The 138,640-nt window shown below is 40.4% G+C and overlaps 12 protein-coding genes and 1 long non-coding RNA gene across 18 annotated transcripts; 2 read left to right on the top strand and 11 right to left on the bottom strand.

Annotated features, from left to right (window-relative positions):
• Window positions 1-22,459: 22,459 nt before the first annotated feature.
• Window positions 22,460-24,437, bottom strand: LOC141790092 (arrestin domain-containing protein 3-like). The gene is made up of 6 exons (XM_074669729.1): window positions 24,179-24,437; window positions 24,028-24,088; window positions 23,744-23,915; window positions 23,503-23,590; window positions 23,167-23,423; window positions 22,460-22,588 (listed from the first exon to the last, which is right to left on the bottom strand). Exons 1-6 carry the CDS (start codon window positions 24,435-24,437, stop codon window positions 22,460-22,462), a joined length of 966 nt encoding a protein of 321 aa, XP_074525830.1.
• A 2,929-nt stretch (window positions 24,438-27,366) lies between these two features.
• Window positions 27,367-31,567, bottom strand: LOC141791025 (arrestin domain-containing protein 3-like). The gene is made up of 7 exons (XM_074671207.1): window positions 31,309-31,567; window positions 31,156-31,216; window positions 30,929-31,076; window positions 30,746-30,842; window positions 28,379-28,635; window positions 27,686-27,804; window positions 27,367-27,517 (listed from the first exon to the last, which is right to left on the bottom strand). The coding sequence occupies exons 1-7, from the start codon at window positions 31,565-31,567 to the stop codon at window positions 27,367-27,369; spliced, it is 1,092 nt and encodes a 363-aa protein (XP_074527308.1).
• Window positions 31,568-32,302: 735 nt separating this feature from the next.
• Window positions 32,303-36,504, bottom strand: LOC141790303 (arrestin domain-containing protein 3-like). The gene is made up of 7 exons (XM_074670087.1): window positions 36,173-36,504; window positions 35,698-35,742; window positions 35,550-35,610; window positions 35,275-35,425; window positions 34,851-34,947; window positions 34,519-34,775; window positions 32,303-33,559 (listed from the first exon to the last, which is right to left on the bottom strand). Exons 1-7 carry the CDS (start codon window positions 36,432-36,434, stop codon window positions 33,299-33,301), a joined length of 1,134 nt encoding a protein of 377 aa, XP_074526188.1. The 5' UTR covers window positions 36,435-36,504; the 3' UTR covers window positions 32,303-33,298.
• On the top strand, window positions 36,454-83,992 carry LOC141790302 (anthrax toxin receptor 1-like). Of its 2 annotated transcripts, none has more exons than XM_074670086.1 (18): window positions 36,454-36,578; window positions 60,525-60,596; window positions 60,699-60,770; window positions 61,346-61,427; window positions 61,698-61,731; window positions 63,613-63,692; window positions 64,352-64,420; window positions 64,698-64,778; window positions 65,621-65,681; window positions 67,028-67,126; window positions 71,978-72,047; window positions 72,173-72,251; window positions 72,472-72,567; window positions 74,042-74,083; window positions 75,080-75,175; window positions 77,263-77,430; window positions 78,166-78,246; window positions 82,405-83,992. In XM_074670086.1, the coding sequence occupies exons 1-18, from the start codon at window positions 36,559-36,561 to the stop codon at window positions 82,816-82,818; spliced, it is 1,716 nt and encodes a 571-aa protein (XP_074526187.1). In that variant the 5' UTR covers window positions 36,454-36,558; the 3' UTR covers window positions 82,819-83,992. The 2 variants fall into 2 exon arrangements, with proteins under 2 accessions (XP_074526187.1, XP_074526186.1); XM_074670085.1 differs by lacking the exon at window positions 36,454-36,578 and adding an exon at window positions 57,776-58,290.
• LOC141789990 (arrestin domain-containing protein 3-like) lies at window positions 39,750-42,017 on the bottom strand. The gene is made up of 4 exons (XM_074669611.1): window positions 42,009-42,017; window positions 41,121-41,208; window positions 40,088-40,347; window positions 39,750-40,004 (listed from the first exon to the last, which is right to left on the bottom strand). The coding sequence occupies exons 1-4, from the start codon at window positions 42,015-42,017 to the stop codon at window positions 39,750-39,752; spliced, it is 612 nt and encodes a 203-aa protein (XP_074525712.1).
• On the bottom strand, window positions 45,526-48,433 carry LOC141791019 (arrestin domain-containing protein 3-like). Its single transcript, XM_074671200.1, has 6 exons — window positions 47,842-48,433; window positions 47,440-47,496; window positions 47,186-47,336; window positions 46,928-47,024; window positions 45,898-46,157; window positions 45,526-45,814 (listed from the first exon to the last, which is right to left on the bottom strand). The coding sequence occupies exons 1-6, from the start codon at window positions 48,096-48,098 to the stop codon at window positions 45,560-45,562; spliced, it is 1,077 nt and encodes a 358-aa protein (XP_074527301.1). The 5' UTR covers window positions 48,099-48,433; the 3' UTR covers window positions 45,526-45,559.
• Window positions 49,193-55,674, bottom strand: LOC141791017 (arrestin domain-containing protein 3-like). Its single transcript, XM_074671199.1, has 6 exons — window positions 55,220-55,674; window positions 55,058-55,127; window positions 54,644-54,791; window positions 54,448-54,550; window positions 53,196-53,461; window positions 49,193-53,004 (listed from the first exon to the last, which is right to left on the bottom strand). Exons 1-6 carry the CDS (start codon window positions 55,479-55,481, stop codon window positions 52,906-52,908), a joined length of 948 nt encoding a protein of 315 aa, XP_074527300.1. The 5' UTR covers window positions 55,482-55,674; the 3' UTR covers window positions 49,193-52,905.
• On the bottom strand, window positions 59,607-62,366 carry LOC141790305 (uncharacterized). Its single transcript, XR_012598266.1, has 3 exons — window positions 62,225-62,366; window positions 61,322-61,495; window positions 59,607-59,843 (listed from the first exon to the last, which is right to left on the bottom strand). It is a non-coding gene; the product is annotated as an uncharacterized LOC141790305 (long non-coding RNA).
• A 3,467-nt stretch (window positions 83,993-87,459) lies between the features above and the next one.
• Window positions 87,460-101,711, bottom strand: LOC141790472 (glutamine--fructose-6-phosphate aminotransferase [isomerizing] 1). The gene is made up of 19 exons (XM_074670355.1): window positions 101,595-101,711; window positions 99,260-99,367; window positions 98,954-99,061; window positions 98,709-98,834; window positions 98,566-98,624; window positions 98,338-98,472; window positions 98,185-98,246; window positions 98,021-98,100; window positions 97,827-97,932; window positions 97,547-97,710; window positions 95,128-95,223; window positions 94,790-94,887; window positions 94,438-94,558; window positions 93,895-94,052; window positions 91,325-91,439; window positions 90,773-90,900; window positions 90,354-90,521; window positions 89,732-89,893; window positions 87,460-88,866 (listed from the first exon to the last, which is right to left on the bottom strand). Exons 1-19 carry the CDS (start codon window positions 101,599-101,601, stop codon window positions 88,822-88,824), a joined length of 2,046 nt encoding a protein of 681 aa, XP_074526456.1. The 5' UTR covers window positions 101,602-101,711; the 3' UTR covers window positions 87,460-88,821.
• A 439-nt stretch (window positions 101,712-102,150) lies between these two features.
• nfu1 (NFU1 iron-sulfur cluster scaffold homolog (S. cerevisiae)) lies at window positions 102,151-105,678 on the bottom strand. Of its 2 annotated transcripts, none has more exons than XM_074670379.1 (8): window positions 105,568-105,678; window positions 104,334-104,422; window positions 104,093-104,228; window positions 103,422-103,488; window positions 103,201-103,318; window positions 103,048-103,111; window positions 102,773-102,947; window positions 102,151-102,634 (listed from the first exon to the last, which is right to left on the bottom strand). In XM_074670379.1, the coding sequence occupies exons 1-8, from the start codon at window positions 105,624-105,626 to the stop codon at window positions 102,596-102,598; spliced, it is 747 nt and encodes a 248-aa protein (XP_074526480.1). In that variant the 5' UTR covers window positions 105,627-105,678; the 3' UTR covers window positions 102,151-102,595. The 2 variants fall into 2 exon arrangements, with proteins under 2 accessions (XP_074526480.1, XP_074526481.1); XM_074670380.1 differs by having other exon boundaries at window positions 102,152-102,634; window positions 104,334-104,425; window positions 105,568-105,632.
• Window positions 105,679-105,704: 26 nt separating this feature from the next.
• Window positions 105,705-108,045, top strand: cunh9orf78 (chromosome unknown C9orf78 homolog). The gene is made up of 9 exons (XM_074670377.1): window positions 105,705-105,866; window positions 106,056-106,115; window positions 106,239-106,290; window positions 106,386-106,456; window positions 106,597-106,674; window positions 106,833-107,030; window positions 107,158-107,294; window positions 107,383-107,487; window positions 107,638-108,045. The coding sequence occupies exons 1-9, from the start codon at window positions 105,790-105,792 to the stop codon at window positions 107,733-107,735; spliced, it is 876 nt and encodes a 291-aa protein (XP_074526478.1). The 5' UTR covers window positions 105,705-105,789; the 3' UTR covers window positions 107,736-108,045.
• A 14-nt stretch (window positions 108,046-108,059) lies between these two features.
• med22 (mediator complex subunit 22) lies at window positions 108,060-111,402 on the bottom strand. The gene is made up of 4 exons (XM_074670381.1): window positions 110,910-111,402; window positions 110,699-110,779; window positions 109,975-110,183; window positions 108,060-108,558 (listed from the first exon to the last, which is right to left on the bottom strand). The coding sequence occupies exons 1-4, from the start codon at window positions 111,030-111,032 to the stop codon at window positions 108,366-108,368; spliced, it is 606 nt and encodes a 201-aa protein (XP_074526482.1). The 5' UTR covers window positions 111,033-111,402; the 3' UTR covers window positions 108,060-108,365.
• A 711-nt stretch (window positions 111,403-112,113) lies between these two features.
• On the bottom strand, window positions 112,114-136,346 carry aak1a (AP2 associated kinase 1a). 4 transcript variants are annotated; one of them, XM_074670373.1, is made up of 18 exons: window positions 135,480-136,346; window positions 130,976-131,094; window positions 129,692-129,800; window positions 128,961-129,103; window positions 128,693-128,814; window positions 128,528-128,609; window positions 128,268-128,400; window positions 128,044-128,147; window positions 127,662-127,741; window positions 127,422-127,585; window positions 126,810-126,985; window positions 125,517-125,704; window positions 125,059-125,252; window positions 124,913-124,981; window positions 121,534-121,635; window positions 121,092-121,256; window positions 120,679-120,768; window positions 112,115-115,249 (listed from the first exon to the last, which is right to left on the bottom strand). In XM_074670373.1, the coding sequence occupies exons 1-18, from the start codon at window positions 135,637-135,639 to the stop codon at window positions 114,408-114,410; spliced, it is 3,042 nt and encodes a 1,013-aa protein (XP_074526474.1). In that variant the 5' UTR covers window positions 135,640-136,346; the 3' UTR covers window positions 112,115-114,407. The 4 variants fall into 4 exon arrangements, with proteins under 4 accessions (XP_074526476.1, XP_074526474.1, XP_074526475.1 ...); XM_074670376.1 differs by lacking the exon at window positions 112,115-115,249 and adding an exon at window positions 115,291-120,138; XM_074670374.1 differs by lacking the exon at window positions 120,679-120,768.
• Window positions 136,347-138,640: the final 2,294 nt, after the last annotated feature.

Below are 138,640 nucleotides of genomic sequence, written 5' to 3'. Positions count from 1 at the left end.
ACTCCATGCTCATTAGCCCGAGGCACGAGTCGTCTCTGTGTAACAAGGCGGTCCCACAAAGCTGAAAAGCCCAAGGTCTGTGCCAGCAGGGATTTATCTGTGGTAGGAAGAGATATGAAGTCACAGTGATCTGAAATAACCATGAGGCTGGAGAAAAGTGGAAGTTTTGAGTCTTGACTTCAAATAAGACACAAGGGGTTAAAACTAAAAAAAAAATGGTACCTTCAATAAGCTTTTATCAAATTACCATTATCTGCTGTTCACTTTTCATGCTTCTCCTGTTGTCGACGAATGTATTTAATTTGCTTTATTGATGTTTTTATTTTTATTTGTTTTTACTGTGCAGCACTTCGGTAAACTTTATTGTTTTTAAAATGTGCTTCATAAATAAAGTGGATTGGACTGGATAATTTCCTCAAAATTATTTTGCATTCATGTCTTTGTTTTTGAATGAGAAACTAACTCAAGCATGTTTTTTCATTTGTTTTGTTCTTTGAAGAAAGTAATCATTGGGGCTGATTTCTTTTTTATTATGACAGAAAACACAAGACAGGACAATGATCAACAAAAATACTGAACATGAGCAAAGTTAACGTCTTTCAAATTTATAATTCTCATTTTATACCATAAAAACTGTTCATGAAATATGTGGGTCAAAAAAGAAGCAGTCATTTCACACACATTAAAAAACAGATCTCTGAAATGGAAGTAATTCAAAAGGTTCAACTAAATTTGGCTGTTTAGATGTAACTGTGACAGTTTTATCCTTATATAAACACAAGTGCAAAGACTAGCTTTAACTCTGAAATTCTCCAAGAACAAAAAACAAACCCAGAAAAAAAAAAAAAAAAAACACTTTTAATGCCTCAGGTGTTCTGATGGGAAATCTTGCTACTGAATAATGGGTTTGTACTTACTCATTGTCGATTAAGCCACCCTGGGTTTGTACATGTTCTTATAGACGTCACAGTTTCTTGATAACATCAAAGGTTGACACACAACTCTGTGGGAAAGTGTGGAGAGCTCGGAAAGAAACGTGTGATTTTGCAATAAAAGCACATTTGAAACCTCAGAGTTGGTTCTGGCTTCTTTGAAGGTGCCAGTCTTACTCATCAGTCACCTGAAGCTGTTGAAAATTGAGCCCACTGCACAAGTGCAAATAATCACAGTTCTTTATTTGGCCACTTGAGGCTGGCTAAAAGAGACCATCTCCAAAAAATCTTGTTTTCAACAATATGCAAATAAAGTCTCTGTGTATATTGCACTGGTGCTTTATTTATTTTACTTTATATTTCTATTCTGATTAAAAAAACATTTTATATGACGAAGGAAACAGATGATATCAAGTAATCATTACATTAATAAATACATTGGCAGAATCCAGCTGTAAACAAATAAAATAATCCAATTGAAGGAGGCTTTGTAGCTCAGACCAGCGTGAGGGAACAAAAACATTAGAAGCACTTCTATCAAAATGAAGTGAGTCTGAGGAGTAACAAACAAAATTTGCTGATGATACCAGATGTTACAGCCACTAACAACTTTGGGAGTCAGGCCTTATAAAGAAAGTTGAATTAATCCTCCATTCTTCTGTTGCCTCAGGAGGTCTGCTTTGTTATATAAGAGACAGTGATGTGTGCAAAATCCTTAGCCTGAGACAAATTTTAACACAGCAATTTACACTGAATCCAAAATTTTCTGTTTTTTTTTTTTTTTTATTATTTTTTTTTTTTATATGGCAGCATGTTTTTTTTCTCATAAAGAAGATGAGCCATCCTGGTGACATCAACTTTTTTTCTGCAAGTAACTCATTTTTTTCTGTTGACCCTCACAACCACACATGCAAAATTCAACAATCTCTCTTAGTATGTTAGTTCTAAAAAATAAATTTACCTATTAAGATTCTACCACAAATCTTATCGTGTTTAAAAAGCTCCCCTCTAAACGAGTTGAAAAATGAATTAGTCTTTGTCATTCACATGTCACACCTTGTTCTGAAACATTGAGATGGCTTTAAAACAAGACCAAAAGCTTCAAGACTCAAACAAGGAAGTGGCCTCATGATGTCTACGTTTACATTTTTACAGTACAGGAGTCTACACTATCATCTCTTCAGTGTAATTATTTACTGTATTTTATTTTTTGAACCTGTGTGAGCACAATGAAAGGAATAATGAGAAAAGATTAACTGAAATTCTCCAGATTATTTTACGTCTCAGCTGTCAGATGAACACAAACACACCAGTAAATTTAGTTAACTAGACCAAATGTCTGTACATTCGGCTTTGAAAAACAAAACAGGCGTTTTTGTGGTGAAAAAAACACAGACAGTGAAAACACCCCTGTGGTATGAAAACAAATAATAAAAATTCATTTGACCCTTCTTTGATCTGAACCTTTTAATTCCGTCTCCTTTGTGACATTAGTCGGTGTATCTTTAACAACCCTATACTAAATTTCTGTAATTAGTGTCTTCTCTGCAAGCTCTACATTTTAGCGTCCATATGTGCCTCTGTTGTGGGAAGTGCCTCTGACTACCAGAATTTTGAGTTCCTCTATCACTTCCAGGAAGACTGAGGACTGTTTCCACTTTGGCTGCTCAAACGGCCTCCCGAGTGCAGCAGGCAGGTTTCCAGACATAAGCTGGGACGTGCTTCTTCTCTACTTCATTTCTTAGAGCGGCCACATGAACCGTGCAGATGTTGGACCAGCATACATACTGTAACAGCTCACACTTGTGCAGCTGAGTGAAGCCTTGGGATGAGATACAGTCATAAAAGACCAAACATCCGACCCTTGAGCACCTGTGCATGAAGGTCCAACCCCACTACTGTCACTAGAATGCTGAACAATTTATTAACTTTTCCTTTTCAGGCCAAGAGAAATCCTCCCAGACTGCTTCATCCTGGAGTTCTCAACAGCCAAAGAAAAGCCCAGTTTTTCCTGAACGTGCATGGTAATATATTAATACATTAGAAAACAGTACAAGGAAAGACATCCTCAGAACAAAAACAGAGGTTTCATTGTGCATCCACAATTTGAATGTTGTTAAATGTTTTCTAAATACAGCAGATTTAAAGGTCCCATATTTTGCAAAAATCACTTGCTTAAGTCTTTAGTGAAATTTGTGGGTCTTGCCTTTTCTCCCAGCCCACAAAATGTGATATTTAATGACAAAACCTGTTCTTAGTAGTGCTTGTTAATGTAAAATCCTGACCTAAAACGAGCTTTGGATTTTGAGGAATTGCTGACGTCAGCAATTCCCTTTTTAGACCAATCAGGAGCAAGTCTGACCTGATTGGTCCACCGGAGCAGATACTCCACAATATGGGACCTTAAACTACTTTCCAGGATGAAATCATATTTGCTCTTGCAGATATAAAAAAGACTGGTTTAAATGAAGAAAATTCAAGATCAAAGATTCTTTTGCAAACATAAGGACAAAGCCATCACAACCTGATTTCTTTCAGCCTTTAAGCATTTTTTTTTTTACATTAGATAGTAGGTGAAATGTCATTTTAAAGTCCTGGGTCGGAGCATAGGCTGTAAAAAACATGGATGTAGTTCACATTATCTGTGTGTCCCTGATTCTGCAAATTAAGGCAATCTGAGGGTACAGCTATATTGGATATGACCTGGGCTTTGAGCTTCCTTCCTAACAGCTACAGGGCACCTGTCAGTTGCTGAGCTGAGCTGTGTCTCTGATTGGACAATCAGACGATGCTTGTATCGTCTTAACCGCTGAGTTAGAAAAAATTCACCACTCACACAGTGTGTGCCGATAGCAAAATCAACATTTCAGACCCAAGCTTCTTTTTGAACCAGGCTGTAAATGTGCTTTTTAATGCTGCAAAAGTCTGTGTTCCTGTCTGGGTGTTTACGTGACGTCCGTTTTTTCTGCAGCCAGCCTCAAGTGGATCCTCAATGTAGAGCAACTTTCAGCACTTCCACATAGGCTTCATTTTTCTGCACCGGTTGTTGCCGCTTGGGTGAGAGTCATGTGGTCATCATATATCAGTTTGTCCTGACTAAATCATGATATACATTTTTGTCTGATTTCTGCAGAAGATTTTGAGCAATCCAGGCCTTAGTTATGTGGAAATTAGGTCTCATAATTTAATAATCATGGATTTTAAGAGGCTTTATAAATCCTGGATCCTGCACCAAATAAATCCTCTAACCATGCATCTCCTCAGAGACTCTGTCACAGGCAGAGTTTGCAGAGTGCAATTTTCTTTTTTTCCCATTCCAGAGGAAGCCTCCCTCTGTAACTGCATTTGATTTATCATGACTCTCTCTCATTACCATAACTCCCTTTATTAGTCTGTGATCTTCTCTGCAGGGGAATGTCTCTCTCAATCTTCTGCTGCTCTGACTTTGAAGAACTTGTGGTGTTTCATCTGTTTTCACTCGTCTTTATAAACACAGAGGCAGTGCAGGGTAATAAAAAGTACTGGACTGGTCTACACTCATGTTGGAGTGATGCACAGCACAGCTACAGTTCGTAGACTTCACCAGGCGCGTCCTGGCAGAAAAACACGTATGACAGCAGGGCTTCTCACAGCGCTGTGGCAGGCACACTTGGCCAACGTGAACATGCCAACTAGCTTGAAGTCATTAGTTTAGAAATTCTGTCAGATGCCCATCTCCGAGTCACACTCATGGGTGTAACCTCAAACTGAGAAATAATAACAAGTATAATCAGTGATAGTCCAGACTGCACACAGCGCAGCAGGTCTGCAGGGATTCAGAGCGTAAACATCTTAAGATGACAAATGAAAACTTTAACACATAAGACAAGCTTCTCATCAATCTAAGAATCCTTTATATTCTTTATTTGTTTTGTTTGGGCAAACCATATGTTGGCGCTCTTGTTCAGTCGACAGTGAATGTTCCCTGTCTGATTGATGGAAACAGCAGTGCTGCAACAAACAGTGACGTTGTACGGGGCCACAAACAGGCAGATTTTCACACCCGACTGACCACAGGATTTGGTGCTGTGAAATGAAAATAACACTCCTCACTGTTGAGTAACAATGGGCTGATTTTTCAGGGGGTTTGTTTTCTGAAGACAGAATGGGAAAAAGTTACTCAAACATTATTCAATCATTGATTTGACGTACTCAACTTAATGGTTTGTAGATCATCAGTCCAGTCCAGAATTTTAGGCGAAGCCAGCATGCTTTTTTCATCTCTCTGCAGCTGAGACAACGACAGATGGAAAACGCTCTCCTTTTTAAAGATTCTGTTTATCATAGTGCTGAAACTACTCTTGTGAGAGTCTAATGATCTGATATTAACCATCCTGGCACTTCAGCTGCCTTTGACACTGTTGATCATAATAACCTCCAGTCAAGTTTGAATCAAAAGCGTTACAGTCCTACTGAACAGATAAGAGTGGTGTGATTATTTCTTTGAGACAGCCCCTCTTACTTGTGGCATCCCCTGAGGGTCTGTTCTAGGCTTGATCCTATATTCTTTTTCAATGCTGTCCCGAGGGCTTATTTTTCAAAAACATGTCTCGTCCCACTGCCCCACCAATGATGCTCAAATATACTGGCCTTCGAAACTGAAAAGGGATCACTGCAGCCCTTGCTTAAATTTCTTAGAGACATTAAATCATGGTTAAGCTTCAACTTCCTCCCCTTGAAAAAAAAAAAGACTGAGGTCATCTGACCACTGAGCGGTCAGATGAGAGCACTCTGGATTCACTTGTATCCACTTTTGGTGCCTAACTGAATTTGTTTCTAATTTGACAAACATTTGACCTTTCATTGTCCAGCTTCATAGGTTAGACCTTAAGATTTAACAGTCCCATATTATGCAAAAATCACTTTACTAAGTCTTTTAGTGAAATTTGTGGGTCTTTGGCTTTCCTCCCAGCCCACAAAATGTGAAATTTAATGGAAAAAAAATTATACTTAGTAGTGCTTGTGAATGTAAAATCCTGACCTAAAACAAGCTGTTTGGATTTTGGGGGTTTGCAGATGTCAGCAATTCCCTTTTTTGACCAATCAGGAGCAAGTCTGACCTGATTGGTCCACCGGAGCAGATACCCCTGAACCCCCTCCCTGCCCACTGCCAAAGTTGCAGAGCCATCACTGCTCTGTTTTTGGCTGTAAACAGCCACATAGTTTCATGCACAAGCTTCCCATCTCAGAAGAAGACAAGACTCAGTGGCTAGAGTTCAGTTATCAAGGAAATGTGACAGCTACACTCAGTAAAACTGTGCATGTGTGTGCTAGTCACTTCACTGCCAACTGCTTTTCCAACTTTGGACAGTACAACAGAGGGATAGAGAATAGACTGGTCCTGAATCCACGCGCATTACCAACCATCCGCCAACAAACCTCAGACCCTGGAAATGTGAGTATTTTAAATGCTGTGTGCTGTGGAGCAGATGTAAGAGCTTTTCCTCAGTGTCCCCCCTGTCTCTGTGTTAGCTTCAGGATGCTAACTTTAGCTACGGTTAGCGTGTTGTTTTAGCCTGTAATGTTATGGTAAACGAATTTCGCTGTTTTCGAAACATTGTACGCTCGGAGCTCGTGGCGCTGCTCTCAGTGACGTGGAAGAGCAGGGCGGTATCAGCGGTGGCTCATTTACATATGAAGGTCACGCCCACTAAATCAGAGCGTTCTGAACAGAGGGGCTATGAGAGCCTGGAAACAATGCTGCTGTGATTGATTTATTGGCTTTTTGGACCAAAACATGTTACTACCATTTCATGAAGACATCAATGATCCTTATTAAACTGCAGAAAAGGAGCATGATATGGGACCTTTGAAAAGGATGATGCATGCCTTTATATCGTCACCTCCTGACTATTGTAATTCTTTGCATGCACACTGCAAGCAGCTATCTATTTAGTGCCTGCAGCTTGTTTAAAACACTGCTGTTTGTCTTCTGACTTGGAAAAAAAGAGACCCCATTACACCTGTGCTACTCTCTGCACTGGTTTCCAATCAGAATCTAAAATGTGTGGTTTAACCTGAGGGCCACTACAGGATGGGCAACACCTAATTTAACTACATTTCTACATGGTTAGAGTCTAATTAATTCACAACAGGTCATACTTTTTTAAAATGATGTATTGTGTATTATTATTTTCTTATTTGTGGCACTGTGATGCAGTGGTTAGCGCCTTCACCACACCTTGAATCCCTATGTGGGCAGGTGTCTCCCTGAGTGGAGTTTGTAACTCGTCACTTTGGTTACCTTTTGTTATTTCCAAATCTACATGAATTAAGTTGACTTGAGTTGTCTTGATCAGAATCCTATAACAGTGGTTTAGTTTGTAGAATACTTTTGCTGGTTTAAGGCTTGTAGCCAACATCTGTAGCACAGAAAGTTAAAAGGGCAGCACCCTTGATCTTTGTCATTACTTCAGACACTTGAACAACACATTGTAGTATTTTGTCACACCTGGAACCGTCTGAAGATGTCAGATGGATAACACTGAAGCAGTGTCACCAGAGGCTGAGCACAGAGGCTGGATCCATAGGCTGAAATATGGCTGGGTGTTATTGTGAATAGGCAGACAATGAGTCAACTTATTGACTCACCACCTGCGAGTCACTGGCCGGCACTGAAAGGGAATGGATATGAAATATCACACGATCTTAATAAAGTGTCTCTCTGCTCAATTTAACACGTCTCTTGGCAATAGTAGGGGAATTACAGTAATCTAGCCCAATAAAAGAAACATCACACTTCTTAAAGGCTGCTCACAGAAAACAACATTATCACAAATGGATCCCATCAATCCACAAAGAAAGTTTCACTCACTCTCTGTCAACTCCTTTCTTTGAACTGTTTATCTGTGCAGAACAGATTCACTGAACGAATGATGTCTAAACAACCTGTAAACACATCCCATTCAGGTCACACAAGCAACAGGATGAGCTAACCCTCAAATTTACATTTATCTCTCCTTTTTTTTCTTCTTTTTTTCTTGCCTATCGATTTTTCTTAAAATAATTTTCCAGTACCAGAATGCAGATTTATCCCCCACCATTCTGCCAAACAAACTCAGCTTCAGCAAAGATGATATCCATCACACATACAGCGAAGGTTGTGTAGTTTAGTTTAGTTTAATTTGGTTTAGTTTTCTTTCTTTCATCCAGAGCCAAATATGTCAACATCCTTTGATTCGGTTGTGAGTGTTGAAACATGTTTGTACTTTGGAAGATGGCAGAAAAATAAAACCATCAATGTGCAATTGCTTAGAGATAAGAAGTGATTGATGTTATATGGATTTATTTACCATAATTCAACTGGCTTAAACAGATTAAACTAGTTACAGTTGCAAACATTCCCAGTCTGGTGTTTGTTCAAGTTCTCCCACTTGATGAGGTTTAACAGAAAGTTTGAAGAGAATTAAATCAGTTTCATGATTATGTGACATTTGTTAAAGTACAATAAAGTTGAATGTATATCATTTCTGTCTGAAAAGGATCTGATTGTCCAGACAGTGGCCATTTTTCACTTTTAGAAAGAGCTTCATATCATATTTCTGTCTTAAGATGAAAAAGTTGTCGGCAGGGTTGTCGTTGGGGATTTTATAAACACAACATTGAGCGCCTCCGCTTTACTGCCACAAATTTCCCCATATTGTCTGACACCCCTGGAGATGCATCTACATACCACAGTTTGGGAAACAGTGGTCTAAGAGGTTAGTTCTGTTGCCTAACGGCAATGACCTAATTTGTTTGTGTCTAATATCCCAGTTGCTCTGGGAATCTCCTAACCACCATTATATTTTATGTCATGGGTGGGACTGGTATGTCATGTAATGACGACAAAGGGGTTTGAACTGCTGAGTGAGGAGGAAAATCCATAACAAAGTAGTTGGTCACAACGGATCACAGCGGTAATAAGTTCAAACTCTATATTTCTCTCCTCTCCATGTCTTTCTTAATGACATAGGACGTCACAACAGAGGAGTTGTCACCTTTGTGTCTGTAAAGCCCACACTAGTTGTTTAGGAGAACAGTTCATCTCACACTGCATGTACTCAAGTGAGGAGAAAAATATTTTTGCCCAGATGAGACAAGTTTTTCAGATGTGGGAACTGAGAGTGCTACAAAGACCCCTCTGTCTCCTCCTGGTCTCTCAGACATGAGTCAGGCGGAGAGAGGGAGATGATGTCTCGCAGAAACAGGCCTCCCTGCCCTCTGCTCTTACTGCTCGCAGTAAAGGAGTAGGTCTGTCTGAACTTGAGTCATGTTCATCAAAGAGCGAACAGCTCACACTTTTTGTCTCTTTTAGTCAACACAAATTTTGTGGCACCATTTTACAGAAAGTGAAGATAAATTGATTAAGATGTCAAAGAAGCAGCCCTATTGACCTCATGATATTACTTTTAGTAAGCTCTTAAAACGTTTTGCTTAGGAACAAGCACTAAAGACATCATGTGCAGTCATTTGTCTACTTTGGAGGTGTTTCTTGATGTTTGAAACAGTGCCACATGCAGATGTGTAATTCATTTGTTTAAGTGCTCCCACTCTTTATAACAAAGAAGACAAGGCCTCTACAAATTGAGAAACCCCTAACCTAGATGAAACATTTAACATTCAGTCCTAACATTCAAATTTAAAATAAGCTTTAATGGCAAAAAGGATTTTTATTATTATTATTATTATTATTATTATTATTATTATTATTATTATTTATTGTATTTTATTTTATTTTATTTTATTTTATCTTATTTTATTTTATTTATTTATTAATTTCATTTTAACATGTTGCCAAAGTAAATGTACAAATAAAAAGATCAAGAAAACATAACAATCAAACACATATAATCAAAAAAAAAAAAAAAAGTAATGACATCAATCAAAAACAAATCAATTGATTATAAAATAAAAACAAAAAATAAACCAACAATGATTAATGCATGTTAAAATGTTGAGTTCTTGAAAAGAAGGTTGTATGACAGTGCTTGACTGTTAAAAAAATATATTGAAAAATAAATAAATAAAAAACAGTTGTGGGTTTTTTTTTTAATCCAACAAAAAAAGTAAAAATATTTTTTTCTATAGAGCCAAGCTTGAAATAACATCACCTTTTGTCTGGACAGTCACAATTAGGTGTCTCTTGCAATAGGGCTAAGTTTTTATCAGCACCGTTTATAGCCTTTGAAATGTACTGATTTCATCACACATTAGATAGACTAACACTGAGACAGGAAACATAATTCAAATGTAAGTATTTAAAAGTCATCGTATTGAAAATAAGGAGACCCATCATAAATATAATATGATATATAGCAGCTGTTTATAATCATGTTGAACGTTGCCCTCATGATACCTTTGATTCACTACAGGTTTAAGAAATGTTTTGTTGTTGTTTTTCAAGCTTCTTTACTTTGACGTTTCCTTTCTTTGTTTGCTCAAGTTGTGACGAGCTTCAGATTTATTGGTCTGATCATTAATCTTTGAAGTATAGGAGCCGGTCTTCTTTACCTTTGTGTACCCACCTCTTGAAGCAGCCCAGTGTAGACTGAAAACTGTTATAAGAAAAAATTAGTACCTTGAAAAAAACTGCAGTGGTAGTTGTATATGTAGACTTCAGAGATTTGTAGTGTCCACCACTAACAAACCACTCACACACACACTCACACAGGCCCACACACCCTCTCACTCTGTGACCTAAAATGTGCTTCAAGGGATGGTAATAAGGTCCATATGTGGTCACTTCCTTCCTTTAGTCTTCTAACATGAGGGGGCAGTATTAACTGGACCACAGAATCCATTGATTTACACTTGAGAGGAAGAAGAAAGACACAAAAAAGACTTACAAGCTTCCTTGCACAATAACTTTCTTTGACACTGGGTTGTACATGAAGCTGCAGACCTGAAAGCGTTTCACTGCCCATGATCAGTTTTATAAGCAGTAATTAGCTTTTTGGAGAAACTGAACCTGAATCATGTCTGAACAAAACAATGATACCACACTTAAGATGAAACTGTGAATTTTAAAAGAGGACATCGCGATGAGCTGCCAAACACACTCTCACTGTTCTACTTTCTTCAAGATGTTGAGTGTTAGTCATCTGCATGGATTAGCTTGTTCCTGGCAGCACAGCCTCTGATCATGCTTGTTGCAGCAACATACGTAAATGCAATCAAAGTGTTTTTCATCAGGTTTCAGCCAGATTCAGAATTCAAGAAGGAGAGTAACAAACTTTGACAAAAGATTTGAATCAAAGCCTCACACGCGTAGGTAAGCAGTGTTAGGAAATCAATTCGTCACTGAGAAAACTGTGCTGTTTTTTGAAATTCACGGGAAATATGGTTCCTTAAAATTCTCAGGTATCAGGTTATCCATTACATCTGGAGGAGTCGTGTTTATTTAGTCATACATTTATGAAGAAATACTTGAAGGTGTCTCAGCCTGAAAAAAAAAAAATAGTAATTTCAGATTCCAAGTTCCTGTGAGTACCATATGTTTTGGCACTACCATGTGGATGTTTCATGTCCTGAATTTGCTTGTGTTTCTGATCAAAACCTAAAACCGTTTTCCTTTTTTTAATTCAACTTGCACTGAATCTTTGGCTTTCAAAAAAAAAAGGTACATATAGGTGTATAGTTATCAGTTTTTATTGCAGGAAGTTCAAAGGCCATCTAAATACTGCTCAAAGTAGCTTTAATGCTGCAGCTTCCATGCAGCTGTCTTTGTGTTTTGTGATGTTAAGAGTTACTGGTGAGGATCTAAACACTGTAGATCTTTCATGTAATTTACATAAGAAATAAATGTATTGTTTGTTTCATACAGCACTGATAAATTGTGCACACACCCACAATCTTTTCCCATCCAGGCCATTTGGATGTAATTAAAGGCAACATGTAAACAGTTCTGAAAGACTCTGACACAAACAGATGATTTACTGCTAATAATAAAATCACAGCAGAGCGTTGAACTGAAAGGGATGAGCCAATGATCAGCACTTTGCATTAGCTATCCCTCCATAGGAATCATTCATTATGTTTTCCATGAATGCATACAATGGGTGGAGGGAAGAATGTGTCGGAAAGTGAGCGACACATTCTTCAAAACAATTATTGCCTTTGTTTATTGCAATCTGAGGAGGGTTCCGGTCAATTTTGTGTATGCAGCAGACAAAACACTTTGCGCAATCCCCAAATGTGCTACATTTCTTGGCCTTTGATGTGTCAGTATGGGTATCTATCACATGACAGAAATAATAACACCCATATGCTCAGACGGAGGTAGATGGCAGAATGGGGTTCTCCAAGTTTCGATTTCTTGACACTTGGGAACATAAAAACTTTATTCCTGCAATGGGACACATTTCACAATGGGGAAAAATACACAACTCTCAAACCAGTAATTACCTTCTATAAAACTTCAGTTAAATAACTTCTCTCCATGGTCTCTGGAGGCTTTTTATTTGGTATTGATAAGATGGTATCTAGGAGACACCATGATGTCTGTGTTATTGCTGTAGAAGGCATAAAGATTAAAACCAAAATAATCACATGTGCCTTAACAAAACATGTCAGCCTTTAACCAGATGTAAGCCTTAAATCACAGAAAGTAATGACAGTGAAGACAAACATCTTGAAGGATAAGTATCGCAGACTTCTCAACTCTGAACAATGATGACAAGGACAATTAGTTTCAAATGGAAGACCGGCTGTAAAGTTAATGTGATCATAGAAACAATAACTAAGACCTGATATGATAGCAGAGTTTAAACATGCTTTTCTAATATTTTACAAGTAAAAAAGCAAAGCACACGTTTTTGTCCTGATCATCTATGTACTCTCATCACCAGCATCTGCAGCTTTGGTTTTCTACAGGGATAACAAAAGGATGACATGTTGCGTCCAGCAGTAGACTTCTAAATCAGAGATGTGTAACAGCCATGATAGGGCTTCACTTGTATATGTTTATGAGTCCATGACAGATTCAGTCAACATGGTGACAAAGAGCAGTTCAACTCATTCAACACAAGACAGTAAAACATCATTAGATGAAGGACTGTGCTTTACATACAGTTTTTATAACCACCAATTTACCCATTAAAGATTCTTCTTCACTTTGAATGAACAATAAATTGTAGATAGCGGTACATAAATGGCAGCTAAAGGCCGTATTCTGAGTTTAAGGTACAGTTTGTGTAAAAAAAAAGAAAAAAAAAAGAATATTTTAAAATAAAGACATATTTTACAATATAAGGCTGCCAGAGAGTTAAGTGTCCCCTCTTTAGTGAAGCAATAGAGGCCTTTGAAAACACAGAGCCCATGCAATGCATGAGTAAAGACCTTTAATTGGCCAAATATTACTGTTAAAAAAATTCATTCATGTTTTTTTTTTATCCATTTTTTTTCCGCAGCTCTGGTGTTTTGTTACCTAATGTATCACTGCACAGGTGGAGAAAAAGTAGATCCAGTTACACTAAGAGAGCAGTGAAGTGGCTGTAATCTGAAGCATGAATTGTGTATGCTGTTGTGTAATTATCCCATACTGAAGTAAATTGACAATATATGAAGCTCAATTGTAATTGTTATTGAGAACCTTACTCGACAGCAGCTGTTGAGTAAGGTTCTCAATAACTAAGAATTTGTATCTTATATAGTTTGTCCATTCTGTGTTACCGTAGAAACATGGCATCACAGCCCTGCTCCTCAAAACATCTCTAAATCCTACACACTGTACCTTTAAAGTACACAAACTGCTGTAACAATAACAAGGGAATGTCACAGATTGATCTGACTTAGACCAGAACCAGCAGAGAAACCAAAAGTGTGCCAAGACCAGGGCCTCTCACTGACCTGGTCTGTCAGTCCTGGTCCAGAGACTAATGGAGAACACATTGTGTGACAACCAGGAGCCAAGTCCGATCACAGGGTAGTGTTCGGAAAGCAGAAACAAGGAGAAATACTGTTTTGTAAAACAGCCTGCTCCTCTTGCTCTGTCAGGACAACTTTGTGCTTACAAAAAGTATAGATTTGATGTTTGGTCAAACTTAGGTGGATTCTGAGATCCTGACTTCTTATTTTGGGTTCTATCTCCATCTAGTGGTTAACAGCAAACACACATTTTTGTGAGCAGCTTCTCCAGTATAACCTGTTGCTCTCTGTGAAGTAATGACTGATCTGTTGTAGGGTCACTAATCAGCTTGATCGTTTGTTTTAAAGGGTTAGGGTTCTTATGATATGAAGGTTAAAACAATGAAGTCAGACAAACACTTAAAAACTGGATGTTAAATCACAACCTCTATTTCTTTGAGAAACATACAACATTCAACAAAGTATGAGCCAATAATTGACACAAAAAAGAACACAGATGAGCTAATGCTATCACTACCAACTCTAGCTTTTATTGCAGCATAATGCAAATAATGTAGCACTCAAGCTTTAGGATGAAGACATCCCTGAACATGGTCTCCTATGTTATGACCTCATTCAGCACAAACTGGACCTGAAATTTGACACTGAGAATAAAACTCTCACCATTTCAATGTATGAGCATTTTTGCTTTAACTTTGTGTTAATGAGTCATTAGTGCTCTAAAAGCACCACAAGGGGGCAGTGTGCCCCTTTTGCCTCCACTAAGAGGGCAACAAGGTGAGGGATTCTCAAGGTCAGTTTTATTAATCGAAAGGATCTTTTATCCATATTACACAGTACTCTGAGTGTTAACTTAGACTCAGTTCAGCACCTGCTTCAATAAAAAAAATATATTCTGGAGGGAAAAGTGCAAACTTCAAATGTCCAGGAGTCACTTTTAACCAATTATCTGAAAGATCAGATCAACTCTTCAGATTAAAATAGGCAGGCAAGCTAATACATCCACAAGACTGCCTGTGATTTGCATTCTCAATTCTAATCCCATCAGCCTGAGACTAAGGATGCTATCAGCAGTGGAAGGAGACATCACTATTAATAAGACACACACTCACACACATGCACACACACACACTCTCACACACAGTGTACAATATCTTAGGGACTGACTGACAAAAACAAGGGCTGGTCTGTCTTTAGCAGGGGCTGCAGTGGTTGCACCATTTGCTCACATGCTGGCAGACACACACACACACACACACACACACACACACACACACACATCCAGAGAGAAGCCATCTCTGAGCTCATCCATGAGAAAACGGATCTGAGCTGTGGAGGAGCTGAGTTAGCCGCACAGACGCACACCCACACAAATACACACACACATACACACACTGAACGCCTGAGCCCCCATTGGTCGGCGTCTCTCCACCCCACCGCGGGAGTCTCAAAGGGGTCTGCTGCAGCACTCTGCTCCAGGGGCCTGGAAACGCTGGAGTGAGCCATTTTTTCCCTCTTACTTCTATTTTTGGGCTGGATATCGGAGGTCCACAGCCTCCCTCATTTTCCACTGCTTTAAGAACAAACTGGTTCCCAGTGTACGCTCCTAACACAGCTCTGCAGATGCAAACTGCAATAAGGCCTGAAGCTCTGAGATGCAATATGATACCACTGAGACAACGGGGATCTGTGCAATAAGCTTGTGAGGAAGGACGCATAAATTGTGTCTCGGCTGCCGGGCCCAGGGGCAGCAAACCAGTGCTCAGCCAGCCATGTAGTCTCAGGCCACAGCTAAAAGAATTTGGAAGGGACCCTTCCTGTAGCCCATCCCCCCATATGAGAAGACATGACTTAACCAGTCTCCACCCAAGCAAGCAAGCAAGGAAACCACTACCAAGGTCCTGTGGTTTATGAGTCAAGCCCAGAGATCATGTCTTGTGTTTCACACCAAGTGTTGTCATTAAACAGGCTGAATAAGCTCTTTATGTGTGATTATTAAACTGTGTCAATCAATCACCTGTACTGTATCATATTCAACATGAAATTCTTTCAAAATGCAGGTTTGTAGAATTTATTAAAACGTCACTTACCAGAGGCTTTTTAGGTCGTCTCAGAGATCACCTGAGGTAGAATTTATAAGACGAGGTCAGGAAATAAACATTGTTATTTTTAATCTGCCATAAATTAATCAAATATATATATATATATATATATAAGTAAGGCCATTGATGATACAAACTGAACTAAACACCCTTTAATACGTGTGTATTATTAAGCTATACTGAATGATTGGCAACAGTGTTATTTTTTACTAAGGTCACAAAACACTCTCTCTGGGAAAAGTTGTGTGTTTTTTTTTCTTGTATGTGTTTAAACTATGCTGGAGCACACAAAAACTGCTGCATTTTTATGGTGTGCAGGACCAGCCAGCAGATGATACATCAGGTTCATCAAGAAAATCTCTTCATCCCATCTATTCTGGGAAAAAAGAAAAAAAAGAAGAAGAAAGTATCAGCCCACATTCAGAAAATAGAGGGAGGTCCCTAATTCCACAATAGCCTATAGGGCTTCAGATTCATGTAGGAACCTGTCAGAGGGAAGAAGCATGTTTATGAATGAACAAGCCTGAGTTCAGTGTGAAGTGTGTTAAGTTAAAGGGGAGAATAGGGAGTCCAGCGTGATGTGGAAACATCTGTCAGTGTGTTTTAATCATCTCGTGTGTGCCTTTTACGCATCTCCTCATTATCTATACATAAATCAAAGTGTTCATAAACTTCATCAAAACATTTACCAGGATGAAAGGGGGTAATTAACACTTTGGGAGATGTGCCCAGTGGAGAGTGAAAGTTTTCACACACCCCACTGTGTCAGTGAGACACTTGATTGACAGTCCATGGTTTTGATGTTTGGATTTTACGCAGTGGTTTCTATATCTCCGCGGCCTCAGAGATGGGTATCCGGCTTATTGATAGTGGTGAATGCCAGCGGGCATTAGAACAGCAAGCGGCCATCTGCCAGCCTAGCGAACTAGCAACCCCACCAGCTGCAGTCGCAAAACGCCCTACAAAGCAGGACATGCATGCAGCTTCTGACGTCTGCGGCCACACTGCGCTACAAAGCCCAGAAAACCCAGGAGCGGAAACAATGAGAATCAGGCTTATAGACGCCGCATAGGTCCGCGACCAGCAAGTTTTTGGAGAGGAGGCTGCCTTTAAGTGCACATCAGTTCATTTCGGATGACCGGTTTGTGCGATTACTCCCCCACGTTGGAAAAATATACATAAAAAGACTCATGCAGGGGCACTTTAATACCCCGACATGGCGACGGCAAGAAAAGGGAGAGAGCTTTTTACTATTTTGGAAACTAGCGCGGACACAGAAAGTACAACGGTGTGCGACAGTCAAGACACTCCACTTAATCTTTCAGCCGATGTGAAGTGGTTTGAAATTCCGTACAGAAAGCCAGACTCGGACGAGGAAGACGGAGTGCGGGAAGAGGAGGAGGAGGAGGAGGACGGCGAGGGGGAGAATGGATTCACGAGCACAGCAGCAGCCGCGGCGGAGGCTGCAGACGCGGCCAGCTTCATCGCAGGAGGAGGCTGCAACATAATTCTGGTGACTGGGAGTAATGGGCTCAAGCACGACGAGGAGGAGTACGCAGAGGACTGTTATTATTCTACCTCCACTAACTGCTCCGATAGCAACTCAAACGACTCGGATATTGATTTCTCCGATTTGGAGGAGGAGGAGCGCAGGAGTTTTTTCAGCTTTGAAGAAGACTTGGACGAGGACTGCACTTCTCCGGACTTCTGGGGCGAGCCTGACCAGGTAATCTCGATCGAGCCTTTCTCTGCTGTCAGCGGCCCTCAGCACTCGCTGGGGGACGATGCTGACACCCGTGACTATTTCCGGATACTCTTCCCAGATTCTCTTTTTGAACACATGGTGGAACAAACAAACAAATACGCCCTCTATCGGCAGAGGAGAAGTGGGAAATCAGACCCCCATTGGCACCCCACTGATGTGAGGGAGATGAAAGCATATGTAGGTCTGAACATTCTTATGGGCATCAATCAGCTTCCAGACACTGGCATGTACTGGGCCAGTGACATTTTCATAGGAAATGCAGGCTTCAAAAAAACTATGACAGCCAGGCGCTTTGAAAAACTCACTCAGTACCTGCAGCTGTGTGACCGTGAGTCTGAGCCTGTGCGAGGAGAGCGGGGGTACGACGCCCTGTTCAAAGTCAGGCCTCTCCTTGATGTGGTGGAGAACACTATGTGGGATTCATACACACCCAATCGCTGTTTGACTATAGACAAGTGTGCCATCGGGAGAAAAGGACGCTTCTCCCCCACCCAGTATATGCCCTCCAAGCCCCTCAGGAAGGGGCTGACAGTGTGGATGCTGTGTGACTCCCGCTCTGGTTACTGCCACAGAGCCAAAATCTTTGTAGGAAAGCCCAGTGAGGATGAGGCAGCGGCCATCCTGGGCTACAGGGTCGTGGCCTCTCTGGTGCGTGGCCTGGAGGGTCAGTACCACCACCTTTTCATGGACAGCTTTTTCACTTCGGTGCCCCTCATGCAGCGGCTGCTAAGGGACGGACTCTACGCCTGCGGGCCCACCCAGCCAGGACGAAAAGGTTACCCAGAAGTCCTACGCCCTTGTAATGTCGGGAAGCTGGCCCAAGGTGAGTTTTACCAGTGCCAGCGTGGGAACCTGGTTGCTACAGTGACAAGAGATGTCAGAGTGGTAAGCTGCCTCTCCACCAACTCCGCCCCAGGGATTGTGGGTATCAGCCCAGGCCAGCAGCAGCGTGAAACAGATGGAGAGAGTGAGAGTGAAAGCATGGAGGCCTCAGGTTTGTCTTTCGGTGTTCCTCGACCTTTGCCCTTGCTGCTGTACCAGGAGAACATGAGGGGTGTCGACCTGTGTGACCAGCTGAGGGAGTGCTACCAGGTTGGCAGGCCCTGTAAGAAGTGGTGGCGCTACTTCCTGTGGTTTTACGTAAATCTGTGCATCGTCAACGCCTACATCATCCAAAGGGAGAGCAGAGGGGGAACACCACCAGCAGGCTTCAACGGCAAGCAGTTCACCCAACGCCACTTTCGTGTGCGCCTGGCACAGCAGCTGATCGGAGACTACCAAGGGGCAAGAGGAATGGAGCGAGCAGCACGCAAAAGACACGCAGATTCACCCATAGAGTACGGACACCGCCTGGAGCGCATGTCAGAGCGCTCCCGTCGCTGCAGGAACTGCACCAACAAGGGACTGAGGCACGAGAGCGTCTTTGGATGCAAGATATGCAACGTCCACCTATGCAGGGGAGGATGCTTCTCTGAGTTTCATAAATAAAAATGAACTGATTTTTTTAAAATATCCTTTGTGTAACTGAACAACTTGTGCTGAGGGATTTTTTTAAACAGTAAAACTATTTGTAATTCCAAAGGTTACCACTACAAGTGCACAATATAGTCACTCACTTTATGTAGAGATAGTTTTAGGTAGAAGTATTATTGCACGCATAATAGAGAAAATAAAAAAGAGACTGTAGAACATTTGAATTAGTGTAGAATGTCTCGGCAACTTGCCTACTGTAACACTGACAGAAATGCCTTGTGTCACTTTTTATACATTTAAAATAATAAGAAGGCTTTTATATGAAAAAGAAGAAATCCATTTTTTCTGCACTTAAAGTAGAACTGAAAATGTTTACTATGGGAAAGTTTATCTCTCTCCTTTTTCCAAAATAAAAACTTCTGTATGATGTACTTATCCAAATCTCATGTATCTTTATGTATCGTGAAAGCAAATTCTGAACATTGAGTAAATTTAGTTGGAGAACGGGCTCAGCTTTGGATGGCCCTGTTTCCTCACATCCATGAAAATCTGTGCTTCTCTGGGCCTTGAAGGGGACACAGCTTGGAGTAATTAGAGAGCAGAAAAAGCCCCTCAGTACTCTGCAGCCAGCGGACCTAGTGATGCCATCTCTTTCTCCAACCACACCACAGAGCCACAGCCATCTGTGGCTCTGCTACACTCAGTCCAAACCCCCAAAAAGTGGTACTTGTTACTGACATGATTGGAAAACAGAAGAAAGATGGCACAAACACACTTTGGAGTGGAACCGTGTGCCTTATTGGTAAAGGGTTCGCACAACTATTTGAATTGAGTCACTAAGTATTTGCACAATTAGTTAAACCCCAGAGCGCAGCACTATGAGTAAGAAATCTGCTGTTAGTTTGGACAGTATGTGTGTTTCCTCAGAGCTCTCCTGTCCACACGGTTATCAGAGCAGCAAGCTAGCGGCAGCATGTAGGCAGAGATAGGCCGCTTCAGGAGGTCAGACTACTGTGTCTCCTCCTGAGGTCTCTCGCCTTCCTCGCTCCCTCTTTAGCACGCTGTCAATCTCTCTCGTTCCCCTCAGGCTCTGCTGTGCCATCCTACACATCCTAACACACACACACACAGAGGCACGCACACGCAGACACATACTACACACACACCCTCCCTTCCCCTCCACTCTGCTCTCTCCCTTTTCCTCAGCCGTTCCCCAGCTGGGAGAGGGTTAGTCAACTGGACGGCCGTCCCGCTGATCTGCGGGAGCCCCTTTGGGGAGTTACCATGGCAACCGTGGCCGATGAAGACAGGGAGTCGCCAGCAGGCCCGCATGGTTGTCATGGTACTCGCTCTGGCTACGGAGGTAGGAGGTGCCAGAGGCCACACCTCCCTACCCCTTCTCCAAAACCAGGCAAGGCTGTGGTGTGTGTGTGTGTGTGTGTGTGTGTGTGTGTGTGTGTGTGTGTGTGTGTGTGTGTGTGTGTGTGTGTGTGTGTTTCTGGGGAGAGCTGGCTGGTTGACAGCCTGCACACTGTACATGGAGCCAGACTGGTTACCAGGCAGGCTTTGCATTAGCACAGCCAGGACGAGGACAGGAATGAAGAGATGGACGAGAAAGTGCTGCTTCAGAGACGTCGTCATGCAGGTGTGAGGTTCAGGGAGGAGAGGAATCTGTCACATTCCTCCTGCATCACACCGGATCACACTGGAAGTTCCTACTGGAGAACATGAATCCCACTGCAGCTTTGCAGATATCTTTATGCAGGTGTAGGAGGCAGAACGAGCTAAATATGCACAGTGTACTCTGCCGCATGAAACCACTCTGCAAATGTCTGTCCTGCTTTGCTCAGTCACACAGCAATGAGACCCTCCATTTCCAACATGTGCTCAGTTATGTCACGACTGTCAATCTTCCTTTACCCACACAGTCATTATGCTATCAAAGTGATTACAGTAATTGATACATCACAGGCTGTTTCCAAGCATATTATTTGTGTTACATTTTATGTGCTTCCAGTCAAATATTAATACATTTCCGCACAGGCTCAAGTGACACATGATGACAAGTCAATTGCAGCAGATGTGAGCTAAAGTATGAGTTTAATTTCAAACTTCCCACGCAGCGCCAACAGCCTAGGACATGTGCAGCAGAACAGATGAATCTGAATCCTGTTTCTTTTGCATTTGTGGCTTTGTTTTCTCATTCAAAACCAGAGTATTTGTTCTGCATCTTCAAGGATGAATATCGTGCGGCCTGAATTTGCATCAGATCCAAACACCTCTCTGTCTTTCTCTGGGTAGGTGGGTGTGCTCGTTGGTGTCACAACAGCCAGATCTAATGTTTCCAGGATGGATCCCAACCATAAACTGCTCTGCTCTCAACATGTTTCCCTCCTGGGCAGTGAGAAATCTCTGACTCTCTGACAAGAACATGGGCCTGGTTTCACTTAAGAACCACTGGTTGGGCAACACATGTACTGTTAGATTCATGAATGTGCCTTTGTTCAATGCTTCCCTCTGTTGCAAAATGAGCCTGTGGACAGAGATGAGCGTGAGAATTGCCAAACATCTAATTCTCTGCTCTTTCTGATTCATTGTTTTTCTCTCTGCTGGGATTTTTGAACATCCATTCCCAGCAGTCATGACTGAGGGAAGATGATGAATAAAAACTGAAAAGATGATCAGAGTTTCTGTATTGTAACCAATTACATTGTGTATTTCAAAAAGACGTCTTTCCTTAAATTACAAAGTCTGGCACAATCTGGCTTCACGTTATCTGTACGGTTGTGTGATCGGTGACGTACACAGTGCAGTAAATAATTTAGGTGTTGAACTACAACATTTCATCCTGCACTATTTCAATTACACAATTTGAAAGGAAATGTGTGCTCACTACTACATTTAAATTATCAGTAACTGTTTAGGAAACAATAACAAGACAAGTGTTTCGATAAAATCAATGCCATGCAAATCATTCTAAGTTCTTATAAACATATAATCACACAGACTTATGGTGGATCTCTTTTTCTAACTGTTTGCAGATACACAAAGGAGACAGTTTCCTCTAGACTTCATTCAAAGTCCCTTCAGGTCAACTTTTTAGGACACCAAAATGTTAAACCCCCAAATATTGAAAAAACAAATCAGAGTATTCCAAAAAAATGAAATCAGACATAGTTAAGAGATTTGAACTTTCTTTATATGCAACAGCTTAAAAAATAACAATGAGCCTTTTTATGTCTGCTTTTAAATCTTTTCCCTTCACTGCACACACATTACTGGCTCTACATCTGAATCGTCTCTTATCCGGGGAGCTTTCTGAACCAGATGGATCTTTTTGGTTTCTGTTGATGTGGTTTTGGCAGACCCAGCAAAATGACAAGAGGAAGTTTGATCTCTGGAGCCCTTGCAGGAAAATTATCAAGAGTGACCTGTAACCGCAAAACAAGACTGTTAATATTTGTTATGAGCTTGAGGGGAAACTTCAAATCTAGTTATTCTTTTTTTTTCATACATTCAAACAAAAAGGCTACAAAAAATCTCATTGTTATATAACATTAATAAAAAATATCTCATTAAATCAGATTGATTCCTTCAATCAATCCATCTTTAACCATTCAGCACCAATATACAACAAATGTTACCTCAATACACCTGAGTTCCTCACCTGGCTCTGTCATGATCCCAGTTTACCTAAAAATCCTGGATGACGCCTTTAAGTTGATGGTATCACAGAGCAGGTTGGGCTGTAATGTGAAACCTTCTCCAGCATCAACCTTTACTGGTGTGGTGTGTAAACAAGCCATAAAGACTGCTGCTTTCAACTGCCTCCCCCCCAACCCTCCACTTTACACTTGGCCACTGGGTGGCACTGTTGTCATAATGTAGTCTCTAACTCAGGCTGACGTCCTCTTCCACAGATATTGTACTCGCATGAAGTAACGAGTCATTTATGCTATTAACAACTTATCTTTTTAATTATTTGTAAAAAAAAAAAATACAGAAATACCTTGAGCCTGTACTCCAGCTTCATCATGCCACAGTTGAAGAAGGTTGGGTGAAGCTGAGGGGGCACACTGAGAACCTTAGTCACAGTCTGACTCGCCCCAGCAGGAACAGTGTCCCCAGTCCCAAACATGGTCTCATCTGTGTGTACTGCTCTCTTTGACTGAGCAGCGAAGGTCTGCTTCTCACACAGGAAGAGTTTAGGAGTTACTGAGCGCGCTGTTTCATTGATCACTTCTACAGAGACCCCAAGTGCCTCACCTGTTTATAGAACGGGGAAAAAAGTTCATTAATATTGTTTTTAAGGCTAAAAAAATCTTTTCAAAGTGAATCTGTTTACCTTGCTTGACTCCCATTTTCTCAGAGGTAACGTTCATGGTTACTTTCTCAGAACCATAAAAAGAAATCCTGGTTGCATTTTGTTGCTCCTGATATACCAAGACATACCAAGTCAGGAAAGTTTAGCATTATGCAGCAGTTATTAGCTGGTTGATATTGTTGATTAAGCTCAACCAATTGGGTTTGATGCACAAATAAATGCTTTAACCAAATTTGAGTATGTAGAAAAATCCACCCCACACCTTGAGTTCCATGATTATCATCTCTGATTTGGAGGCAAACGGGAACTCAGACTTGGTCAGAAAAGGGAACACAGTCTTGGCTTTGTGGACACTCCAGATCGACAGAGTTAGTGTTGCTCTCAGGCTGTATGTAATTTTGCCCCACTTCCCTTCATAGGACGAAGGCATATCTCTGCAGGAAAACAATAAGGGTAGAAACATATTTAGGATATTCTATGAGCAGTAACAGGTGTTTTGAGGAAGTAGTAAATCCATATTAATTGTATGACTTGTTAAGCACGCACACATTTGGGATCTCAAAGCTGAATGGAAACACATTTCTCCCTTGCCCCATGATTTCTGAACCTTAAAAAGATACAAAATGTATGTCAATTTATCTGTAACACTCATTCCTTAAATTAACATCAGTTTTAGTACAAGAGAGCCTAGACTCACCATCTCCTTTGTTTTTATCCTGAAGGATAATATGTTCAAAGTAAAAGTATTTCTTCTTGTTACTGAAAACCTCTGTAACTTGTCCTTTTTGTTCAGGCCATGCCACCTTAGCTTTTCCTTTGGCTTTGACAACAAAACACTGCACTTTCGTCTCCTTGCTGGTCACCACTGTCACTCTTCCAGAGATGGTGTCCCCAGGAGAGAAGGTGCCTTGGTCATTCACCTTGTTGTAATCCACTGAAAGATGCTTCACAGTCATGACGAGGCAACATCAAATAACCTTTACAAGGATCCTGAAGTGCAGCCACAAGGATGAACCACTGAGGTGCAAAATATATCCAGTAAATCAACAGAGAGCGTGTTTAAAATGAGTACTGCTGGTATGAAGAGAGGCCATCTACGCTCATCCGTAGCCATAGACTTCTCCAGAATCACCTGTATCTGTGACACACATGGTCAGGTGACTCGTGCGTGAGGTGTCACTTTCACACAGGTAACTCTAGCCGGGAACCTGACAAGCTATATTAGGCTGACTATAGTGAGGCCTACAAAAGATGCACCATGGCAGAGACTTATACCACTGTGTTTCATAGAAAATGACCTAAACTCCTTCAGTAAGAATCTTTAAAAAATTTTAAAATGGTGATGCTTACATTTTCTTGAGTATTAAATGATCAGTTGTAAAATTAATGACAACACTCAGTCATATGTGTAGTATTACTCACTACATGTTACAGAGGCTTTATGAATACAAACTCAGAAAAAGAGTAGAGTAACGTTCACGTGACGTCATCAACTCAAGATTGACCATGGTGGAGGCAGGTACCAGTGTATAGGATTATTGCTGCATCTTTTGCTGCATTAATCTGTTAGACAGAGAAAAACATCTCATACACTTTTAACGACCAAGGATGAGGAGTGCAAACAATTATCCGAAGAATGCCCAAGATAGGGGCTAGGTAAGCTTCACTAGGACTTCTAACTGTACAACGTTCTGGCGTGTTCACAGCATTTCTAATCAGGCTGGTCGTATGTTCCTTCAATGGCATCTTAAAATCACACTTTAGTAACAGTAAATATATATTATGATAGAGTTTTACTTTGATTGAGAGGTAATTTATGCCAATAAATATTTAAAGTGAGCCTCTCTCAAAGATAATTTATTCTGTGGACCTCCTTTCCGTTGAAAAATAACGTCTATGTTTTCAAATCTTTGGGTAGATAATGATGAAGCTGCTAGCTCCTTATATGGGTCTCCCCTGTATATTAGGCACAATTTTTCAAAATGTCTTTCTTTTTATTTTTGGCCAAGTCCTTCATGTTAGGTTTTAGTGAGCTCTGTGCATTTTTCCACATTTGTTAGCAGATTAGACATCTAAAAACCATATTTTACCACGTACTTCTATCTCCATCCATTCAATGTTTACATTTGTGTACCTCCAATGTGGCTGCACATCCGGGTAACAACCCAAATCTTGACATCTTGACGGTGCAAACTCTCTATAATTTCTCACAGATAGACTTGTTAACTAAGATGAGCAACCATCCAAACACTGCGTCAAGCTCACAAGCTGGTTAGCTTACAGTTGTTAGCATGAGAGACTGAAGAGGTTCCTTTACCTTGCCCTTTGTCCTCCCACCATCTCATAGCTGCTATGAGGAGGATCTGTTTTAATTGAACTCCCTCGCCACCTTCTGACCTGGAGTCTCACGTACGCTGTCATAAATTACTTTTAGCATGGCATGTGGGTTTTTTTTTTGGAATTAAATGGAGATTGGATCCAAACAATCTTTTTTTTTTTTTCAAGACAACTTTTACTGGATACAACGCACCAAAGTGAGGTATTTATCAGTAGTTAAGTTGTTACAGTTTGAAACATGACATCAAGCAAGTAGTAGCCAGCTATATTTAGTGCTAACAGTGGCCCTGTGCTCCGACATATCTGTAGGCTAACGTTAAAACAAGTAAACACTGACAGTTTGTATGTAGTTTAGTAGCTGTCTATATTTAGCGCAGCTGCCAGCTCAGTGCTCTAAGACATGTCCAAAATGTGTAAGGTTAGTAAATCCTGGTTACGTCCTGCCAGTCAGTAACCTCACTCTTCATTTTATTGATAGACTCTCAAGTTTTTACAGACCACGGCAGAATAACTGCTGACTGTGGGTTTTGCACAAACAGCTTAACTCCTGTGTTAGCCTTTAGCTAAGTGTATCACTGGCCTCTTTAGCTTTCTTCTGCTCTTCTGTCCTTTTTCTGTCTGACAGTTAGACTCCTGTGTCCACCATCACTACAAAATTAATCACAGTAATCGTTTTCAGCAGAGAAAAACACAATTTACCTTCTCATACCTTCTCACTAAACTTTGTCAGCTGAACTAGTGTTGTCATTGAGACCTAGACGTGCTGTAAATCAATCCAGAGCCACTTGACCGAATCGGGAAGCTAAGAAGTATCAATTTAAAATAACCTGTACCCTGTAATACTGGTGCCGATAATCTCATTTTAAAGTGTGGATTATAGTCAGGCATATATCCAGAAGTGAGACTTTTTCAAGATCACTGTGAAACTCCTCACAGCCCCTTTAACACGCAGCAGAAGCTTATACTTCCCTCCCCTGCTACCAGGAGCTAACCTAATGAATTTGGTTGCAGTTAATGGAAGTTCTTTTGCACTTTGTTACATGTTAAAGGAATGACCACTGTACGACAGATTGATCAGAAGTCATTTACTTGTAAAAGTAAAAAAGGTCACAACAAACCTCAGTCTCCTCTAATGAAATAAAAATTGATTTTATAAAGAGATATGGAAGGACATGTTGCATGATAAATTATTTTAAAAAGGAGACTCTCACCATGAATAAAAACAACATGATATTATTTGATTGGTATTTACACTGGAGAGATAACAAAATTTAAAATCTGTGGAAATTACTGGAAAAAAAGTTAAAAAAGAAAAAAAATAACATCACGTTTTTCAGCTACATGAGCAAAGATTAGTAATAAAAAGAAATCAAAAACTTTGGTTATCCATCCATTATCTGTGAAGACTTTCATTGGAACTTATTACAAAGGTTAACATACTCGAGACAGTAGGTGTGAGATGCATTCAAAAGATAAACGCACCAAAGCTTAGTAATGCCATTCATTCCCTGCACACTATATTTGTGCAATGATAAATCAGGGTTGTGTTTACAATGTACTCTTATACTGGTCATAAGTATTCAAAGAGGGGTACACTGCTGCTGCTCCATATGGAGGAGGGGGATCCACAGATCTGGAAGCTACTTGTTGTGGAGATGGTGTCGTGCCCCAGGGTGCCGGGTTTGGGTTCCCAAAAGCTGGGTTTGGGTTCCCAAAGGATGGGTTTGGGTTTCCAAAAGCTGGGTTAGGGTTCCCAAAGGATGGGTTTGGGTTTCCAAAAGCTGGGTTAGGGTTCCCAAAGGATGGGTTTGGGTTCCCAAAGGATGGGTTTGGGTTCCCAAAGGATGAGTTTGAGTTCCCAAAAGCATCAAATCCAATAGCATCTGAAGGAGGCTTTTTTTTCACCGTAGAAGCTTCAGAGGCAGGCATGACGACTATTGGAAATTTGATCTCTGGGTCTGTAGCACATTTGATGTCCAGATAGATCTGTGAAAAAGTGATTTTTTTTTTTTTTAGAGGAATTTTATAGTTTTTCTTCTTCATCAGAATTACCAATATATACTAAACAGGTCTGCATCAATATTTACATTCTGCAGCCACGGAAAACATGTTTTGGCATAAGCAATCAAAGCTAGACAGTACCAAAGTCTCCAAATTGAAACAAATCATAGTTGGGACAATAGTATTAGCCTGTTTAGCCTGGTTCAATCCACGTCTCATGTTGCACTGTATATTGCAATTTTGGCCACTAGAGGTCACCAATAGTTCACTTTTGAAGGCTATTAATCCACGCTCTAAACGTTTCTCATTGTAAATCAATTACATGCATGGTAATCTGATCAGCATTGAGTACAGAAAATGCTTGTGGTTTTTTAAATATGTCTCTTGATGGAACAGCAGTAGTAATGAAGCCTTTTCTTGAGGTGGTTTGTTGTCATGAGTACTTTCAAAATCAAAAGTAGAAAAAAGGCATTGTGAAAAAAGAAAAGAAGAAGAGAAAGAAGAAAAGAAAACAGGAAATCCAAAGAGTGGAACTGCTGCTTCTGTCTGTGAACTTTACCTTCAGTCTGTACTCCAGCTTGATGATGGAGCAGTTGGTGATGGAGGTTGGTAGTTCCCTGGGGATGGTTATCACCTTGGTCACACTCTCTTTGCCAGAAGAAGCAATAGCCTCCAACTTGTCCTTAAGGATCTCATTTGTGTGAACTCTCCTGCGACCCTGTGCAAAGAAGCTCTTCTTCTCATAGAGACTGAATTTGGGCTTCACTGAACGAGATGAGCGGTTGCTGATTTCAGCGATGACCTGGATAGCCTCACCTGTAAAATGAAGACACGGAAACCAGCTTCAGTGGGAAAGCAGAAATGACTCTTTGTTAAAAAGATATGATACACACTCTTCAGTTTAAACACTCTTCTGTAGTATTCTTCTCTCTTAATAAGATTGTGGCCCAGCTGACCTTCCCACCATCAACCACCTGCCCTTTCCCTTTCACCATTTCAAGCTTGACACTATACACTTGGGCTGATTTAAAAAATGATCACCTGCTCTCTCCCTTTCTTTCTTTGAGAAACACTTTCACATTCATCTTTATGAAACTCTCCCCACCAGATAAAGCTCAACAAATTTGTTTCAAGGCTGCTATTCTTGCCAGAACAGATAACAGTCACCACACAACTTTAATGCAGCCTTCTCCTGACATCTTTCTCTTGACCCTTTAGCAATCCTGGACACCATAAGATATAAATCCTCCTCCCAACCCTCAAAGAAATGTGTGTCTCAAGCCCTGCACTTTACATCACATCCAACTTGAAGGCAGGAGCATGTCCTGACTTTTTGGGAATGTGTGGCCAAATTGGAGTACAGACAGGGGTGGCAGAGTTTACATTTGTACCATCTACCATCTGTCTCCACAATTTATTTTAATACAAGATATAAAGTCAGAATTAAGAAACTAAGAAAATAACCCAAAAGAAGGCGGGCACATACTACACTGGCCCCTGTCTGTGGATTAGCCTGCCAGAGGATCAGAGGGCCGCAGAAAACATTCATATTTTTAGAAGCAGGCTAAAGACCCACTTATTTTGTTTGGCTTTTAACTCATGTCTTATTTTTATTTTAATTCATTTTATTCTATTTTACTTTATATTTATTATTTATTTATTCAATCTATATTTTAGAACATTTCTTAGTGGGAGCTGCACAATGGTGCAACGGTTAGCGCTGCAGCCTCACAGCAAGAAGGTCACCGGTTCGATGGCGGGCGACCAGTCTAGGGTGTACCCCGCCTCTCGCCCAATGACAGCTGGAATAGGCTCCAGCCACCCACGACCCTGAACCAGATAAGCGGTTAAGAAAATGGATGGATGGAATATTTCTTAGCTTTTCTCAGCCTTAATTTATATTTCAGCCCTTTTCTTAACTTTTTTTTTTCTTGGATTATGTCATTTATTTTTTTACTTTATATCTCCAGTAGTTTTATGTTTTAATCCATATCTCCAGTGTTTCCTCAGCAGGGGGCTCTCTGCACAGGGAGCTGAAATCGGCTCTGGCTGGGATGTCTCTGTCTCATTGTAGACATCAGTTTGGGCAGGTGAGGGATCTGCGGTAGTGCTTTGCTGCAGTGGGCCCCTCACTGGACTGTAGCAAGGTGGGTGCCTGAGTGGAGGCGTCCTGGCCTCTGGGTGAGCGACACCCAGTGCGGATGGCCTCCTGTGAGTGTGTTTCCTGACCTGGCTCTCCTGTACTCAAACACACATTTCTAAACCACATTATCTTTGACTGTGCATGTGTTTGTGCGTGTCTGAGCTTGTGTGTGTGTGTGAATGTGCTAGGATGGGGGTGGGAGATGGGAAATGGAGGTTGGGAGAGGGGAATTGGAGTGGGTAGGGGTTGTTTTTAACCATATAAAGCATTTTGTCCTACATTTTTAATATATGAAATGTGCTCTTTGAATTAATTTTGATTTGATATGATATAAAAAAAATTGCTCAACCTTATGGGGGGAATCACCAATTTCCACCCCCTCTACACTCCCAATAAAGCTCAGGGTCCTTCCTAATCAAGGCAACTAACCCTACCAACACTGTGCTGCAAAAAGCATCCTGTTTTACACACAGTCTCACTACATAACAACACTTTGGTGCTGCCTGTCTGTCCTCTTTTAGGGAAAAACATCCCACTTTTCCTGTAGGCTGACAGGCTGAAAGGCTGACAGGCTGAAAGGCTGACAGGCTGAAAGGCTGTGCCTCAGGTTAAAGGAGTGAAGGGTCCCCAAGCCAGATTTTTCTTTGTCAAGCGGTGTTATGTCATCAGTCAAACCTGATATACCTGCTCATCAAAGTCAGAGAGCTGTGTCCTCACAGAGAGAGCAACAGCGGGGCACAGTCATTCATGTTCGGGTTAACTTCTTTCAAACTTCATTTTTACCTTGCATGTATCCCATTCGCTTCGTGTGAACGTCCATTGAAACACTTCCAGAGCCGAAAACCTTCACGGATTTATCCTTGCAACCGTACTGAGGTTCCTGAAAAGAGATGTAAAGTAAGGCTCACGTATGGCGATGTGAGGTTTGCTTTCTCTCCTTTTTTTTTAACAGTAATAATCTCTTACCATAAGTCCTGGAATGTCCATGTCTGCTTTGGACACAAATGTGAAGTGTGATTTGGTCTTTTTTGTCAGCTTCATGGACTGCTTCAGCTCTGCCTTCACTTTGTGAACGATTTTTCCAATGGAGGTAGAGAATGTTGATGGGATTTTTCTGAAAATACAGTTATTCAATGTTAACTCAAATGAAGAAAAAACATTTCTTAAATAAAGTATAAGTAAAGAATGGTCACCTGTCAGGGATTGTAAAGGCGAAAGGAAAGACATGTCTTCCTTTTTTAACAACTTCAGTGCCTGGGGGAAGAAATGCTGTCTTTAAGCTGTGAATCAGACCTGGCTCGCTGTTTCAAATTCAAGTTATGAATGATGTTGATTGCATACATTACCATCTTGTCTTGACTCTCTCAGGATGTGATGTTTGACTTCATAATATTTCTCAGTAGACCTGTACACGTGATGATGATACTGCCCATAATGTTCACTCCAGCACACAGTAGCTTTTCCTTTTGCTATGAAAATAAGCTGCTGGACTTTTGTGTCCTTTGAGACCTCCATGATGATTCTTCCATTGATGGTATCTCCATTTGTAAAGGTATTCCTGCTGTTGATAGAGTCATATTCAATAGAGAAATTTTTGATAGTCATTATTTCCCCCCACGCAGATATATTCAGTTGTAAATCAAGTTCTCCTTAACGCCCAGAGCAAACTCACACCAAGTGAACCCTGAACAGCAATTCGGATCTGCTTTATGCCGTCTCATGCATGCAAATCCTGTGGAACCTGTTTTTTCTGATCTCTTGGCTAAGGCAAAGGTGAGCAAAATAAATACTGTGAAAAAGAGTGACTTAACTAGCTCCTGAAAGCCAACCACAGCTCTTACAAAATGAGGAAGTAGCTTAAACTGCTGTTGTAAAATGTTTACACTACATCCAGCTGAGAGGGTGGAGATATAGTAATGTGCTCATTATGCAGATTTTAGTTCACAAGTGTCACATGCTGAACTTCCCCAACATATCACGTCAAGTATCTTCAACCATACCTACATACATTTCAATAAGGCAACATGCTATTTGACGTAATGGAATTTTACAGCTGAAGAAAGAATGCAGAAGGGGAGAGGAAATATAAGCAAACCCTCATGCTTTCAACAAGTCAGCAACGTGTCTGAACTCAAAAAAAAAAAATGTTGCAGGTACCCAAGATAATCTGCAGACTAAACCATGAAGAGAATGTCTTAGGGAAACCATGAGTCTGGGTTGTGCCAGCAGGTGGCATAAAATTCTAATGAGCTACATCTCATTGATTTGAGAGCGACTTATTGCCAAATCTTTTAATCAAAGAACCATGTAAATCAAGCTGTTTATAGATGATAACTGGTTTATTTTTATTTCAGCACAGAGGTAATATAAAAAAAAGTACATTTTCCAAGGCATGTCAAAGAAGAGCACACAAACAATGCATTAGGGAGAGGGACTGGTCTTTCATCACCTGCTTATCTTCTTCTCACAGACCCTCTAACAGTAAATAACAATGAGCCAGTTCGATCTGGACTGTTAACCACAGTCACTGCTCTACATTTCCTGTACTTTCATTTACTTTGTGTGGTCTGAAACACTAACCTACTCTCAATGCAGCTTGAAATAAAAGGGAGCAAGCACTTGAATATCAGACACTTAAACAACTTGTACAAAAATATATTTCCAAGACACAAAAAAGAAATGTAACAGACGAGGTTGGCTGTTTTCAGTAACAACAACTAACTCAGCACAAAACAAGATTACAAAGATTACATATCAGAGAATTCATATTCCACAGATGATTTATATTCATCTCTCAGAAAAATAAAGTAAATCTGGTTGTTACATGCTACACAAAAAGAATAACATTTTTTATTGCAGTACATGAAAAATATATTTTAAATCTGTAAAAAAAAATAACTCAAGACGCTTTTCTTCAAAGCACTTTGGTATCTAGCTTCAATCCAGTTATATATTTGATTACTATAAACGTGCACATACTCATAAAATAGTCACAAGCTGCGGGGATCTTGAGATTTTGACCTTCAGCCCCTAAGGTGAGATGAGCTTGAAATGTACTTGGCTTCCTAATTCCATTGAGGAAATTGAGCAGCAGCTTCCATAAGACTTTAACCACATCTTTAAAGTGACTTCAACTACTCCACAGTGAGTCTTGAGAACCTGAGATATGACTCAGAAATATTCATTACTATAAAATACATTATTGCTGTTTTTCCCAGGGTTAATATGTGCTAACTACTTAAATGACAAAAGTTCAAAGTGGCACCTTAAAGTGAGGAGGGCAGGCATTCCTCACACTCAAAGAACTCAAAATATTTGGTAATCTGGTTCATTCAGTCAATTTTTATGACCAAAATCCATCAAAGATGGGTACACCCCATGTGCTCCATAAGGAGGTGGAGGATCTGTGTACTGTGAAGGTGCTGACGGTTGCAGCGGGACACCGCCCCATTGTGGTGGGTTTGTGTTTCCAAATGAACCAAATCCAAAGGCTGAAGCAAAGGCAGGTGGTGCTGAAGCAGGAACATGAGAGGCCGGTAGGATGACAATGGGGAATTTGATCTCTGGATCAGTGGCGTATTTAACATCAAGGTAGACCTGCAAAGCATACGCTCTTAATAATACAACCAGAATTTTCACAACAGTCATACACACACTTTAAGCTCAGCTGACTCATTTGGCAAACAGGGAGAGATGTCTGGGCCAAAGCCTTTATGTTTGTTTAATAGCTTTAGGAGTAAGATACAAAGAAACTGCTTTTTTCCGTCTGTGCAGTAAGAGGTCAGAAGGCAAGTAAACATAAAAAGATATGCAGGTATATTGGCTATGTATAGCTAGGAAAATTATGGAGACATTTGGGTTTGTTATTGCATCACTTTCTGTTCCTAATGTGCTGTTACATAAATGGGAAATTAAAGTTTTAAAAACATGGCTTTTGGTTTCTCATTCAAGTCACTTCCTTGCAAAGTCTCATAAGACTTGTTCTGTGATTTTAAAGGTTGGATCTGCAGGATTTTTCATTACTTGTAGTAAACACAATATACATACAACCTTCCTAGCCCGGCAACCACCTGTAGCATCATGTTTTTATGTAGGAGAGACTCAAGAGCCATTTACCTGACTTAGCACGTTAGCATAAGCTAGTCACTGGTTTTTGTCACACACCGACCTGTGTGAAAGTCGAGCCAAGTTTCATCCTTGTTGAGGAAAACGCTTGATCTGTTTGGCGTTTCATTTCACTTTGGCTGTGACTTTTTTCCTCCCACTATCATAGCTGCCTAGATTAGCTTCCACTCGCAATCATTGACACGCAAAGTCACTTGCATACTGGGCACACTGTAATTGACTGATGTAACTTCGCTTACTTTCCCTCCAGGAATGTCCTGATACAACCAAAACATCAACATTCAGGCAGAGGAGGGGATTGAGACAGACACTGACACTCATGTAAAGAGGCCTGTAGGAGACGATTGAACAGAATACATAGAATACATACTGTCTAAAAAATAAATTAACAAAAAGAGTAAAATGCTGCTTAGAAAAGAAGTCACACTCACCCTGAGTCTGTGCTCTACTTTGATGTTGCTGCAATTAAGGATGGAGGGCTCAGCATCATGGGGGATGGTGATGACATGTGTCACATTCACGTTCGAGGATGGAAGGATGGGTTGCCCGACTTCTTTTAAGAGGTCTTTTGTACTGAGCTTTCTTTTGCCTTCTGCAAAGAAGCTGTGCTTTCTGTACACACAGTACTTGGGCTTGATCTCACGAGATGAGTTGTTCTCAATGCAGGCAATAACTTTTAACCCCTCTCCTGCAAAATGAACAGTAAATTATAAGCAACTCTTGGTATCACACTTGAAAATGTCAATACTTTCACATCACTTACCTTGACAGTAGCCTGTTTTCTCCAGTCTAACATCCATGGCTACAGATCCTGATGTAAAAAACTTCATCTTCTTATCCTTGGACTCATGCTGTGGTGTCTGGAAGAAAATTAGATAAAGTGATGCAGTACAATTGAACAAAAACAGCAACATGTAAATAATTCATTCAAACAAGATCTTGAGTGTCCGGTGAACTAAATGAGCTAATCCAACAAGTGTAACCAGACATATGTCCAATATTTATACAAGCTACTGCCTTGGGTGTTTTGGAAACAAATAACGGACAAAAACACTGTTTACCTGGAGGAATCTGGGGTGCGTTAACATGTTACAGGTACTACACTTCAGCCACTAAACACCTGTAAATGAGCCATGGGGACAGGTTTCTCAGTCATTAACAGGAATAATATACAGTCCTTCACATACCATGATCCCAGGTTCACTGCTTGGGGGTTCATTTGTCACGTAGTTGATCCTGACTTTATCTTTCTGGGGAAATCTCATGGATCTGCTCAGCTTGGTTCTCAGAGTGTAGTCAATTTTCCCAACTGAACCAGTAAAGGAAGAGGGCATGTGCCTGTTGCACAAGAGCAGAAGGACAGACACAAATAAGGACGGACAGGAAGCAACCAAAGCAGTTTGACAAAAACAAAAAGAGAGAGAGAGAACAATGCTGAAAACGATAAGAAAATATGACTCACTGGCTAGGGACCTGAAAGGAGAAGGGGTAAACATGGCATCCTGGAGCGACAACGTTGCTGTCTAAATAGCAGCAAGAAATTGTAGAACTGTTAAAACAATTGACCAACTGTATCTTTCTCGTTGTTCTCCATTTGTCACAATACTTACATGTTTCTCCATTTTGGTTTGTGAGAAATGATTCGTTTTCATCATCTAGAGAGAATATCAGAACATGATTTAAAGGGCATTTCTGGAGTTTTTTTAAGATTTGTTCTCAAAAGTATCAGACGACTGTAAACAAAGGCATTATAGTTGGAAACCCCTGAGGAGATGGGACGCTCACAGAAATGACTGTAATGTCCTGTAAGACTATACATGTTTGTGTGTTGATTTGATGGTTTTGAAGTCAATGCCGAACACGTATGGTTTTACTTTGCAATGTAAATAGTGTGTTAACTTAGCTGAACTCAAACTCAGGGGAGCAGCAGGAGGAGGAGCTTGTAGCCTCCAGCCTTTCTCTCTCTATCGAATACATTCCAAACAAATCCTCCTGAACATTACCAGAACTCCTGAGAGCTTTAGAAAACAAGTGAAAAACAAAGAAAGCACGCAGGCTTTGCTCTGCAGTTACCTATCGACTTACCTTTAGTATCTTTGTCTCGAACAAAGTAATGTTTGATGCTGAAGTACTTGTCCTTGGAGTGGTATGTAACAGTAGTTTGGCCGTGCCTCTCGGACCACGACACCTCGGCTTTCCCCTTGAACTGCACGAGCAGGGAGTCAATGTGGCAGTCTTTGACCACCTCCAGCGTGACCTGACCGGTAACCAAGTCCCCACCCGTGAACGTGTTTTTCTCGTTGATGGGATTATAGGTGATTTTGATGCTCTTCACGGTCGACGACATGCTGCACAGTTGACAAGAAGAAGTTTGAGATCTGCAGAAGTCGACAACGCACCACCCTGAACTCCCTGGATGGGCGTGTCCCAGTCTGGAATGAAGAGGGTGAACTGCCTCTCATACCCCTCTAATGTTTCCCTCTGCTCTTATGTAAGTGTTCATCGCTTCATGATAATGTACGGTGGCTCTGACGTGCAAAACAAGACAAACACACACATATCAATAATAATATTCATAATAAAAATAATAATAAAAAAAATAGGAAAAAAAAAAACAGTTGGTTAGCTTTTTGTTACATTTTGCATTCAGAGCCACTGTAGTTATGACCAGGGCCCATCCATAGACCCAGCCATTAGGAATTAAAATTGATTGTTTATACCAAAGGTGCAAAAAAAAAACAGTATCCTTGAGCCAGGTTAACACCCCAAACTCGCATACTTCCATACTCAAATACTCAAAATTTTGAGTATACTGCGTCAAAATGAAAAACAATATGCATAGTATGCGAAAAATGAGTCTGCAAAAGTACAAGGATGATGTGCTCAAATCGGCCCTAATTTTGAGTATTTAGCTGTGGACACTCAACGCACTCATTTCCTCCTCTGGCAGCAATGGCGGAAGAGAGCTGTGACCGTTCGCTCAGCACGGTAAAAATACAAATAAACAATACATACCGGGAAATCTTCAGCCAGTAGGAGGAGGAGGAGATGTTGGTAGCTCCGATTACAGCGTAGCAAAGCGGGATTGAAATTCATTGTAATACTAGGGATGCATGATACTATCGGCACAATTTCGGTATCGGCTGATAAAAGCTTAAAAACACGTTTATCGGTATCTGCAGATATGAAAATTTCTGCCGATATGCACAGCCGATAAGGTGCTATTCAGTTAGGATTATTATTATTTTCCATCTGAAAAATAAGCTCCTTAAATAAAATGTAGCACTTCATTTATTTGCACTACAGAGCTCTGTGTCTGTCACCAGGTTGTTACAGTAGCTCTAAAATAATCAAACGCAACTTGGTTATGTTTAAAAATGCATTGTACGTTTAAAGTTCATGTGATCTAAAGAAATTATTTTTCTGTATTTCAATACTGAATGTCTTGAGTTTGAAAAAATAATACATTTCTTATTTATGGTAAAATCAAATGTTTTTTTGTCTTGTTTTATGTGTGTTTCTCAAACAAATAAGACAGTCACAATAAGAGTAACATATAAATTCCAGTACAGGAAAGACTTAGCTTTCTTTACAGTGAAAAAAACAAACAAACTTGTGATTATCTGTATCAGTATTGGTATCGGCCAAAAGGGATTTAGATATAACGGCATATTGGATATCGGCAAAAATCCAATATCGTGCATCCCTAGTAATTACAATGAAAGATGGTAAGATCTTGATAGTTTGATCGTGTTATTAGCTGTGTTTAACAAACTACTGAAAAGGTTTTGAAAATTCAAAGGCAAATAGTGGCGGTATTTGGCGGAAATGCGCTGGAAGCCGGTCACAATTAGATGTAGAAAAAGAAGAGGTCGACATCATGTCGTCATTTACGGTAAGTACGGCGCTCGGCAGTATGCGATTTGAGACAGCACTACACCCTCAAAATTCGTGCACTAAACCAGTGAGTATGTAGTATGCTTAGTACACTCAATTTGAAAATTTTGAGAACACAGTATGGAAGTATGCGATTTGAGACACACTGTTTGAATTGTCCACTGTTCATATCAAGGCCAATGGAGGTAGACCCCATCATTACAGGTGCTAAAAGCAGGATTATTGCACCTGTTAGGCTGTTTTAAAGATGATAGGTGATTTTTCACTGTTAATGCAGAGTATGCATTCACAGCTCAAATTTGTTGGACAAGGGTTTTCCAGGAAGTAATGATGTTCTGCACCTGGGAGAGTGACAAATAAGGGTTGGTGTTGGTGTGAAGGAAGGACATTTAATTATCACCACTCAAATACGGATGAATACTGGATATAAAACCAGGTATGCCAGTAACAAGTGCTGTGTATTTTATCCAGTCCCATTGTAACTCTATCCCCCAAGTAGCTAATTTCTTGGTGGTTTAAATTGAAATTGAAATTCTGACTAAAAATAAGAAAATTCTCACAAAATAGTCAAAACTGTTCAACAGATTAAGAAGTTATTTTCTGTGACAACTGTTCTCAAAGGATATTTATATTTCATCTCTAAATTTGTTAGTTTTTGTTGAACTGAGCAAGTCAGTATGCTGTAGTCATCAATGTTTTCTCTCTATTTTTGAGTCAGTAAGTTTAAAATCAGTTTGAATTTCATTGATTAAATGAGTGATAGTAGTATACCGCTGAAATCATATTATTGGTTATTTTCTTTGAGAGTTTTATGGGAACCATTTGTTACCCCAAAAGACATTCACCATACACCAACTAACCACGTATTTCACCCACCTGCCTGCTTTCATGGTGCAATTAGTTAATTGACCAGATTTCGCAGTCAAGCATACTACTAACGTTTTGGTCCAATGGATTGTTCTATAACGGTACATTAAAGGTCCTGTTTGTGTATTGAATGGATGCATGTTCGGGCCCAGCTCATTAAGTTCTCCAGACACTGGAGGTTGATATTCAAATCTTTAAATGTATTATTTACATTTTGTTTTGTTTTTCCTTCAGTGGTACTCTGTTACTTAAGCTCATCTTCTTTCAGACACCGCAGAATGAGTCTCATGAGACCAAGCCCAAGTGTGTAAGAAAAGCACAGCTGTTTTGCAGATGGCAGGAGAAAACGAGAGACCTCTTAAAAGAAGCTGGAGAGTGGATGTCGATGTGTTAGCCCACAACCTGCTCAAGGGACGCTAACAGTGGAAGAAGCCTCTGGAAGGCCTTTAAAGAGACAGTAGCTGAAATAATGTGTTTCAGATTAAAGATTTCTATGATTCCAGTCTGATGTAAAGTTTTTCACATAGTAAATGTTCATGTGTTGTAATCGAATGCAAAATTTGGGCAAACTTAAAAACTTGTACATCTGATGCTAAAATTGAAGAACAAAATAAAAAGGCCTTTTTGTTATCATTAACTTTTATGGTACAGACTTAGAAATCAGTTATTTCATTAAACAGCATTATGCCTGAATGTTTTTACTGTTTTCTCATAAATAAGCAGAATAAAACCATATTTTTCAGTCACACAGGAGTTGATTTACGGTCAGTTTGATCTAAAAGTGAGGAATTTAAGGGTGTTAAAATCTTTGTAAGTAACTCTGACCAAGTGAAACTTGATTAATTCTTTCTTGCATTAGTTCCTTGAACTTCTTCATCACACTGAGATTTAAACAGACTCATTTTCCTTCAAAACCAGCCAATGAGGGGTACATCTGGTGTGCCCCATAGGGTGGAGGAGGAGCAGAAGGGCCTGTAGTTTGTGGGATGTGTGGGAAGCTGGTGCCTCCGTGCATGTCCAAGCTTGCATATGCACCAAATCCATATGCAGGATATGCAGCCTGTTCCTCAGCATTGGTTCCAGGTAAAACTGGAAGGATGATTATGGGAAACTTGATCTCAGGGTCTGATGCATATTTGACATCTAGGTAGACCTATCATGGAGAAACAAAAAGCATTTATCATACGTGCAATGCAGGCTTGTAAATGCAAACAGACGCTTTGTGGAGGTACACACCCTGAGCCTGTACTCAGCTTTGATGATTTGGCAGTTTAAGACAGACACACATGTCTCAGGTGGAATAGTGATGGTCCTGGTGACTGTCTGACCAGCAGAGGGTGGGATTGGCTCACCCACTTCTTTCAAGATATCTTTGGTTTCCACTTTCCTCTTTCCTCCTTTAGCAAAGTAACTGTATTTCCTATACAGACAGTACTTGGGCTTGATCTCACGTGATGATCTGTTCTGGATGGAGGCCACCACCTTGATACCTTCACCTGAAAACCAGAGCATGTATCATAATGCAGAGCACTTGAACTTTTCTTTATATTATTACATCATACATCCAATGACTCATTCATGTTGCTGTTCACACTGCTGGACAAAGATTTAGAAAATTAATTCGTTTTCAAAGGTATGTCAAAGGAGGAGAACAATGACAATGCTTTTGGAATTGAAATTGCCTATGCTCATATAACTTATTTTGATGATCCCTTTGTAGGGATGGGTACCTTTCACATTTGGGACGATACGGTACTGATGCACGGTACCTGGCAATCGGTACTGGTACTCAAAGGTACCAAGTTTCGGTACTTTTTTGTGTTTATGTGGTAAAAAATATCAATTTGTTTAATTATGAAATATAAACAAAAAAATCAATTTCAACAAATTTATTCTTCAATATATAACCTTGAAACGCTGTGTTCATGTCCAGCATGTAAAATCACTTACTCTATCACTCCCTCACAGTCACTAGGATGCATGTAGATACCTAAACATGGAACCTTTTGATTTTACCTGAATCAATACCAGGTACTTTTGACAGAATTCGGTCGGTACCTATAAAAGTACCTAATTTAGTACCCATCCCTGTCCCTTTGTCAATTTTGCTACATCAATCCCAACCGTGTCTCATCACTAGTGTCTATCAAATCACATGAGAAAAGAGACTTTGAGATGCATGAAGAAACTTTATCTTTCACTGCAACTCAACCTTAAGGTTATCTGCAAAGGTGATGTATTATTTTTAATCACACTTGTTAGAAAATACCTTGATAAAATCCTGTCCGTGGGATATTTACATCCAACCCCACTGTTCCTGATGTGAACAGTTTCATTTTCTTATCAGTGGCCTGTTGCTGCGAAACCTGAAAAAATCATATAGAGGGCATGTCAGGTGTGTGTGTGTGTGTGTGCGTGTGTGTGTGTGTGTGTGTGTGCGTGTGTGTGTGTGTGTGTGTGTGTGTGTGTGTGTGTGTGTGTGTGTGTGTGTGTGTGTGTGTGTGTGTGTGGTCAGGTAGGTACCTGGTTGCTTAACAAGTGAAGGGTTAAATACTTAATGTAAAGTATGATCATACTTAATGATTGTGCTGACAACAAATATGACCACAGCTGCCGCTCATGTGGGCACAGTCATCACCTGTGAAGCTTATCATAACAGGGTATCAGGTGACCGTAATATGTTTCATGAGAAGTAATGAGTCAACAGAAGCCAGAAAGTGCATCACAACACTTGGAGAGAATCCAAAGCTGTGAGGAAAAAATAATCCATGAAAAAAAGAACAGTTATAAGGTACAAACATTTATTACTTATACTTTATTCCAGTTAAGTGTATCACAGACTACAACACAACAGGTTAAAATAAAGTTTTTGGACCCAGTTATATCAGACTCTACCTGACCACATCCTGACTGAGTATGTGGTCAAACATTATGATTAAAAACTGCTATCAGTCTGTCACATGACACAAAGACAAGAGCTTGTTTTAAGAGAGTATTTCTATGTGTGAAACCCAAAACAAGCTCGATATGAAATTTTAGGCTTTTTCTGTGAGACATTTTATTGGTTAAAGAGGAAAATATAACATCAAAGTGTGAGAAAGACAAGGAACATGGAGCAAAGACTATATGCTTTCTTTCAGGAGGTTGCTCCTCTCACAGTCACCATCGTAATCCACACTTTAAAATGAGATTATGAGTGCCAATATGGGTTATTTTGAAATGCTACTTCTTAGCTTCCTGATCAGGTCAAGCAAGACCTGATTGATTTATGGCAGGTCTGGGTCTGTATGACAACACCACACCAGCTGACGAAGTTTAATAGTGAGAGGAGAGGTCTGTGTTTTTCTCTACTGTAAACAATTTCTGTGATTAATTTTGTAGTGATGGTGGACACAGGAGCCAAACTGTCAGACACAAAAAGGACAGAAGAGCAGAAGAAAGATAAACAGGATAGTGATACAGCCCAAGCTGCAGCAAGGACTAAGTTGTTTGTGATAATGTTCATTCCAACCCACAGTCAGCAGTTATTGTGCAGTGGTCTGTTCAAACCTGAGAGTCTATCAATAAAATATAGAGTGAGGTTACATTAGCTCTACTTGGTAGATGAGTGGCAAGATGTAACTAGGATTCACTAACAACAAGTCTTAGAGCACCAGGCTGTCAGTAGCACTACATATTGACAGCTACTAAATTAATGTACAAACTGACAGTTTACTTGTTGTCACAATAGCCTACGGATACATCGTAGCAACGGGCGTCTAATAGTGCTACATATAGCCAGCTACTGACGTACAGTACAAACTTACGTTTGCTTCTTGTGACGTTTCAAACTTTATGTAACTGTACTGATAAATGTCTTACCTCATCACGTCGATCAAGTAAAAAGTTGTCTTGAACAAGAAAAATTTGTTCCATAACAAACACGCCTGGTTAAAAGTCATGTCTTCACTACAGTTTGCATGAGACTCCAGGCCAGAAGGGGGGAAGGCAGTCCAATTAAACAGATCCTCCTCATAGCATCATTAATGAAAGACAATATGTGCTGTAAATAAAGATGAACACATCTTATTGCAAAACATTATTTTTTTTTCCAATCCAACAAAATATTTGTTCTTTTCCACAAAAAATATCAGTATGCTCAGCGGAGATGTCTGTCAAGGCCAACGCTCAACATGAACAAGAGAAATTGCATTTCCTTGCAATAAATGTGTTGAAATGCTGAGGCTGAAGGCTTAAACTGAACACTCGAAATAAAACTGTTGAAAGCAGTGAAATAAAGCTTGAATCAAAGGACAAAGAGAATAAGAAGTTGTAGTAGAAGAAGTACATGAAGAAAAAGTTGAAGTAGAAGTAGAAGTAGAAGTAGATGTAGAAGTTATAGTTCAAGTTATAGAACAATTTGTAAAAGTACTTGAAGGAGTAGAAGTAGAAGAAGTTACTCACTTGCTGACTCTTATTATCAAGGCTCTTTGTGGCTTGATTCCTTCATACTAGGGATGTTGGACACCACTTCTTATGCAGACCGATACCAGTGCGAGTACTCCTTCTTGAGTACTCACCTATACCGAGTACCGATACCACTAGTACGTTTGATACATAAAATTTCAATTAACAGTGACAGATCATTTTGATCAAAGACAGCACAGTCACTCTGCCATTAAGTCCTAGTAAAACACAAACTCTCTCTGACTTTAGAACTTTTTTGATCAATATTAAAAACATATATGTTAAAAATGCACAATAAAACTAACAACTGTCAGATTTTAAGTTTTTTTTTTAAGTAAACTAAAGTACAAAATAAAAAAAGATGAACTGTTAACTCTTCCTGGTTCATTCATATTGTCTGAGAAGGACCTGGCGTACATTTGCCATGGTGTTAAACCGCAGCAATTAGCAGCATCTAGTGGCAAGGAGGACTTGCTCGATGTAAGACTTTTTTCTTTGAGTACCTATCTGCTGCTAGTATCTGCAGCCTTCACGAGTACAAATACTATGAAAAAAGGCTGGTATTGGCCCGATACCAAAACCTGGTATCGGGACATCCCTACTTCATACCTATGCACTCTCCTTCAAAGAACTGAAAGCTTTTATACCTTGCACTCTAGGGACATTATTTGTTCGCCTGCTCATCATGTCAGGCCTGAAATGAGAAAAAAACATTTGGCTTCTTCCTTCTTCCTTCTGCATTTAAGGCTCCACAGTTGGATCTTAATCTGTACAAATTCATTTCTCTTGGAGCCCTTGTTTCATACTAACCGACAGATGCTTGACTATTGACTACTGCCTGTGTTTATGAACTTGTATCGTGATTAATACTCCACACTTTATCTGTGATTTACTACCAAAGTACTGTTGTTTTGAATTACTCTTTTTATCACTGCAATGAGCGATATATTTATTATAACGTGTGCTGCTGACCACTTGGCCAGGTCACCCTTGGAAAAGAGATCTGTTCTCAGTGGGTTTTTATCTGGTTAGATGAAGGTTAAATAAATAAAAAGTAGAAGTAGTAGCAGTATTAAAACTCAAGATAGTGGAAGTCTTATTAGTAGCATCAGTGGGAAAAAAAGTGATTGCAATAGTAGTATAGTAGAGTAAGGTAAAGCCACAGAAGGTCACTGACTACTGGGATATTGAAGCAGACTATAGGAAACTCTTCTTTAAAAGGGGGAGGGCTGAAGCTGTCATGAAGACGCCCTATGAAAGGCGTTTTCAAAAAGTCACAGGAAAGTAAAGGGGGCGGGGCATGTAGAGTCCTTTTGTTTTAAACCTTTGTGTGAATCACTCCTGGGCTGACTATTGCTATAGACGCTTGTGGTTGCTGGTAAAATGATGGAATGTCCAGATGATGGGGTTCAAAAGTAAAGAATGACGTTTATTTGACATTTGGGTTTTAAATGTTCAAAGACAGAAACTGTAGATAAAACTTTTTTAATCAAGACTGTGCACACTGCAAGGTCTAATTATAATTAAATAAATAAACAAACATGTAACCAAGGAACTGGCTTCTACAGGGCATGCGATTTTCTCAGTTTGAAACTTCACATACTGTGGTCCTCTTTAACAGGGCATGATAATATGATAATGAGTAAACAGTGTGTGCTGCTCTTATCTTTGAAGCTGAAGTTGTTGTTCATGCTTGTCAGTTGAACTGATCACTCTCGATTGCCTGTAAGTGGGAGTGTGTGCATGAACGGCTGTCTACGTGTTAGCCCTGTGCAATCTGCTCAGGGATGATAACAGTGGAGGATGCTCCTGAAGAGCTATTTAAAGCGACATTAGCTGAAATCATTCAAGACAGTGTCTCAGATCAAGGATTTCAAAGACACTTAGTCAATGTCCATGTACTGTCATCGCATACAAGATTGGGGCAAACTTCAAAACTTGCATGTCTAAGTCAAAGTATCTATGTTTATGGTGCAGGCTGAGAAAAAAAAAAAGTTATTTCATTAAGGATCATTATGCTTGCATGTTTTATTGTGTATTTAAAACAAAAAAGCAAAGTAAAAACTAGATTCTTGAGACCGCAGAAGCAGATTTACTGCTCGTTTTCTCTAAAAGTGAGGATCTTATCATTGTTTATATCTTACAAAATAAACTAGGGAGTGCTATACTTGTTTCTAAATAACTCTGACCAAGTTAATCTTGTTCAACTCTTTCTTGCATTAGTTCCTAAAACTTCTTCATCACACTGAGATTTAAACAGACTCATTTTCCTTCAAAACCAGCCAATGAGGGGTACATCTGGTGTGCCCCATAGGGTGGAGGAGGAGCAGAAGGGCCTGTAGTTGGTGGGATGTGTGGGAAACTGGTGCCTCCGTGCATGTCCAAGCTTGCATATGCACCAAATCCATATGCAGGATATGCAGCCTGTTCCTCAGCATTGGTTCCCGGTAAAACTGGAAGGATGATTATGGGAAACTTGATCTCAGGGTCTGATGCATATTTGACATCTAGGTAGACCTATCATGGAGAAACAAAAAGCATTTATCATACGTGCAATGCAGGCTTGTAAATGCAAACAGACACTTTGTGGAGGTACACACCCTGAGCCTGTACTCTGCTTTGATGATTTGGCAGTTTAAGACAGACACACATGTCTCAGGTGGGATAGTGATGGTCCTGGTGACAGTCTGACCAGCAGAGGGTGGGATTGGCTCACCCACTTCTTTCAAGATATCTTTGGTTTCCACTTTCCTCTTTCCTCCTTTAGCAAAGTAACTGTATTTCCTATACAGACAGTACTTGGGTTTGATCTCACGTGATGATCTGTTCTGGATGGAGGCCACCACCTTGATACCTTCACCTGAAAACCAGAGCATGTATCATAATGCAGAGCACTTGAACTTTTCCTTATATTATTACATCATACATCCAATGACTCATTCATGTTGCTGTTCACACTGCTGGACAAAGATCAAAACAGGTTAATTCATTTTTAAAGGTATGTCAAAGGAGGAGAACGATGACAATGCTTTTGAAATTGAAATTGCCTATGCTCATTTAACTTATTTTGACGATCACTTTGTAGGGATGGGTACCTTTCACATTTGGGACGATACGGTACCGATTCACGGTACCTGGCAATCGGTACTGGTACTCAAAGGTACCAAGTTTCAGTATTTTTTTGTGTTTATGTGGTAAAAAATATCAATTTGTTTTATAATGAAATATAAAAAAAATCAATTTAACAAATTTATTCTTCAATATATAACCTTGAAATGCTGTGTTCCTGTCCAGCATGTAAAATCACTTACTCTATCACTCCCTCACAGTCACTAGGATGCATGTAGATACCTAAACATGGAACCTTTTGGTTTTACCTGAATCAATACCAGGTACTTTTGACAGAATTCAGTCGGTACCTATAAAAGTACCTAATTTAGTACCCATCCCTATCCCTTTGTCAATTTTGCCACATCAATCCTACCCGTGTCTCATCACTAGTGTCTATCAAAGCACATGAGAAAAGAGACTTTGAGATGCATGTTGAAACTTTATCTTTCACTGCAACTCAACCTTAAGGTTATCTGCAAAGGTGATGTATTATTTTTAATCACACTTGCTGGAAAATACCTTGATAAAATCCTGTCCGTGGGATATTTACATCCAACCCCACTGTTCCTGATGTGAACAGTTTCATTTTCTTATCAGTGGCCTGTTGCTGCGAAACCTGAAAAAATCATATAGAGGGCATGTCAAGTGTGTGTGTGTGTGTGTGTGTGTGTGTGTGTGTGTGTGTGTGTGTGTGTGTGTGTGTGTGTGTGTGTGTGTGTGTGTGTGTGTGTGTGTGTGTGTGTGTGTGTGTGTGTGTGCGTGTGGTCAGGTAGGTACCATCAATGATTCATCCCTGTTTAAGCTCCCATTGTAGATCACGGTGAACTCTGCCTTGGCCTTGCTGTCCAGTCTCATGGACCTGCTCAGATTTGCCTCCAGAGTGTACCGGATCTTTCCATGTGATCCTCTGAAGGAGGAAGGCAAGTCTCTGTAGGACATGACAATTTTTATGATGCCTTTCAGAAGCAGTATGGATAGTCTGTGGTAGTCATGAAGGGCTGTTTACATGAAGTAACATTAAGTAAACTCACTGTGCGGGGATCTGGAAGGTGAATGGATAGACATGGTGGCCCTGGCCAATAGTGGTGCTACCTAAAAGGCAGTAAAGTTACATAATGATGCCTCAATTACCACTGGAGAGAGATCTGTTTAGTGGGTCAGAAATACACACTGCACATCATAGAGTGTATAATTACCACAAAGGTTACCTTGTTGGGTCATGGTGTAAAGAGCAGGTATACATACATTTGAGTCATTAATAACATTATCATTAACTTAACTTTGGACAGATTGGTAAAGAAAAAAAAATCACACAGTTCAAATGGAGCAAACTGTACGGACAGAGATAAAGACTGAACAAAACACTCATCTCAAACTTATCTTTAGAGCTGTTTTTATAGTGAAAACAATAAAATCTGTTTAAAGCAGCTCACTTACCTTGGTTTACCTGGATTACATCTTGTCTGATACTGAAGTACTTCTCTTTGTTGTGATAGGTAACCGTTGTTCTCCCGTAATGCTCTGTCCATTTTACTTCTGCTTTTCCTTTAAGCTTCACACTCAGTGACTCGACTTTGCATTCTTTCGCCAAATCCAAAGTAATTTCCCCAGTGATATAATCCCCACTAAAAAAAATATTGTTTTTGTTTGAGGGATTATACCCTACCGAAATATTAATGTCACTGGACATGACAAACTGTGTGGCCACAAAGCAAGTGGCAAATGCAACAGGACTAAGTTCATGTATATTGTGAGGTGTGTCTAAAAAGATAACTGCTCTGGTTTAGGTAATTATTAAACTAGGGGCTATAAATCAGGCTCACCTCTTCACACACTTGACTAGTAAAGGGTAAACTCTGGAAAATGACCCGTGGAAAGTTTTACATATATAAAAAAAAAAAATCTTGTATTGTGGTTGCTCATGATCACACTTATTGAGTGTGCTGATAACAGACCATAGTTCTGCCAGCAAATATGACCACAGCTGCCACTCATGTGGGCACAGTCATCACCTGTGAAGCTAATCATAACAGGTTATCATGTTTGTATAATATGTTCCATAAGAATCAATGAGTCAACAGAAGCCAGGAAAAAGTGCATCACCACACTTGGAGAGAACCTATAGCTATGAGGAAATATTGATTCATGAAGAAAAAAAGATTTATAGGGTACAAACATTTTGTTACTTATACTTTATTCCAGTTAGGTGTATCACAGACTACAACACAAAAGGTTCATTTAAATTAAAAATCTTTGACCCAGTTATATCAGACTCTACCTGACCACATCCTGACTGAGTATGTGGTCAAACATGATGATTAAAAACTAATATCAAGTCTGTGACATGACAGCAAAACAAGAGCTTGTCTTTTCAATGAGTATTTCTGTATGTAAAATCAATCTTGATGTGAAATTCTAGTCTCTTCCTGTGAGACATTTTATTGGTTAAAGAGGAAAGTATAACATCAAAGTGTGAGCAATGAGCAGTGTGAGTTTTTGGTGCAAAAACTTTCTTTAAGGCAGCTGCTCCTCTCACTGCCACCATCAGTGCTTTTGCCCCCTACTGGAGTAAAAAAAAAAAAGGCACTGCATGCAAACAGGGATAACGGATGAAACACGATGTCATGCAAAATACTTAATTTAACTACACTTACTAGAAACATTTTTCCTTTTAAGCATAAACTATCAGAGTGCTCAATAGAGATGTCTGTCAACGCCAAAGCTAAAAGTGAATGATTTAATAATAATAATAATAATAATAATAATAATAATAATAATAATAATAAATTATATTTATAAAGCTTTATCAGACACTAAAAGACATTTTACAGAGGATACAATTTTCACATAAAACAACACACAATAACAAAACCTGAATTAAAAATAAGAACAACAATGTACATTCAAAGGAAATTATAGATTAAAGTATTTTTTAAGTGAGTTTTAGTGATTGTTTTGAAAGTGGAGAGGTTTGGACGGTTACAGATGGGAAGTGGTAGAGTATTTTACAGGGTTGGGGCGGCGACAGACAAAGCTCTGTTCCCCCCAGGGTTGGTGCTTGGTGTTAGGTGTTAGAGAGAGGAGGTGGGCTTCAGAGGGTCGGGGGTGACAGGAAGGGGTGAAGTGGTGAAGCAGGCTGGAAAGGTAGGAAGGGGCCTGGTTATGGAGGGCTTTGTGGGTGAGGAGGAGGATTTTAAAACGTATGTATCAATAATGTATAAAGTTTAATACTGTCATGGGGTTTTATTTGCTTCAGTGCAATATACAGAATTTAAAAATAAGAAAAATAATGTGTTAAAACTCTTTTAAATCCTTGAAAAAATATACATTTTAAGGACTCTTTCCTTCCGAAAACAAGGACACTTGAAAGCTAATAAGAGCTGCAAAATATGTTGATTAGATATGGAGCACTCCTTTAAAAGGATCCTCCTACACCAATGGAAGCACTGATTGAGAAAGATGAAATGCTTTGTGTGTTAGCAGGTACAGAAGTTCTTATACATCACACAGGGGAAAACAGGTTCAACATTTTATAAACTAGTATACTACTTTTTTGCACAATGCACTTGGCAATTATTGGTTATATATCAAAGTACATACAATATGTTGACCTGGCAACTGCTAATGTTTACATATATGAAGTTAGAGAAGAAAAGTAACATTATGTCAAGCATAAATGCATAAATCATCATAATTTATGTTTAATAGTACATTTATAGTACAACAGTAATACATAAATACACAATACATATGCATAGACACTGCCTGGCTAAAAAAGTCACCACCAAAAAAGGTCACACACTCTAATATTTGATTGAACCGCCTTTAGCTTTGATTACGGTGCCCATTTGTCATGGCATTGTCTAGTGTTGCATCAATTTTTCTCCAAAATCTTTCATTGATGGTGGTAGAGTTTGACCGCTGGGCAAAGCCTTCTCCAGCACATTCCAAAGATTCTCGATGGAGTTAAGGTCTGGACTCTGTGGAGGCCAATCCATGTGTGAAAATGATGTCTCATGCTCTCTAAACCACTCTTTAACAATTTGAGCCTGATGAATCCTGGCATTGTCATCTTGGAATATGGCCGAGCCATCAGGGAAGAAAAAATCCACTGATGGAATAACCTGGTCATTCAGTATATTCAGGTAGTCAGCTGACCTCATTCTTTGAGCACAGACTGTTGCTGAACCCAGACCTGACCAACTGCAGCAACCCCAGATCATAGCACTGCCCCAACAGGTTTGTACAGTAGGCACTAGGTATGATGGGTGATCACTTCATCTGCCTCTCTTCTTACCCTAATGTGACCATCACTCTGGAGCAGAGTCAATCTGGACTCATCAGACCATATGACCTTCTTCCATTGCTCCGGAGTCCATTTTTTAGAAAATTAAAGCCTTTTTTTCCGGTTAGCCTCACTGATGGCTGACTGACAGCAGTCAGACTCTACCATCATCAATGCAAGATACTGGTGAAAAATTAATACAACACTAGATGGAAATAAATCTTGTGACATTGCAGAGGCTTATCAGAGCAATGCCACAGTGTATGTGTGCTGCAACCAAAGCTAAAGGTGGTCCAACAAAATATTAGAGTGTGACCTTTTTTATGTTATTTAAAAAACATTCTTTGTGAGTTTGGCTACTATTTCTTCCAAAGGAATATATTTCACTTCACAAACAGAAATATGGCAGAGGATACTAGATGTAACATGTTTTTAAACATACAAATATGGCTATTATTGGCTTGAAACATTTAAGTATACATCTTCCCTTCATACTGTAATGAACTCAGTCATATGCTACATCAAAAAAAGGCATCAATACATTTTTGAATTGGCTCAAAAACACTCATTTACAAGCTATCAGACTGTTGGTCTAACAGCAGTATGATGCTAAAAGGCAGTTTCAAAAGGCAAACTTTGTGTCTTTGGAATAATAGTATTGTGGTGTGAATAACTTTGACGTTATACTGTCAATATAACAGTGATATCTCCTGACAACAGGCACTGGTAATAAATTCAAGCAGGTTTGTAAACAGTTTGCATAAAAGATCTGAAATGCAATAGAAAAATATAAAAATCTCCCTGAAAACATACCACAGACTTTAAAAGATTAGAAATAGTGAAGACAAAAGCTGCAGCAGTAACAGTGACATCCCATTAAAGCTCAGTAACAAAGACCGTACCCAGTGAGCACTAACCAACATTATAACGTTTGGCTAAAATTTGGCTGAAAAGGAGTTGAAATAACGTTTGGACGTCTCAGAGCTGATCAAAACCATTTTCAGCCTGTAAAAAATGCTGTTAAAACATGAATGTGTTTCTCAGCACATGTTGTCCTGTAATTTAAATAACATTGTTCTTCCTAGCACTTATCCCTTAGCTTGGTGAACTCAAAGACTGAATAAAACATGGGTGTAGTCTCGGCGATGGTGGTTCCTGGTATGTGAAATGAAGCCAATCCACGGACGCGGCCACATTGGTCATGACGCCAGCTGTGAGCTTCCTTTCTAACAGATACAGAGCGCCTATCAGTCACGTAAGCTGAATTGTGTCTCTGATTGGACAATCAGATGATCATAGTATCTTCTTAACTGGCGAGTTTGAAAAAAGTTCACCCATTGTAGGGCGTGTGCTGATAGAGAAATCAGCATTCCAGACCCAAGCCATTTTTTGAACTAGGTTGTACATATGCTTTTCAATGCCATAAAAGTCTGTTTTTATGGCTTGGTGTGTACGTGACTTCCAGTAATTCTGCAGCCAGCCTCAAGGGGATCCTTAATGAACAACAACTTTTAGCACTTCCGGATGGGCTTCATTTTTCAAAACAGGATGTTGCCTCTTAAGTGAAATGTAACGTGAACGCCACTTATACAAATCCCAGTAGCAGGGAGTAATAAGTGCATATGTGTGCCTTTTAAGGTCGTGTCTAAAACAGTTTGCAATGCCATCATACTCATGACCATCCAAGTCGCTTCTTTTATAAGACATGGCTTCTAAGTCAGCCTTGATATGTGTGAATGTGTGATGAATCATGAATAAATCTCCTGGTGATATAAGGTTTTAAGTTGTCTAACAAACTTTCACTTTTGAACCAATTTAGATGTCTTTCAAACATTATTTTGGTGAAAAAATGCTCACTGGGTAAAAGGAAAATAAACTTTTAGGAGTTTAGGAGGGCCAATACAAACAACAGAGAACAAAAGAACATTAAAATCGGAACAAACGTGCAAAAAACAGTTCCAATGGTAGTGTAAAACAATCAACTGAGAAAGTCACTCTGTGATGTTTTTTTAAGTGGCAGTGGTCATCCCTGAGTAACACTTCTCTCCCATCACCAGGTCAGAATGACAAAGTGTGTTTCAAACAGAAAATAAAAAATCCACAATAATGCAATGTTAGATACAGACACAAGGTAACTTTTCTGGCACCGCCGGCCTAAAACCCCCAAAGTCAGGAGGATCTGTGTGAAACAATGAGAGATTTACACAGTCACTCACAAATAAGGAGGAGGTTCAGTGTTTGCTGAAGTGTCGCACAAGATGATAGGAATCAGCACGGTGAGGTCGGAGGAAAAGCTGGCACTGAGGCTCACCTAAAGGAGACAAAGAGAGAAAATATGAAACAGACGTGAAATTCATTACAGGACTGTTTCCATTAATGATTCAATTTTCATCTCATGAAAATGTTAAATGATAAGAAGGACATCAAATTCAGTTACATTCTAAGTAGAAAATACATGTATAAAAATTGTTTGCTCAACAAGTCAGTCAAAGAGTTACAAACCATAATGAAGTATTCAACTTCCAGGATGCTGCAGTTGGAGATTGAGAACGGTGCAGATGAGGGGATAGTCACCATGATCTCAGAGTGCACATCACAAGTGAAAGGACTGATGAGATCTCCGGTTACATTCACCAAGTCCTTCATGTAAATGATTTGATTGGCCCTGCTTTGGGTGTAGCAAACCTGTTTATGTTTCAGTTTGATCTTTGGTGTAACTACCCGTGATGAGGAGTTGCTGAAGTCACAAATTATTTTCACAGTTTCCCCTGGAAGAAAAGCAGAAAAATTTGGATAAAGTTACACTGATGATTCTTTAATACCTAACATTATGACGTTGCACATCACTAACAGTGGATGGATGGACTCACATAGGGCTGGGAAATACAACAATCAATAAGTGTGCAGTTCTTTTCCTTCAATAGAAAAGCTGCATTTCCATTACATCTATAATTGTGCACCTAAACATTATATTATAACAAGAATATAATGCTATATTATTATAATAATATAATGCTAAATAATATAATAATATTATACCTAAATATTCAATAAAATTGTAATGGGTACACCAAAATTAAAAAAAAAAAATGCCAAATTTTGATGCTTTTTTAAGATCTCATTAGGTGTTATTTTTTTTAGAATTTTCATTATTAAAGTTTATTGCAAAAGTGCAATGGAAACCCCTTTTTTTGCAAAAATATGTCACGTTGTCAGCTTACAGTTTGACCAGTGAATAAAAACACTAATGTTCACAAATCTGCATCATCAGCAGCGCAGTGTCCCAACGGACGCTCTATGTTATTTTACTCATGTTGTGCGCAATTTTAGTCATAGTGGAAACACCAGCAAGGCGCAATTGTACTTTATCGACACTTCAGAAATACCACTTTTATTTTGTGAAAAGGTGTAATGGATGCAGCTATGGATGCCCTGGGGGTACACACTTGCTCGAACAACAAGGATAGAGTAAGCTGAAGGAGAAGGGAGTAACTATTTTTTGGGAGTGAAGGAGTGAAGTGAAATGAAAGGGGCTGAAAGAGGTAAATGTGGTAAATAATTACCCAATGATTGTAAAACAAAAAGGCTACATTATGTTAATTGTGATGATTTCAGAGTCACTTTACTTGACAACCTTTGTACCTAGAAGCACAAACCCTTTTCAAAGTGATTGCATTACCAGGTGATGTTACTTATCAGTCTTGAAACATATATTGTTTACCTCGTGCCCCATGTTGATGGATGAATACAGTACCTGGGGTGAAAGCTTTCTTTTCTGTTGAGACAGTCATAGTAATGGGGCCAGAGGCACAGCAAAGGCAGCACAGAGTTGTAGTGTTGGATCCTGAGAGAGGAGCCTGCAGAGGCAGAGGACTGTGTGAGCAGAGTACATGATGAAGTCAATGTGGTCCATTAATTTACAGTACAATGAAATGCAAAGGTGCACTCACCCATAACACTGGTTGGTTGGTATCAATGTGGTTTACAAAGTTCAGCTCAGCAGCATAGTCCTTTGACAGGTGCCAGGGCCTGTGAATGCTTACTGTCAAGATGTAGTTGATTCGTCCATGAACTGCTTTAAAGCTGGTTGGGAAGTCTCTGTATTGATATGAAATGATAATTTCGATTAAAACCCGCAAAACAAGAATGGGAGGTTTTGGAGAAACTGGCATCAAGGTTCAAGGAAGTGACATAGGCTTATCCAAAGACCCTGAAACTGGTCCATAGCAATATTAATGCAAAATTAGTTTTGCTGTAATGTGGCTTGAAACAGATTTTTTTTTAAAGCAAAAAAATAATGTTGTGTCATGCGTTTTCCGAAAGGTGACACAGTCCCATCAAAACAGAGAAGTTCCCATACTCACCCCTCTGGCAGCTGACATGTAAAAGGGAACATGTGTCTGCCAGGCTGTAGTCGTGTTCCCGCTCCAGAAACTACAAGAAGAAAACAGACATGCAATACAATTGAACAACGGATTAACTTTGTTTCTGATCATAAATTCATAAAAAATTACAAGTTGGCATACTGCTATTTTCTTGCAAGATGGCGCTTTTCAGTTTAAAGAAATCCAGTCTGGCCGAGTAGTGTCTCCTCTTTCCCTTTCCTGCACTTCTCGACCAGTGAACATTAGCGTTTCCTTTCAGTGTCATCGTTATCGACGTGATTTTCGTCTCCTTTGACAGCTCAAAAGAGATGTGCCCTGTCACCAAATCACCACTGGAAACAGTGTTCCTCTCATTTAAAGGGTTGATGTTGATGATGAAGTCCTTGAACGTCTGCTGAAACATCGTTGAGTTGCGAGAAAAGTCAAAACATAAACAGCTCCGTGACAAGAATCTCTACTTGTACAAACGCAAATATTTCCACGCTGTTAATCAGAGCTACAAGTCATAGTTGAGAGACAGAAAAGCACATATCTTTAGGCGAAATGTCAAACAATGCCTTGCCTTGCAAATTGCAAAACAAAACGCAACAGGGGAAGTCACCACACCGCGCAGGCGCAGGGAATGCCAAAGAACTAAAACCGATCAGGGCGTGGCCAAGGCTTCGGGGCGAGCCGTCACAGGGCACAAACATGCAAACACTATGACCTTGTAGCATGTTTAACTAAAGTTAAAATAAAATACAAATTATTTTGTCATACATGCATCATATCAGAACTTCAAAATGACAAGTTTAGGATGGTTTTGTTTCTTAAACAACCTTTTCTTTTTTCACTGAATAATGCACATGTATGGAAGCCCTTTATTGCCAGTAAAAAATGATTTTCATGAAAAAGGATTGTTAAGTTATAGCAATTTAAGGCAAGGACATCATTATGATATACTTATTATAGAAAACGGCCAGCTGAAATATGCCATAATGCAAATGTTTTATGTCTTTGCTGTTCTGAATGTTTTAATGTTGTGAGTTAAAAATGCTTTACTAAAACTGTTTTGTTTGTCGCCCACTGCTGACTGAAAAACAAATAGTCAAAGGTCAAAGGTCAAAGGTTTCTTTATTTATACCTTGCGGTAAATTTGGTTCGCGGGAAGGAACTCAGTAGTCCAGACAAGACACACAGATAAACAATACACAATCAAATACCATGTAAAAAAAATGTCAGTCGTTAATAGTCCCTTTGTGATAGTAAAGAAACATTGAACTTTGAACCCTGAACATTATAATGATACACTAAATCACAATAATGAGTAAGTCAAAATAATGACTAATGTGAAAATTAATCATAGTAGAGATATCTGATTTTGAGTCATGATAATGAAATACTAATTCATAATTTTTTTAACTGTCAAAGTAACTGATAAACTAAACCTTTTTCGCCAAAGCATATGAATTTCTCCATGATTAAGTTTGTGTCTCCACATAACTTAAGCAAGAGTAGTAGACAACGTATTTGGTGACATACTAAAACTATTTTTGTGGTATTAAAAGTACTGGTTAATAGTACTCTGTCCACCCAAAACTTTCAAATAAAAAGCCTTTAAAACAGACTGTACAAGGCGTATTAAAACTTCTGACACAAACTAACCTGAATTTTTCTTTGCAACCAGTCTGGGATACCCTGTTCTGGCTGCCAGTCAATCACAAGGCTTACACACAGACACAGACAACCTTTCACACACACAATATCTGGAGTATTTGGAGAGAACCCATGCACGCACAGGGAAACCATGCAAGCTCCACACCCTCACACAGAAAGGCTCACCTTGCCCAAAACTGGGATCCAGGTGAGGAAGGAAGCTCAAAATTCAAAGGCTGATGCACAGCAGAGTCAAAATAACACCAAAAAACCCGGTTATAAACAGAAGAAAAATAAATTGTATTACAGTACTTTTTCTTAAAATGTGAAAACAATGTGCTGGAGGTTTCACAACTTCATAAGCAACACACAAACAGCTAAGCATGAAAGAACTTAAGTTTGTCAGGTACCTCTGTGGAGCAGCAGCAAAGATGTGGTACCACTATCAAGCACCGACGTGCCTGTTTTAAACCCCTGCTTAAGCCTTCCTGTGTGGAATGTGTGTTTACTCAGTGCCTGTGGTTTTTGACCTGTACTGTCTCTACTCACTGACAAAACCATACTCACTGACTGGTCACCTTGAGTATGAATGTGCCTCTGGGACTGTGTGTGAATGGCCGATGACTAGGAGGCTCTCACCTCCAATCCAAGAAAGATGATGTATGTATGAACTCCCAGTCATGTGATCCCCATGTCTGTAGTCTTCTGTTCTCATTAGAAATAAACAAACAAACAGTTATAATTTTAAATTAGATTTTTTTACATTATGTCGGCAGTTTTAGGGTCACCGAGTTCATATTTATAATGGTCTACATAACTGTAAGATCAGCCCCTTACAACCACTAGGTGGCAGGAAAAGACAGCAGACTTAAGCGTTTCAACTTGATATACTCTTCATCACTTTCTTCCTCTCAAGAGAGAGAGAGGGAGAGAGAGAGAGAGAGAGAGAGAGAGGGAGAGGGAGAGAGAGAGAGAGAGAGAGAGAGAGAGAGGGAGAGGGAGAGAGAGAGAGAGAGAGAGAGAGAGAGAGAGAGAGAGATTTAAAAAACAAGGAGAGTTTTGCAAAGACTCTTGGACATTCAGGGTCTAATGATTTCTGTGTTGCATGTCCTTGTCATGAACAGTAAGCTGTAGGAGGCTGTGGAGCTCCTCTCTTCTGTGTGCATGCTGTCTCAGACCCGAGATGATGAGAGGGTCCCAACAACACTCATGCTCTCTCTCCCTCCTGCACCTCTGTTACTCTTTCTGCTTTTCTTTGGATTACTGCTTTGATGCTGAAGACGCTTGAGGAGGACAGAAAGAGGAACTACAAAGTGGAAATACTCTGCAACATTTTTCCTCTTTTTCATCCCAAACTTTTCCCTCGCTGAAGTTGGTTTGATTTATAATCCCATCTGTCTCAGAGCTTCTCCTGCTGGAATAATGCCTCCGTGCTGCAGAGGCTCCTGGTTTCCAGTGTTATTTGGTGCTGTGCTGGTTGTTCTGACTGCTGGAAATGCTGAACCAAACCAGAACAGGAGGCAGGCTGGATCTTCCTCGTGCTTTGGAGGCTTTGATCTCTACTTTGTTTTAGACAAGTGAGTGACCTGATGCACATTATCTGACACACTTACAGAGGATGGATTAGCAGAATGGTCTCTGTTGACAAGTAAATGTAATTCATGCTTAAGTCAATAAGGGTGCTTGTCTCTATATAAAAGTCTCACAATGTAGTAATGTATGCATTAATGTGAAAGCATAACTCAACTATGAATGCATTTTTACCGTCCTCATGCTTCTTTCATCATCGTCTGCAAAAATATCAACATAATGTCATCACTATCTTTTGTCATTATCACGCCCCCTGGTGTCATCTCACACAGAAAAATAGATGTATGGACTGATGATACATTGCTCTGTTTGATGCTAAGCTGTGTGTCGCTGTTTCTTTGTTCTTCAGCCAGCTGCAGGGTGCAGCAGACCTACTGTTGAGTCTGGTGTTTATCCTCATTAGCATCAAATATACAATGTGGACAGACATGAGCCAGAATTGCTTCTATGTGCATGAGTGACCTGCATCCTGAAGTAAGAAACAGGATGTTTTGGCATCCTTGCAGAGTCATGTGGATACACTGGTCTGGATTTGGAAAGAGGTTCTGTGTTTATCTAACCTGGTTTTTGTTGATCTCTGTATTTCCTGTAAGACATGCAACATAGACATCTCATTTAAACAACAACTTTGACCCTTTTCTTACTTCCATCAATAACAACTTAATGAGGCAGGATTTAGCTCTTTTCATTTCTTTGCATTTTTGTAGTTTTTTGAGTGAATTGGTGACTAAAACTTTGATTTCCATACTTTGCTAAGGCAATCACCTCTCTTATGTGAAAAGAGTTCCCAAAATGTGTTTCTCACATGAGCAGTTGTACCTGCATTTTCCAGACTGGAACCTGTAAGGAGAGCATTTTTTACCATTGATAACTGCACACAAAGCTGCTCTGGCACTGACAATGAACTTAGCCAGACTGTTTCCTTTGGACTGCAGCAAATACTTAGCCTGTGACATTTGTGCTCGGCAAACCTGGCTCCAAACCACTTTTTTTTTTCTTCTTTTTTTTTTAACCATGAGCATTTGCAATAGCCAACTAGGTCAACATGAAATTCACCCCTCATCTCATTCCTTTCAGCATTTTTCTTATCCTGAGAACTGGATTGAAGAATCACAATCTGGTGCTCTCCCTCCAGAGTTGCTGATGGATTTTCCAGTTGACATACAGTAAATTTAAGTGCCAAGGCACACTGGTGTTTCCCGAGAGGAAATAAGGCAACTGTATGTAATAGAGTGTAATTGTCATTGTCATGGTGTGAACCATGTTTTAACAACACAGCTTTATATTACACATGTGCATGGACAGCATTTCTTATCAAACTTTACTTCTATGTATCAGCTGTTTCTTTTATCTTACTTGATCTTAACTTTCTCTGCACTTTAAGAGTGATGTCCTCCACCTGTCCCTCCGTCTTCTTACAGTGTCTGCTTGATCTCTTTCCTCTGTGTGTTCAGTGCCCTCTTGTCCATTACCTCCAGATGTTCTCGTGCTTGAGTCTGTTGGCTGGGCTGTTTGTGGTGGGACTCTTGTCATGGTAACACTGGAAAAATAGGTGTTTAGAGAAATGTCAGAGGAGGCTCGGAGAAATAGAAAAAAGGTGTTCTAATACTGAAACATTCAAGCTCCCAGTGTGTTCCTTTTTAATTTGATACCATTGTTTATCTAAAGATGATTACATAACCAGATTAGACAACCCTACTGAGTAGCTTCTCTCCCGCTGCCAGGGATTAATCTTACCATTTAAGTTGCTATTAATCCAATAAAAGCATCAAGAAACAATGTGAAAAGCAATAGCTCAGTGTTGAGTTGATTAGCACAGACAGCATAGAGAGCAAGACATAAACATCCACACAGACCGGGTGGTATTCAAAGAGCTGGAAAACATGTATACATAGTGAAATTACAGGTGTGTTATAAAGATGTTAACAAAACCAGAGGAGTATAACATCACTGCTTCTCCTCACAGTAAACCATCTGTGCCACTCAAAGACCACACTCAGGCAAAAACCACCCTGCAGTTTCTTTCTTTGACTTAAGAAGTTCACTGATAAATGCATCACAGGCAAAAGTAAATGAGCAATATGGACAAAATTATAGATTTCTGATATGGTTCATTCCTTTTGTGATGTGTTAATTTGATAACAATAAAACAAAAAAAGTACAAGGTAATGTGTTTTAAAGCTTACAATCTCTTTATTTGTTTCTTTATTCATCTTCTCAGATCTGGGAGTGTGCAGAATCACTGGACTGAAATATACCGCTTTGTTGAACATCTGGCTCATAAATTCATCAGGTACGAAAAAAAAGGTGTCATCAAGCCACTGTGGGAAAAACTGCAAAACAGGGATATTTAACCGATCTAACAGAGAATAACTGTCTGTGTTTCTTGATTTAGTCCACAGTTGCGGATGTCCTTCATTGTGTTTTCCACAGAGGGAAGGATCCTAATGAGCCTGACAGAGGACAGGTGGGTGCAGATCTCCCGAGAAACACTTTTAATCCTTTGCTTTTCTCTCATGCAGCTGAAAGGAATGAGTGTATTACCAGATTTGGTCACACACAGTTACAGTGTGATCTCTCTGATATTTATGACCATGAACAAATTCCTGCCGGACACTTCTCCTCTCTGTGATCTCTCTGTGTTGTCGTCAGCCTGGACAAATACTTCTCTGTGTACTTTTTGACACGTTGTGGGCGGCTTGTGTGTCTTGTCTTTTTTCAGTTCATTTTCCCCAAAGCCACAAAATCTTTTCAGTTTCCCTGCTTCCTCACATCTTATTCTACAAAGGGCTCATCACTTGCCTCTCTGTGTTACAGTTTCTCAAGCCAACACACACCATTACTGTTTCAATTCACTCATCTGTTGCACATTGCTGGTATTTTCTGCCGCCCTTATGGGATCTATTACTCTGTTACCACGCCTCGAAGTGTCTGGCTTTGGTCAAAAGTATGTTCACAAATGTGTCTGACAAAACAAATATTTTCAAACTAAATGAGATTACCAGATAACTTGATTACCTCTTCTCCTGTATGTCTACTCAGGGAACGCATCCGTAAAGGTCTGGAGGAGTTGGAGGGGGTTCTTCCTGGAGGGGACACCTTCATGCATGAGGGCATCCTGAGGGTGAGCACTGGCTTTTTGCTCTGGCTCCAGGGTAATCATTACACCTAGAGAGCTCCCTCTGAGATATTCTGTAGAAAAAGAATTGTAATTAGTGGCCACACTAGACTACTATTTCATTGATAATTGGTTTTTTTTCTCTCACATCTCTGGAGGGGCTCCATAAAACAGAGTCCAAAGAGCTAAATACATTTTGTGATCCAAACAGATGAGGTGCATGCTACCAGTCTGATCATCTACTGTTCGAAAACAGATCTTTTTTTCTTTCCTCAGGCCAGTGAACAGATCTACTACGGAAACACTGAAGGTTGGTTTTCCCATTTCTTTGTTATGGGCAAAAAAGGAAGTAGTGGTTTATATTTTTCAATTGCATTTAAACTATGTCATCAAAACTTTTTTATAGTAGATCTTATATCATTACAAATGTTATAGGGTAAACATTTGCAACTGATCAAATTTGACCGTTAGCCAGTTTTCACTGAGATCAAGCTATATGGGTGAGTAGTTCAAGTTGACAGTCATTAAAGGTTTCTCATCATTCACATCACAACTTCCAGAGACAGAGAAGACATAGAAGTTTAAAAATACTGAAAAAATTCTGGTCAAGATGACTGATCGCCTACTTTAAAAACCAACATTAACATTCAGCTTCTCACGAGATAGCTACCAAGCATTTAACCCAGGATGCTAAGTAGCTAAGAATGGCCGTTTGTAATTGTCCACTTGAAGCTGGCTCCGGAAGTACTGGAAGTCACATACACACAAAAGCAAAACAAGCTTTTTTAACAGCAGAAATTAACCTATTTACAGCCTGGTACCAAAACATCTCCCGTCTGAATCTCTAATTTCATTATCGGTACCGTTAGGGGTGTGAACTTTTTCTGACTCGGCAGTTTAGAGAATTTTAAGATCGCGAGTTGACCCATTTAGATGCACAACTCAGCTCACGTGACTGACGGGCGCCCTGTAACTGTCGTTATGGAGACTCGAAGTTCACGTCACTTCCAATATGGCCGCTACAGCCGACTTGCTTCACAAGCCTGTGACAGAAACAGACAGGTAACGTTGGGGAGACGGCGGCAATTAATTGTACAGTCGGTTTAATACACGATGCTCTAGGACACCACCATAGACAGTACGACAGAGTACGAAAAAAATTCAATAATATACACAAAACAATACAGTAGACTTACCCAGTACAGTTCATATCAGGACAGCGTAGGTAAAGAAAGGTAAGTGAAGAAACAGTGTGGTGACCATAAGTAGTCAAAAAGTAGAGGGTAACTTAGACAAGCTGTATGGGAGACTTTTTTTTGCTGTCGCATTTTTAAACTATGATATCAATATTTTACACCAGGGCAGGGATACAATGATTTCATACTCCGAGTTGAGACAATGACAAATTACTGTATTTCTATTTTATCCCACCCTCAGTAGGCTACATGTTAGGATATCTGTAAAGTGTAAAAAATGTTATCTACTTCATGAATGCAAGCGTCATCTGTCAACTTTGAGTAAGTAACTGATAAGTAAGTATACTGTTTGACATGAAGTATGAGTAGATTACCCTCAATATTTCACCCAACATTACCCAACATGCATGAATTTATCTCATCCATGTAACCATGTAAGTTGCCTTAAAAACCTGTTAAAAAATCAAACAAACAAACAGAAACAAGTATTCTACCCCTTGAGGACTATCATTCCAATGCTGGCAGGCAGCTGAAGCTGTACTTTAGCCCTTTTGAAAATGGCTGCTCTCAAGAAATCATCCCCATGAAAATCCTTAACAATTTTCAAAAAGTATTTTCTGCCTTGAAACAATGCATATTTGCTAAAAACTTTACAAAAAAAAGTTGTTATAGCCGCCCCTTGTGTCCAATATTATACAAAATATATATCATTAGCTAAATTATAAATTAAATAGCAATATTTTTTTTGTGTGTGAGTGGGGGATGCTTTGTTAAAAGGGTCAATAAATATCTCAGTTCCAAAAATTAGAATTTTCTGGCAATTTTTAAAGGGTCAGGCTTTACAGGGTAAAGTTTATTATGATTCATCAAAGAGAAATGAAATAATAGGAACTGTCTAGTACACAACATGTTGATACATTAATGGCTGAGATGAGGAACAAGGTGAGAGATGAGTGACATTGCAACAGTAGTGACCAAGTCCTTCCTGTCTTCAGGTTATCGCACTGCCAGTGTGATCATTGCGCTCACAGATGGAGAGCTACATGAAGATCTCTTCTACTACGCAGAGAGAGAGGTGAGAGACTTGAAAAAGTTCTGATAGATAGGTCACACAAATGATATCCAGGTGAGACATTTGAGTCAGCACGTGATGGACCACATCAAACACTAGCCAGCCTATGCATTCCCACTTTGATCCTCCTCCTATATAGTCTGAAGAAACTGGGTCAGTTGGTCTGCCAGATTTTAACATCCGAGGCCAATCTTCTTCCTGACATCTGCACTGAGATCCTAAATTAATGTGACTGTACAGACTCTGCTCATAAGGCTTCAATGAGCTTGGAGTGCTTAATAGACACATGTTGACAGCATGTATGAGGGAGTTGAGCCTCCCAGTAGCAGAAAAACTTTCCTCTTGACAGCTGTGGGAGGGCATAGGTTGACAATCAACACAAAACTCCACTAACATCACCGCTAAGAAATCAAGTGTCTGACTTGTGTGATCTGTTTAGCATTTGGTCATCTTTGACACATTTCTATTGTTTAATGACATTTGAGTTATTATCCAACAGGAACACAGTGTTTCCCAGCTTCTCATAGATTCTTGTTGTAGAGGTTAGGCAAACACAGTTCCTCTGTCTTTGTTTTGAATGATGTTACGAAATGTAGAATGTAACTGAGCCCAGGTGCTGAGCATTTTCCTGTTTTTGTTTTCAATCTTTGCACACCTGACAGGCCAATCGCTCTCGAAGTCTGGGTGCATCTGTCTACTGTGTGGGGGTGAAGGACTTCAATGAGACACAGGTGTGCTTCTTTTTTAAGTCTCCTCAAGTCTTTACCTTTATGTCTTAAGATTAAGATGTAAATGTGTGTTCTTACAGCACAACCTAGGAGCTTAAAAACAACATTGTGCAGCAAGAAACATTTTTCCTAGCCCTCTATATTAAGGCAGCATGATTAAATTCCTGATTCTGATCAGAATCAGAAGCCAACCTCAGCCATGCTGGAAGCAAATGCATCTGTATCTTGAATGCATTCAGTTGTGCATTTTGTTGCAGTAAAACCTTTTTTTTCACTCTAGCTTGCAAAGATTGCTGACAGCAAGGATCATGTCTTCCCAGTCAACGATGGATTTGAGGCTTTGCAGGGGGTCATTGACTCGGTAAGTTGAAGTTTCATTTCTGCCCAAAGTTGTGTTCAAACAAGCACTTGTGTACTGCATGCAGAAAAACATGGAGCACTGAACATGCTAATTTCAAATATGTCCACAGAAATTTGTCTGTCAGTACTAGTCACCTAAACCTCAATCTGTATACACACAGCTAAACAGCAACAGAATGTAGGGCAAAACAGATTTAAAGCACCACAAGTTATGTAGTCCATGGATCGTGGCCAGTGCTGAGTAATTCAAGGAAAACCTGCTGTGACACCGACTTTCCTGAGCTTATTCATCCGACTCAAAGCTTTCAAAACATGATCAAAGCGTGGGCTGAGTTTTTAAATACTCATCTCAGTGTTTTGTTGACAAAGACTGCTGTACTTGAGAAGTGAAAAACAGTTTGTCATGAAGGCACTGTTGTCTTTAAGATACAATTATTGAGCCGAGTTAAGGGTCAAGCAGCAGCCTGTCATCTGGAGCACATTAGCAAACTTAAACACTGTCACTTCAGATTCATTTGAGTGGGTCATGAATCAGTTCTGTATGTCTTCGGGAAAACTAAAGGTATATTCTTAGAGAGCAGCAGGTACTGATTCATGTGCAGGGCAGACATGAGAATAAATGCTACTTCATACCAACAGACTGCCGTGACAAATTTCAACCAGGCGTTCAGTAAAGAGGAAAGAGACAGCCTCAATCTGGTGGAGATAAACAAAAAAGAAAAGCAGCACCAAATCACAATCCTAAAATTTAAATGCGTAGCTCTTCTTAGCAGTTGCACACTCAGTAGACTTTTATTGTTAAGCTCTGTGCTCCCCTTTCTTCTCTCCTCTTCGTCTCCTCAGATCCTGAAGAAGTCTTGTATCGAGATCCTGGCAGCAGAGCCTTCCAGTATCTGTGCAGGAGGTAAGATGAGGAAGACTGACCCACTGTTCATCTTTATCGGCCCTGTGGAATAATAAAAAAAAAGACTGTAATGTTTTACAGAAGCTCTTTAACTTAACACAATCAACCAAATCTTTCAAAACAAGAAAATCTATGTGGTTTGCCTGATTTACAGCAGTGGATGAGGTCATTTTCTTCAAATGACCATAAAACCAATGAGAGTTTTGATCTTGATAATGTGCTGGGAATAATTCCACGTTTGGTTTACCATGTCTGACTACTGGTGACTGACAATCATTGCTGTGGAATAAGCAGGAAATCTGTGATGTTGGTGTTAAACTCTAGTATAAGGCAGAAAAATGAATTCTGGTTTGTCTAAGGAGAAAGTTTTAAGAACAGAAAATAACATACTGTTTTTCCTTAAAGATGTTAATTGGTTTAAAAAATGCTTTCTTTTGGAATTGTAGCTAACTTAATAAGGTCCAAGAAAAGATCCTTGTGGAACACCTTGGCTTTAACTATTAAACATTTTAACATAGACGTTGTGCACTGCATATGTGATGGCAGAGATAGCAAATCTAACTGTTTAAGAAGGAAGCTATTAAAAAATATATTTCCCAAAATTTTCACTGTCAGAATTTTATTCAGCTTCATTTTTAAAAGTTGTAATTTGAATTTGTCATTTAAATACAATCTCTCAAAAAGTAGTGAAGTTTTCCTTCACCAAAAATGTTAATTAGATTCATGGATGACATTGTTTGTGCACCCACTCAGGAAATATTTTGAGGAAAATATCATATAAATGCAGAAAAAAGAAAAGTACATGGTGTAATTCTTGCAAATCCTGTTTTAGGTCAATCAAACCGCTTAGAGGGAAAACCCTGGGTTTAATGACTTGCATAGGCTGTTGAAAAATCCCAGAACACAGACATTGAGCATACAAATTCTCAAGTCCCTAATAAGTGGAAATGACCCTTTCTAGACACAGACCTCTGACACAGGTCATCAATATAAAATGATCAAATAGAAATTTAGAGGTACTTCTAAAATAATGATTAAGAATTAAAGAGAACAGAGCAATGTTGAACCCTTTTAAAAAGGCTCAGATGAGGGTTTATTGTCATAATGTCAACATGGCACCAGAAACTTCCTGTTTTTAACAAATGTTTTTCAGGATACTGTGTTTTACACATATTACCATTGTGATAATTGTGATAAAGTTCTATTGTGGCATGGGTTGAGCAATATATACAATTATCCAAGCATCCAGTACCTCTCACAATAAAATCTGCCCCTTAAAGCATTTTGAGTTAGTGGAACAGGGACAAGAATGACAAATTGAATGACATTTTCTCCTCTTTGTTCAGAGTCCTTCCAAGTCGTGGTGAGAGGAAATGGATTTCTACATGCCCGCAATGTGGATAAGGTCCTGTGCAGCTTCCGCATCAATGACACCCTAACAAAGAGTGAGTGAAACATCAAGAGACCTCTTCTTAGGACTGGTTTCATCCCTTTAGCTACGTATAAACTGACTCAAAGGATGGTTGCTAACTACACTACATGGAGACTGTATAACACCACAATGTGTTGTTAAATCCCTTTAACTTAACACCTAGCTGAGCTTCCCAAAAGTGAAACAGCAGGTCAACCTCACATCTGGAGTCCTCTGGCATCAAACAATCAGCCATGCTGGTGTTACCAGTATCCCAGCAACATATTGGATAATTTTACAGCCTTGTAATGAGCTAGAAACTAAAGATAAAGGAGAATAAGTACCACACACAAAGCAGGAGAAGAAAAAAAATGCCTTGAGGATATAAGCTGTTTCCTGACAGCTTTTACTGGTAGCTACTACAGCATCCTTCAAAACCACTTCCTACCAGGCATGCCATGGTAGCTGCAGGAGGTGCTGGGCTAATTACAAACCAAGGCATTCACAAGCACCAGGACACAAACAAAATGTCTGCTCCTCTAACACAGGAGTGGTAGTTATTGTTTTCTCTGGGTTAGCTTCTTTCCAAAAGGCTTGTTGTGGTCTAAGTTCCACGTTGCATGTTTACCATCTTTTTCTTCTTTTTCTTACCAATACAGCATGCATGAAATCACACATGCTTTACTTATTAAGTCTCTACAGAGAGAGTTTTCTACAGTTTAATTGTGTTTACTTTGGTGATGCCATGAAGTTTCAGCACATAAAACTCTGTCTCTGAAGAAAACTCTGTAAAAAGTACTGTAAAAGTCCTTCAAGAAACAACCGATTGTTGAAATTTTGTTCCAATGATCACTGTTTCAGGGTGATACATCATCCCAACTTCCTACAGACATACTGCAGACATGGAAACAATTAAGAGTAAAATTATCTACTTACGTCAATCCCCTTCTACTTGTTAACTCCTCCCCCAGAGTCACTCACTTCTCTAAAGGTTTACACATAATAAATCCTCTGGAAGTTATTTACTTCACAGCGGGGGGGACTTTAAATAATAAGGCCATTGTTGGCCCTCTTTGAGATAAATACATTACTTAAAAAAAAACCTTTCTCTACCCTCCAACACATCTTTCTTTACTCTCGATGGTGCGTTTTCCTCATCCCTCTGCCTGCCTAACAGATGCAGTAGAAGCGTACAAAGGAAAGCAGCAATATGTAACGGCACATGTTGAGCAGATGAATTAATGTTTAAGTTGTGTCTCCAGGAAATTTCAAGACAGTCAAGCAACTGCAATTTGGCAGGTACTTCTCTAAATTACGCATTGCTTCAGTGACAGATGTTGCGACCGTGCAGCTTCAACTGAACGGTGTGAATAATCTGAGACAAGACAAGAAGTAATTCAGGATATTTTTGGAAATGCTTTCATCTGTTTTCTTGCTGAGAGTATGGAAAGAAATTGGAAACTACATTCAGGTTAACATGCTAAATATGACACAACACCCTGTGGTCTATTATGAATTATTGGCAAAAAGACTCAAACAGCAGGAAGCTCCAAGCTAGCTCCATCCAGAGGTAACAAAATCCTCCTCATCTCCTCAAATCTGTTCAGCCAGGTGCAGTCTCTTCATGAATTTTACAGAGATACAGTTGTACGTGGCACTGATATCAGGATTCTCCTCAGCCTGGCCAGCAGCATGCCGTGCTTGTCCAAGAAGTGAAAGGCTAAATCAAAACAAGCTTTTGGCGAGAAAGGAAAGAGAAAAGGAGAAAAGGCGGGGGTGGTGATTTGTAAGCAGCATTGCAAAGTGTTTGCAGCTTTGATGTAGCAAAGATGGATGAAAAGCTAGTCATGTTAAAATGTAGTGAGAAGGGGTCGTGATTGTTTTGTGAGTGATTAAAAATAGCAGTTGAATCAGCAGGCTGATTATCAATGACAAATCTCCAAGCAAAGGTGAGACAAAAACACTGAATTTAACCTTTTTTTGTTCATTTACAGTTCTTTTGTGGACTTTTACCTCTTTCTTTACAACACAGAGGTGGATAGTGTGGGACACAGGGAAGAAAAGCAAATGAAGCCTACCCCTTTGGCATACATTTTGAGGACTCTAACTTTGTACGTGGAGCATGCATTGTAACTGCTGAGCTCAGTCTACGCCCCTTATTTGTTTCTTAATACTTTTCTTGTATGAGTTCATATATTGTACGTAAATATGGGCATACGTGCCTCTATCTCCTCCAGTTGTACACAGCGAGGCCAAAATATTACCATGATGGGTGGTAACCAAGCAGCAACCACTGATCTAAACTTATGAAGCTAATGCTTAAGTCCACTTGTGGTTGGCTGCAGAAACCTCGAATACCACATGCACACCAAAACAAAATAGTACATTTTTACAGCAAAAATAAGTATTTACGTATCAAAACCATTTGGGTCTGAATAACTTCTTTCTCTATTGGCAGACATTAGATGACTTGACTGACAGACGAGCACCCTGTGGTTGTCTGCAAAGAGGCTAAAGTTCCACTTCTTTGTCCCATCCAACTTCAATGGTACCAGGCAAAGCTCAGCATTTCCAATACGTGCTGTAATGGTGGGCTTCAAAACTCTGAATTAGAAATGTATGGGTGACATCATCAGAAATACTTTATTGATCCCCTTTGGAAAATTCTTTTTTTTTTTTTTACAGCTACTTCCATTCAAAAAGTGCTAAAATAAAGAAAATGCAAAATGCAAGCAGAAGTGTCACATCATGGAGACCATTTTCAGACATTAAACAGTCTTTAGTGGTAAATACTTTGGTGCATTTTGTAGCAAAGGCATGCTCAAAGACAGGCCCTGATTGGTGGAGCTGAAGGATTTAAAACACACCTAGTCTTCACACATAGTTCAATGACTGCTTTGTCACTATTTGTCAAGTTTTGACCAAATGGAAACATCCATTCTAAAAATGTGATGCAATGTGGAAGTGCTAAAATCTGCAGTTTTTAAAGTGTCTGTTTTAGGCTGGCTCTGGAAGTACCAGAAACCAAATACACACCTAGCCAAAAAGGCAGAATTAAACATATTTACAAAATATGACTTTAGATGCTGATATCACTTTAACAGCACACACGTATTGATTTTTTAAACTCAGCTGCTTTGAAGATATTACAATCACAAGTTCACCCAATCAGAGACCCAGCTTAGCTGATTGACAGTCAGGCGCTCCATCAATGTTAGTGTGGAGGCTTAAAGCACACCCTATTTCCAATATGGCCTCCGTAGAAAATTTGCTTCAAAACTCTTTCAGACACAGATGGGTGACATCATGGAGACTACATTCATATATTGTACAGTCTATGGTTTTCACTCAGTTCCTGTTCAAGTCTTTGTATTGGGTAAAGAATGTTGGAGGCCTTAACATTTGCCAGCAGAGCTTAGTCAGTCATGATAAATCATCCTTCCCTTTTAATCACTTGACTTTTTGAAACTGCACTTTTTTGAGCGCTAAAGCTCTAAAATCAATCATCATGATAAAAAGTATCTGCTGTGACAGAACACATGTTTGGAAAAATGTATTTAATGTGTATTTTGATGCACTTTGGTTTTATGTCCTGTACTATGTCCAGGCACCAGAGGAGTGTTTTGGCTTCACTTTTTGGAAAGGTTCTGCCCTCCATCTTCTTCTAAAGCCTGTGTATGAACAAAACAAACAAGAAGTAATGAAATCTACTTTAAACTTTGGAGGTCCCGGTTTTTTTGGATTTTAATGCCCTTGGATAGTTTGATAGTTTTGGGGCTGTGTTAAGCTAACTAGCTCCAGGCTGTATTTTCATATTTTCCAAGTGGTGGATATTGATCCTCACAAGAAATTATTGGCAAGAAGAAAACAAGCTGTTCCATCAGGATGCTTTCCCTGCCTTCACTGATTCAAGTGTTAGAGGCTTCTGGCTATGTTGAGCCTTTCTCTTAAACTGTGCATTAGCCATCATCTCAAGTTGTAAATCCAAGTAATTTACAAGTCAAACTTGAACTCTGATCACGTGTCTGCCCTTCATGGTAAAACATGACCTCTCTGTGTGTTTGGGGAGTAGACAGCTCACATAAAACAATCAGACATGGACTCAGGATGTTTGCCAGCAGCTTGATCCTCAGGGGATCTGTTCTGTGGAAATCTGCACACAGGTCCTACCAGGTCCTCACTGAACTTTATTGCAATTTGTTGTACAGCAAATTTGGAGTCCTTTCTTATCATGCTTGACTAGGGTAAGGCCACTCTGAGTGCAAGGTGGATACAGAGATGAACTCCAGATCTGGGCCAGTTTATATTGGCTTTGAATGTTTTTTGGCAGAGTTGCTCAAACTTTGTCTCCTCCCCTCCTCTTCTCTGGCTTGCACCGTGTTTCTAGAGAAGATCAGCCACAACCCATACGGCTGCTTGTGTTGATTCCCTCAATTCTGGGGTATGCTCTCCCCCTGCCAAGATAAACACAGGCTTGGGTGACGATGCTAGCTGGAACCAGTCTGTTAAAGGCCAGCTGGATAGGAGGGGGGGAATCTAGATTAGCCTGAAAAACAAAAGCTGTGTTGAAACAGTTGTGTTGGTGTTTCTGAGAGAAGAGACACATGTCATGAGACAGCAGACCACAAAACAGTTGTTTGGGAGAAAATTCCCATCAGGTTACAGTGAGAGATGTCACACTTTTAACTCATGCCCATCTTTTGAGTTAATACGGTAATCTGACCGCATTTTGGCTGACTAATGATATAAACTGAGAGGTGATCAAAGTCAGGATTCAGTCCTTACTGGAAACTATTGAATTGTATCTCGGAGGCAACACTGGAATGTTTTGCTGCCTTTTCATTTTTGGCTGTTGTTCATGACTCTTTTCTCCTTCTTTCCACAGTGGTGAAGCCTTTAGTTGTGGAGGATACATACCTTCTGTGTCCTGCACCAGTGCTCCAAGATGAGGGGATGTGAGTCTTTTCATTTATCAAAAGGAATGTGACGCTTTTTTATTTTCGTTTTTTTTTTTGTTTCTGTAAGACAATGCATCAATGACAGCTAAACAGCTGAGACATTTTTCCTTTTTCTATCCCAGGGCAGCAAATCTTTACGTCAGTATGAACGAAGGGCTCAGTTTCATCTCCAGTTCCGTCACGATTACCACCGTGGGCTGTGTAAGTACCGAGTTGAGACCACACATTAACAGTTTTTTTTATTTTTATGATGCATTAAAATGGCAAAAGAAATAAACGGCTAGTTAAACATCAGATAAACTTATAAGTCACCAACCACAGAATATCAAACCCAAAGAGCCTCTCTGAAGAAGTGGTTTACATCTTTTTAGTGCACCACATATTCAGACAGTCTGTGTTGACGTGTCTGTCTCTGTTGCAGTCTGATGGGACCATCCTGGCCATCGCTCTGCTCATCCTCATGCTGCTCCTGGTCTTGGCTCTCCTCTGGTGGTTCTGGCCTCTCTGCTGCACTGTGGTGAGTTTTTTCCTCAAACACTAATACAGTCCAAACATGCATCCATGCAGCTTTGCAGAAAGCATCTAAAGGACTCTTTTTTGTCTTAAGGCAGCTTCAAACACTTTGGGGATAGAGTCGTATTGTTTGTGGATGAGACAGAAAGAGAAATGTGTTTTGCAGGTGTGTTTTGTCTGGGTAGCGCCCTCATATGGCATCTTATTAACCCTAACAACACACTCCTGCACAGGAGGTCAGGGTATGTGAGTCAATAAAGGCATTTGGTAATTTTGCAGCTGATTTTGGTCCACAAACAGAAGAGGTCAAGGTCACCAGGTTAACGTGTGTGAAAGTAATTATGCTGCTGTAGAAATAATCTGAGTTTCCAGGAGGTCACAGCAGGTGACCTTTGAGTAGCACAGCTAATAACTGGACAACTCCACCAGTAAGACTCAGTAAACTCTTCCACCAGTAACCAGGGCTGAGTTTTGGGATTTTCCATCAAGTGGTGAGGAAACAAAAACTGAAATCAACTGTTTGGATTTTAGGTTTTAGAAGACAGATAATTCACCAGAAAAGGAAAGTTTTATGGCAGCAGTCTGCTGTGGATACTTGTCACTGCCATTATTTAGACAGTGGTCAAACCACCAGCATCATTATAAGTCATCGAACTCTCTTGATAGCAGCCACTCCTTCACAAAATCTCTCTGTCTCCTTTCAAATGAAGATCCAAATCTGATGTTTCCAGTGCTGGAAACAAGACCTGCCAGGAAGAGAGAGAGATCTCAGCTTTTACAACACGGCTGTTCCTCCCTTTACTTTTTCTGTTCGTGTCCATTAAGTTGCAAATTTTGGCGTGTGTGTGAGCGGAGAGTCTGTTTAGGAAAGTGATGCTCTGTTACCATGGGGAATCTTGTGGAGGTCCAGCATTTAGTGAAGCACGAAGGAAAGTTGACAAAACTGAATCAGTGTCACTGAATTTGCCAACAAATGTGACGCAACAAAAGTTCAGACATACGTCCGAGTGTACGGAGCGAAATGTGCTGTGATGACATTTGCCAGCTTTACACCCTGCTCTGAAACTTGAGCTTAAAGGATAAAGAGTATTAATCAAATTAATATAACAAACAGAAAGAATGAATATATTAAAGTCTAATGATAAGCATGCTCCATACAGACTGTCCAGGCAAATATTTCAGAGTTTAAGAGCCGGGTACTCCTCCCTCTTCCTAATCAACAACGTCAGGCCAAAAAATCTGGAGAGCAGATTTCTAGGTCAGCACATCGATGGCTCTTGTAAAGGGGTAGAGACTTGGAGAAAAAGCACGGTTCCCCACCATGTGTTACTCTGTTTTTATCTTGTTGCACACAGTGAAAACATTCCTCTGATACGCAGAATTTATAAAAATCTATTTTAAGATGCTTGTGTGTAACTTTTGTTGTCCCCTCACTTCTTTATCTTCACATGCAATCCTGTTTTTTCCCCTCTCCTCAGATCATCCATGAGCCGCCACCGCCACCTGTGGAGGAGAGTTCGGTAGGAGCTGCATTTCATTTGTTTCCAAAGTCTCCAATTATTTAACAATCAGTCAGCTGCCGGTGTTTAAGTTGTATAATTATTCTGTTTATTCTGGCATTTTAAACCTTCAATGGCTATGCAGAGTCAATCTCTGGCCGCCTGGCATTCATTTATGATTTCACCCATTTAGTAATTCATGAAGTGTGATGTGAGCTAACGCCCTCATGCAATAACAGTGAAATGCTGACTTTGACTATTTTCTTTTGTCTTCCCCTTTTTTTTTTCTTTAATTCATGTTTTTCATCACTTTTGGATCCTTGTGGAAAATCGTGTGGGATGAAACAATAATCTAACTGACCAATCAGATTATCTCACATGACTTTGATCAACATCTTATTTGACTGAATATCCAGAATCCTGGTGCAAAACAGTACATTTACTTTGGACTGTAAACACATCATGATGCATTCATGTGCACCAGGTAAATTACATTTGGGATTAACTGGTAAATTCACTCTAACATGGCCTCAAACACTCTGTCAGTCTTGATTGTGGATTCCTCTGACATCCAGGTATCTCTTAAGTCAAACAGGGTGAATTAAAGAGCTGAAAAATCACAGTTTGGCCAGTGGGCTTTTTAATTTCCTCTGATGTGACAGACATCACAGAGGGAACAAATTTAGAGCATGGTGGGGGAGGGCAGACGTGAAATTTCCTGGTGACCAGCAAAAGGGCTTTTTTTTTAGATGTGGGAGTGAGATATATTTCAGTCAGACAACTCAGATTAAGTTGGTTTAATGGTGGTTTAGAGACAGAGCAGAGAGTCTGGACCAGACAAACCAGTAGATTGGAGAGGTATTTTTGTCAGGTGATCGTGAGAATGACCCACAGTTCATGTGAGATAATTTCAGTGCCAGTTGCTGCCTGTGAGCCAACAGGAGCAGCTGCATTTGTGTAAAAAGTCAAAAGTCAAGAACATCATACTAAAACCCACTTCCTGTCACTATCCCAAAGGATGATGAAGACTTTGAAACCCCCAAGAAGAAATGGCCGACTGTAGATGCATCATATTATGGAGGGAGAGGAGTCGGAGGAATCAAAAGGATGGAGGTGAGATCAAGTTTTCTTAACTATTTTTGGGGTTTATTTGAAAGTGAAGTATAACGAGGAACAGAACACAACAAAACTGTAAAATCCAAAGATGCAGGACAACATTTGGGCAGTCATCGCTCTCAGTGCAAGGCATACACCTGTGGAATTCCTTACCATCTGAACTCAAAAAGTTCAGTGCAGAAGTTAAACAGTGGCTTAAACAGCAGCAGAAATGTGAACACTAATTTCTCACAAGTAACTAACAGTAAACTATTTTAATAATTTTTGATGTTAAATGTAACCTGTGTTTTAGCTCTAATTTACTACAACTGTGTCTATTTATTTATGGTATTTATTGACTGTATTCACTGTATTACTCTATTTGTATAATTGTATCTGTATTTTGTATAACTCATTGTACTGTAAATCCTGACCAGGGACAAGGACTGCAAATTAGCTGGAGCTAGACGTCTTATATATGTTCACATTTTCCCATTGTGGCAATGTGGTATGTATCGTCCCTGTCAAATAAACAAATAAAATTAAATAAAAAAGTAGGCTTTATGGCAGGGGTAGGCAACCTTTTCCACGACTCGTGCCACTTTAAAATACACTGATGCCCAAAGTGCCAAGACTTACTCTTTTCATAAAATCATTGACAGTCGATAAGAAAGTCTCCTTGAATGTTTTTTCCATGCTTAGCTATTCATGTGAGATTAGCTATAACTTCCCTCTGTTGCCTTGTTTTTAACAGTACAGAAAGTTTTGAATGTGTTGCTTTGTTTCGCATACTTTGCTAACACTGTTTTGCCGCTAAATAAATGCGAATGTGAGCTAGCAGACTGACGTCCCAAGAGATGCACTTGCAAGACACGTTCTGACACTTGTAACTTCAATCGTTTAAATCTATTATTTAAAGTTATGTATAAAATTTTTACATAAGAACATTTATAGTGTGCTAAATTTATTGTTAATTGTTACAACGCAATAGTTTTATCATCTTCCTGATTAATTAATTTTGTCCTGTCTCATTGTAAGTATTCTTTGCGTGCCAACATACATAGCCTTGCGTGCCAGCTCTGGCACCCACCCATTGTCTATAGCTTGGGTCTCAAACTCACTGCCCTTGAGACCATTTCATACAGCTCACCCCCTTAATATCAGTTTATAGTGAAATCTGGCCCGCCGTGTTCACTGCTGTTGGGACCAGAACAGAAATATCCAATGCCCAGGTTGGCCCTGAATGCAGCATAATCATCCATGAACCCAATCCAAAAAACAAACATTTGGTACGCTGCCAAGATCCTTAAAACTTTTTTTAAAGCAAGACATGTCTTTCAAGGACCAAAAAGAAAGGTTAATGTCAGGCACAGGAGAGTCAGGAGAGTAACCTCATGCAGCATTATTAAACTTAACTTGCGGAGCAGTATGCAGAGTACCAGGGAGGTGAGTGGACACAAAGAGCTGCACAGCCAAAGAAAGAGCTGTCAGTGCAACAAAATGTATTCCAGAGAGAAAGAAAGAAGGCAAATCAAAGAACAGGTAAAGACTTAGTGATGTGAAAAGAAGCTCTCTCAGGTGTCCAGTCTCATTTGGCAGGAAAAGTCAAATATAACCGTGAAATAATTCATGCTGAGAAGAGCAGCTGTTCAAGCTATGTGGAATAAGGTAAATTGAGTTTGAGACCCCTGATCTATAGGCTACTGCTTATCATTTTCAGGGTCTTTGGAAGCCACTGGAGCCAGCTGTCATTTGTGCAAGAGGTGAAATACCCCCTTGAACGGTCACTAGTCGATCATAGGGCTAGCATGGAAAAACAACAACCAGACACATTGACTCCTACATGAATTTTTGAGTCATCAATTAACCCAATAGGCTCTGTAGGGACTACACACAACTGGGGCCAATGAATCCACAAAAACACACTCCGCACAGAGGGGCCTCTTGGCCTCTAATAGCCACACATCACTCATCATCTACGGAGACCAGGCATAACATGGACACAATAAGAAAGTCCTGACCCTTTATTCTTCTGTTTACAGATGTTGTAAAACCACATAGGTAGGGTGTATCACTTTTATAAATATTGCAGTCTTCATTTTTAGGTCCGCTGGGGTGAGAAAGGCTCCACTGAAGAAGGGGCAAAGCTGGAAAAGGCTAAAAATGCCAAAGTGAAGATGCCTGAGCAGGAGTATGACCTGCCACCCATGCGAGTTCTCAACAACGGCATGCACAAACCCCCGGGGCCTCGCAAGTGGTACTCACCCATCAAGGTACACAGTGAATACAGCAGCCAGGAAGAGCTGCTGTGTTGTTTGTAAAGTGTGTCTGGTCTGCTGAAGTCTTAGCTGCAACAAAAAATACAGATTTGAACTGCTGGAGAAAGGAAAAAAGGATGAGTTGTCAGATATTTGTCCAACTAATCTGTGAGTATTTCTCAGCTTATATTTAATTAATGAAAGCAGTCATGGCTGTTACAAAGCTCCTCTTTTCTTCAGTTGTTAGCATGTGGTGTCTATGAAGTACGACATCTGTTAAAACAGATCCTTGGCTGTATGAAATTGTTGCAGTGACAGAGGTATTAAATGTGTCATGGTAATGTTGTTTAGGTGACTACTGGCACACAGTCATTTCCTCCAGAGCCAGCATGGGGTTAAAGAAGTCACTCCAAACCCTTCCCAGTCAGCGGGGGGATCCCTAATAGAAACCAGACTTCTGTAAGATTGACCTCCAGGGATCTGGACTGCACAGCCAGCAGTTTTGTGAAGAAAAACAGCTGCATTTCCTGCCTTATCCTACAAATATTTGCTGTTTGAAAACTATGAGGAGCCAGCGCATATTGAGCTGAAATTGTAGCTGCTTCTCACGATGAAAGAACTGCAGGAATGTGATAAAACTAATCCATTAAGTGCCGTGTTCTGAAGGAGATACAAGAAACCTGATTAGGTGTAGATAATTCAACATTCTTGGCTTGGCTTGAAAATTTGGTTTGCTCTCTGTTTCCATAGGGAAAACTGGATGCATTGTGGGTCCTTTTAAGAAAAGGCTATGACCGTGTGTCTGTAATGAGACCTCATCCTGGAGACAAGGTAAGAAAAACTGAAAAGATGCAGAAAAGATTGACAAAAAATGGCTACAATCATCCTGACGTAAGGAACTGAGTATGCATTCTGCATTCTGGCGAAGATTTGTCTCTATCTTGAAAATGTTGAGAAAATAGACCAGCTGTGAGCGATGAAGTGTGCACAGAGTGACTCATGGGAAAATCTGTGGTGAGTTGGGATTCAGTCTGCAGAGTCTGGCAGCAGTACACGGCAACGTAAAGGCGTCTGGAAAAGTCATCATGGACAGGCAAATGTAATTCCTTAAAGGGCTGCTGTTGTGTGTGTGTGTGTGTGTGTGTGTGTGTGTGTGTGTGTGTGTGTGTGTGTGTGTGTGTGTGTGTGTGTGTGTGTGTGTGTGTGTGTGTGTGTGTGTGTGTGTGTGTGTGTAAGGAGGGGGGGTAACAGTGTGATGACCTCTATAGTTGGCAGCTAACATGAAGTCTGAGACTGAGGGATCAACAAGTGCTGAAAAAAGGAGCTTGAGGGGATCTGTATGCAATAATCCTTTCCCTCAAGAGTTTAAAGGCTAATGCTTTACTTTCAGCGTGTAACAAATGGTGATTTATGCAGACAGGAGCTTCAACCAGAGATGTGATAGAGATCAGAAACTTCTGCCTTCTTTAACATAATTTACATTATTTCCAGTCAGAATGACATCACATCAGTGATTTTCTGGTTATAAAACATTGTCAGTTCACAAGTTACTGTGCAATAATAGAAGTTCAGGCAGTGTTGCTCTTAAAGACAGCCTATTGTATACATCTGAGGACAGTCTGGTTATCTTCTTCAGGGTGTGTAGGATGGCAAACAGCTGTTTTAACAGTTCAGTCCTCCAGGAATTTATAGCTGCTCATGAGGCTGTGATTTAAGGATGCTATTGAGTGCTGCCGTTTCAGCAGACAGGAACAAGGGCAGAGAGGGAATAAGAGAGGCCCAGGCCCAGAGCACAACTTCTTTTTGAAACGAGACCAGCAACACAACATTAAGCTGATCATGCAGAAATAGCTTTTAAAGCCTAAAGAGCAGCTATTTAATTATACAGATTAGGGGTCTCCAACATTTTTTAGACCAATAACCCCCTTACTGATGTTCCCTGTTGGAGTGCATTCAGTATTAAGCTTCCTCTGTCTTGAGGAGCTAAAAGTGAATGCTGAGTGGACCTGTGTGCAGTTTGAGACAGCTGGTGTGTTGTTGAATGTGTTCATTTCTGACTGAAAGATAACATCTTTGGCCTTCATGTATCTATCTGATGTGTGTTCAAAGACAATAACATGAGTAAAAGTTGAAATATTTGGGAATAATTCCTTGAAAATACAGAAAAATTAGCCTAATCAGCCAAAAATGTCACAGCCCCTCTGCAGCACCTCCACAGACCCCTCAGGAGCCGCGGACCCCCTGTTGAATACCTCTGATATCGATCCAAGTGATGGAGATGATTTCACAGAATGCTGTAAAATCTGTGTTTTTAAGAAGCTTCATTTTTCAGTCAACAAACTCCACGACCAGGGTGTCATTATTGAAGCCAAAGTGCTAAAACACATCACACACCATGCACAGTGTATCATTTTAATGACTGCCCAGCCAACAAACACATTAACACGATCTTACTGGAAAAAAATCTTTTCAATTCTGGCCTGAAAAAGTTTATAACCTTCATGCAGAAATTAGCATCCATCATGAGAAAGGGTTTGAATATGCTGCCAACACAGTAATATACAATCATAAATCATTTTATAGAGTTATTAAATTCAGGCAGTGTACTCAGTCTGTTATGTATCACAGCATATTGTCAAAGCTACTGTGAGGACCTTTTGGTTCCGATGAATTTTAATGAATCATAGCCGTAGGAAATGTTCAAGAAGGCATTTTTTTGGAAATAATGTTTGTTCTAAACTTGCTCCGCCATGCAAAAACAGCAGCTCTAATGTGGTCTTAAATTACAAGTTATTGCAATAAAAAAATACTGATGTAAACTTGAGCATTTTTTAAACTTGATGAATTTATTTTTTTCTTTTTTTTCAATGTTGTCAGCAGTTTTCATACTGAAAACCATGTGCAGTCGTGCTCACATGCTCACTTTATGTAGGGGAGTGTGACAAACTAAACCCTGGACCTCCAGGAAACTTGGTCCTTGAATGTAAAGCAGTCTTCAAAGCAGACTCACTACAATGTCTCCATCCCTTGTGATTATATTACAGTGCAGTCACCACAGTTCAAACACACTGTTCTGTAATTAGAAGTGCACAAGTTAGTCCTCCTCACTTTAAAGCTCTTCATTAGAGTGCTGGAGAAAACGCTTGGCTCTAGTATCCTTCATGATATGCAGTAAACAAGCTTGTTCTGGTTGCAATTAAGAGCCTCTTGTCAAAGCCTTGCTTTTATAACTTCCCCTAAATGAATGCAGCGGTGGGAGGGAGGAGGCATGTTGATCCTACTGCCTGCCAGACAGAAACACAAGTCAGGTTCCTGTTACGTGTCAAAGATGTCTGAGCCTCTGGTTTTGGTCATTTATAATGAAACCAAACACAGGGAACATCGCGGCAGTAAACTCTCATCACTACACATCTTGAAAAACACTTCATGGTACAGTACTTTTTTTTTAAAGCATTTGGTGATTTTTATGGAAACTGACTTTATGATACAAGCAAGAAACAAAGTCACATTGAAATCTCATTGTTCCTGGGTTTTATGTACGACATGTAACGTTCTCCTGGTTTTGTCTCAGAGGTCATTTTGCTCATCTGATAATTGAGAGGCACAGAGCGCTGTCATCCATTATCAGTCCACTGAACCTCCGTGATCCCCTCAGTGCAGCTGCTCCTGGGGTGTAGTTTGTTTCTGGAATATGAGAGTCTCTCCACCATGACCTCACTTTGGTATGAAGTGAGGGAGAGTGAGAGCATCTTATTTTGTCCAGCTGAGAAGAGAAAAATGCATAATTGCCCACAACTTAAGCTAGGATGGAGAATTAAAACACAATCATGTAGACATGTCCCAACAAAAGGCAGGGAACATCAGGGGGAGCAGCAGCATCTGTGATTTATAACAAAGAACAACAAGAAACAGTGTTATATCCATGACTGATTTAGCTGTCAAAGGAGGGAATCTGTATCGTTTATGAAAGAAATGAGGGTTTGGGAATTTCTTTTTTGTACTGTAATTTAAGAGAGCCAGGCTTTGAAATGAGTGTGATGACAAAAGCAGCATAATGAGAAGCAAAGGAGCTTTTCAAGAAGATAATATGATTGAAAAATCATGAAACATGCCCAAAAAAACTTTTCAGAAAATGCTTAACATACTTCTTTTTATTTCAAAAATGCTCAATTCTATCAACACATTCATATGATTTTGTAAAATATAATAAAGTAGAAATGAAATCTTAAGCTAACTTTTGTTCTACCAACTTCTTTTGATCTTTTTTTTATCCTCATAATCCACTGACAAAACAAATTAATAAAAAATTAATGTCACCATTCCAGCTGGCTAACCCCAAAAATAAACTAGCTAACATTCTTTGTCACAAAGGTTAACGCTGTCATCGTCTCTTACGGTCAATTCCTCAACCACTCATTACTTCTTAAGAAAATTTAAGGGTTTTAATTAGCTAAAAAAAACTGAGATTATTTTTGTGCATGCACTAACAGAGGTAAAACGTTAAGTTGCGCATGCGCTACAGAGCTCTAACTGCACATGGGCCTAATCTTAGAGACTGGCAGGTATCGCTGATGGATCCGTACATGTCGCTAAATGATTGGCAGATGTTGATGAGAGATTGACACATGTTGCTAAGCAATTGGCAGGTGTCATTGAGCGATGTGCACGTAGCACTGAGCAATCAGTGGCATACCATAAGCCATTTTTGGATCTCAGCCCTGCTTGGTAGACTATATAACTTAATGTTCTGTAAAACGTGGGGGAAAAAATGGTAAAGGGATGCTTTCTTGTTAGTGTCAGCTGTTCAGAAAGTGCACGTGTTTTCATTGAGCTAGCTAGCCACACTGCACCAGATACACGCTGATATGCCCATCTCATTAAACACCTGTTCAACCGGATATGTGGTGAGTCAAATAGAGTTTGATGTTTATTATTGTGTACCATTAATATAACTTTATTTGACCTCTGCCCTTGTCTTAAATTTTTCAGGGCAGATGCATGAACTTCACCCGGACCAAATCTCCACCTCCTCAGTACCTGCCCTACAATCATCACTCATCTCCCATCTACAAGCCTCCACCTGCCCCTCAAGGCAGCCTTCCACCGACTCCCAGCAGCCCCTCATCATGCCCATCATACACCTTCTCCACCCTGCCACCGCTGCCTCCCACACCTCCACCCAGCTCCAACACTCCCTCTCCTTCCATCACACCTCCTCCTTACACACCACCTCCTAACCGGGCTCTTCCTCCAAACAACCTGCACATACCTGCCCCTCCATCCTTTCCCCCAACTCCTCCACCTTCCTGCTCCCCGACTGGTCCTCTGCCACCTCCGCCACAGGGACCTCCTCCCTGTCGAGCCCCCCCTCCTGCTCGTCCTCCGCCTCGACCCGGCCTGTAGAGCCTCAGCAGACGGGGAGGCGGTGACACGATTTAAAAAGGAAACTCAGTCAGCACATGACCATCCTCGATTGTACCTGCGAGCGAGCACAGCCGTCACGATGTGCTCTGCAGCCTTCCTGCCTTGTGATGTGGTGCAGTGAGGACTTCTTTTCTGCTATTTGTCTACAGTGACTTTTGTACACATTTAGCCCAAGAGTGCAATTGTTCTAATGCTTGAATTACAGACGTTCCCTTCAAATGAGGTCAAAAACATTTGTGTTGATGGTCTTCAGAGCTGCTTAAAGCCATGTCATTCCCTCTGTGAGCAAAAGATTGAATGAATCTTGACTAAGGAGAGAAAAACAGACTGAACTCTTCACAAGCCCTCAACAAGGAGCACAGACACCTTCAAATTGGTCATGACAGATGAAAAATGGTCCTGAATTTGTGTGTTCTGCTTCCAGTTTTACTGATGAGAGATATGAGACTGTTCACACACAGATAAAGACAAATCTGAAAACTCCTTTTGTACATTTAGTGCTCTTGTTGAGCAACTGCATGCAAATGTGTTTGAGTCAGCCTTTTTTTATGGATCTTCAACTTTGTTTCATAACACATGAATATTTTTTATACTTTAGTGCTAAGAAATGCATTTTTAGAGTTTTAATTCTGATAGGTTTAGAAAAACAGTCATTGTTGATGAACATGTGCAGTAAGCATGTTGAAACAGCAATGCACAAATTTGCAACATCATAGCTGGCCTATTTTTGTGCACTTCAGATTCACAATAAACTTTGATTTAGACCTGAATTAGCTTTATTTTCATACCAGACTTGATAAAAAAGACTGCAGCCAAGTCAAGTGTTACATAGTCTGACAGTACGTGGGGGGAAAGTTACAGCCAGGGGAAAAGTTTTGCACATGTTCTTGTTCATCAAACTACAGCCTTAACTTCTATGTAAATACTAATTTTGATTTACTTGTGTGTCTGTGCCAGTGTTTGAAAGAAAGATTACTATGCAATAAGTGTGTGTTTTCGACAGCCAGCTCCTCAGCAGACTGACATGATGCCTGATATATCAGTTTTCACAGAAGCATTTGGTTTTATGTACAAAAATCATGTGAAGTGGTTAATATCAGCTGATGCAGTGCAGTTTTAAATCTTAGTTACTTTCCACCAAAAAAAGACTGTACACACCTTTTTTCATTCTTAATGAAAGTAAACATTTTAAATGTATTAAACTGGACTCTTGTTCTGTATATTTTTTTAACCTGTAAACTTTTAAGATTTACACTAACAGCATTACAAAGAGTTACTTAAAGCTTTTCAAATGCTTGTTAAGACTTTAATGGTTCATACTTCATTGTGTAGCACACTTTTACTCAATTTGTATGACTAGAACAATTTTCTGCAGGACTCATATTGAGTGCAAAACTTTTCATTCTCCGTCCTCTCTTCTGACGGTCACTCAGTCCACTGATTTGACACCAGGATGACAGAGCAGAGTCTCAGTTTGCAAAAAGCACAGAGGACCTCCCTCGCCCACTCAGATGGATAAAGCGTATGCAGAGGATAGTTAATGCACCCCAGATGTTCATATGTTGCATTATGTCACATGCACAAATGGATCTTGGAAAATATTAGACACATTTAATCCTCGGGAAATGTGGACAGGCTGAAGAGAAGTTAGTCTGGCACTGATCATATGTGACATAATTTAGGGGCAACGGACAGGACAGAGTTGAATGAGGAGCTAAAGGTCCCAAGTGTCTGCAAGAAAGTGGCTGTGATTGGTACCTGACATTTCAGTGAGTCATCTGAAGGTGGTCCACATGCTAACACATTTTCTCTAAGGCAGCTTTCAGTGGATTTTTTTCTATGTCAAACAAACTCGGTGCAAGATGTCCCATGGCTGCTGCCAGGTCTAGTTTCCACTGAGTCTGAACTCTTGCAGCACAGCTGTCTAACATATGCATACATAAACATAGCATCACAGATTACATTAATGACACAGACTCTTCCATATGATTAAATTCAACATTTGGCGCAGGTAAAATGTCAGTCGTTGTCCACTTTCTAGTAATTCTTCCAGTATGATGAACCCCAGAGCACTAACGAATGACTGACAGCTCATTAAAAAGTCAGCTCCAGACTTTGTCAGCACTAAGTGAGGCTGGCTTTATGTTAAACAAACTTCAGTCAACTCTTAAACTTTAGTGGTAGATAAGAAATCAGCTCATGTGTTCCTCAAGGATGAGATCATACATCAACCTGAAGCTGATATGTGAATGTGTGTTTACTTCAATCAGAAACTGCTCATGATCTTGATTAAGTCTATACTAACAGAGTTTCAATACTGTTGACATTATGTCAACAAAACAACCGTTAAAGATGAATTTGCTACTGAGAATGCAGATATTTCTTTAAGCAGGATCCTGATCTTCAATGAAACTAAAGATGTGTAAAGAATCAGATATTAAAAAAAAAGCCTTTGCAGAACTTTATATTGAGTTCACTAGCAATGCGCCACTAAAAGACAGTAGGCCGATGTCTCAAATCAGAAGTGACAGCAAAAAATGTTGCTTTCATTATAAAACTTTGTCCAGGGAAATCTTCCAGTAAATCCAGCTGGAGACCATGAAGCTCTCTCCCATAGGAAAGTTTTACAGCTCACATTTGGCTTATTGTTTAGGTTAAAGGTGTGGTTTGCAGCACAAACTCTGTCTTTGACCCTATTTGTTGATCCTGTTTGGATTAGTGGTTTAATGACATTGCTAATTAGGACATGCTAATCCAACAGAGCTATTGATAGTGTCAGCCTTTAAACTTGTACTTTTCTGTGTGAAAGCTCACTCTATGTTCAAATTAATGTTGTAGTGTCCAGAATGAGAGCTACATAGGCTATGGTTAAGTAGAACCATGGAAACAGTCGCTGACTGTTTCTAAAACGGTTTTTTTTTATGCTAATCTGTTGGCACTGCGCCAATCAGTCACGTGGGCTGAGCTGGGCCTCTGATTGGGCGAACTCGCGGTCTCCTGAACTGCCGTTAGAAAAAAAAAATCAACCCCAGCGATGTCACTATTCCATCCATAGTGAAACTGGCGATTCAGAAACGTTTTTGTAACAGGGTTTAACTATGCCTTTCTTTTCTCTGCTGTGAAAATTGCTTTTTTTTTTTTTGGCTTGGTGTGATTGTGACTTTCAGCACTTCCGGAGCCAGCCTCAAGCGGATACTCGAGATACAGCAGATTTTAGCACTTCCGCACTGTCATATTTTCAAACCAGGGGTAGTAGCTCGAGTAAAACAGACTACCTTCAAGCAGTTGAACAATTAATTAGTGCCCGAGTGGTGACAGCACCTGCTAACACTCATTCAATAACACTCGTTACCTCAAAGCAGCTGTGATTGGTTGTCGATGCAGGTACAGCAGAGGACGTTAACAGAACTGCTTCAGCTGGTGCTCCTTCCACAAAACTACCCACAATGCTCCCTGTGCTTAGAGAATGGAGACTGTCGTTTTCCAGAGCTGCATCTGTCATTTGTAGTTACTCTGCAGCTGCACTTGAAGCCATTGTTGTGGTCAGTCAGTGCAGTGAAATCCTCCTGAGTATCGCTCTAGTTTTCACCAACAGTTTAGCTTTTTACCTTTCAGCCATGCTGCGGCTGAACGCATCCGTGAGGTCAGCGCTGGCACGGCTGCTCTCCTCGCTGGAGGAGGAGGGAGACAAACATGGACACTCAAGCTGCTCCACCTGGCTTTCATCACACACCTTCAGGAACAGCAGCTGCTCCAGCCAGGGTCAGGGGGGAAGAGGAAGAGCTGCCATGTGTTTAAAGATGATGCTGAAAACTGTGCCTGCACTCTGCCGACATTCGCTTTCTATGTGCATGTTAATCACGACCTTCATCCATGCAGCACTATTTTCCTCCACTGCTCTATGCATTGACTGCAGACCTGGAAACACAACTATGAAAACTCTCTTTGGATGCACTAGAAGATTACTGTCTGCCTTACAGACTGTGACTGGCTTCTCCACACAGGTACTTGGAATCATTCAGGATCTGTCAACACTCATAAGCAGCCCAAGCGACTGGTTTTAATGAAGGTTTTTGTGTGTAATGTGCATGGAACTACGAAAACAATATGGGCTTTTAAACTTTTAACATTGCTCCAAAAAAGTTTTCAGGTTTTAAATTGAATTAAATATTTGTGAAAAAATTTCTGATTATTTTAGATGCAAACATGATTAATTAAAAGAGCTCAGACAAATAAAAGGGGAAGTACTCGACACTTTATTGCATCAGTTCACTGATAATAAGTGTCCCCACACCCTCAGCTACCCATGAACTTCTAACACGTTTTAGGATCAGTGCAGTGTTTTCATGTCATTTTATCCAGTCTACCAAATTAGAGTCTGCTCATCTATGTAGGGTTACAAAAGTACCAGTAACATTGTCCAGTTTTCAAACCCATCCACCGGCTCAGAAGAAGCTCAATGTTGGGGGAAAAAATGAAATGGAAAAATAAAGTTAAGGCTTGATTGTAAAAGCAAAATAAATTATCTTTAAACCAAAAATGTGATGAGTTAAAAAAAGCAGCTCCTATTACTTCATTACACAGTTTTGTGTACATCACTCTCTTTTCTTGGCTTTGAAACAGACGTGGGCGCATACAGCTGATATTTGACTCCATCCAAACATCTTCAGTCTGACAAACACACTGCTGTAAAACCATGTTCATGCCTTGTACACGTCTCACAGTGCCGTCACACCACACAGTCTACAGTACCAGCATCAGTACATGTTTGGCTACAAAATAATAGAACATATAAAAAAATATATGTTTTGGTTTACAACTGCCAACGCCATCGTAGAGATTTTTTGGTTTGACAGGACCTTTTCTATGACAGTAACATTCACATTTCAGATCAAAGTCTAACTTCAATGATATAAAATTCCTTTTTCAAACAAAGAAAATGAAACAAATGTAACAAAAAGAAAATGCTTCAAATGGTCCCAATATTGCAGCAGTCCTGGTGGCAGGGCGTGGGCTGGCCGCCTTCAGGTTTGTTACTTCATCTAACTGGATTTACTTCAGTTTGTAATTTAAATGTAAACTTTAAACCTCAAGTTAGCAATAATGTTCTTTCTTTTGTCGTGAGGCAACAGAGTCTTACATCGGAAAACTAAATGGGGCACATGTAGCTTTGGAGTCAGAATATTTGGTAAGCAGAATAATGCTTCAGTAGCACAGCAAAATCAAACTGTGCTTTGAAATCTGATATTCTTGTTTTATGCAGGGGAACAAGTTTTTACACAGCGGTGTAGTCACAAGCTTCCCTGTCATCTCACTTGTGATGCAGCTCCTGCTGTAAACTTGTGCGTCCTCAGATCAGAGTCCAACAGAGAAACTGAGTCAAAACTGGCAAAGTGCGCTGCAATTATGAAGAGCTGACCTGTGGCTTGGAATGGTTTGAGACTGCTGCTTACTTTAACTGTGGAGTAAAGACACTTTGAATGATTAGCTGCCAAAGAAAAATATCCCAGCTAAACTACAAATCATTGCACTAAAGAAGAAAAATCAGCCAGTAAGGTCTTAAAAGTCCCTCTTTTGTCAGTTAACAGCATCGATTTTACACTTCCAGAGAGATTAAACACCACATCTAAACTATTTGCTCATGTGAGTTCTTGTGACGTTAAGAGTCTATGTCAGTTGCTACAGCTTCACACACCCACAGAGTGAAGGGACTACACATCAGTTCCAGCCCAGACCTTACCACCAAGGACAGACCAACTTCTCTAACAATAATACGACAATGATGAGGAAAAACATAGACGTTGAGATACAGAGAATATACAACAGTGAGATACACGACTGTTGAGTAAAAGATTGCATTAAAAAGAGCCTTGAAACATACACAGAACATAATCTTCTGTTGGTTTCTGCGTACAGACCCTCCCTCCTCGTCTGCATGCGTGTTTGTGTCTCGCAGGCTTTAGCTGTGATGAACGGTGCACTTCACTCTACGGTCACAGACTTGGCGAGGTTTCTTGGACAGTCCACCTGAAATCAAATGGAAGGGATCGTTTACTATTTAGGGGGAAATGGCTTGTGATGATCCCAACGAAAACAAACATCAAAGTGTGAGCCAGAAATGTGGCGGAAAATTGTCAGATCCTTTAAATACTCGGACGTGAAGAAAAGAGGTGCGTGCGACGGAGCCGTGCTCGAATAAACGTTGGCATCGTTTCCTGAACAGCAGAGCTACACGGTTGTGAGCCGAAAACAGCATCAGCAAAGCCTTTATTTAAAAGTTACACTTCAGCTATTTACTTTACTGGCTTTGCTGTATTACTGCATGTGAAAGGTCAAAGTATACAAAGGCACAAATGCTATGTCCAAAATGTGGGGAGACAATCCAAAGCAGAAACACTAATAACTGTGTCAGTTTGCAGCTTAAAATAAACCATTAAAAGTCATTATTAATGCACTGATTGAGGTATTACTTCAACAACTGCCTCATTGTGTCAGCTTAAGTCACCATCACCTTTGGCCCAATATGTGAACGAGGGAACTATACAAACCACAGATTTGGTGCTTAAAGAGCAACCAAGGGCTCCAGTCGGGTTATTTAGGGACACTGACCTAAAAAATCCAGGATTCTCTTATAATGAGGTCCACATATTTTGGAAAATGTACCTCTTTCTGTCAAAATAATAGTTCTAAACTTGTTTTCTCACATTATCACTATTTCACAGATGCAAAGCACCATCTTAAAATCAGCACAGAAGTGATCATTTTGAGTTTTGGATGGAAAATTGGGGATTGAAAAAGTGATAATGGATCGTTTTTAAGAAGTTACGGATGAGGTAATTAGTTTCATTGATCAAAACAGTCGGGATCATCGGTTACTCCTGACTGCACTTACGTCAAAACCTCTGAGGACAGCCAGGTGGAAGGACAGCAGCTGCAGTGGGATGACGCTCAGCACTCCCTGCAGACAGTCCACACAGTGAGGCACTTTGATGGTGCGGCTGCAGTTCTTTATAGTCTCATAATCGTCTCTGTCACAGATCACGATGGGGCGGCCCTGGAAAATCAAACAAAGCGAATAATCTATCAGTGCTTTCCAAACCTGGACACGAGTCACAAAACGTTAACTCTGAAAAATACCTGTTTTCCATCCCTCTCTAACTTTGCTGATTTTCACACCTCTTAAACAGACATCTGCAGCAGATTACCAGCAGTAATGATGTCACGCTGGAGTGACCCCTCCCTCTTGTTTATTGAGGTGAAGGATCAGAGGTGTGGCGGAGACATGGCCGTGCAAATTAACCTAACATTCACAGTGTGTTGTTTTTATCAAACCTTTAAAATATGAAGTTAAACGTTAGATGTGCTGGTTCTTATTTGTTCTATGTATAAATTTAAAGATCAAAGATGACCTGGTCTCGTGTGAGAGATTTCCTCAAATCATTTCTTGAGTGAATGAAAAATCTGCTCCATTCTGATTTTTAAGACTGGATCAAGGGTGCACGTTTGGGCCTTACCGAGCGTGCGACAACTTGCTGCAGGGCGTTTTGACATTTGACATAGGTGTGATCTCTCATGATGATCATGATGACAGGCATGAGTTTATCCACCAGAGCCAGTGGACCATGTTTTAGCTCTCCAGCCAGGATCCCCTCTGAGTGCATGTATGTAATTTCCTTGATTTTCTACACAGGATGAAAAAAAGACAAAGCACAGATATGATTTCATACATCACTAGGAATGGTTAGACTCTGTTTCAAAGTAAAGAAATCAACATTTCTTCAGCTTGGTGTGTTTTCATTTAGCCCTCTAGAAAGATTCTGCTCATTTCTTGGGCGTAAACTAAAAAAAGTTTTCTTGGTGCCTCAATTAAAAAGATTAAAAACAAAAAAAGGAGAGAATCTGGTGGAATACAGAAGGAGGTACACTCTCTCACCAGTGCTCCTTCCAGGCAAGTAGCATAGTGGTAGCCTCTGCCCATGATTAGCACACTCTTCTGCTGGTACAGCTCTGTTGCCAGCTTCTGGATCTCATCATCCAAACTGAGGACTTCCTTGATCAAATCTAACAAAGAGCGAGAAGAAAAAAGAACAGATGTGTTTGAAGATTCAGCAATAAATCTAAAAAAAAACCAATATGTTAAATGTGTCAACACACTCTGCTGTCACAAAAGCTCACAATGTTGGGCAGGGACTGGCAGGGGAGCCAGACATTCCTGATTAGTTTACCATTAGAGGCATGGCATCATATGCTTTAGATCGCAAGAAGCATGCGAGGGCCTGAAGAGAAAAGCTCGAGCTTCCACTGAGCTTTCCTTCTTCATTAGCGTCTTTGAGCGGGGGGATTGTTTGAACAAACAACTTAAAAACGAAACAGGTTCTGGATGTAGTTAATCTTTGCTGTGAGAGCTGTGTTTCCATATTCGTTTCAGTCTCGCACATGATCAGAGTATCCTCGACTGAACCAGCGAACTTGTGGCGTGAGTTACCTGGGAGCACTCTCAGGCCCTGGATTATCTCACGGCGTCTGGGCTGCATGGAGATCCTGTCATCGCACATCAGGAGTGCAAACATGATCAGGGCCACAAACTGGCTGGTGTAGGCCTGTGGAGGACAGAGGTAGAACAACAAGGTGTAGAGGGTTAGTCACTGTAATAAACAGGTCATATTTAATTGCCTCATCTGCTGATTTATAGGGACCACAGCTGTCAGACCAGTCATATGTGAATGTAAAAAAGGCCACAGCACTGTGCTGCTCTGCTGTTTGTGACCCATTTATTGAAGGTATAATAGTTTCCTGTTCTGCAGCACAGCACTGAATACTGAGGAGCAGAAATGAAATGCTGTTTTAGGAGCTCTTTAAGCCTGTGCTTCTTGTCTCTTGGTTTTGATAGGGAGCTCTGTCTCCAGTTCATAATCTGCACCAGATGAGCGATGGAAGGAGAGGAGGGTTAAACGCACGCAAAGCAGCATTAAAAAGCGTGCAGCTGAGCTCAGTCAAGCTACTCATCCTGGAAAATGATGTTAAAACACAACCCAACAGCAGAGAGCACACTCTCTGATCACTCCACATACACCCCTCCACCCATACTTCTCTTTCTCTCTGTGCTTTTTGACTACTTTGGAGGTCGTCCATGCCCATTTGGGGGATTTAATCAGTGCTCGAGAGAAGCCAAGTCATTTCACAGGGCCCTCCAGACTCAGAAACGCCAGCATCAAAAGCCAAAAAATATGTGTAAAACTTTTACACTGTACTTTCCTCCCTGACAGCAACCAAACCAACGTCCCTCACAACCCTGACAGCCTGCACTGTAGGGTCAGCTGTGGCAATATCATTAGTCCACATTGTAAACTGTGGTGTGTTTTCTGTTCTTGTTCAGATTTCTTTCTTGCAGAACAAATAGGTGAGCATTTTTACATACAGCTGAAACATGAGCATGTTTGTCCTACATAGAAACAAACATTCAGCTCGTAAACCAGAGGATTCAAAAAGGATGTCCTCTTTTATTTACTCTCAGCTGACTTGCCAGGTGGATTTTTTTTAAAAAGCATCAAAGTTTCTTTAATCTTTACATCCTCTATAAATCTTGAATATGATCAAAGTGACTGGAAAAAATCTTTTTTTCCTTCCTGGTTCACCAAAAACTTAAATTAGCATGAAGCAGAGAAACAGAAGACCACGCAAGAGTTTCAAGTCATCTAGCAGTTGGGTGTTAAACACGTTCTCAGTTGATTTGATGAGCTGGGTTGTGCAGCATTAGGTTGGGTTGGGTGTGGGGATGGGGCCCAGCCAGCCAGGCAGTAAATGATGGCGTCTCTGAGGCGTGCTTTGGGACTTTGGAGCAGCGCAAGAGACACCGAGCCAAGCCGAAGGGCTGGGCAAGGGAGGGACCTGCTCCTCTGTCTCTCCCTCTTTCTCTACACATTAGCTGGAGCTGAAACGCTCCTCTGCTCCGCTCAGTCGCAACTGGCAAATCCTTTAGAGAAGCGGGTGGGGGGAGGCAAAAAACCAGGCTCGGAGCTTTACATGTGTTGAGATGAGATTTTCAGGGTTTCTTCAATTCCCAGTGGGATGAGGCTGGGGGAAATGTCAGCTTCCAAGGGGCGGGGACACACTCACAGTGGAGTTTTCATCTGGGTTTCATTGAGTGTTGGTGGGTGCTGAGTTCATTTATGAGATAATGCAACAAATCTGTGTACAGTGTAAAATCCTGCATTTTCTAACTCGGGTATTTATTGTGTCATTTTATGTGAAGTACACTCGTATAAATCTTGGCTACATATTTACACGGTCTTGAAAATCCACCAGCTTGTCTGTCGTGCACTTGGCAGGGAACGTCAATTAAAGTCATGGCTGCAACTGAGCTTTTGCTCCATGAAGTGTGTTTAGATATTGAAAAAATCATCTTTGAATAATATACAATGATGGCATCTTTAGAGAGCTGATGTTTGTAATGACTACATAAAACCTGCAATTCAGGATCATTTTGAGAACTGTGCAACATAACTAACTGAAATAAATGCTTGTTTGTAAACACGGAAACGCTGATGGACTAAAAACGCTGTAGTAATCATGCCAGGCCTGTAGATGGTGCTTTAACCGTCTTGTCCAGAGGCCGCTTTTGGGAGACCTCCACCGAAGTAGAGTTGAGCCGGTCATCTGGTATATTGGGGAATACTAAGCTAAAAAGTGAAGCAAAAGATGCACATTTTGTTGAAAGACAGTCAGCAGATACAGCAGATTGAGCAGCACAACACGGTAGTTCGCGAGGATCGTAACAACGGTACTGTTGTCCTGTCGTATGCGCGCGCGAGGCGGAGTGTGACGTCAGCGTTTCCACTGGAAACGCCGGCTAACTGTTTACGCGGCAACGGTGTCGGTAGCGTTTCAGAGAAAACCCACTCTGGAGGCCGTTCTCAAAACTGTGCGTACAACGTCGGCTGAAACGACGTTTCCGTGTAAACGCGAGGCTGACACGCAACACAACTTTGGCGTTTCACCCTAAAACTGTTGTCGTGTAAATGGCCCCTAAAAAACATTATAAACTTGTTGGCTCACCTTGGTGCTGGCTACTCCAATCTCAGGCCCAGCATTAATGTGGACTCCACAGTCTGTTTCCCTGGAGATGGAGCTGCCCACTGTGTTCGTGATGCCCACAGTCAAAGCTCCCCTCTCTTTACAGTAGCGCAGGGCCATGAGGCTGTCAGCTGTTTCTCCTGGAGGATTGTAAGGAAAGCAAAACAATAACAGTTTATGCAATGTTACAGCACTGACAGTAAAATTGTGCTGATTTATTAGTTTGTTAGGGAAAAGCTTTTGCACCACACAATGATTTGAAACAGCTTGACAAGGAAAAAAAATCAACAGAATAACACTCATATCTTGCAAAATAATCATGAAATATACACAAATACAAACATTCATAAAGCGCTACAGCGGAGAAGTAAAGTGCAGATACAGAAAAATCAAGTGTAAAGCACAAGTTCAACTGAGCACAGGAAAGATAAACCAGGAAGAAGCAGAGTGCCTTCCAGGGATGGAAAGAGGAGGACAACTGGGGAATGTGTGTGCAATCAAGTCCAGATGGCAGCGGCCTCCCACCTGACTGACTGATAAAGAAGCAAACGTCGTCTCGGAAGACAGGAGTGTTCCTGTCCAGGAAGTCGCTGGCCAGTTCCACCATGACAGGCAGCTCGGTGAGCTCCTCCAGCACCTGACGGGTCTGCAAAAGCAACAGAGCAACAGAGCACCGCTCAGCGTCATTCTGTTAAAACAAGCCAGTGGAGCTCAGGGCGAAGACAGTGCCAGCACACAACCCTCACACCTGTGTCCACAACACAGACCTCACATTTCCAACAGGTCTGCTGGACTCGACATGAACAGCAGGACAGACATGTTTCCATTATGTGCTTCAGTACCAAAGAAGAAGAGGTTTCGGTTGAGGGCTACTCACCGCTACTCCAGCATGGTAGCTGGTGCCACAGGCAATAAGGATAAGTCGCCGACACCTCTGGATCTCTTTGATGTGGTCCTTCAGTCCACCCAGTGTCACTGAAAAGAAAGGCACCAGTTAATCTTTCATTTTCCACCTCATTAGAGAGACCACAAAAGAGCCCCAGACAGTAACTACAAAGAACACCACTTTTATAAATGAACATGTTTTGCACAATGTATGTTTTTTGTCTTTATCTGAGAAATGCTCCACAGACAGAGAGTTTAGAAAAGGCTTATTTGCAGGGAAGTGATTGCATCATTGCTCCACAGAGAGGACACATCAGACAGCACCCTGACCTGTGTTGTCGTCAAAGTTGACCCTCCCTCTCATGGTGTTTACCACAGACTCTGGCTGCTCGAAGATCTCTTTCTGCATGAAGGAGCTGTAGTTGCCTGTGATGGGAGGATCAGAAAACAGGGAATCATTGCCAACATCAGTAAAAAATAAAAGGTAAATGCCACTTACGAGCACAGTGATGACTTTTTTATAAAGTGTGAGCCCACATGAGACCATCAGACAAGGTCATACTGACTTAGATTAAGTACCTGAAAACGCAAACCACAGCTTCCCTGAGGAGCAACAAAACACTGTCTAATGTTTAACTGAGGGCAGGAAATGTAGGGTGCCTTAAGTTTTACTTATTAACATATTCAGAGGTACAAGATAGGTCACCCCTTAACTGAAGGAAAAACAAACATAGGGGAGATGGTGTTTTTCCATCAATAATAAACTGTGACAGTGAAATATGCAGGCGTTTGTCAGCCTTCCTCTGACAGTAATTTGGGTCATGCGAATTAGGTTATTCAGCAGAAAGGCTCCAGAAACTGAAACAGAGGAGAGAGGCTGAGTTATGACTGGACCACAAAGGAATGTGAGGACCAGCCAATACCAGATCACTTTCGCCCTCTGCTGGAGGACTGAGGGAGTATCAGGGGGAGAACAACACACAAAAAAACTCAGGACTATAGTGGTCACATTTCTAACATTTCAGCCCCGTTTAGAGTTGGAAAAAAAAAAACTCTTTCAGAAAATACAATCGAGTTATTAGTCCAGAGAAAATGCAAAATGTGGAGATAAGATGTTTGTAATGGTCTGCTGGTTGATAGCCAGTTATAGCAAGTAAATCCATCAGTTGGAAGTGTCATTACTTTGTTTTTTTGCTTAACAGATTAATGATTATTTGAGGAAGTACTGCAGATTAGCGGTAGCGGCAAGCTGGAAGGTACATGCTGAAATTTGTCTTGTTTTTTACCTTGAACATAAAGATGTCAGCACTCACAATTAGTGAAGGGTACAGAATTAGATTCTTTTATAGGAATTAACTGAAGTCTGTCCACAGTACCAAGTCAAATAAAATCAAACGACACCATGTTTTGGTACTTAAACGTATCCTTGTGACTGTGAGGGAGTGGGAGTGTAGGCGATTTTCCATGCTGGACATGAACACAGCATCGCAAGGTTATATGTTGAGAAATAAATATGTTAAAATGAAAAACTCTAAGATCTTATTATTAAACAAATTAATATATATCACCTCACTAACACACACAAAAGTACCAAAAATTGGTACCATCGAGTACCGATACTGATTGCCAGGTATCGGGCATTGGTATCATTTTAAATGTGAAAGGTTTCCATTCCTACTGACACTAAAGCATACCACTCTTAACTATAAAGGTCAACAGCAGCCAAAGAAACAAACACTTTAACCAAATGTTTTCATCAGCGTATCAAGAGAGCGGATTGTGAGTTAGTTGTCAAACCACTGGAAAAACAACTAAACAAACTGACACAGAAATGTAACCAGATCATACTGCAACACTTTGGCAAGGCCTGAATAGAAACAGTGAGGAGAAATCAATTACAGATCACATAATGTATTCTGTGCTTTGTCATCTTTGGAATAAATTTATGGTCATGTTTGTTTTTGTTGATGAAATATTGAAAAAAGCCTTGAATTAAAAAATGCTGTTTTGTTTCTATAGCTGCTGTTATTCTTCAGTCAACACACTTTATTTCCAGTGCTGATATCTTCGGGCTTCTATACTCGAGTTAGCACTCAGTGAAAATGAGAAGTTTTTGATTTGAGCACCCCAGCTTTATTTTGTAAGCAAAACTCAGCTTCCAACACCAATTTACACATTTTATCTTGTTTGTCTAGTCTGCAAAAAGGAATTAGGTGTAAAATGTTCAATTTGAGGTTTTACTGGGTGTTACTTGCTGGATCACTTCTTTCCAAGGACAAGTAACTCCCTGCAGTCCGTGATTGTTCTGGCTTAGACTAAATAAACAAGAAATAATCAAAAGCGTCATTAAACGGTGAGTCCTAGTTTCCTACCATGTTTTTTGGGGAAAGATAAACAGAAAAATCAATCACACAGCTTTAGCTGGTAGATATCTACATGACTGTTATTTGATCTAAATGTAGGAACTGCCATTCAGGCTCACTAGAGGAGAAAAAGGTGATACATTCCTGTAACTCAGAGGTTATTTTAGCAGCAGCTACACCCCTGAAGGGGAACTAATCCAGCAGGGCTGTTAACAGCTGGCTGAGAATGAAAAGATAGCTCTGGGGTTGGATGTTAAAAGCCTGCTGGAGTATAGTGTACCAATAATGACAGGGTTCAGGGCATAATTACAAGCTAGTACTCAAATGATTTATTAGCAGACATGGTGAGGAGCCTTGAACAGAACAAAGGAGGTCATTCAACTCACCTTTCATGATCTGCTGCAGCTCCATCTGCAGGGTCTGGATGGCACGAGCTGGATAGTCCCCAGCCCTGCGCTTGATCCTGTGAATGGACAGTCGGCCTTCCATCACAGCAGCCACATCATCATCCTCCAGGAATATCACCCGGTTTGTGTGCTCGATCACTGCGCTGTAGTGATCAGAGACATTAAATATTCAGTTCACAGAACAAGCGGAGCAGACCGTCTCATAGATGATCTTTTGAGGTTGTTATAAATTGGAAAAAAAACAAAGTGTCTGTTTTACCTTGCATCAGAAGCGAAGTAATACTCCACTGCTTTTTCATCCACAGGGAACAGGCAGGTGTCCTGGTCTGTCCTGGGTAGAAGACCAGAGCCCTTCTTCTCTTTAGCTGGAGAAATAAGGAAAAACTGGGTCTCAGTCACAGTTATGCAATCACATGTGGAGAGATTAGACTCAAAACTGAAATTTAAACTCACAGGAGCGGTAGAGCACAGGAATATGATCTGCAGACAGTTTATGATCACTCCTCACTCCCATTAGCAAGGGGCTTCCCCTCCTGTGCAGGGACACTTTTATAAGCACAAACCACCTTCACTTGCAATCAGTAACAACAGTTTGATGCACAAGAGTGAGAGTGTACCTCGTGCCAACTGCCTCCCCAGGGTAGTGGACACTCTTAAAGACCAGGGCAAACGCTCCCTCCTTACAGACGGAAGAGGATACAATTAGTCACGCTAATGAACTGCTGATCACTTCAGAAGCACCTCCTCTATGTGCTTGAGCAGGGCCTTACCAGCTGCTGGGTCACCCGCTCCACCAGTGTGGCAAAGTTGATGTCGTCACTCTCCCTGTTGTCGTACATGTACTTCACCAGCTTAGCGATGGTTTCTGTGTCAGTCTCAGACTCAAACTCGTAGCCTTTGCTTTCCTTTGTGGGTGAAAAGAATCAAAGTTAGTTCTGCTTCCTGCAGGTGTGCTGAGAGTACATCAAGAATACTTTTAATGAGGGATAAACACTCACCAAGAACTTCCTCAGGTCTTTGTAGTTTGTAATAATTCCATTGTGAATGACGATAAACTCTGCAGACAAAAAAGACACACTTTAATTGTGAGTTTATTAGCAAATTAGCTGTAACATGTGTGGAGTGAATAAGCACAACTGACCATTTGTCTTGTCAGATCTGTGTGGATGGCTGTTGACTGGGCTTGGCACACCATGGGTGGCCCAGCGAGTGTGGGCGATGCCGACATGAACATCAAACTCCACATCCAGGTCAATATCCTGCTGCTCTACAGGTCAAACAAACACAACCCAACACAAACATTGTTTTATATTCCACCTGTGCAACAGATGACAAGTCATTGCCTCATATGCCAATGATTGATACTTCTTGAAGTTAACAACTCACTGTGGATCTCTTCATCAAGGGCCTTCACTTTTCCACGCTGCTTGATCAGTTGGATTGACTTGGCATTTGACTCCCAGTCTTTGCCATTGCCGCCATCAATTCCCACGCCTAAGAGAAATAAAAGAATGCACTTATCTCAAATGATGAAGAAAGCACTTGTAACCTTTTTTATAGACTAAATCATCTTATGTTGAACTTAAAAAATAAACAACAACCTACATAAACTTTCTTCTCTTGAGTTTCATGACTAAGCCCCCCATCCCCCCCAAAAAAGAAATTGTGTGTTGAGCCTTTCCCAACTCCTACCCGCTGAGTCGTAGCCTCTGTACTCCAGGCGTTGGAGACCTTTCAGGAGGATTTCAAGGATCTCACGCCGAGTCCTTGGCACATGGTAGTTGAGATAGGCAAAGATTCCTGGGGATGGGAACAAAATAAGAAGATGCAGTGCTGCAGCCCACTTAGAGTTCAGTTCATTTACAAAAACAGAAAAGTGGATTGGAAGTGCAGCAGAAAAGTACAGACTGATACTTAATACTATTACTATTAAAATACATCTGAGATTCAGACATCTGTATGATAAGACTTCTTGAGTAACTGTTGAAGCTCTGCATTGGTAATACCCAAATGTGTGTCCCTGTACTGTAAGATGAAAAATAAGTTTCACAAGATATCTTTTTAACTCAATGCTTGTTTGGTTTACCAACTGTGTGTAAAAGCATAAACATATGTGCCCCTTCCCAAAATAAAATTCTTCAGCCATAGAAAATCTGTATTGAAACAGATGTTTGGGGTTGGATCATGGTTTTATTGGGACAAAAAATATGCACCAATGAGGTTTTTTTTTAAAAACAAAAAACAAAAAACATCCTAAATGTTTTGCCCACATCAACAATGAGAAAAATGACAACACTGCTGCTGGGACCAAAGCAATGTATAAATCCTTAGAACATGACCAAGTGAGAAACACGTCACTATAATGCTGTTTCAACATCATATGTGGTGGAGCGCCTGAGGAACCAGTCTTACAGGAGTATTTAGTGAACGAACACGTCTCTCTTTCTGGGTAGACCTGCTCAAAGACAATGGGGTGAATCTATTGACCTGGGGTTACGTAACGTGATAAAACCTGCTGAGATGAAATGTGGGAAAACAAGTAACTGCGAAGTAGCGCAGGAGTATCATTAAAGATGTTTTGTTCCTGGGATTAATTGATCAGTCTCTAGTCACACAGAACCAAATCACAACAGATTCTATCTCAGGATGCCTTACAGGGCAGATCTAGGGCCTTGCTTATATTAGTAACAAAGGCTCAACATCAACAGGATAAGGAGTCCTATCTTATCTTAACCCACCAGGAGCAGAGCACTTTGTCGCACTTAACAAGTCACCAAAAAAACTTCCTTTTAACTGGCAGAAATCTTGAACTGAACCAGACTCGTGTTAGACAGACATCTTGAACTGAACCAGACTTATAAAAGTAATTTGCTGTGACAGCAGCTTAACATGTTTACAAGCTCACATACAGTCATCTGAAGTTCAGCAAACAGAGAAACTGCAGTAATAATCATCAACCCTTCCAGCATCCATATCTAGTCCAGTTTCCATAAAGCATCTTACACACACTGAGAGGAGTTTCACCCTGACTGGCCCTGGGGAGGCATGAAATACTGCCCTGTTTTACAGCTTAGCACTGACAGAAAAAATGCAAATGTAGAGCCAGGATGGCTGCTTCGTTCAACAGAGCTTTCATTCAGATCAGCAAGTGCTGGAGGACGGTAGTGAGTGAGGGGCAAAATGCCAACAAAGAAGGAAACCCCACAAAACCAACCTCTACTTTAGAAACAGGTTTAACGGGAGCAGAAAACAAATGGGACAAAGTGAGTGACGCCTAACTGTGTCAAATGATATTAATAGTGACATTTATTTTGAGTGCGTAGAACAGCAGCTCGTCCGTCTGGTCTGATTGGTGCACTCAGATTGTGGTGATTGTGATGAGAGGCAGGAGGGCATCAGTTATCGGTCACAAGTGTGTGAGAGGATGAGACAGACCATTTGGGGACAGTTTACACATCTGCTTTAACCAGATGTGATCAGGATTATTCCCTGATACTACTTTCTCATAAAAGTTTAGCAGCATGATATAGTAACAGCGACCATGTCACTTCTCATTAAGTTTCCATCTTTGAGAATAATCCGGTCTGAAGGACCCAGGTTATAATATGATAATCTCAGTAACCTATGACAAGTCGAATTAGAGCATTTACACATTTTCCGTTGAAAGTTACGCATTGGGCGTACTGTGACAGCAGAACACGTAGCCTGTCTAACCCATATACAGGACATCATTATGAGTGATCGTGGATGTCGGCTGGCTATTAAATCCCTTATTTAATCCAATTACAGAGAAAGCGGACACAAAAAGATTTCCTGATACATGAAGAGCTAACAGCATCAGCAGCAGCACCTCTTAGTCGCTAACTCAGCATAGCAACCTTTAGCTAATTTCAACTAACTTGCATATTTAGCCTTGACTAACGATGCTAGCTGTTTTTTATATTTCTGTAACCCAACGCTCTAGTTATTAGAAATCCATTAAATTCACCACTTAATACTGTAAACGTAGAATTTATTCAGTACTCACCACACATGTCTACAGTTTGGGTGCCAGTAACAGCTACTCGGGTAGCTGGGAACGCCTGTCACATAAGCTTCGCCCCCCTTCGGGTTCACTGAATCACAGCCAACCGCCTTCTTCCATGTCACCCTCTGATTGGTCGAGGAACCTGTCAGTCAAGTTGTACCTCTGACGTAAGCACTCCTGACGTGGCATCAGGATGCAGATCCGTGGAGGCAAGACCGTCAGCAGCGAAACCGTCTGCGGCTGCTGTTCAGCACACACCTAAGTCAACACCATTGCACAAAGACAACGCTTAGTCCGCGAATATAAAATGTGATGAAACGACTCTGTAACTAGTTGAGTCATATAATAACCCACAGATAAAAAAAAATTACGTAGCGCCGTTAATGTACGGTCTGGGTAGTGTTTGATATACTATTTTAGAGACTGAGTAACCAAAAGAAAAAAACAAGACTTTTTTTCAAGACTGATTTAAAATGCTTATGTTCACATTTATTCATATACATAGGGTCCAAGGACACAACATATAGAAATGGTAAATCTATTACTGATATCTGCACTAATCTGCTTGCCCTGGCAGATGCTTGTAAAAAGAAATTAATCAACTTAATTATCCAATCATGTAGTTCAGTAAAGAATGAGGCATTGTATTCATAAAATACCACATTTTTATTCATATAAATACAGTATTTGTATTCCAGCCTGGGGGGCTGTTTTTGAAAAGCATCCTAAGCAAAAGAGATGTAACAAAGTGAAATAATAAATAGGATTTATTTCAGATCAACAGTCCTTAATTTCTATTGCAGGCTTCTTTTGTCCTACATGCTCAATACTTTCAGTGTACAGAGAGTATATTCGGCTTCACTGATAACATCTGGATTATTGATGATGAAGCGCCTTTTTCACATAGCTTGGCTTTAGCTGCTCATTTTAATGAAGCTATATTATGAAAGGGAGGTGTTGGAGTGGAGGGAGGAATGTGTAAATGTCCTTCTGGTTGGTGATCAAACTTGTGCAGACTCCTCCTCCTCCTCATCCTTCACCTGCGGAAGAAAAAGAAAGGTTTTGTGACAAATTTAAAGGATTAGGCTAGTAAGGAAGTCAGCTATAAGAAGCATGCATTAACATTACTATGTTGGGCAGCATGTTAACAATATACATCTTCTGATAGGTAAACAAACCTGTTCCACTGATTCAACCTCAGGGACGTAAAACTGCAGCATGTTTTGGATTCCACTCTTTAAAGTGATAATGGAACTGGGGCAACTCGTGCAAGAGCCTTGCAGCTTTAGTTTAACAACACCATCCTCAAACCCCCGATACAGAACGTCCCCTCCATCCTCTTGCACAGTAGGTCTGCAAGAAAAAAAACATCAACAAGACGGTAACAAAGACCAGTCAGACAAATAAGCCACAACCACTCATAGTGTAACAGAACACGTTTAAATACAGCTACCTTATTCTAGTGTCCAGCAGCTCCTTGATCATGGCAACAACTTCATCATCATCATCAGAAGGTGCTGAAAAGACAAGGGATTGCTCTGCATCACAAAAATCTTGCAGTCAAGGTGCTGCTGTCTTACTCTGATCTGCAGGTAGAGATACCAACCTGTATCTGCGTTAGGCTGGCTGTCTTCATTTACAACAGGAAGACCTGTAGTAAAAAAGTCCATGATGGCCGCAAACACGTCAGGCTTGATTACTTTCCATTCCATAGAATCATCCGCCTTGAAAGAAAGAAAGAGAATAAGCTCTTCAAAGCAAAGGCAATAACTTATGCTAGACTTACAGGTATTCAATGTGGCGTGGTGCCCAAATATTTGCATTTACCTTTGATATGGTTATAAAATCAGGGCCAAGGAAGACACTCTTGACTCCATCAATTCTAAACAGCTGTCTGAAGATGACAATTAATTTTGTTAGACTGACATGATGAAATGTGTTTTTAATTATCTTAAAAGAGTAAGGCTCACAAGACAATCATCAAGTTTCTTAAACACTACGTTTGGATGCACGTATTGTGCATATTTGCAACTTGCACGCTAATTTAAGTTATTTATTAGAGTACAAGATTTCCATTCAGAGCTGTTAAAATTAAATGATCCAACACCCACACACGCAACCGCAGCATGAAATCAGTGAAGACATGGTAAGACGCTTGCATTGCATTTCACAAATATGTACTATGAGCTGGGGCAGAAGAACAGTGTGTGCAGCTTTAAAAACTCTGACTGCAGACTCAAGGACATGAGGGACACAGAGAACTCTTATTGCATTATCTGTGCCAGACAAGAATTAAAACTTCTGTTGTAAGTGCAGACATAACAATGGTTCTCAGGCATCATTGCAAATGCTGCTGACCTTCAAAGCACAGGTGTTACTCACAAAGAAATGGATTTATTCCATCAAGGTCAGAATTATGTGACATGGTAGCTATTATTGTCGCAGTGTAACACTGTGTGCCCCTGATAATGCAGATCATATATCTGGCAGTCTTATACCTGGCTAAGGGCGAGCAGTGTGCATCACGAGGGCCAGCAAAGTTCATTGTTCCCGATTCAAGAACTACGCGACCGGGTAGAAACTTTAAGCTGTTTGGATTTGGCGTGTCCTGTGTCTGCACAAACATTGTCCTTCCTGGGGGAAAAAAAAAAAGAGAGAAGGACCAAGAGCATGACGTTAATTACTTTAGAGTTCTCTATCCAAATTACACAACCACATGGACGCTGCAGGTATACAAACCTGGAACAACCCAGTGGGGGTTTTGTGGCCATCTGTTAGAGATTCCTGTGTTATGTGAAGGCCAATGAAATTGGGCGCACTGATATCCACTGCTGGAGAGACAGATACCACAGAGAGAAAATAAAGTTATTACATTATCAGTCACAGTGTTGAATTTCTGTTCCTCTCAAATGAAAAAATAGAAAAACATTATGATTTGTTTATTGTTTTATACTTGGTAGTGCTTAGTGATTAAGGTGCCTCAAGTCAAAGCTTCTATTAATGTTTATTACTGTATGAATCATAATCCACCAACAAGATAACTCTTTTTTGTCCACCACAGTTGAGAAGAACTGGTTCGGTTATACTGCTAAGTTAACTATTGTATACTTACTCCCTTTGTATTGTGGATCAATATGACATCTTGCCTAACTGAAATGTAACCTCACAGTATGGTGTTCTTGTCATATTATGTTGTTTCTTTGAGACAGGAGGTTTCAAATCAACATTTTAATTAGAATTTGGATACGGTTGAACTTTATGCTTTTACTATTTATTGGACTATGGTTGTCCTGAACAATGATAAAAGAAAATAATACACTACAGCCAAAAATCTGTCTGGTCACTGGGAATTTGATACTTTCAAAAGAGCAAATAGTCACTGGATTGAATACTGGGAAAAGCAGGATAAAAACAACATGTAACATTACAAAAGCTTTAAAAGAACTCAAGCCAAGCTGGAAGTTACGAGAGGGTGTATTATTTATTTAGTGCCATTTAAATATCAAACGTCGACAATTTCATTTAGACATCCAAAGGCACTGAATGGATGAAAACTGTTGTTTGTAGTTATTTATATATTTATGAGACTATAACGTGCAAAAAAGGGAGATAAACTCGATGTGTTATTGGCTTGTGGAGCTATAACGTCTCTTTGCATTGTAGATTAGATGCATTGTCATAGTTAATGTTTCGAAATCGTGAGATTGTTTGGTGAGTGACAACACAATCTGTCAAAGCTTAGCGAATTTTAGAAATATAATTTATTAAAGCCATATTCACACCCTCATTCTTTTTTGAGAAGTTTGATTCAACCTGCGTCACAAAGTCTGCAACACTGCTATCAGCTACACACTCGCTAATGATAAACCTAGGACGGACTCTTCACATTGGAGGGTCCGTGCATCGGTACAACCATTCAGAAGCACAACTATAATACACAGCAAACAAACACCGAGCAAACCAGAGCACTTACAGACGTGAAAGTCTGGCTGAAATGCCGAGCAACCTGCTGACCTGTCCGTAGGCCGCCATGATTGTTGTGATTTAACAAGACCGATGAACGGAAGTGGGTAACGGAGGTGACGTAGTATTGTTGTACGTTCACGAAAACTTTCCCCTTTAAGTTTTTACCCATCTGCTGTCGTTGGGTGCTATCTTCTTGCTGCTAAAAAGGTTGAAATAAGCAGCATTTAAAATGCCTTGTGGGAAAAACTTTAGGAGAAGGAGGGATTCATCGGATGCAGAGGAAGATGAGACAGCCCAAGAAGTCAGGTAACATACTTTTCAAACTCGGTAACATGAAGAAATAAACGGTACGTGGTTGGCTAACGCGTCCGTATAGTCTATTGAAGATGAGGTAGTAAGACACGTCTATGTGACAATTGTTTATTTACTTTAAATTTAAAATACATCATTTAATGTGTGTTATCTTTTTATCTTTTTTATTTTTTCTTGGTGAAGATCAAAAGTCGAAGAGGCCAAAGAGCTTCAGAGTCTGCGGAAACGACAAACCGGAGTCAGGTACATATACCACTTTCAGCTCCTTTCCATAATTGATCGCGATACTCTATTAAAAAAAAAAGAAAAAAAAAGAAAGAAAGAAAAAAGAAAGAAATATTAAAACGTGTTTTCACTTCTACGTAGTGTGACCGCCTTATTGGTGGGGGAGAAGCTGCCACCAGAGGCTGAAATTGATGTAAGCATCTATTTGGAAATTGTTTTGTATTTATCTACATTACTGGTTTGGATATCTATATAAAACTTATTTATTAATTGAACTATCTCTCATAGAATGATCCCTTTAAGCTGAAGACTGGAGGGGTTGTGGACATGAAGAAAGTCAAAGACAGAAATAGGGACATGTAAGTCATTCATCAAGCCAGTCATGAACATTATTATTCCAGTACATTTCACATGTTGGTGTTGCTATGTCAGTACAAAACGGATGCTGTGTCATCACGTGACCTGATTGGTATGACTATTATCTCTTTCCCTCATGTAGGACAGAAGAAGAGACAGACCTGAACCTTGGCACATCCTTCTCTGCAGAAACAAACAGGAGAGATGAGGATGCAGACATGTATGTCTAATTTTTCTGCTATGCTTTATTCAACCCATCCTGAAACAGTCTCCCTCTCTCTGTGGCATTATAAATTATTATGTTGACATGATTATGTGTACTTGCTCAGTTATTTACGAAGAGGAAAAAAAAAAAGTTTTTCTTGTTTTTTTCTAAAGGATGAAATATATTGAGACAGAGCTGAAAAAAAAGAAAGGGTTGGTGGAAGCTGAGGAACAGAAGGTTAAGGTGAAGAATGCAGAGGATCACCTGTACGAGCTGCCAGAGAACATTCGTGTGAACTCTGCCAAGAAAACCGAGGAAATGTTATCCAATCAGATGCTGAGTGGGATCCCTGAAGTTGATCTTGGCATTGAGTATGTGTTGAAAATTCTCAAAAGCATAATGTTCACTAATTATTTGTTGACTTTTCTGCTATCTAGCAAGAACATAATCATGCATTGAGTTAATGCTGATGATGCTGTCTTCTTTCCCCTTCTCCAGTGCAAAGATCAAGAACATAATTTCAACAGAAGAAGCAAAGGCGAAGCTTCTGGCTGAACAAAGGAACAAGAAAAAAGACCATGGGACATCTTTTGTTCCCACCAACATTGCAGTCAACTACGTCCAACACAACCGCTGTGAGTTCTGTTGGTACTAACATGACTGGTCAGCTGCTGTTGAGCGATGAAATGTTGGTCTGATTTGAGATTGTTTTTTTTTTTTAAGTCTATCATGAGGACGTAAATGCACCGCAGAGGCACCACAGACACAGAGAGGAGCCAAAAGCAAGGCCACTACGTGTAGGAGACACTGAGAAACCAGGACCAGAAGGTAAGACACTCCACACGTGTGAGAGTGTGTGTGTGTATTGTAAAGCTGTTCTGCTTAATTTGTCTGCAGTTTACTTTCAAGTACATTAGTATACTCAACATTTGGTGACTACTTTGCACTTTTTTAAAATAAACTTCTATTTTTCTGCAGCAACATCACCACCAAACTACCGCAAACGTCCAAATAATGAAAAGGCCACAGATGATTACCATTACGAGAAGTTCAAGAAGATGAATCGACGATATTAAGGATACTTTTGTTTTTAAGAAAGAAATTACTCAACTGTATGCCCATCCTTTCAAGTATTGTTACCACCGTAAGGATAGCTTGCTGAAAGTTTTTTTCTCGACGAACAGAGGATTCAGTGAGGACGTTGTTGAACTTTGTAAATATTGTAGTTATGCCCTTTGGCCATCTGAATACATTTGCTTTATCATATGTGTATGTGGACAGAGCAGTTTTTTATAATCCTGCCCTGAATTTCAACTCTTTGTTGAGTAGTGTTTTAGAGCTTTCAGGTCAAATTAAAACCAGAAAACCGCATGCTTTTATTTTGTTCTTTAATTTGGGTGATGCTTCAGAGGTACAAAAAGGAGGAAAACAGTACAAAAGAACTTACAATTTACAATAAACCATGCATCTATTGTTAATACTGAGTCAAGTATAAAAATATATCTGCTGTGGACACGCTGCATATTAATCAAAGCATTCATCAGTGCAGTTGTTGAAACATCAATGTGTGGGCCTCCAGTCTTTATTCACAAAGAATTTAAGCTTTATCCTCCAACACAAAATGCATTACAGCCACAGACACTAGCACAAGTCAGACTTAAGTACAAACTAAACACATGTATTTCAGTCTTTGTCCCTGTTCTTCTTCAGGGTTTCTCTATGGAGGACGTCCCATGTCCATTGATGTGGTGTTGTGGGTTCATCTCCTGCAAAGGAGGTCCCTCCATTTCCTCTCGTTCCCCCTGTGTGGAGCTGCAGCTGCTCCCCGGGGAAGCCCAACTGTCTCTGCGGCGATAGGCCTCGCACAGCGGCAGATCAGTGCTGTCCCACTGACTGTAGCTTTGCGGAGCAGAAACCGGAGACAGAATCAGCGCAGCACAGAAAGAGAGGAGCAGACAAGAGCGGCAGGTCAGAATAAGCACAGTCACACAGAGGAGCACGTGAAGGTGAACATATGATTAAAAAAAGCATGGGGGTTATGCAGTAGCAGTGGAAACCGAATCAATGCAACAAACTGCTGATTATTCACTAGTTACTGTGGGTGAAACGTAGCGACTTGAAGCTCAGCATAAGGTGCGATTAGTTGCTGAGGGAGAAAGCAGAGCAAGTGCAGTGAAGAAGGAAGGCCCACAACCAGCATGCTCCAAACAGGACTAACAAACACTTCTGGATACTTTCTTGCAGAAAACATGACAAACTACTGCAGTATTTTGACTCTGCTTTATTACTCAAGATATTCTGAGTCACTGGAACAAACTCGTACACATAAAGTAGTAACACACCTTGTGTGATTGACTTCACCTGTGTGGTTACAGCAGGTGTCACTGGAGGAATCACAGACACTTAACTTTGTGTGAGAAAAAAATTTGTACTTTACCTCAAATAACAGCAAAGAGTCAAGCTTTACAGTCTTCACTACTTTTTCATCAACAGGTCATTAAAACCTTTCATCATACAAGAAATAAATGTTATGATAAATTATCTTATTTGAATTTAACATCTATTAAATCTATTCTCTGATAAATTGACGGTTCTTTAACTGTACAAACTTTCTAAGAGGAGTTCAAATGTGGTGTTTCTAGGACTCCCTTAAAAACCACTGAACAATTCTTTTAAAAGTGAGACCAAACATTTAATGAGGTCATTACTTTTCAAATACACTTTGCTTGAATATCAAAGAAAAAAGGCTTCATTGGTTATAATTAATTGTATCATTGCATCTTACCAAGTACCTAACAACATTTTCTAGAACCTCTCTAAAGCCTTTAAGATGTAGCACATCAGGTAACCAAAGACCTGATCATGTATAAATAAGCATAACAGGAGATCAACACCAAGGTGAAATGGATCCGTGTCCCCTCTAAGACTGTTGTTCATACTGCATTCAGTCCATTTAAAAACATACTAACATAGTTCATTTACACTGGTACTCATCTGTAAACCACTTCAATGCTGCAGTCTACTCTACTTTGGCATTTTCATGTTATAGAAAAAAACACTCAAGGCACTTCCTTATCAATAAAGATTCAACTTCACGTAGTGAGATGAGTATGGTGATGCTTTGTACTGATGAATGCTGCCGTTTGGGTATGAAGATGAGGAAAACTCTACCCAAAAAGGGTAATGATTGGATGTTTGAAGAAGTAGGCCCACCTCAGGCTCAGCAGTGAATGGTAAAGGTGGGACAATAAATGGTGCTGGGCATGTGGCAACAGAGGGGCGGTGGGATGGGGGCAAGTATGAGCCTACTTGTACCTGGAGGAGTAATATTCTTCCTCTAGCTCATACAGGTCGATGGCGATCTCATCGCGAAGAGAAGTCAGCTTCTTGTCACACTCTTCCTGCAGCGAGCGAAGCTGCTGGTTCTGTAGGCTGATGGCGTCGTTTACGGAGGGGAAATCATTCAGAATGAGGAACTGCTTCAAATCGGAGACCAGCTTCATCAAGGATTCACCAGCTCGAACCTGTCGTGATGAAAGGAGATTAAAGTGAGATTTAAATATTTAACTTTTAGTGACTGTAACAGGCATAAGTTAAAAAAAAAAAACGTATTCACTCAAAATGAATAGAGTGCAGTTATACTTTCCTGCAACTGAGAAAATTGAGATGTTAGTGCACATTCAAATCTTATTAAAACCTAATTTTTGTCCTCATCACAATCATCAACCAAAGAGTTGGATTGATAACATCAAAAATAAGTTGCATGAAGCACTGTCTGAACAAAATTACATTTCTGGTCTAACAGACAGCTTTGTGTAAAAAAGGGGCCAAAATATGCTGACTCTGAAATGGTTACTTTAAGGGATGATTTATTATTATTATTATTATTATTACTGTTCAATTTAAGTTATTTGAAACAATAAACAACAATTTCTAATTTAAACGCTAAGAAAATACTTCATAAAATACAATACAATAAAATGGAAAAACATTCAGAAAACAAGTGTAAAGAGTGTTTTATGTAAACTGGATGTCTCACTATGTTAGCTGCTCTGACGTGCATCTCATAATGGTCTTGCTCTGCTTGGGTTGCTCTGGAAACCTGTGTCTCCTCCTCTATCTGTAGATGGGAAAACAGGAGTGTGTATGTAAACATACTGAAATTTTGCATGCATACATATATTTGGAAGTCAAAGAGACACAATGTTTGGTGAAAAACAAAAAAGACAGTAACGATACTTCTTGTGTACCTTCGCTGTTTTGATGATTTCTGTGAAGTTGTCCATGATGGACCGGATGTCATCTTTCAGTCTTTTGTTGTAGTTCTGCAGCAGAGTCTCCTTGCTCTGAGGGAGCACTCTCTGAGTCGCCATCGTGCTCAGGAAAGCAAAGCAACGTACCTGTTTATACTAGGTAAAGATAGTGCCACGCTTTCAGGGGATGAAATGAAAGTCTAATGAAGAAAAAAATCCCATTCACGACCGAGGAGCAAGCGAACGTTGGTAGTGTAAGACGACGCGTGCGAGCGGGAACTAATTAGAACAAACAGAAAAGCCTTAAGTGGGTCACACAACTGTGATAAAACCCAGATTTATTACATTACAGTTTATGTAAAATACATCACTTAATTAATCTCCATAGCTCGTAAAAACGGTTGCTAATGTATACAAGAACGTTCGCCTGTCGTCTTCTTCGTTTGTTGATGAAAAGTAACGAACTTCCGGTTTGTCAATGAATCACCGCCCCCTTGTGGAAGCGCTTCTTTTCCTTCTACTTTATGGGGTTTATCTGGCGGTTGGCAAACAACGAAATGGTGCATTTCCGCCACCTACTGCTAAGGTGTATGGACCAGAATATCTAATACCAACACTCAAAATAAAAAGAAAATAAATATATATATATATAATAGATTCTATTAGCTTGTTTGTGTTTGGGTGAGGTACTGAAATAATATTTTGTAACACTTTTTGACTCTTTCTGTAGAATGTTGATAATACCAAAGCATACATTTCTTTCTCACATGAGACCACAAATTACCTGTCCTCTTTCAGTTACAAATTCCTCACAATTAGGGATGTCCCAATCCGATCGTGATCGGAATCGGGGCTGATCGGGGCATTTTTTAATGATCGGAGATCGGGGGAGAGGGAATCGGAAAAGGCCCGGGGCCTTAGTTCTTGTTTTTAATTAAAATGTGTATAATAGCCCATCATCATTCATTTTAGAAAAGAACTTTATTTGTCATTATAACAAGTACAACAAAATTGCAAACAAGAAATTGCAACCTTATTGTCACACACATACAAGGTTATCTTGTGGTGCACCACTGAGAAGCTTTATTTTTATTTTGTTGATCCAATCCTGCACTAAGTGGAGAAAAAAAGCTATATCCATGTTGGCTAGAATGATACCTTCATTTAAATCACATTAAATAAAACTCAAAGGGCAACTTGAAGGAGTTTTTTTTTTTTCTTTTCTTTTTTCTTAACGCATTGCTGAAAGATCAGATCGGGAAATATCGGGATTTGCAGGTACTCAAAATAAAAAATCAGAATCGGATCGGGAGCAAAAAAAACATGATCGGGACATCCCTACTCAATGCATTATAACATAGTTGTAGTAGTAGTAGTAGTAGTAGTAGTTGTTAGATTTAACTACTGTTTCCTGTTCACAGTTATGACTAAAAAGTGGGTATGAAGATGACACTTATGTCGTCTTTGGATGCAGGGTTTGTTTGTTTTTTAATGGTGTATTTGTGTGTATTTGACTGCCGTCACATATTAAAGCTATATCAGATTTCAAACAGTGCACTTGGTTTTGATCATCCTAATAGGTGTAAAAGTTAGCAGCTTTTGATGAGTGTTCAGAATGTTTCACACTGGTATGTGCTGTAGTATAGCCTTAATATGTTTACTATTAAACTAAAGAGTTTAGGAGTACTTCTAAATGCACTCATGTGCAATACTTAAGCACCACATGCCTATTTAGATCCATGGTCACGTTTCACATAAAAAAATACAACATAACATCATGTTAATTTACATTCATTTAATAGTTTTTTATGACTTACAACATAATTTTAAAAGGCAGATTGTGCAGCAAAATGAGTATTTTGAGTGCTTCTTGTCCAACAGTATCTTCAGTTGTCAAATCCTCTGGAGGTTTCCTCGTCAACACCAGGTCAAAATACATTTTACAGCTGTGTTACACCCAAACACATATTCTCGGGGGGCCCTGATGTGTGTCAGGGACGATGTGCAGCCTTCATGTTTACAAATCAGGTGAAACAACAAAAAAGAGCATGTATACAAGATTGTACTGCTCAAGACCAAAGAAAACATAATTCTAAACTGCAACAAAGATACAAATTAATCTTTCATTTTTGGGTTGAACAGGTTTAAAAAGTGCCATGGTTGGAATCAAAAGTGTCCCAGGATTGGACAAAGCAAAAAAAAAAAAACAATAAAATAATGGGAATAAAGGAATGTCACCAACTAGTCCCCATTCCAGACCTGGCAAGACAATATTTATACAATTACTGCCTGGAAAACTGCTGTGAATACTTCTGCTGTCGAGCATTTCTTAAAGTTGCAGTGTAAGTTGTGCAGTTATTGGGAGTCACTGGTAATACTCATTTTGATTTTTAAGAGATGTATATTCCTGAAAGGCATCACAGAGCAAATAAACATTTTTGTGCAGAGAGCAAACTAGGAAGTCATACATGAATGTGAGTGCAATAAAATAATGTTGATGCAGCAGGTTGTTTTGAAGGGCATAAAAAGGCAAAAGTGATTCAATGCTGTTTGATGCGTTAGGAAGGAAGTACTGTGAGGGTGTAAGGCTTCCAAGATGGAAGCTTATAGAAAAACAAATAAACGCGAATCAGCTACTTTAAGATAAAGAAACTACGATAATGAATTTAATAGACCTAATAGTAGATATGGTTCTTTTGTATCATGGTATAAAACACTTGGACTCCACCTTTTTGAAACAAGGCAGTAACCACAAGCATGATACACATGATTTACACATAGGAACACAACAAAAGAGTTACACTTCCAATCAACAAATGTTGACCTCAGAGTGTAATGCATCTTTATCCAGCATCCAGCAGCCCAGAATATTGAATTTGAGGGCATAATTATAAGGCAAGATACATTTCCTGTCTGATGTCAGACCAGACACATCTCCTAACAAAAATAGTGTTGAGGACCTGCTGATGTGGTACAGTGTCTTCTTCTTTTCAGAGCTCCTGTGAAGTAATGACCTTGACACTAATACAATGGAGGAAGAAAGAATTGTCTGATCATAATTTCACATTAAAGCTTAAATGTACAGGAAACTAAGCTGCCAAAGCTGCAGATACCTCTTACTGTGTGGTATCACTGCACTGGCAGAGAATGTAACTGAGGTAGGCCAGAAAACAATCAAATACTTGACCACCGTGTTGTCTTTGTGTAGATGTACGTACCAAAAGGATTGAGAAGAATTCATAAAGGACATGACAGATAAAACTAAAAGACACTCTAATGATACAATGAGTCTGAACTGTTGCCAGTTTTCTTACGCTAAAGAATTCAAGTGTGAAGATGACCTTGCACTATCAAATCTACTTGGAGCCAGTTAAGAATGAGATCCATGCAGGTCTGCAGTCCAGCTGCAGCGCTGGTGACAGCATGCAGCGTGGCTGTTACATTTGCATAATTCAGTGGCGCTTCCACCCACTGTCCTCCCCTCTGAGTGTGCGTTCAAGGCTTTTCCTGCGGGGCCTTGAGGTGGAAGGGTGCAGAGACGAAAGGGTCTACAGGACTTGCGTCTGAGGTCCATGAGTGACGAGGTCCGACGGGGACTGATGCTACAGCAGCCTGCCTGCTCACGTTGGACACCACTCTGTGAGCTGCTACTGGCTGCTGGGGCAGGGGTCCCTCAAAGTGTCGTGAGTATTTGGCCAGAGCTTGTGGGCGGAACGGTTGCTGGGCTACTTGTCCCAATGAACCCTGATCAGGGGTTACAGCGTGAATGCCTCCTGTGTTCATGCTGTAGCCCCTGCACTCAGGGGCTCCTCCTGCAGCATCCTTTCTCTTGCCAAAGGGAGCCTGAGAGAAAACGTCGAGCTGCTGCTGGGCGTTCAGGTGGGCACGGGGAAACGGGGCATTGGCGAACACATCGCTAGCATCATCCTGTCCAATCCGAAAGGGGGCCTTTGAGAAGACGTCTGCAGCAATTTCAGCTGCATTTGCTGCATCTTGTACGTGCTGGGAATTATTCTGAGAAAAGGTGCTGGGAGCAGGCTGATGATAGGTAGCAGATGGTTGTGTTGGTTCAGCTGATGAGTGGAGCTCGAGGTGAGATCCTTGTTCCTCTTCTTCCTCAGAGTCCATCAGAAGAGGTCTGGAGCCGCTGCAGTCATGAGCTGCTACATGACCCTCTGTGCTTCTCTCGTCCTGCTGCTCATGCTGATGGGGTCCCTTCTCCTCGTCCTCTTCACTGGAGTGCACACATGCATCATTTGTTGGAGGATCACCTTCAGGGGGTTCAGTCTCCTGCCTCTCATCGAGAGCTGAGTAGCCATTGCTCTCACCTGGCACATCTGGATCAGGGAGCAGAGAGAGAAACATTTCAGCACTGGAACCAAACTGTGTGACAGTGACAGTTTTTACCACAGCTACAGCTGCACAACACTATCAAACTCTAAGCACATGACACACTATGTGAGCGATGGATCACTTATAACATCTGTAACCATGTAAAGAGTCCACAGTGACAACTGGCACAGGGGTACAACACACATTCTACTCCGACAAGATGAGACGGACAAAACTAACCAGCGCTACCATGACAATAACATGAAACCTTGTTTCCACAAATTAGTTTTAGCACAGCCGCAGTATCCACAACCTCTAAAAACACGCCCCACGTCGGAGGGGAAACTAACAGAGCACACAGGCTTCTAATGAGAGTTGAAAGTGTTAAGGAGGTGAAAAGTCAGAAGGTCTGTGGAAACAAGGACAAAAAAGAGCCTTCATAGCAAAAGTAGAGGTCATTAGGGACAGACAGATGAGCAGTCAGATCAGTCTTACCTCGGCAGGGCTGGCAGCAGCTGTTAATTAGCAGCTCTTGCAGAGATGTTAGTTGCATCCACTCAAGGAAAAAGAATCTCTTAACTCTTATAATCAGCTCAGCATCATGTTTACTCAAACTGAAAACAAGCCTCAGAGCTGACTATCAAAACAACAAACACTTCTCGTGTCGAAAGCCCTTAACTTTGAGTCTACACAGCGGAGAGCAGAAGAGTGGGCTCAAAATACTTGTCTCCAAACATCCACGATTCAAAGAACATCTTTGAAGCAAGTGGTTAATTTTAAGAGGACAGAGAGGAAAAACTACAGAGCCACACAATGAACAACTGCATACATTTCTGACAGTGTGATGGTGTTTGTGCAGAGATGTGCAGGCATATTTCAAGACAAATTGAATGATGGTGTAATGTTGAAACCTCAGCATAAAAGGCCTCAATGTTTCCCACAAGTTACATTACAGAATCTGTAATCTAATTTCAGTCCCACAGGAAAATCTGATCTGCAGCTAATTAAAACAGTGAAAGTGGAGGAATAAATCTTCGCTCTGTCACCAAGGCCCACAGATGGATCTCTCAGCTGTGCAAAAATCAAATAACGCAGCCCCATGAGTCAATTTACATTCACATCAATGAATTTTATTTAGCGTCTCTCATTTTGAACCTTAATTCATAAAAATATATGCACACACTTCATTACGGTCCTTGCTTTGACACATGAACTTCAGCCACATCATGTCAAAGTCTATGATATAATCAAAGTACTTTTTACACCTGCCACTGTATCAAGCCAGCCGGCACAATGAGTACATCAGTTTCACACAGCAGCACAAGTCAACTCTACAGGCCAGGGCTAGAGCTCTACAGGAAACAGCACGGTCGGGTCTGATTGGCAAGGAGCAGTACTGGAAGATTGCATAGATTAACCACAAAGATGCAAGTGACTTAACTGAACAACACTGAAGGAAAAGATGGACATGTAGCGTACTTATGAGCTCTTACAGCATTGTTGATTTCTAAGACTCACCAGTGATGGCATGTGAAATAAACTGTACTGTTTTCTGTTTTTACTGTTTCATGTGATATGATGTCATCAAACAGACTTTGCATATGTGATGGTGGAGGTAAGATGAATACTTTGTGGAATTTTGACATGTAATGAAAGTGTAGTTTTAATCATCGTCTGATTAATATAAAAGTAATCAGAAGGGAAAGGAGCTACAGAGATATCAGGAAATGAATCCCATCATTAGCTCTGTATCACTGCCTGTTAGATCCAATCTGCTACACCTATGGTGCGGTCCATTTGTACTCAGAAGTCAGGAATTATGAGTTCTGAGTGGAAAATTTCAACTGGAACAGGCCTTGATGTCGGAATTTCCTACTGGGATGTTAAAGTGGACATATCATGCTTGTTTCTCCTTTTCACTATGCCAGACTAGGATGCCTGTAAAGCATTTCTGCCCTCAGTACAAGTCATTTAGTTCCTTCATTGCCCCACAATAGCGTTCTCAATATCCTCATATAGGCCATTCTGAAGATCTTGTTGAAACGCTCCATTTCCAGAATGACCTCCAGTAACCTCGCAACGTCACAGCCCTTTGTGCTCTGATTGGTCAGTTCTATCAGAGGGGCGGAGGGGGTAGAGCCAGGGGACGGTTTTTGCTGCATGGCAGTATTTACAAAATCGCCATATTGAATGGGGCAAACCGAGCGAGTTTGCTGTTTGCCAAAACTTCACCGTAAGGCATTGATAGCACTAATAAAATGGCAGAGTGTAGGATACGTCCTTTTGTATTGGACCCCGAGTCAGACCCGGACGGTTCTGCAGCTCAGGAGGAAGAAAATCCACCTCGACACAGATCATCTCAGGACACTTCAATGTGGTGAGTACTGTAACATGTATAGTTTATACGTTTATACTCGGCTCTTGGTGGGTGTATCCCTCGGTGGCAGTTGTGTGACTAACTGACATCACAGAGGAGGAGCTGCTTTATCAGATTACTCCAATAAAAAGAAAGGATCCTTGTGTCGTCAAGACGTTCGAAATCTCGCGGCCAAATGTCAATGACCTATTTTCAGAGGCATCAAATCTTGTTCTAGGATATCAGAAAAAATACAATATCTCACTTTTTGAAAATTCAGGGGGTGAAAGGTCTTGTTTTCAAATTTATTATATTTTATGTAAGTATTAAATCAGGGATCAGCACGATATGTCCCCTTTAACAGTTCCACACCACCCCTGAGTTTACAACCAAGGATGGCTGCCCTGGGTGTCAACAGTAATCAAGCTCCTGTAATATTCTGTTTATTTTAGAATTTCTGACTAGTGTTCGTGGCACTAAATCAGCCATATACATAGTATTATTCAATTTTGATGCATAGAAATACTGCTGTTACAGCAAGTTTTTCCGACTTGGCAAATGGAACTCTTTTAACTCGGAGAGGACGTCATTCCCTCTCCACTTCCCAGTTCCAGTGTAAATGGAACGCACCATTGTGCATGCAGCACCTTGGAAGTACCATGTGAAGAACTGCAGCAAAGAAGAAAAAGCTAACCTATCAGGTAAGTCATAAGCACTTTGTGTCATGTATCTGCAAAGACATCTTCAAGAAACACGCTATGACTGGATACTTGGCATGATTGGGGAGGAAAACAGCTGGACTTTGGACAGAGCAGAGGACCGACAGCTTTACACTCTTAATTACAGCTTCATACACAAATAGTCTTTATCTATATATCCTCAGATATTTTACATACTTTACAATAAATTCAAACATTCATCAGAAAGACCTAGCTATAATAGTCACATTGTTCATACCAAGATAGATGAAATGCCGGTATATATGACACACTATAAAAGAAAAAATCCTCTACCAGTGCTGACAAGAGTAAAAATTAAACAAAACAGTGACTTTTATGTACACACCAAGGTTTTCAGTGATTCTGCTCTATCTGAAATGAGTCTGAATGAAATAAAAAATGGCTTGATAAGACAGAGGGGATGTCAGTCGTGAACGGAGATTTCACAACGACCCAGTGTAATCGACACTGTGTGAAGTTAAAAAAATCTGCTCGTCTTTAACGGCCTTGACAGCAGACTGACACACAGCAAACATCATAATAAGAAAATCTATGCTAAAGCTTTGGCATGGCTACAGGTCCAATATGTGGTTCCCTTGTGTCTCTAGGGTGCTTATCCTGGTGGATTTATGAGCTGTAATACACACGTACCATTACAGGTCTTACAAAGCCTGGCATTTAAAATCCAGTATGGAAGCATCCTGCCATGACAACAGTGCAAACTGGATCAGCTGATTTAGCAGACATCCCTGGTTTTAAAATTTTAAACAATCATCATGACAGATAGGCTCACAGATGTTTGCAGGTTTGTAATCTAAGGGGAAATTGTGTCCTGCTTTGCTTCTAAAAAGATATTACAGTATGCAGTAGAGACGAAGGTGCAGATCTGATCATACAGACCAAGTAAGCATAGATACACACCATTTGACAATACTGCTACAGACCTATAAGAGTCAAGTAGCAGAGTTATACCGACTTCCAAAGACAGCACAGACTCTATGTGACTGAGTGTTGGGATAATCAAAGTGAAATGTTTGGAAGAAGCATCCTCCCTGCTCATCAGTAAACCACAAAGAAATCAGCCCAAAGCTATTTTCTTATGAACTGGTTCAAACATCTCTCTCTCAGATGTTCCCTCAGATTGTGTCTTGATTTGTTTAGCAAAGAGTTTGGCTCAAACTTCACCACACTCTCCTGGAGGTCTGCAGCATTTTGACTTCCCTCTTTTTAAACACAAGGAGTGGAAGGAGTGGAGGGGGTGTCCTTAAGGTGCCTTTTTTTAATTTAGCTTCCATTCTTAACCAAACACACATTTAAGCTGTGATCAAGCAGTTTAGTTATGTGTGTATGATTGCAGCTGATTCCCATGGCAGTGCACTCAATGAGGGATATTAATGCAGGGAAAGCATGAGGAGTACCATGGTGTAGCTGGACAGAAGCAGACGATATGCTCAGGCGTTAATGAGGAGGTTTGTTCGACCAGCGTGGGAATGCTCACAGCCAGCAGAGATATATGAGACCAGCTTACAGGCAACTGGAGATGGAGCTGAGGCCAAGGAGGCACATTAAACAAAGGTTCCTGTGAACCTATCAATGCCAGCTCCTCTGTTTGACTTAATAAGGTGCTACATTTAGTGCCTCTGCTTCCCCATCTCTATCTCCTGCCCTCTCCACATCCCTTTGTTAGGATTGCACACTGCCCCTTCGACCTCTCCCACCCCCCCCTAGAGGTCGATGAGCTGATCCACCAGCAGAAGGGAGCGGGCCAAGTTGGGGATGCTGGACTCTGAACTGCCACTGTTGCTGCGCGAGTGACCACCTGAAACATGCCAGAGAAGAGAGAGAGAAAGAGACAGAGATGGACATGGAAGAGCCAAGGGAGAGTGTGAAAACAAGCCAAAGAATAAGTAATATTAACAGAGGAATGTATGGGAAAAATAAAGAGCAAAGGGGAGATGAGAGTGAAATGATGGCAGAGCAGAAAGTTGCATGAATGACGGGGGCAGAAAGAGAAACAGAAGCAGAGTGTGAGCTGGGATCATCTTTTTTACACAGCTGCATCATTACAGAGGAGAGTCAGGGAATGCTTTTCTAACATGAGGAGGCTTTGAAGGTAAACTACAAAGAGCCAAACACTTCAGGGTGGAGCATCACTAGCTTTGAGAAAGATGACTCATGTAAGAGCTTGATGGGATTAAAAGTCTTGATGTAACATGCCCACCCATACAAGACTTCTCACATCAGCCAGAACCAGCAGTGAGAGCTGAATTAAAGGGGCTAAGTCATTCATCTTTGCGGCTTACAGCGGTCTGGGGTTCAGCAGGTGAGAGTGCTCATCCCAAGATTTGGTCACCCTTACCTTGATTTGTGTTTTTGGAGATGAGCACAGGGATAGGGTCAAACTCGTCGTCATTGCCCTTCTCCACACATGACATGAGGAAAGTAGAGTCTGCGATAGAGGAAGAGGAAGTGGAGGAACGATGGAGAGGGGGAAAAGAAGTTAAATCAGCCAAAGAAAAGAGCAAAACGAAAGAAAGATGCAAGTAGATTAAAACAGATGAGGACGGCAGTAATTAAAGCCATGCATTTGAGGTAGCGTCAGCTCGTCTGTGAATGAGTCGAGGGTCTGTGGCACTGTTGTTTGACATCCTGCAACTGATTTCTATATCACGATTCTTCTCTTTGGACTGCTTTCTGAAGGACGAGTCCTCTGTGGGAGTTTTACAGCAGGAACAAAACTAGCTGAGGGGTGCAGCAAAGAAAAGATCTTACCAGGAGCTGTGTGAGCAGACTGCAGCTCCTCCAAACAGGATCCAGAGCCAAAGCCAGGAGGAGCAGAGGGGCAGGAGGAGGCGAGAGCAGAGACAGACTGGTTTCCATGAGAAGTGTGAGATAACAGATTGCAACCCAGCAGAGAGTCCTCCCCAGTGAGAGAGTCTGGGACAGGTTCAAGCAAAGCCAGAGGGACAAGAGGTCAAAAGAAGAACAGACTGTTAGCTTAGAAGCAAAGAAAAATATGTTTGTTAGTAAAGACAGCTAAATGATTCATCCTTGAAAGCATAAAAGAGTCTAAAGGAGGGTGCACAACATCTGAGGCAAGAACTTTTTAACACTTAAAAGGAGCAGGATCAAAAACGGAGACCATGCAAGTCTAGTTGAAAATCCTGCAAAGTATGATAATATGTTTTCCTTTTCTGTGGTCCAGGATGCTAACCTGGCATGCTGGCAGGGATGAGCTCAGGCTGGCCTGAATGTCTCTGGGCCTGCGGGGCTTCCAACCCAGGGATCAGTGAATCCACACACACCTCTGCCCTTACTACACAGACACAGCAAGCAGGAGAGAAGACAGCACAGAGATTATTAGAAGCCTTGAAGAACAGAGATAAGCTCAGTGGGGGGTCAAAACAATCAACACCTGGTTTACTTCTTTTTTTCACAAGGTCTTTCTGTCACTAAAACCATGGAAGTGAAAGAAAAACGCAGTGAGCTGAAGCATGTCAGACAGGCAAGATATTCCAGGGAAAGACAGGTGAAGAAAAACAGAGCTGGTACCGTTAGTGGAGCTAGCTACAGAGCTATTGAAGGGGCTGACTAGGTTAGAGGGTCAGGGGAATCTCAGTCCCTGAATCAGCTTCTCTGGGAGTGAGCCAAAGAGAAACCACAGACAAAGGCAAAGAACGGATGCATCTAAAAGAGACGTTTGTAAAAAAAACAAACAAAAACAAAAAAAGTGTAGTATGTGAAAAAATATCAATAGTATGGAGGTTTGGGCCTCTGACTTGCCAACATTTTGGGAAAATATATACAGAAAAATAGAGATGTAAGAAAAATCAGACAAAAACAAAACAACAATAGAAAGATGACTGCACATAAAGAATTCAATGCAATTTTAAATCTATATGACGCAAAAATAAGTTTACCTGCAATGTAAGGATCACTTCTGGAAGAGGAAAATTATTTTTCTTGTTGGTGTATTTAGTTCTGCAATCAAAGGCCACACACTCCACCACCAATCAGGGTGATATCCCATGCATTTAAAGGACACAACTCAATTAGACCTTCATCGACAGGTATCAAACCAAACAATTACCAGAAAGCACTGATTACAACAGTGGTTCCACGAGCTGGGGTCGGGACTTCTTCATGGGGAGGTCTTTGAAAATCAAAAACCATTTTCATTCACATATTTAATCCCTTATTGTAGAAATATCAACAAAATGGGGTTAATTTATCAAACCATGCAAACAGAAAGTGCATGACCTGTTTTTCACAGGACTTTGTTGAAGACCTCTGAGGTGACAGCAACATATGCACTTGTGTAGTCTAATTTTCTGCTGATCAGTTGAATGAAGTGTACTTTTTTGTTGTTCGTGTCTGTATTTGGATTGTCCTATTCATGTATTCCAACAGCAGAGGGCTGCCAGTCTTCAACACCGTTATTCTGGGTATCACAAGTAGGGATGTACAATATTATCGGCACAATATCAGTATTGGCTGATAAAAGCTTAAAAACACGTTTATCGGTATCTGCAGATATGACAATTTCTGCCGATAGTCACAGCCGATAAGGTGCTTTTCAGTTAGGATTATTATTATTTTCCAGTTGAAAAATAAGCTCCTTAAATAAAATGTAGCACTTCATTTATTTGCACTGCAGAGCTCTGTGTCTGTCACCAGGTTGTTACAGTAGCTCTAAAATAATCAAATGCAACTTGGTTATGTTTAAAAATGCATTGTACATTTAAAGTTCATGTGATCTAAAGAAATGATTTTTCTGTATTTCAATACTGAATGTCTTGAGTTTGAAAAAATAATACATTTCTTATTTATGGTAAAATCAAATGTTTTTTTGTCTTGTTTTATGTGTGTTTCTTAAACAAATAAGACCGTCACAATAAGAGTAACATATAAATTCCAGTACAGGATAGACTTAGCTTTCTTTACAGTGAAAAAAACAAACAAACTTGAGATTATCGGTATCGGTATCGGTATCGGCCAAAAGGTGTTTTGATATATCGGCATATCGGATATCGGCAAAAATCCAATATCGTGCATCCCTAATTACAAGCTGAAAAGTTTGTGAACCCCTAACTGTGTCACAGAAAGCTCAGCTATCACTCAGTTTCTTTATAGCCTTTAAAGATCCACCCAAATGCTCTGCAACCACAGCAGACAATTGAGAAGATGACATCTCCATAAAGTGGAGAGATCCTCATAGTTTTATCAGGTGATGCTACTGTAATGTTATTATGAATGTGGACTGGGTTAAAATGAAACTCAAGCCATGCATGTAACCACAAATCACAGATTTTTGCCCTCAGCTCATACTTACAGGAAACTGCTATGGGGCAAATTTGGATGGGGATGGGGAGGTCCTTGACAGGGGATGCTGGCTCAGAAAACGGCACAGCAAATGTGACCTTTTGCCCCTTTCACTATGGAAAGAGTCCAACAGTGATGAGAAGCTTTCTCACAAATCACAAAGTGTCAAAAAGCTAATTTTCCATGTCACGTCAATATAGAAATGGTTTATGCTGTATTTTTACTCCAAAGAGGCTGACTCCCCAAGCAGAGCTTAGCTGGAGCTGTCTGCCTCACAGCTAAAGTCAGACTGCTTCTGTGCGTCCAATCTGAGTGAGCGACGCACAGTGTCAAATAGACAGCTTAGGTTCAGAGAAGAAGATTAACCACACCCTCATTATGTAATGGCCTCAACATTTTTATCCTTTCAGTTCAGCCCTTTAACAGTAACTACACAAAGGAGCTGACACAGCTAAGACGCAGGAACCTACACAAGAGCTAGAGGCTAAACAGAGAAGAACTTAAGAGCTTGTGTCAGTGTTTTGACAGGACAGCTCGCTTAACTTTCTCTTGTTCTTAGCGGCCCCAGGAAGCAGGCTCGTCCAGCAGGAAGGCAATCCAATTAACAAAGGAGAATTTGTCCTTCATGTTACCAGGCAACAGCAGAAGCACAGGTCTGCAAATGAGATGTGATCTAGCAGTAGCTACGGCCTCCCTCTATTCATGGCAGCTGACAAGGAGTCACTGTGAAGCTGTGTGCAATGTCAACAAGAGGAGACTGTGTACAAATCCCAACCACAAACTCAGAGCTCATAAGCTAACCTCTGGGAGATGTGATATCCAGGAAACTAAATAAATACAGAAAACAAGCACAGCTGGTTCTGGGCAATGCTGTTACAATAAAATTACTTGTGGTGTCAGAGGGGGGGGGGGGGGTTAAAAGGGTCCTGGACTGTCAAAATGCTGAGCCTGCAGACATGGTGTAGGCAGGTCTTTTGGCTTAACATTGCATGATAAATAAGAACAGAGGAGAGTAAATGAAGAACAGTGAGAACATAAAGAAGCAAAAAAGGAAATAGGCTGGATGTGCATGCTTTTTTTGAAAATGTTCAAACAGTAACCTATTGCAGTGGAATTCCCCAACTGGTTATCACAAAATCATCATGTAATAGTTGCGTGTACAGTAGTAGTGTGCTGGCATTGAAGGGATTTTGGAAAAGCCCAGTAATAAACCAAATATAAAAATATCAAAGCAATAAACAGAATAATTCACTTGTTAAAAAAAGCCTTACCTGGGAAAGCACTGAGCCCTGGAATGAGGTTTTCACTCGAGCCTGTGACCTTCTCTCCTGGTGCTGCAGCTGTGCACAAACAGCAATTATTATGACACCGAACGACAAAGCTGCAGGTTCACATGTGCAGAGAAGTAATTACTCACTCTCAGCTAGCTTTGCAAAGTCTTTGTTTAGCAGCTCCTCTGCTGTTAGCTTAGAGAAGTTATCATCACCAAAGGGGTTCCAGCTAGGTGTTGAGTTGTGTGTGATGAGAGATGACTGGGTGTCACCGTCGCCTGGATGATAAACACTCTGCTGGGATGAGCAGGGGGAGCCAGAAGGAGTAGTGCTAGCTGATCTGCAGAAAAACACAAACAAGAGTGAAACTTGATAGCAAGAGTGAAGTCTGTGGACACTGGCGGACAGTGATGCAAATAAGAGTTATTTAAAGACTGAATTGGGCGATTCTTCTCAAGTTGGATTCTCTGAGGTGTAAAAGCGTTATTTATCCTCCTTTGGGGCTTCTCATATGAATGGACTGTCTATTGCCCTCCTCATCACACTCAGTGCTATGAAAGGACAGTTCATCCTCAGATCACTAAGAGGAGTTAATTCTGCTCACTTGGACTTGTTGAGGCTGGCTTCAGCTGCGGCTGCCTGGAGGAGCTGGGTGGACTTGCTTACTGGAACTCCAAACACAGCGCTGTGGGTTACGTCACTCAGGATGCGTCTGTGGCCACTCTTAGGGGCCATCTTGGGAGAAGAAGGAGGTGTGAGGGAGCCCACTTTGTGCAACCCTCTGCCTGACGTCTGTTAGTTGGGAAAAAAAGAGACACGGGGAAACGTGAGGAACGATTTCCATAAGTTTCAATTGGAAACAGATAAATCAGAAGCCCAAACAGAAGAATCAAGCACCAAAGATCTGCCAAAGCTGAAAAACAAGATGGATTTTAAATTCCTGGAAAGGCATGACAGCACCGAGAAAGGGAATAACTGTTATCAAACAGAACAGAAAGTATTCAAAGAGGCGACCCAGGAACAGGTTGACCCCATGAATGGAAGCACCACTGACAAAGTGCTAAACCTATGCTCAGAGAAGTTCAGAGATGTATGAAAACCAGGTTAAAGAAGCAGCTCAGAATACGATAAAAATGAGTGGATTAGATGATTTCTACACTCTAACAATGAGTTTCTAATGGAGAAGAGACAATACGGAAGCAATCTTATCATCCCTGTGCTCTGAAGGCAGGAAGGAGTAAATCTGAATGTGATTGGTTGGAGAGGTGCTGGTAATCAAGTCTGTGGCCCAAAAGAGCGACAGACGGCAGCAGGAGAAGGATGTTACCACGGCCTCTGGGTCAACCACAGCAGACTCGGGGATTGGGGTCAGATGAGAAGCTGCCGTTTCATGTACGGGGGCTATATGATGGTGTTTCACTTGCAGGTTAATGACTGAAGAAACTGGCTTAGCTTTGGACTGAAGCTTGGTAGACACCTGAGAAGCTGTTTGATGTTGCTGCTGGAGGTTCTGTACCAGTTGGTGCTACACAGAAATATCACAGCCAAGCATGAGGACGGCCCACTCTGTTATGGTTTATAGCTCTTTGACAACTGCAGATCATTTTAGAGCAAACTTTTAAAGTTCATTTACAAAACACAAGTTGAGAGGATGGAGTGCAGAAGTAAAGAGGCCCTTTGCTTTTAAGAGCACAGATGCTTTCTGATAAACACAGAATGGATAGCACAGTATATCACATTTTCACAACACTGTCAGGGTCAAACACACGTTCAGGGCCAAAGCACGTGTTTGTTTTAGATAATGGCTTAATGCTGCAACTTGTGTGCTACTACTCAGCCCTCTAATCCCTGAAGAGTGACAGTTGAACACATTCAACATGGCTGATCTTCTGCCTACCTGTTGGTTGCTCTGTGGGCTTAAGAAGGACTGTTGCTGCTTCATGAGAAGCTGCTGGTGCTGCTGTGAAGCCTGTGCCTGCATGTTTGCTATCTGAGCCTGCTGTGGTGCAGCAGGTGTCTGCTGAGGAGGCTGGACAGCAGCTGCAGCTGGAGGCTGGACATTCATACCAACACCTAGGGTGGAGAAAAAAGGAGGGTACACCTGTTAGATATTGTTTAAAATACAACTCTAATAGCAACCTTTGATTCTCGTTTTCAAGCAGCTTTTTGGTGCACAAAATCCTGACACACTGCCAGCACTTGTATATTTGTAGGTCAAAGTAACACCTTACAGTAACTAGCAATATGAGGGTCAGTGCAGCCTTTGACACTGCTGAGCAAAAAGGAAGTGCTCAAAAATAATTTGAAGTATAATCAGGATCAAGCTTCCAATTAGCTTAATAAATATATACTACTGTGCATTACGTTATACAATCAGTATTATACAACAGAGGATGTCACTTAGTGCATACTGCTCTACAGGATATCTGTTGCAATAAGCCTACAAGGCCCCTGTTATCTGGTACAAGTGTCCTTTGCTCTGACACACAGATGTAAATAAAACTGATACCTATGGCCTGGGGCGCCCCGCCAGCCACACTCGGTCTCTTGCGTGGGGTGAGAGCTGGCTGGATAGGGAGAATGCCGGATATTGGCTGAGGCTGAGCCTGTCCGGCTTTGGGGCGTTGCCGAGGTGCGATTGATGTTTCCAGAGTAGGAACAGGGTCTGTGAGCCTGATGGAAAGAATGGACTGTAAGTGAAAATATTTCTTACAGGGATTCCACTAAAAACACTTTGCTTTTTACTCACCTGGCTTTGGTTTGACTCTTTTTGGCCACTGCTTCACTGGCTCGAATAGGCTCAGGGAGTTTTGTAGGAATTGGGGAATTCTACAACAGTCGTGAAATTTATAATATTTACTTGATTTCACTTTGGAGGACATTGTATCCAACATGAAAGCACCATTATTACACAGTTTAATAAAATCTCAGAAAGGTCACAAACTTCTGCCTGAATTATAGTTTTCATAATGTCCCTAACATCCAAGATAATTCAAATAGCTGGATATGAGAAACCCCAAAGTCATGTATTATTTAAAAAAAAAAAGAGAGCTGTCAAATTTCTTAGTGTTAGAAAATGTAACAGATTATTCAAATGTTAAATGTGTGTCTCTCTTTGTGTGGTGACTTACATGTACATTTTGGACTGGACACTCTCGTCGAGCCAGTTTGAAGGCAAAGTAGGATACTTGGTAAATGTCCGGTCTCTTTTCCGGGTCAGGTTCCAGCATGTATCCTGAGATATTAACACAAAGAAGACTTTAGTTTTTTTAAGAATTAAATAAATGTATGTGCACACTCAGTCACTTCACACAAACAGAGTAGTTTCAGGCAAATGTAAGGACCAGTTACTCACTGATGAGACAGTGCATGTCCTGGGAGTAGCGTGAGTTGTCAGGGATGGTGAAACTTCCATCACAGATGGCCACTTGGCTCTCTCCAAAAGGAAGGGTGAAGTAGCACAGCTTATACAGGAGACAACCCATGGCCTGTGAACGGAAACAACAAATACAAGGTTGGGTCTGTTATGTCATTACACACTGATGCAAATGTCACATCATAGTGGTTTAACATAATCATACATGATAACATAACACAGGACACAGCCTCTCTCACCCAAATATCTGCTTTTGTTGTGATGACTTTTCCACCATAGAGGTTCACCATCTCAGGAGCGCGGTATGACAGAGTGGTGTACCTGGAGTTTAGAGCAGACCAATAAGAAGCTGACAAACAGAGAAAAGGAAGAAAAAAGGTCTAGAGTGCTGGAGAACCACATACTTTTTGATTTCCTCCTCCACCACAGGAACCCCCTCTGTCTGAGGGTTTTGGAAGCGGTTAGTGGCGCTCCCAAAATCACACAGCACGTAATGTCCCCGGTCATGCAGAAGAATATTTTCCACCTACATGAGGAAGACAGGATTGGACATGTCAGAGTGCATGAGGTAAACAACAGTCATTACAAATGACCTCCAGGATTAGTTTGGCTATCAGTTAGCTAACCTTTCAATCTCAATCATTTGATTATTAGGCACTGAATTTATCTTGCCTTGAGATCTCGATGAATGATTGGAGTCTTGCACTGGTGGAGGCGAGCGACTGCCTCACACGTGTCACAAAAGATCTGTAAGACCTCTGCCTCAGTGAAGCCTGTTTGTAACCGCTGGTTCATCAGGTTAACCACCTGCCCACCTACAGAGAACAGACACAGTGGTGATCAGGGCATATTTCAGACACTCTTTATACCTGTAAATAATACATTTAAACTGAGAGAGTGCCCCTCTTTTATATTATAGGGTTTAAATCTATACCACACACTAATCAAATAATCAATTTATGTTTCCAAAATAGCTGATTTGCAGGATTGTGAATTAACCAGTTTGTTTCAGACAAATTTTAAAACAACAGGACAACACCATCATAGCTGTCTGTAAAGCAGCAAACATTATGAATAAAATCAGAAATCAAAAACAACAAAAAACAAGGAAAATAAATGTTTGAAAGTTTCAATATTTTCCAATAAGCTCTTGTGCCAGTATTTTTATCTTAAGCTATGGAAGAAATTTACAATAAATTTTAAAAGAAGTTCTGACACATTACTCAGAACTGATAAATTAAACCTACAGAAGCTTCACATTGCAATCACATTTTAATACTTTAGGCAAATTACCACACTCAGTTATCAATCTACTTAATATAAATGTATAACACAGGATTAAATGAATGGACATTTCGATTCACATGAGACAAAAGAATGAAAGGGACGTTTGGCTGATTTACCTCGACAGAAGTCCATTAAGATTAAGACTTCCCACACATCACCAGCTCCAACTGCAGCTATGCTGGAGTCCAGGAAACCAACTATGTTTTTGTTTCCCACAAGGTCCCTCTGTACAAGCAAATAAAGAGAAAGCAACAATGAAAAACAATAGATGAGTGTTTCACAGTATTGTAACATGGAACCGACTTAACATGTTGATGTTTGTAGTAGAGCCCGACCGATATGGGATTTTTGGGGCCGATGCCGATACGGATACTGGGGGCAAAAAAAAGCCGATATCCAATATATCGGCTGATATATAATAAATTCATTGATATACACAGGATATATACTGTATATAATCACAAATCATTTTAATACCCATATGATTCAAGACAGAGACAGAACACTATTAAATTAAAAAAAGGAACTTTAATTTTAAAACTGTAAACATAAGAACTGTGGTGTAAACCAATGATAAAGAAGAACAAGCTGTAAACACAATAATAAATAAAGAAGTCAAACTGTATACACCTTTAATACGTAAGTCAAACTTTAAACACAGCAAGTATAAAAAAAATTAAAATGTAAACACACAATGAGCAACTTAAATGACGTTAAAACGCCGCATTATAGTCTTACATTAGGTAATGGTGGACGTGTGAAATAACAGTACCATTTATCTCTGTTTATCTCACAAAAAAGCAACTAACACGACGTTAAAATGTCACTCTATAGTCTTACATTAGATAATGGTGGACAGAGGGGGTGGGCACTCGGGCAGTATGCAGCCCAACACAGATGCACAGGAACAGGAGCCACAGAATCTCCGTGGAGCAAAATTTTTATAATCGGCTACATTTTGGCCAATGTTGATTTATCGGTGACAGGCATAATTGGCCAGATTGATCGGTCGGGCTCTAGTTTGTAGCTGTTCCCCATATTTTTGTCTTCAGAGATAGACTGAGTCTACAAGTCTAAGCTTAAAGTCTGTAGGAAAAGATGATAATCATCAGGTGATCGTCATGCTGCCAAGGGTGTGGCTGCAGCAACTGGTTAGTTGAGGCTATAGCCATGAAACTGATAAATGATGGTTGTTGAAGTGTGACCCAACTTTCTCATTTCTGTCTACAAAATGATTTTACTGCACACTTGCAGTGTTTGAAGTAAATAGGACCTTAGGCATTCAAGGAAAGTAACATTTATACCACAGAGATGATCATTAGTGTAATGAAACATCAGCTCAGATGACTCAGATGAGTTGTCAGCACTCCATCAGTTAATAACCAGACGGCTGTACTCACCATTATCTGGATCTCAAGTTTGCAGATCTGCAGATCATGTTCGTTGTTGACGTACATTCGCTTTAGAGCGCAACGCACGCCTTGATGAGTGCGCACCAAAAACACTATGGCAAATCCTCCTGTGAGTGAAAAGAGAGAGAAACAAGCAGAGAAAGAATGATAATAAATTAAGTATCTGAAACCAACAAAGATATTTGATTAACCATTTCAAAGTGCCCTGTTTATAACACAAGCCTATGAGTGCTTCAGTGTTTGTATGCAACATATGACAGGATGAATAATCTTTAAACTGAGCTCTGACCCTCACTCCTTAGACATCCCTTTATCCTGACAGCTAATGAGACCGGCTGACAAACAGTGGAGTAATGTTTATAAATGTACTTCATGTGTTCTTGTTAATTAGTGAGGGAAGGAGTGATTAAAGAAAATACTGATGAGTGCTTGGCTGAATCACTGGCTGACTGCTAAAAGCAGCTTTAAACGTCACTGTGTGAGTCAGCAGATGTGCTGAAGGAAGAATGCAAAAAGCAGACAACAGTGAGAGATGATACAGGAAGTGAGAGAATTCATCATCCCACCATTCACGGGGATGCTGACACAAAGGGAAAGAACACAGGATGACTGTGTTCATATGAAGAAACACTGAACCACCAAAACCCACAGATGATTCAACCAGAAACACTAAAATGAATAAATTTACCTTTCACACATTTTACTCAAACTGATTTTTTGTAGAAAATGAGTCAGAAAACAAAAGCTTCTTGCTTTTTTACACCGAACTGTGAATTGTAGGTTAGTAGCATTGTGTTATTAAAGACTTCTTGAAGTGTGTCTTAAATGTGCTTCACACTGGATCTTATCTTTCACTTGTGTTGCAGATTCACGGTTAAGCCTGTCACGACAATCAATAAATCGATTAACTGAACGATAAATAAAAACGTCCTCGGTAAGTTTGCCAGCCTCGATAAACTGACACGTGCTGCATGTTTGTTTTCCTCCTCTCTTTCCACCAAAGAGGCTGAATGAGAAGATGGCTCACTACGTCTATCTTTCCTAACATCGTGGTGCATAGGTTCTATAGCGGATTTAGCGGATTTATAGCGGAGTGAGCATCTGTCAAAAATGCGATCACTGGGTCGTAGCCATTAGTACTTGGGCTGCTCGTGCGTACACACGGAGAGAGCTGAAGCGAGCGTCCTGAGGAGTAAGGAGGAAACACGCGCTAATATGAGTGATGGCACGAAAGATACGGTTCTTAAGCCGCCTGCCACGGTCCCAGTGTGGGAATATTTTGTTTTTTATCAGAATGAACAAAGTGTGAGCTCATGAACACCAACGAGCTGATATGTCGCATTTGTTTGAAAATAGTGGCGACGAAGAAGAAGAAGGGGAGGTGCAGCAGAGCCTTGTTCTTTGACAATTAGCTCTTACTGAGGCTTTTGGTCAGCAAAGTAAAAAGAAATAAAAGCGCCAAATGGTGGGCGCTCAAAGACAGCTACATTGCCAAAGAAATGCAGCCCTTCGATACGATTGAAAGCCAGAAATGTTAAAAATGTTTGACAGACAGTACGGATTGACTGGGAAAAAGTACATGTTACAAACAATTCAGGAACCGTACAAACTATTTACAACAACTATTTAGGCTATAGTTTTTGTTTTGATTTTTTTTGGAGTTTCATTTTTTTCTTTAGAGACAGGGTCTATGTTTTATTGTTTTTGATTAGTGTTAATTATTTTCATTGACATGTATTTTTTTCTAAAAGAGAGTCCATTTCATTTTCATTGTATTTTATTTCTCTTTCTTGTTTGTTAAATGTATTATATTTTTTGTTTAATTTATTTTATTTAAAAGATCCTGACCTTTTAATTACAGTTAAATGCTCTTGAGAATTCAACGTTTTTTGCTTTTGATATGGTGAACTCACTTATTATCCCATTTATCATAATTACATCAATGAAAAAATGGGAAAAAAAAATCAAAATAATATTGACAATATAATCGTTTATCAGCAATAATATTTTCGAAAATTATCGTCTAGCAAAATTTGTTATCATGACAGGCCTATTCACAGTAAAGGTTTGATTTTGTTATTGCTGCAGCTTTTTTCCTTTACAGTTAGTTTTTTCCTCACAGCTTGTGTTAATGCCATGAACTGACTCATCACGCCAGCATCACTAAGCCCAAGGACAGCTCCACGTGACTGCTCTGTCTGTCTTTTGATGGAGATGCATCAAGCACTATGGAAGCTGTATCATTCAAGAGGTTAATGGGGTACAAAACCATGAGGTGGGGCAAAGAACCAGAATAATGAACAAAAACCCTCAGACTGTTATTGAATCAAATGTTATTCTGTGCTTCTTCTGACCGCCATCAGCAATACATTCTTTACTTTTATAATTTCACAATGACGTGAAAATCTGCAGACATGTACTGACAGAGAGCTTGGTAGTGGCTGAGTAGTTGATTTTTTTTTAGTAGAAAGAAAAGGTCTGTGCTTGTAAAGTGTTTTTCAAAAACAGACAATACAAAAGTAGCAAAACCCTCCTCTGAAACACAACAGAGAAAGGGAGAGCCTTTGGATTGTGTTTGCCCGTGTTTGGTGTGTATGAGTTCAGACAGTTGAACCCCTGCTGCGTCTCGCACAGTCTAATCTGAGATGCCAGCGAGAAATTAGAAGGATTAGCAGCCTTCTTAAGCAACATTTAGCAGTGGACTACAATCCAAGTGGACAGTGTGAACAAATAATTGTAAGTACAGCTACAAATAGCCACTGCCTCTTGACGTAAACAGACTGTCAGGATTATACCCCTGTTGTTATGGGCTTAAACAGACACACACAAAAAGTATACCAATGAGCTCTCTGATGAAAAGTAAACTGGTTTGTTACAGTGTTTAGTCAAAAGTTACCATGGCTGAAAAAACGGACATAACCACTGTTTAGGTTAGGTATCACGCTCTTTTCTTTCTTGGAAGCAAATTCTCAGAATCAGTCTTGTGGCTTCAGCTGCAGCTCAACAGAGAGAAGAAAAATTTCTCAGACTTCTCGCTGTCAATAAATCACAGACACCTGCCTAAAGGTCAAATGTCTAAAATTGAAGCTTCAAAAGATGCCCCCTTAGGCCCCAAACGACATAACCCAGCGAGTCCTCGTCACTGCTTTTGTCCATATGACGTTTTGTTTTGTTTTCTTTAGCCACAGGCAGCAGAGCTGACAACAAAGAAAGTGGACAGGGAGGAGGAACATTTCCCAAATGGAGCAGCTTACAAATAGAAACTAAAAGCCAGCCCAGAATAGATCCAAAACCATGTGAATAAAGAGGTGTACTGACACCGGAGGGAGTCACATTCGAGCAATGGGTGCACTGCTTGAGCAAGGAAAAGATTCAAATTAGTAAAAGACTTGAATCATGGGGAAATAACCTTTTCTATCATTTCTTTGTTAACATCCTCTTTGTATGACAAACAGATACTAATGTCACTACTGACTCTCTCAAGTGAATGTCGTCACCGAGTCCAAAGTTTCTCAGAAATGATAAGGAAACTACATGGGTCCTCATTCACAGAAAAAAAAGAAATGATGTGAAAAATTTCCACTGACATCTCAGAGCAGGTAAGAACTGAGGTTAGATGTCCAACTCATTCATAAAATCACAATGTGACCAAACAGATGGAACCCATCTATACTACTGATGAATTAATCAGTCTACTGTCATCTATTATTTAGTAACAGGTGCTCTTAGCTAACAGAGCATAGCAGCCTCTCACTGCAAAAACAAATGAGTGGAAACCTCCAAAATGCTAGAGAGCTAGTTAAAAACCTTCTTCTGGTAGAGATTACCTCAAAAGTTAAAACAAGTATAGCATAAGTCTACCTTTTGGTTTCAGTTGGCTTTAATGCACCTAGATCAACATAAAGACTGTAGAAACACAAAGTGAGATCATCATGCTACATCACTAAAAAGCTTTATCTCCCTCGAACAGGACAGAGTTAACCGGGACTCTCAAAATCTACATTTGGGATATGTTACACCCTCTGCAAATATCAAGACAGATGACTCAGCATGGCTTTGGTCTTAACAACACAGTAGAAATTCCAGTTACACAAAGTTCCTCCCAGCCTTCAGGTTATTCATGTAATAATCTGAAAAGGAGTCAATCTGAGGAAATCACATCTGTGGGACACCCTCCAACCCTCCTCAGAAGTTACACTTCAGTAATGATTGTTTGTTTCAGTATATTTATTATTACAATGATGCTTGCAAACTAAAACCTAAGAAATAGGGAATGGCTGGTACAACTTGGTCATCCACATTAACACTGCAGTTCCTATTTGGAGAGCATATTCAAAGTGGTGGTGTGTGATAAGGCTGGTGTTTTATCAAAAACAGGCACCCCTCTCATTTTAACTAAAGTTACCCAACAGTCCATCTTCACGACACTGTGGCACAGCTCAGCCCAGGTACCAGCGTGTAAGTGTGAAATGTGTGAAGCAACATAAATCACCTTCTGCGACTATTTCCTCGACGGTCACTTGATATCGACCAATGGTGAAGACCCGTCCAATGAAGCTGCCACCACCGCCGGAACCAGCGCCTCCTCCCCCGGCTCCTGGTCCAGGCCCAGAGCTCACCAACTCCCGACGAGTATCAAAAAATTTCTTCATTTCTCTCCGAGGTAACTCAAAGCACAGGCAGGACCAAAGTGTGCTACTTTTGAAATAAAAATGTGAACACAGCCAGTCCCCGTGCGCTGAGGTGCTGGTGTTGACGTTGTAGTTTTTCAATAATTGAATGAATGCAGCGAGCTAGCTTGGTGATAAATGCTGGCTAACTAGTTGAACCTGAAAATATCCCGAATTTTAGTATCCAACGCTCCGTGGCCAACTCGTGCTGTCAACACTGAAAGGAGCCGAGACAGAAAGTTATCATAATAATGCAGAGCTTTCATGTGGAAGTCACCGCTGAGCCGAGCCGAGCACTGGCTGGCTAAATTAGCTCGGCTATAACCCCGAAAAAAACAGCCGTTAGCCGTTAGCTCACCTAGCCAGCGAGCTAGGCAGCTAGGTGCGGTGACAGCTGTCAGCTGGACGCCTCGCAGCCAGGTAGGTCCTTGTTTCCCAATGTAAGTTATTACACATCTCCACTGGTATCTTCTGCCCGAGCTTTGAGTGTGTCCACCTGCTGCTCCACTCGTCAGTATGTCTGTAAAAAGACAGACCCCCTCTTGGCTAGTGCGTCCAGCAGCCTGTAAGAAGGCTGGTCATCAACCTCAGTGGCAGGGCTAACGTAGCTACAAACAGTGTGGATGCTAGTGAGAGGAGTCCCCTCTCCGCTGGGTGACTCCGTCCTGCTGGACCTCTCTGGATGTGATTGGTCAAATTAACACCAACTTCCTGTCAGTCTCCTCTGAGCCCAGGCTTTGTTGTCCTTGTGTGCAAATAGTAATTAAAAACAACTTAGCCTGAACTCTGTGACAATAACACCTAAAGAACTAAGTGACCTAAGTACAGTACATTGAAAAAGGAAAAATAAAGACTGAGAATACTAAAAGATGTTTTAGAAGAGTGTCTAGGTCAAGATAGCAGCACGCCATAGAACAGAGTTACAGACAAACAACACAAAACAATGACTTAAGCATATCACCAAATACAGTGTAACATCAGCAAAATCAGCTATTTACAGCCTGATGCAACATCCTACAACATTTTTAGTTTACAAGGCATGATGGCTATGGACTACTCCCTTTTGTTGTCAATACACTATTGCTGACTGGTAGTTTTTTTTTCTGTCAAAAGTAATAAAAACCTATGGGAATGGTCTCAGGGACCACCCTTATTCTTATTTATTTGTCTAACTTCTAAATTCTTTCCTCTTCGTCTTTTTTAACTGAGAGTCATTGAATATTGCACATGATTCATTTTTTTATTCAAATTATTGTAAACAAAAGATAAATATTACTTTTATTGAGATTCTTTTGTTTGGCCTGGAATAAAAGGTAGACGTGTGCAGCTTTTAAAACAAGTTATTAAGACACTGAAATAAGGTTTGATATGAAATTATTTAAACTTATTCATTCTCAATGGCAATTTTAGGTTCTCTAAGTTTTCAAGGAGCCTTACTGAACTTTGATGGCCCTAATAGTAGTATTAAAAATGTTATTGTCTTCAACTCCTGGGGACACAGCCACTGAAACTAAAAATGGTTCCCTGAATTTTATGAATGGACAAAAAGTAGTTGAAAAAAGGAAGTTTCTGAAATTTTTGTAACACATATTTTTGAGGTTAGAACGGCCATTGCACAGAGATTCCCTCTTGAATGAGGCAGAACCCAAAAACACCAGATTGGCCACATGCTGAAGGAAGTTTAATGTTTAACCATGGTGAAATACAGGCTCAAGAATGTTGGTCTCTGGCGCAGCTGCTTTCTGTGCCATCCAGATAGTTACCCAGCACTTGGACCATTTTGTGTGAATATGGGTGCAAGTTCATATACTGTTCACACATAAACAGGCACTGGTTTGGATTATTTTTACATGATCAAATGTCAACCAGGGGGTCGACACCTTTAATTTTCTCTGATCCAAAAGTCTAAGTAGTTACACACTGTCCTCAGAATTATAACCACTGTTATAGAAATGATGCATCTTAACAGCGCCCTAAGCAAATTTTGGTTTTGTATGTGCAGACCACTTCAACATTAAAGCATTCAAACTCTTATTGAAAGTCTTAATCAATAATTATTACAATCACAAAGATAAAAAAAAAAAATATGCCAAGCAAATTAAAACCGTTGAAACATTTTCTTTGTTAGAGTTAGTTTTGAATTGATTAACAGGCCTGCATGGGTTTGAAGCGTCTTAATGAAACTCTACATCTCCTGCAGGGGGTACTGTTTCATCATTTATGAATGTGACTGTGTCTGCAAGTTTTCTCCTAGTGTCCACCTCTCCTCCAGCTTTAAAACCTTATTCAACAGTTAAACCAATGAGATTTATATAATATCTGGAAAAATAGAGATGATTTTTTTTTTGCGTTTGAACTTGTGATAATCTACTTTGGGGAAAAATATTATTTTTTGCTCTTCTATATGTGATTCTTACAGAAGCTATTTCCCTCATTCATCTTGCCACCTGAAGTGTTTGTAGCACAGCTCACAGCTCAGAGTTCATGTGTTTAACATTTATACTCAGAAGTTTACATACTCAGGACATAAAGTAACTGCTGAAAAAACATGCCTGTTGATTCATGTAATGCACTCCAATCTTTCTCTGTCAGTGCATGTATGGATAAGTATTTGTTTACCATGTGCAGGAAATTTGTTCTGGCAAAGCTAATGCCTTGGCACAAATAAAGCAGCTCTTTGGAACATGTGGGGACCATTTTGCTAAAATAATTGAGCCATTAAGCTATTGAAGCTGCTGGGTTGTTAGTGCTCTGGTGATAAATGATGGCGCTCTGGTGCCTACGTTCATCTCCAGTATGTTAGGTTTCTGCTGATCCAAAAGCTGAGACACAGTTTGTTCTCATCTTGTGTGGCCCCCTGAGAACCAAAGCAGTCTTAAAATTTGGTGTCTGAACTTGGACGTCTAATGTGGAAAGCCAGAATACCGTAAAACATGCATGATGAATGCATAGCAACAAGTATAAGCACAGTGTGTGTGTGTGT

The sequence above is a fragment of the Halichoeres trimaculatus genome, unplaced genomic scaffold (assembly GCF_033239565.1).
Source record: "Halichoeres trimaculatus isolate MK-OKI-2021-1 unplaced genomic scaffold, fHalTri1.1 fHalTri1_scaffold_5, whole genome shotgun sequence".
Lineage (NCBI taxonomy): Eukaryota > Metazoa > Chordata > Actinopteri > Labriformes > Labridae > Halichoeres > Halichoeres trimaculatus.
The sequence above is the reverse complement of the archived record's forward strand: the minus strand, read 5'-3'. Positions and strand labels throughout refer to the sequence as shown.

What these genes read in the sequence shown, in the direction of transcription:
- LOC141790092 (XM_074669729.1), bottom strand. Translation starts at nt 24,437, where the DNA reads ATGACTGTGAAGCATCTTTCAGTGGATTACAACAAGGTGAATGACCAA. An exon ending in TGATAATCATGGAACTCAAG is followed by an intron (nt 23,591 to 23,743) that starts GTGTGGGGTGGA and finishes TTGGTATATCAG; the next exon opens with GAGCAACAAAATGCAACCAG. An exon ending in AGCTGGAGTACAGGCTCAAG is followed by an intron (nt 22,589 to 23,166) that starts GTATTTCTGTAT and finishes TTGCGGTTACAG; the next exon opens with GTCACTCTTGATAATTTTCC.
- LOC141791025 (XM_074671207.1), bottom strand. Translation starts at nt 31,567, where the DNA reads ATGACTATCAAAAATTTCTCTATTGAATATGACTCTATCAACAGCAGG. An exon ending in TGGACATTCCAGGACTTATG is followed by an intron (nt 30,843 to 30,928) that starts GTAAGAGATTAT and finishes ATCTCTTTTCAG; the next exon opens with GAACCTCAGTACGGTTGCAA. An exon ending in GCGAATGGGATACATGCAAG is followed by an intron (nt 28,636 to 30,745) that starts GTAAAAATGAAG and finishes TTCATTTTACAG; the next exon opens with GTGAGGCTATCCAGGTCATC.
- LOC141790303 (XM_074670087.1), bottom strand. Translation starts at nt 36,434, where the DNA reads ATGTCGTCGACCGTGAAGAGCATCAAAATCACCTATAATCCCATCAAC. An exon ending in TCGAGACAAAGATACTAAAG is followed by an intron (nt 35,743 to 36,172) that starts GTAAGTCGATAG and finishes TATTCTCTCTAG; the next exon opens with ATGATGAAAACGAATCATTT. An exon ending in GCAGTGAACCTGGGATCATG is followed by an intron (nt 34,948 to 35,274) that starts GTATGTGAAGGA and finishes ATTTTCTTCCAG; the next exon opens with ACACCACAGCATGAGTCCAA.
- LOC141789990 (XM_074669611.1), bottom strand. An exon ending in ACGGACAGGATTTTATCAAG is followed by an intron (nt 40,348 to 41,120) that starts GTATTTTCTAAC and finishes TCTGGTTTTCAG; the next exon opens with GTGAAGGTATCAAGGTGGTG. An exon ending in AAGCTGAGTACAGGCTCAGG is followed by an intron (nt 40,005 to 40,087) that starts GTGTGTACCTCC and finishes TCTCCATGATAG; the next exon opens with GTCTACCTAGATGTCAAATA.
- LOC141791019 (XM_074671200.1), bottom strand. Translation starts at nt 48,098, where the DNA reads ATGTCCAGTGACATTAATATTTCGGTAGGGTATAATCCCTCAAACAAA. An exon ending in ACGGACAGGATTTTATCAAG is followed by an intron (nt 46,158 to 46,927) that starts GTATTTTCCAGC and finishes TCTGGTTTTCAG; the next exon opens with GTGAAGGTATCAAGGTGGTG. An exon ending in AAGCAGAGTACAGGCTCAGG is followed by an intron (nt 45,815 to 45,897) that starts GTGTGTACCTCC and finishes TCTCCATGATAG; the next exon opens with GTCTACCTAGATGTCAAATA.
- LOC141791017 (XM_074671199.1), bottom strand. Translation starts at nt 55,481, where the DNA reads ATGTTTCAGCAGACGTTCAAGGACTTCATCATCAACATCAACCCTTTA. An exon ending in CATCTTGCAAGAAAATAGCA is followed by an intron (nt 55,128 to 55,219) that starts GTATGCCAACTT and finishes TTCTTCTTGTAG; the next exon opens with TTTCTGGAGCGGGAACACGA. An exon ending in AAGTTGAATACTTCATTATG is followed by an intron (nt 53,005 to 53,195) that starts GTTTGTAACTCT and finishes TGTCTCCTTTAG; the next exon opens with GTGAGCCTCAGTGCCAGCTT.
- LOC141790302 (XM_074670085.1), top strand. Translation starts at nt 58,136, where the DNA reads ATGCCTCCGTGCTGCAGAGGCTCCTGGTTTCCAGTGTTATTTGGTGCT. An exon ending in TGCAGGGGGTCATTGACTCG is followed by an intron (nt 64,779 to 65,620) that starts GTAAGTTGAAGT and finishes TCGTCTCCTCAG; the next exon opens with ATCCTGAAGAAGTCTTGTAT. An exon ending in CGATTACCACCGTGGGCTGT is followed by an intron (nt 72,252 to 72,471) that starts GTAAGTACCGAG and finishes TCTCTGTTGCAG; the next exon opens with TCTGATGGGACCATCCTGGC.
- LOC141790472 (XM_074670355.1), bottom strand. An exon ending in GGGCCTGAGAGTGCTCCCAG is followed by an intron (nt 90,901 to 91,324) that starts GTAACTCACGCC and finishes GCTCTTTGTTAG; the next exon opens with ATTTGATCAAGGAAGTCCTC. An exon ending in AGCAAGTTGTCGCACGCTCG is followed by an intron (nt 89,894 to 90,353) that starts GTAAGGCCCAAA and finishes TTGATTTTCCAG; the next exon opens with GGCCGCCCCATCGTGATCTG.
- nfu1 (XM_074670380.1), bottom strand. Translation starts at nt 105,626, where the DNA reads ATGGCGGCCTACGGACAGGTCAGCAGGTTGCTCGGCATTTCAGCCAGA. An exon ending in ATTTTATAACCATATCAAAG is followed by an intron (nt 103,319 to 103,421) that starts GTAAATGCAAAT and finishes CTTTCTTTCAAG; the next exon opens with GCGGATGATTCTATGGAATG. An exon ending in CCAGCCTAACGCAGATACAG is followed by an intron (nt 103,112 to 103,200) that starts GTTGGTATCTCT and finishes TTGTCTTTTCAG; the next exon opens with CACCTTCTGATGATGATGAT.
- cunh9orf78 (XM_074670377.1), top strand. Translation starts at nt 105,790, where the DNA reads ATGCCTTGTGGGAAAAACTTTAGGAGAAGGAGGGATTCATCGGATGCA. An exon ending in AAAGACAGAAATAGGGACAT is followed by an intron (nt 106,457 to 106,596) that starts GTAAGTCATTCA and finishes TCCCTCATGTAG; the next exon opens with GACAGAAGAAGAGACAGACC. An exon ending in AGAGATGAGGATGCAGACAT is followed by an intron (nt 106,675 to 106,832) that starts GTATGTCTAATT and finishes TTTTTTCTAAAG; the next exon opens with GATGAAATATATTGAGACAG.
- med22 (XM_074670381.1), bottom strand. Translation starts at nt 111,032, where the DNA reads ATGGCGACTCAGAGAGTGCTCCCTCAGAGCAAGGAGACTCTGCTGCAG. An exon ending in ACGTCAGAGCAGCTAACATA is followed by an intron (nt 110,184 to 110,698) that starts GTGAGACATCCA and finishes TCATCACGACAG; the next exon opens with GTTCGAGCTGGTGAATCCTT. An exon ending in GAAGAATATTACTCCTCCAG is followed by an intron (nt 108,559 to 109,974) that starts GTACAAGTAGGC and finishes TGCTCCGCAAAG; the next exon opens with CTACAGTCAGTGGGACAGCA.
- aak1a (XM_074670373.1), bottom strand. Translation starts at nt 135,639, where the DNA reads ATGAAGAAATTTTTTGATACTCGTCGGGAGTTGGTGAGCTCTGGGCCT. An exon ending in GGACATGCACTGTCTCATCA is followed by an intron (nt 128,148 to 128,267) that starts GTGAGTAACTGG and finishes TTAATATCTCAG; the next exon opens with GATACATGCTGGAACCTGAC. An exon ending in GCCAGCCTCAACAAGTCCAA is followed by an intron (nt 125,253 to 125,516) that starts GTGAGCAGAATT and finishes GTTTTTCTGCAG; the next exon opens with ATCAGCTAGCACTACTCCTT.